At 46.9% G+C, this 118,125-nt stretch overlaps 4 protein-coding genes and 1 non-coding gene across 5 annotated transcripts; 4 read left to right on the forward strand and 1 right to left on the reverse strand.

Moving 5' to 3' along the window:
- Positions 1–6,348: 6,348 nt before the first annotated feature.
- LOC121459906 (transcription factor Sp7-like) lies at positions 6,349–14,374 on the reverse strand. Its single transcript, XM_041669996.1, has 2 exons — positions 14,354–14,374; positions 6,349–7,617 (listed from the first exon to the last, which is right to left on the reverse strand). The coding sequence occupies exons 1-2, from the start codon at positions 14,372–14,374 to the stop codon at positions 6,349–6,351; spliced, it is 1,290 nt and encodes a 429-aa protein (XP_041525930.1).
- Positions 14,375–20,809: 6,435 nt separating this feature from the next.
- LOC121459941 lies at positions 20,810–20,913 on the forward strand. The gene has a single exon (XR_005976010.1). It is a non-coding gene; the product is annotated as a U6 spliceosomal RNA (small nuclear RNA).
- A 32,749-nt stretch (positions 20,914–53,662) lies between these two features.
- Positions 53,663–81,556, forward strand: LOC121459388 (transcription factor Sp1-like). The gene is made up of 6 exons (XM_041669092.1): positions 53,663–53,709; positions 55,033–55,193; positions 55,474–56,989; positions 73,501–73,666; positions 76,889–77,088; positions 77,482–81,556. Exons 1-6 carry the CDS (start codon positions 53,703–53,705, stop codon positions 77,793–77,795), a joined length of 2,364 nt encoding a protein of 787 aa, XP_041525026.1. The 5' UTR covers positions 53,663–53,702; the 3' UTR covers positions 77,796–81,556.
- A 13,183-nt stretch (positions 81,557–94,739) lies between these two features.
- On the forward strand, positions 94,740–102,221 carry LOC121459545 (anti-Muellerian hormone type-2 receptor-like). Its single transcript, XM_041669430.1, is given in 11 exon segments — positions 94,740–94,821; positions 95,083–95,265; positions 95,465–95,656; positions 95,897–95,968; positions 96,122–96,240; positions 96,360–96,590; positions 99,539–99,653; positions 99,762–99,934; positions 100,257–100,404; positions 100,533–100,669; positions 101,913–102,221. Coding segments are annotated over 11 exon segments (1,728 nt in total). The 5' UTR covers positions 94,740–94,772.
- Positions 102,222–107,710: 5,489 nt separating this feature from the next.
- Prr13 (proline rich 13) lies at positions 107,711–110,842 on the forward strand. Its single transcript, XM_041669217.1, has 4 exons — positions 107,711–107,834; positions 108,633–108,671; positions 108,887–109,239; positions 110,284–110,842. Exons 2-4 carry the CDS (start codon positions 108,653–108,655, stop codon positions 110,329–110,331), a joined length of 420 nt encoding a protein of 139 aa, XP_041525151.1. The 5' UTR covers positions 107,711–107,834; positions 108,633–108,652; the 3' UTR covers positions 110,332–110,842.
- The last annotated feature ends 7,283 nt before the right edge of the window (positions 110,843–118,125 follow it).

Here is a 118,125-nt window from a genome sequence, read left to right on the forward strand (position 1 = left end):
CTCTGAAGCAAGTTCATATGCCTTGGCTGCATAACACCTTGTCAGGTGGTGGTGGCACATACGTTTAATCCAGCACTTGGGAGGCAAAGGCAGACAGATCTCTGAGTTTGAGGCCAACTGTGTGTAGTGAGTTCCAGGACAGCAAGACTGTTTCATAAAGAAACCCTCTCTCAGAAACAAAAACAAAACAAAAACCCTTGTCTTAAAAAAATCTACAGGATGGAACTAAAGCTGGATTGTAAAGAAGAATGGGAGGGTTACAATTAAGGACTTGATTAATTTTGTTTTTTCGAAACAGGCTGAGGCTGACTTGCAATTTGCTGGGATCTTCCTGCCTCAGCCTCTTCAGTGTTGAGAATTAACAATGGTGATTAATTAGCCTTGATCGTCAAGCTGGTACACATAACACCCCATCTCAAAATAAACAAATAATCCAAGGCTCAGGTCCCATGTGTCAGAACTTCCAGTCTCACTGAGGACAGAGGAGCAAGGATGGGATTGGATTTCTTGTGTCGTCTGTGTCTGCCTCTCCTATCGAAAACGTGCTTCCAGGAGAGGTTTCTAGGTCAGAAGACTAAGATGACCACAAACATAAAAACAAAAAAACTTGACCTGAGACTAGGCAGTTGGTCCGCCTCTATTTTACTTTATTTCAGCTCTCACTCTGCAGTCTTGGCTGACCTGGAGCTCCGGGGCTGTCTTCAACTCACAGTGATCGGTCCTCTGTGTCCAGAGTCCTGCACCACCAAACTTAAGGGATGTGGGAGTCACCTGAGATTTTCTTTTCTTTATTTTGATTTTTTTACATGTATCTTTTTTTAAAGATTTATTTATTTATTATGTATATTGTGTTCTGACTGTGTGCATCCACAAAAGGGCACCAGATCTCATTACAGATGGTTGTGAGCCACCATGTGGTTGCTGAGAATTGGACCCAGCACCTCTAGAAGAGCAATCAGTGCTCTTAACCTCTGAGCCATCTCTCTAGCCCTTAAATCTATCTTTTTTAATAGTTTACTTTTATTTCATTTGCATTAGTATTTTTGCCTCCATGCATGTCTGTGTGAGGATGTCAGATCTTGGTGTTAGAGACAGTTGTTAGCTGCCATGTGGATGTTGAGAATTGAACCCAAGTTCTCTGGAAAAGTAGTCAGTGCTCTTAACTGCTGAGCCATCTCTCCAGCCCCCCCCCCTTTATTTTGTTTTTTAATAAATTTGTGAGTGGAGCAGAAGAGCAGTTCAGAGCAGTTGGTGCTCTTCCAGAGGCCCATAGTTCTGTTCCCCAGACTCACATCAGGCAGATTACAACCACCTGTAATTCCAGCTCCAACACATAAAACAAAAATAAACAAATCCTTAAAAACTTTACTGGAAGCACTCAGGAGGCAGAGGCAGGCGGATCTCTGTGAGTTCGAGGCCAGCCTGGTCTACAAGAGCTAGTTCCAGGACAGGAACCAAAAGCTATAGAGAAACCCTGTCTCGAAAAATCAAAAAAAAAAAAAAACTTTACTGGATGCGGTAACAGGCATCCTTAGTCCCAGCACTGCGGAGGCTGAAGCAGGCAGAGGTCTGTGACCTTGAGGTCAGCTCCTGTACATATTCATTTCCAGTTACGTGGAGAGAGCATGTTTCAAAAAAGAAAAAAAGAAAAGAAACATTTATATTTACTTTTGGTTTTTGGGTTTGGGGTTTGTTTCAAGACAGGGTTTTTCTATGTAACAGCCCTAGCTGTCCTGGAACTCACTCTTGTAGACCAGGCTGGTCTCTAACTTCCAGAAATCCGCCTGCCTCTGCCTCCCGAGTGCTGGGATTAAAGGTGCGCACCACCACACCTGGTTTATCTTATTATTTTTTTATGTGTGTGGATATTTTGCTTGATGCAGAAGAGGGGACAGGATCCCCTGGATCTGGAGTTATAGTGAGCCTCCACATGTGTGCTGGTCCTGGGAATCAAACCTGAGTCCTCTGCGAGAGCAGTAAGAACTCTTAACCACTGCGCTATCGCTCCAGCTCCTGAATTAAAAAAAAAAATTGCAAATTCTAGGCTCTCAAAATTATAGTTCCAGAGAATCCTTAGATTCTCTTCAGAGCTTTATTTTTTTTTAATATGTAGCCCAAGGTGACTTCACACCAAGTAGCTCAGGCTAACCTTAAACTCCGAAGTGCTAGAGTTACATGTATTCGTCTTGTTTTAAGTGACCAAAATCTAACCTTTTCCTATTAGCCAGGCTAATCCTTGACAAATCAATTTGTCATCTGAGAAGTCACTTAACGGGCACCTGGCTGCCTGAGAGAAGGGGAATCAGGCAGACTTGAAAAAAAAACAGAATTGACATTGCTGAGACAAACCACGGGCAGTTTTTGTTTGAACTTCCATCACCATCCAACACCCTAAAGCTCCCCCAAAACCCCAAACATCATTCCTACCTATAACTTCCAGCACCTTTGTCGCCCCCACCTTCCTCCTCTGAATGTTTGAATCAACTTTTTTTTTAAAGATTTATTTATTTATTTATTATATATATAGCATTCCTTCCATGTATCCCTGCACGCCAGAAGGGGGCACCAGATCTCATTACAGATGGTTGTGAGCCACCATGTGGTTGCTGGGAATTGAACTCAGGACCTCTGGAAGACCAGTCAGTGCTCTAACTTAACCGCTGAGAATCAACTTTTCATATTGCCCCGTACAAAGCTACAGTGCCATTTTGCCACTCCGCCCCGGATCAGCTTCGTTCAAGTACAGCTCTCCTCTTCCACACTGCTAACTTAACATTTTAAAAAATGATTCTTAGGGGGCTGGAGAGATGGCTCAGCGGTTCCCAGCACCCACATGGCAGCTCACAACTGTCTGAAAATGCAGTTCCATGAGATCTGACACCTTCACACCAACAAACATAATAAAGTTAAATAAATAAGTAAAAAAAAAAGTTTAAAAAAAAATGATTTTTACAATTTGTGGGTTCAGAGGAGGCCAAAGTGCAGGCCTAGCACGCTCCCCCACTAACTTAGCTAGGGGGCGCGACGGCCCGGGCGACGCAGCGACTGAGGCCCAGCGGCACCCACCCCCTTAGGGCTCCCCGCGTTTGGCCGTAGGTTACCACCGCTCCTCCTACGACCTGAGCGAGAAAACCCGGGCAGCGCTGAAGCTGCGGCCAGAGACTTCTAAGGGCCCCACACAGTCTGGGAGGCATCGCCGGGGCCTGAGCTCGCCCTCCTGAGCTGGGCGCCGCGAGCCGGTAACCAAGCGCACATGGCCCGCCCGGCCCTGTTTGTCCTGGCAGCACGCCGCCGCTATTTGAGGCGGTTTTTATCTCCCAGAAACCAGCAAAACCCCAAGCCGAGTCTAGGAAGATGAAAGGGGCCGAGGGGCCTGGGATGGGAGGACTGTAAGGCTGCGGCGAGCGGGAGCTGGCACCGGACAGGCGGAGCCCGGGAGGCGACATGGCCAGCCACTGGGGTGGGGGTTGGGGGGACCCTGTGCGCCACGAAGCCGGGGTCTGCTGTCTCCCTCCGCCTTGGGTATGCTCCCCTGCGCCCCCCACGTCCTGCCCACTCTCCGGGTCTCCTTCGACACAGCCCCCAGCCCACGCGACAAATCCTCGGAACTCGGATTTCTTCAAAGCGCCTTTGAAGCCGCGTGCCTGGCCAGAAGGCTGGGGATCTTGCACCTGGGCAAAGGCACGGGTGGAGCGGGGTGGGGTCGCCTTCGGGTCCCGCTCCTCCACTCTGGCGGCGGGGTGGACCGCGGCCCGGGCGCCGCTGCCCGGGAAAGCACCCTATGCAACCCCTCAGCCCAGCGGGGGAGCCCTGGGGACAGGGGCTGCACAAAGCCCTATTGTGGCTTGGGGACGGCCGCCACAGAGTGGCTTTTGTTCCTCCACTAACTTCGAGGCAGGCACGACTGATTGCAGGCCCCGGGCAGGGGGCGGGTTACGTGCCAGGCGGGTCAGCCGGACGGGAGTCTCACCATCGACGCGCGGAGGCTGCGCTGCGAGATCTCCCTGCGGTGGTCACAGTTGATACTCCGGTCGGGTCACTGCTCAGAACAAGGTCAATGGTACCGACTGAAAAAGCCGTGGATGATAAGCACTCGACCTTCCCAACTCTTCAAATAGCAATAGGAAACTAAAAACTCAACTCCTACCGGCCTTTAATCCCAGTATTTGGGAGGCAGAGGCAATAGGCGAATCTTTTTGAGTTCGATGCCAACCTAGTCTACAGAGCGAGTTCCAGGACAGTCGGGGCTACACAGAAAAACCCTGTCTTGAGAAAGCCAAAAAGAAAAGGAAAGAAAGATAGATAGATAGATAGATAGATAGATTCAACTTTGTTAGAGAGCATGACCAACGAAGTTGCTTTTCTTTTTTTTTTAAGTTTCAGCGTGAAACGCAATCGCGCCGGATTAAATATCCCCACCTTGCTAAAGAAATGTCCCATGGGGCTGGAGATATGGCTCAGTGGTTAAGAGCATTGCCTGCTCTTCCAGAGGTCCTGAGTTCAATTCCCAGCAACCACATGATGGCTCACAACCATCTGTACTGAGATCTGATGCAGGCATACATGGAGGCAGAATGTCATGTATACATAGCAAATAAATAAACTTATTTATTTATTTATTTATTATGTATACAATATTCTGTCTGTGTGTATGCCTGAAGGCCAGAAGAGGGCACCAGACCTCTTTACAGATGGTTGTGAGCCACCATGTGATTGCTGGGAATTGAACTCAGGACCTCTGGTAGAGCAGGCAATGCTCTTAACCACTGAGCCATATCTCCAGCCCCATAATATTTTTTTTTTTAAAAAAGAAATGTCCCATGGCCCATCCATCCCCCACCTCTTCCCCTTTTCTCACCAGACACAATTTCAAATCGAACTTTTATTTATTAAATTAAAAAAAAAAAGACTCCACAAGGGGATGATCCTTTCAACGATGTATGTTCTTCCCAGACTCCACGGGCTTTACCCTTTATTTTGGTAGAAGGAGCAGGGGACAGAACCGGAAGACCCAATAGTCTCAGGAAAGGCGTCCAAAGGCACAAAGCGGCTTTTAAAAGTCACTGGAATGGAGTGGAAACTCAGACTGGGGGCCTGTGGCTGTAACCCCAAATCCGTTTAGGGACCTCTGTCCTGCAATAAACTCTTCTCATGGCTTCTAGGCCTTGAACATTGTAGGCATTCAATAAATACTTGATTCACTTGAACTTATTCCCAGAGAAAGCCTTCCCCCCATTTCAGAAGGGGCACCTCCAAACCAAAGTCCTGTTAGGTGGACTTTCCCCAAAGGACAAGCTTCAGACGGCAACTGCAAGTTCTCGGTAACCATGACAACGGGGTTATTAGCCTGAAGCGGTCACAGGGTTTGAGAGGGGTAGTGGAAGAACCTGCGCTGAGGTCCAGAGAGCTGGGATCCAGGCAGTCCAGTCCTCCCCTCCGCAGGACTTGAAGTTTCACAGCTTCTGGGTGGGGCTGGGGATCTTAGTGACCTTACTGAGAGACACCCACATAAACTCTAACTAACAACCCAATTTTAAAAACCCCACTGAGACCTTGATGATAGAGATCTATGAACAAGATCTCCACTACCGTTTTTTGTCTATACAGAAATGCATTTGACTAGAATTTCCTTAGCAAAAAAGAAAAAGGAAAATCCCCTTCCCTCTCCAGCTCACTCTACCTGACCTGTCATAACTTAGATAAATAGAATTATTATTATTACTATTGTTTACTCCTGGTGCGTAGGGGTTAAGTACTCAAGGCTGGGGGCAGCCTCCCTGACCCTGGGGTCACCCCATCTTGGGGATCAGATCCCCCTTGGTCTGCCCCCTTCTTGGCACTATGCTCCCAGCCGGGTAACTAACACCAATTTCCCTAACTCTGCTTCCTAATGAAGAACCACCAGGGGGCAATAAATTATCATCATCATTGTGTTTGCTTTTTTTAAAAAAGGCTCAAGGGAATGAAGCACAGCAGAAGCCTGAATTCAGCCGGAAGCTGCTGGGGAAGTCGCGAATAGGGTTGGGAAGCAAAAAGATTCGATGGCAAAGAGTTAATGAGGGCGATGGGAGTCCAAATGGAAGAAAAAAGTAAGAGGCTGTGAACACGGAAGGGACGAGAGAGTTTAGGAAGCCAGAGCACAGGCACAGGCAAGGGCTTGAGAGGAGTTTGACTAAGTGGGTAAAGGGAGAAGAGCTAAGGAGATAGCCAGGTTAATGTCTAGGGGTCAGGCGGAGAAAGCCCCCAAGTATAGCATGCATAGGAAAGAGTGAGGGGCAAGCAGTGGCCCACCACACCAAGAGAGCCTGGCAAGAGGACCCTGGAACTGGAGACCTTCCTCTACCCAGCTCAGATCTCTAGCAGGTTGCTCTGCTCCGGACTGCCTCCAGGGGCTTTTTCTGGGGGTGCAGGCGAGGTGGAAGATCGGGGAGGCTGACTGGCTTCTTCTTCCCCGACGCTGCGGCCCTCCCCCAGCTCCTTAGGGCCACTTGGGGGCGGCCCCGGGCCTGGTTCCCCGTGGGTGCGCTGGTGTTTGCTCAAGTGGTCGCTTCTGGTGAAGCGCTTGGAGCAGAGCAGGCAGGTGAACTTCTTCTCCCGGGTGTGAGTGCGCACGTGGCGCTCCAGCTCGTCGGAGCGGGTGAACCTCTTGCCGCAGAAAAGCCAGTTGCAGACGAAAGGCCTCTCGCCAGTGTGCCAGCGCAAGTGGGCTTTCAGATGGGAAGCCTTGCCGTACACTTTGCCGCAACCAGGGATGTGGCAGCTGTGAATGGGTTTCTTCCGCAGCCCAGCAGCTGCTGCCCCCAGCCGCTCGAGCTCCTGACAATTGGGGCAGTCGCAAGTAGAACGGCCTGCCCCACTACCGGCATATCCACCACTACCCCCAGTGCCTGCACCCCGCGGGGGTTTGCCTGCACCACTCCCCTCCAGTTGCCCACTATTGCCAACAGCCTTGGGCTTATAAACATCTTGGGGTAGAACATGCTGGGGCCCTGATTGCAGGAGGTGGGGCGCTGGGTAGGGAGCTGGATTGAGGGGGGCAAAGTCAGATGGGTAAGTAGGCAGCTGGGGGTTCAGTGGAGGCTGGGTAGGGCCTGTGGACAGTGTCCCTTGTAGCCCATCACCCTGGCCCTGGCCACCACCTAGCCAGTTGCCCCCAGGGTGCATGTCCCACCAAGGAGTAGGTGTGTTGCCTGGACCTGGTGAGATGCCTGCATGAATACCTGCCTTGTACCAGGAACCATAAGGATGGGCCATATCCAGAGAGGTGTAGACACTAGGCAGGCAGTCAGAAGAGCTGTGCCCCTTGGGCACCAGTAGCCCAGGGTCTTGGGCACCAGTGGGCCCAGGAAATGAATGGGGAAAGGGTGGATAGTCATTGGCATAGCCAGAGGCTGGGGCAGGAGGACTGCCTGCAGGGGAGAGAAGCCCATTGGTGCTTGAAAAGGGAGCTGGGTAGGCGTCCCCCATGGTTTTGGGGGCTGAAAGGTCGGAGTATGGCTTCTTTGTGCCTCCTTTTCCCACTGTTGTCCCACAGTCCCGCAGAGGGCTGGAGCCACCAAATTTACTGCACGCTGCTGTCAGCATGGCCAGGGGACTGGAGCCATAGTGAGCTTCTTCCTGTAGAGAGAGCCAAAGGAACCACTTAGGAGGAAGATGAGAGTGGGAAGAGTGTAGCTATGGGACTGAGACCTACAGACACGCACAGAGGTTAGGGAAAGCTAAAGAGAGGGGAGCTAGAGGGAAGAGTGGCATGCCAGCAATGCCCTGGACCCCTGGACCCCTGGAGCCAGAACAGGAGAGGCCCAGACCTGATACTCTAGTCCAGCAGACAGGAAGTGCCCACTGTGGAGTCTGAGGAAGAGCTGGCTGAGGTGAGAATTGGGGCCCTGACCTAGGAAAGTGGACTTGAAGCAGACAAAAGCCAAGCCATGGCCAGGGACTCAAAAAGGATGCCCCTCAAAGAAGAGCATGACCTGAATGTGGTAGCTCACACCATAATTTAGGAGGTAGAAGTAAGAAAAACCAGAGGCTCAGGTCACCCTCAGCTACACAGCAGTTCCAGGCCAGAACAGGCAGCATAGACCCTGTCTCAAAAGCAAACAGGCCGGGAATAGTGGCGCATAACTTTATGCCTGAACTCTGAACAGAGGCAGGAGGATCTCTGTGAGTTCAAGGCTACCCTGGTCTACACATAGTAAGTTCCAGGACAGCCAGGGCTATGTAGAGAGACCCTGTCTTGGAAAACTGAAACTAAAAACCCAAACTAAAAAGCCTAGCTCCTTAGGACACCAAGGCAGGAGGGTCACTTGAGCCCAGGAGTCTCTGAGATGAGATTGGTCGCACAGCAAGGCCACTGTCTTCCATAGCCTCTCCACAGGAAGCAGTATGGGGGCACAGAGGGAAGCAAAAGCACTGGGGAACCATGTTGGACCCCAGTCCAGAGTTCCCTGGCTTCACCTCACTTCCATTTCCTATTTCTGCTTCAGTCCATGACTGAAGAGTCACCGCCTCATCTCCCTGAAGTCAAGTCCACAAGGCCCTGGGAAGGAATCTCTTGGCATGGACTTTGGAGCTGGGAAGCTAGAGGAGAGGACAGCAGAGACACTGTCGGAACCCAGAGAGGGAATAGGGCTGCCGCCAGGCCTACACTGATGAAGCAAGAATGGTTTTCAAACAGGCATTGGGCGCCTCCTGCTTCTTGGTACTAGCTAGTGTTCCTCTGAGCAATGGAAGCGTCCAATGTCATCAAGACTCTCTAAGACAGGGAGCTGGTTAAGACACTGAATTACAGCCTTTCTCTTCCATGTCTCAGTATCCCCTAACATGTGGTCCATGGATGGGCTGGTCCACACCAAACCGTTCAAGCGAGTGAATGGAAGACATAAAAGTGGACTGAGGAGGCCTTTTAGAAACACGGGAGTGGCTGCGCGGTGCTGGTGCATGCCTTTAATCCCAACACTTGGAAAACAAAAACACGCTGATCTCTGTGAGTTCGAGGTCAGCCTGGTCTAGAGTGAGTTCTGGGACAGGCTCCAAAGCTACAGAGAAACCCTGTCTCGAAAAAACAAACAAACAAAAAATTCACAGAGGTATCCAGGTGGTGGTGGCGCACACCTTTAATCCCAGCACTCGGGAGGCAGAGGCAGGCATGCTTCTGTGAGTTTGAAGCCAGCCTGGTCTACAGAACGAGTTCCAGAACACCCAAGGCTACACAGAGAAACCCTTTCTTGAATGACCAATCTGAGCACCCTCGTGACTGTCCTGCCTCAGGAGCTCCTGGTACCCCTCCTTAGGTCACATTCAGAATCTCATGGGAAGAGATGCAATCTAGCATCCTTGACTAGTATGTACAAAATACTGGGTTCAACCCAATTACCTTACAAACAAAGAGAGAAAATGAGAGATCCTACAAAAGCTTGGTCATATGGGGCCAGTGAGATGGTCCAGTGGGTAAAAGCATTTGTTACCAAGCCTGATGACCTAAGTTCAAGCCCCCACCCCGCACCAGAACCCAAAATGACAGGAGAGACCTCCCACAGCTGTCCTCTGTCCTCTGGCTTCCACACTTCCCATGGCATTCACATAGATACACCCCTCCCCTCGTGTGTCCGTGTATCACACATTTTTCTAAAACCTGGTTATTGGGGCTGGAGGGATGGTTTGGCAGTGAAAAGCCCTTACTGCTCCCCCAGAGAGCTGGGGTTAGGTTCCCAGCACCCACATGGCAGTTCCAACACCCTCTTCTGGCTCCGCAGGCACCAGGAACACACATGGTGCACATACATCCATGTAGCAAAACACCTATACAAGTAAAGTTAAAATAAAAAAGTGCTAGTTGTGGTACATGCCTTTAAATACAGCACTCAGGAGGCAGAGGCAGGCAGATCTCTGCATTCAAGCCCAGCCTGGTCTACAAAGTGAGTTCCAGGACAGGCTAGCAAGAGTTACAAAGAAACCTTATGGGGTGGGGGTTGGGGGGATAGGAAAGAAAAAAGAAAGGGAAAAAAAGAAGGAAAAGTAAAGAAAGGAAGAAATAAATAAAAATCAATGTCTAATGTCTTCCTAATAAATCTTACAAAGGAAGGCAAGAATCCAGGGTTCTCAGAGCTGCCTGGTGGCCCCTAGTTCAGTGTGCAGGTGTGAGATGAGATGCCAAGTCCTAGAGGTGAGGCTAGTGTCTCCACATCTCAGTGAAGGGCTTTGCGATCACGACTTAGCTATACTGCACCCCTGCCCAACTGTGTAAGGTCTTGTTAATTCTACAGCCTCCTGCCCAGAGGTGGTGGTGCACACCTTTAATCCCAGCACTCAGGAGGCAGAAGCAGGCAGGTCTCTGAGAATTCCAAACTGACTCCATAGCTACTGAGAAACCCTGTCTCAAAAAACCAAAAAACAAACAAACATCCTACAGACAGCCGGGCGATGGTGGCGCACAGCCACTACCACCAGGCTCCCTGAAGCTTCTAAGGGCCCAAGCAGAGAGGTTAGGGCAGGAAAGCTGGTGGGACAGGAGTAAAATTTAGCATGAAGGGGAGGTGGCAACATAGGAACTCAAAGACTTGTGGAGATACAGAAACCTGGGACACAAAGGACACTGTGCCATGCAAAGCTGTGGTATGCCACTATGGTAATGACAGAGAACCAGGGGACCACAAAGGGAGATGTTTGCTTTAAGAGACAGAAATGGACAGGAAAGTAGAAAAACAACAGCAAGGAAAGCAGAATAAGCAAAGAAAGGTGGTCAGGGATCCCGGGCCAGGAAAAGACAGGAGAAGGAAGCCGGAGGAGGAGAAAGGCATACACTTCCCACCTAAGAAAACCTACCATGGCGATGGGCCCCAGACAACCCCAGAGCAGGTCATTCCTCCCTCCTTCTCCCCCTTAGCTGCTGCCCCTCCCCCTCTGCCCAGCATGGCCCTGCTCGGCTCCGGCTCCGGTGGCTTCCCTGCGGTCGGTTTATTTTTAAAAACGCCGATGCGGTCCCCCGCCTGCCCGGCCCTCACACTGTGGCCACAAGGGCCTCAGCCAAGCCCAGGGACCCCACCCAGCTGTGGGGAGGTAGGGAGGGGTAAAAAAGACAGCCAACCCTAGGCTGACATGAGACCCCGACTTTGGGAGGAAGGGCCAATGGGGGCCGTGGAGGTCAGAAAGAAAAAGCAAAGTACCGGCCTGCTCTGGGAGCCAAGCGCTGGAGAAGTTCCACCCCAGCGCTGCTCGCTCTGTAAGAGCTGAGGGAAAGGGTTCAAGCTCCTATGTATGCTCATATGCATTACCTTGTAGAAACCAAGATACCCATTTTCCAGTTTCCCTGTTCTTCATCCCTGTCCCACCACCCTTTAAACTAAAAGGCTTAGCCAGGTGTGGTGGTATATGCCCTTAGTCCCAGCACTGGGAAGCAGGCAGGGCTCTATGTGTTTGAGGCCAGTCTGTTCTACGTAGTGAGTTCCAGGACAGTCTACATAGCGAGATCCTGTCTCAAAAAAGGAAAAAAAATAAACAAAATAAAAGATTTAAAGTACTGAATGAGGAGCTTCTAAAGAAAGATAAGCTTGAGCCGGGTGATGGTGGCGCACGCCTTTAATCCCAGCACTCGGGAGGCAGAGACAGGTGGATCTCTGTGAGTTCGAGACCAGCCTGGTCTACAGAGCTAGTTCCAGGACAGGCTCCAAAGCCACAGAGAAACCCTGCCTCGAAAAAACAAAAAACAAAAAACAAAAAAAAAAAAAAGAAGAAGAAGAAAGATAAGCTTTCTCTCTGATGTCAAGTGAAGTGAAGGGACTGCCTGATTCCAAGTAACTCACAGTGGAAATGCTTACTACACTTCTGACAGCTGGGACTAGCTGCAGAGGCTGAGCACCCTGGCTTCCTGGTCCTACTTCTAGCTTTCTCCCGAGTTTTCTTAATTCACCCAGCTTTATAATTTTTAAAAATGTTCTTGTAGGCAGTGGTAGAGCATGTCTTTAATCCCAGCACTTGGGAGGCAGAAGCAAGCGGATCTCTGTGAGTTCGAGGCCAGCTTGGTCTACAGAGAGAATACACAAGTCTTTTCTTGAAAAACAAACCAAACTTTTTTATTATGAATATTTTTATCTCATCCCTGCTAAGCAAGCACTCCAGCACTGAGCCCTATCCCGACAGCACAGGCTTCCCAACTCCATGCCTAGTATCCTCCCCTCCCCAGCTCCCCTCAGCTCAGCTAAGTGTCCTTACCACAGCAGTCGCTTCCCTCTCTGAACCCCAAGTTCCTTCCACTGCTGGAGAAGCTACTCATCTCAGAGGGATTCCCAGGGCATTGCAGAAGAACCTAAGACCCTAAAAACTAGGTATAGAAATGGAAAGACTGCCTTAGGTGGTGGCGCACACCTTTAATCCCAGCACCTGGGAGGCAGAGGCAGGCAGATTCTGAGTTTGAGGGCAGCCTGGTGTATAGAGTGAGTTCCAGGACAGCCAGAGCTATGTAGAGAGACCATGTCTCAAAAAAAAAAAAAAAAAAAGAGAGAGAGAGAGAGAGAGAGATTGGTCCATGGTTGGGTTAGGTGTGTCCTGATCACAGGGAGCTGGACACCGGCAAGCCTAGCACCCAGAAGCATGCATTCTTATTCCCAAATGCTTCTGTCTTTCCAGAAATTCTCCCAGATGCCCCTCCCCCAGGCACGCGTGCCACGCTGGCAAGGCTGGGAAGCTATGCATGCCCACAACACTGTCCTTGCCCTGGCAGACCCAGGACTCAAATGCACCTTTTTTTTCTGCTTCCTCAAAACCATTGTTTCAATATAGTCTGTTGAGTAGAAGTATGTGCCCATAGTCATACATATACATAATGATAAATAAAGAAATTTAGACTCTATTGGGGAAGGGGCCACGAGAACAATCGGTACACAGTGCTGTTGAGAATAGGTCTCTGTATCGGGATTCCTATCTGCTTATAGAGTGTGTCCCGCCCTACTGGCTTGTAGGCCATTACCTCAAACTCAGTCACAAAGTCATTATCTCATAACCTTATGGACACCACTCCTCATGTGGACTGAGTACTTACTAAACTAATCCAGCTTCTAGTACACACGCACTCTTGTGTACACACACACACACACCTGTGCCCACAAAGGCAGCAATGTAGGCAACTCTAACACTTACACACAGGCCAGTGGACACGCATGCACATCTCCCACAGGTTTAGCCAGGTGACTTTCTGATCAATCAATCACCAAGGACTCGTCACTCCTGGGACCTGAGTTAGCGCACCCAGAACAGAGATTTTGTTTGTTTTGTTTTTGAGACATGGTCTTTCTATGTAGCTCTGGCTGTCCTGGAACTCTCTATGTGGATTGCGCTGGCCTCACCTGCTTCTGCCTCCCAAGTGTTGGGATCAAAGGTGTGTGCCACTACTTCCAGGCTGAGATGTGGCTTCTGAAGGCCCCCAAACATGAACAAGTCGATGCTGCTGGAGGGCACAGACATCCAAGGAGGATCATCTCACCCCAGATTCCTCCAGAAGGACCCTGAAACAGCATCAAGTGGCTGGAGGACCGTAAGTCCTCCCTGTCCGACTCTGTGCTTTGGGTCCCCCAGAAGCCATGGCAAAGTTAGTGATTTCTCAAGATGCCAAATTCATATGGTACCCTAATTCTCTCTGTCATCAGAACCAGAGGCAAGGGATACTGGGGTCTCAGCCTGAGGGGAGTGGCCCAGTCCTCCCTGGCACCTCCCACTCCCAAAATAGAGCTCAGTTTGTCTTTGGCCGAAAGCTAAATATTTGTGAGCCGCCGGGCAAGCGGCCTCAGACCCTGTCCCTCCTCCTTGGTTCCCTCTCAGGTCAGCCCCCCACATGCAGGGCTGTTCTCCTCTTCTCTCCCACAGCCTCCCTCCTCTCCCACACACCAGCTCCCAGTCCAGGCTCTCTCCTCAACACAGACCTGACCAAATCTTGCTTAGTGTAGGAGCCCTAGACATGGGACTCCCTCCCAAGCCAAAGAACTAGCTGAAGGCTCCTCCATGCCTGCTCAGACACTATCCGCTGTCAGCCTACCTGTTCCCTGCTGTCATTTTCCCCCCACCCCCAGTGTTCTTGCACTCCTCACAGTTAGTGCCTAGGTGACCTTAGGGGTCCTCACTTTCTTTTTACCTAACTCTCTCTCCCCCTTCTTTAACTGCCCTCCGACCCCTGGCCCTGTTTTCCCCTCCCTTTGCTTCTACCCCCTATTCGCTCCTCCTAGGACACTACTCATCACCAGAAGGATCCTGGAAGTGACTGGCTTTGCAGCTACCGCCTCTGTGAGCTGAGGGGGTGGGGTAGGCATGGGTTAGGACCAGGAAGATTGTAGCTGGTTTCCTAGGAAGAGGAGGAAACAGTTACCTCAAGCAGAGAGGACGCCATCCTCAGGCTGGGGATCAGGTCCCAAGGAGCCAGGCAGATGGAGAGAATCGAGGAGCCAGAGGGAAAGGGGAGAGGGAGGGAGAATGGGAGAGAAGAGATCTAAAGTTAGAAGGGACTGGGGGGTGGGGGTGGGGGGGCTGCTCTCTGTCTGTAGGGATCCACCCTCCTAATTACAGCTTTCCCAGCGGAGAAGACTCCGGATCCAATGAGGAGGGCGAGAGAGGGAGGCAGAGGGTCCAAATTTCCTGTTTCATTTGCTGAGCTCCCCAAAGAAGGGATCTGGGAGGGAGAGGAAAAAAGGGGGCGCCCAGGGAGCGGGTGGGAAGCAGGAATATGGGCAAGTTGTCAGAGCTTCTTTGGGGGTGCTACCGGGAAAGGTGAAAAAGGCTGGTAGACCTAGGTGTCCTACATACCCCAGAAATCCAATAGGCATCTGTGGACAGTCCCCAGAGCTGCTCGGCATCTGTACCTGGGGAGTCTGGGGTTGGCTGTCCCGTCTCCTCTCAAGAGGTCTGGCAGGAAGACTGCTGGCAAGGGGTGGCCTGAGGGCGCTGGGAGGGATCCACTCTTCTCTCAGGTCAGCTCGCTCTTGTTCCCACTCAGATCCAATCCTACTGGGAGTCCTCACGGCTACTCAGTGGCGCGGCAGCTTCTGTTGCTGCTGCTACCGAGGTTGCTGCTGCCGCCGCTGCTCTGCTAAAGGAAAGAACAGGAGGGAAAAGGAACAAACCCCAAACCACTAATTAGAGATCTGGGGGGGGGATGGGGGATTGGGGACGACACTCACACAGAAAGACTGGAACACACTGACATACACACTCATGGACAAACACAGGGATGATGCATGCACACGTACATACTGCTACCCACATACCCACATGGGACTGTCACTGTGGTGAATGAACACAGACAAACTCACATACAATGGATATGATGACACAATGGGGCACCTACACTACCACCCACCACCCCCCAACGCTGGCAATGGAGATGCTTTCTTGTTCATTCAGCCACATAAAATCAGGATGGCACTGTGCGTGTGTGTGTGTGCGTGTGTGTTGTGTGGAATAGGAGGGATGATCTGCTCTTTGTGGTTGTGTGTTCTGCCCAAACTGTCAGTGTCAATGAGTTAGCCTGGAGCAAGTTATGGGGTGTGGGAAGACCATGGCACAGTTTGCAGAGGAGGGTATCCTCAATGAGACCTAGGCCCACCTAAGTTTGTAGGACAGAAGCTGGAAGTTGAGATTTCAGGCACGCAGGAGCGAGGGTCAGAGCAGAAGGCCATTGGGTCAACTGATTCATGCCCATACTTAGCCTCTTGGGATTAATCTCCCCCTTCAAAGAACATTCCGGCTTCTCTCATTTCTGATGCACCAGTTGCCATCCCTGATGTCTTCTTGGCTAGGTGTTTTTTTTTTTTTTTTCTTTTTCTTTTTGGTTTTTCGAGACAGGGTTTCTCTGTGGCTTTGGAGCCTGTCCTGGAACTAGCTCTGTAGACCAGGCTGGCCTTGAACTCACAGAGATCTGCTTTGCCTCTGCCTACAGAATGCACCACCACTGCCCAGCTTTTTATTTTTATTTACTTGGCTAGGGTTTTAATGTTCTTCCTTCAGTAGGTGGTCTCTCTCGGAAGTCATCTTGCTTCCGAGGTGGGGCTTCTCGGCTCCCTTCTCAGTGGCCATGCAGAAGTTCCCTCTGCAGAAAGAATTTATGCCTGGCGATGGTGGCGCACGCCTTTAATCCCAGCACTCGGGAGGCAGAGGCAGGTGGATCTCTGTGAGTTCGAGACCAGCCTGGTCTACAAGAGCTAGTTCCAGGACAGGCTCCAAAGCCAAAGAGAAACCCTGTCTCGAAAAACCAAAAAAAAAAAAAAAAAGAAAGAAAGAAAGAAAGAAAAAAAGAAAGAAGTTATGCTAGTGCTTGATCAGGACTTCCAACTCTGATATCCCATCCAGATGAAAAAGAGAAGGGATGTCGATCAAGACAGAGAGGTAGATCTAAAGTATTAACTCATGCCTTGTCTCTAGGGATAAGTTCATGGGGAAAGACTGGACAGCCAAGCGGTAAGCATAGCATCTGTTGGGGCTGGAGAGATGGCTCAATGGTGAAGAGCACTGGCTGCTCTTCCAGAGGACCTATCTGGGTTCAATTCCCAGCACCCACATGGCAGCTCACAACTGCCTGTAACTCCAGTTCTAGGGGACCCACCAACACCCTCACACAGATATACATCCAGGCAAAACACCAACGCCCATAAAATAAAAAAATAAATAATTTTTTTTTAAATAACATATGTCCCAAAAGGAGACCTGCCTGGAAGGGGACCTGCAAATCCCTCTGCTCTCAACCTCGCCTGCCCTTCCCCACTCTCTAGCAGCCCCCACTTTCTCTTTGTGGGGGGAGAACCCACTTCCTGTTCCTTTTGTCCTCACAGCTTTTCAAAGAAAAAAAATAAGAAATGGATGGTAGGGACCTTCATGGTAGCTTAAGTTGCAAGCAGAAGGCAAGTTCACGGAGGACTTGAGTTCTGGATCCCAACTCTCAAATTTGATTTCCCTGGGGAGGGCCGGGATTAAAGATTAGCAAATACAAACTGGGCAGTTGTGGTACACTCCTTAAATCCCGCACTTGAGAAGCAGAGGCAAGCTATCTAGACTTTATGAGTTTGAGGCTAGCCTAGTCTACATGGCCAAGTTCTATGCTAGTCAAGGATCCTTACTGAGACTGTGTCATTATAAATAAAGCTGGGCGTAGTGCTACACACACCTTTAATCCCAGCACTTGGGAGGCAGAGGCAGGCGGATCTCTGCGAGTTTTGAGTCCAGCCTGGTCTACAGAGTTCCAAGATAGCCAAGGCTGTTACACAGAGAAATCCTGTCTTGAAAAACAAAACAAAACAACAAAAAAGAGACAAAACAAAATCTAGAGAAAGCAGAAAAGAAAAGGCAATGACAACAAAACCGCCTTTAAAAAAAAAAAGAAAGCCGGGCAATGGTGGTGCACGCCTTTAATCCCAGCACTCGGGAGGCAGAGGCAGGCGGATCTCTGTGAGTTCGAGACCAGCCTGGTCTACAGAGCTAGTTCCAGGACAGGCTCCAAAGCCACAGAGAAACCCTGTCTCGAAAAACAAAATAAATAAATAAATAAGAAAGAAAGAAAGAAACAGACACAGAGGAACAAAGATAGACACACTGGCCAGAAAGAAAGGGAACTAGCTAGAGGCATAGCCAGGTCTGGAGGAGGTGAAGGGTAACGCAGCCAGCAGGTGGGGGGCGGGGATGGGGTATAAATAGGGCATAATTGTGTTGGATGATTACATGGGCCACCCCACCCGTCTGCCCAGAAGGAAGTGCCCGTGGTGGGCCGTTCCTATGACCTCGTAGTCTCCTCTATGGTGGTGGTGGGGGCCGTTCCTACGACCTCATAGTTTCCTCCATGGTGGGGGGAAGTCAAAGGACAAAGTGTTGGTTGAATTTCTAGGGTTTTAATTAAGAGACTGGGAAGAAGAAAAGGAAGCTCTCTGGCAATTCCTGTATCATTAGAGAAACAGAGGGTAGATCAAACAAGAAACTGAGGCAGCAGGGAAATCTAGATTCTAAGAACAAAGAAACGAGAGAGGGAGTTGGATCCAACCCTGACTACAAAGAGAATGAAAGGGTAAAGGATGGATGAGGAGGAGAAGGTAGAGACTCGCAGGCAGGTAGATGCCAAGGGTCAGCCTTTCCACTCCCTGTGGGAAGGGGTAGATGCACTCAAAGCCAAAGAATGGTAGGAAAAGAAACAGAAGGAGCAGGATCCAGGAAGATGTTAGAGCCAGGGCCTGAGGTCGGAACCCAGATGGGCAGCCGCTCCACACCAACAAGCCTCCTGGACAAGGATCTGTGTCAGCCAGGTGAGGGGTACCCACAGCCCTCAGGCTCTGATTTCCGACTTTTTTTTCCCACTCCAGTTAAGACAGCATTGCAAGCCAGCTGTGGATCTGGTATTCCTGGGTCCTGTTCCCCACCCACCCCTCCAGTACCCTCAGCAGCTGGGGGCAGCAACTGGAATCCCTTTCCAAGGACCTCCTCCACCGTCACAGGCCTCCCTCCGCCCAACCTCCCAGGGGGTGGGGCAGCCCAGGCAGAGGCGCCATGTGGCAGCGGCGGGTAAAGGCTGCGGCTCTGGCCCTTCCAGTATAAACCCCCTAGGCATCTGGTTTCTATCCACCACCCCCACCACCCTGGGGGCCCCTTAGCCTCCGCCCATGGCCACCCAGACACTGAGCTCTGAGATGGACGTCCCTCGACGCCTTTCTGATCTCCCAAAGCCAGCACTGGGCTGAACCGCAAGGACCACTCCCTTCCCTCCCTCCCTCCCGCGCGAGAGGTTCAGGGTGGGCTTTCCTAGACTAGAGGGGTTAAATTTGGAACCTGCCTTCAGTTCTAATGATTTTGCATCTTTTGGAAAGGTGGAGGGAGAACGAGATTTGGAGAGAATGGAAGGTTTTACCCCCTGTTCCTGGAGGGGTGGAAAAGCTAATTCTGCCTGTGCTCACCTGTTCAGGATTTCTCTCTGAAATCTCTATCAAGGGGACTGCTAGGCACTTCCCACGGAACTGTTACAGATTAGACCACTTAGAGAGACTCACCAGAAAGGAGAAAATGGAACCCTTTAAACTGACACATAACCCCACAAGCCTGATGAATAACACACAATCAGGTACACATACTAGCACACTAGAGAACACAGAACCCATTCACATTATGTAGTGTGCAGACATCCACACTAATGCACACTGATTCAGAGGCGTCCTATACATACCATGCTTACGCTAAGGCTCCCTGATTCTCATTCATACAAACACGCACAGGTATACACACGCATGTACAGATTCGGTGACCTTGATATGTCTTGTGGACCCATGTAGACTCATGTCAACATAGCAGCTCCACACAGGCAAATGTCACAGTCCCATCACTTGGGAGGTAGAGGCAGAAGAATCAGAAGTTTGAAGTTATCCTCAGCTACACAGAGAATTCAAGGTTAGCCTGGGCTACATGAGGCACTGTCTCAAAAAGTGAACAAACAAATCTAAGAGTAGGCAGGATATGGCCAGCCCTATACATTGCTCTCTCTGCCTCCTACTAGGGTAGGAACCACCAGGGACCTTTGATCCCTTACTGCCCACACCCACAGGAGTCCAGATACCCAGATGGCCTCAGCAGACTCCTTGGCCCTGGGGAACCCCAGGCATCTCTACCCCCACCCCCTGCCCCCCTGCTCTGTGGCCCTGCTGACTCAACTCTCCCTGCGTGGAGCTCCCCAACCACAGGGGCCTGGAAGAGAAGCCTGGAAAGTTGCGCTCATGTCCCGGGCCCCTGGTCTGGCCACTGCCCGTCCCCAAGCACCCAGGCCCAGCCCTCCTCTTCAGAGGCAAGCTCCAGTGACAGACAGTCTATAGGGATAGGAGAGAGAAGGCACCCGAAATCAGAAAACAGGAAGACACAGGGTGGGAGACTATCGTTTCTGGCACCAGGAGGCTGAGGGCAGCCTTGGTGACACTGTGAAACCACACCTCAGAAAGAAAAGATGACAGGCACACATTTGCAATCCCAGCACTCAGGAAGCTGAGGCAGGAAGATTGCCGTGAGTTCTAGATCAGCTTAGGCTCCATACTGAGTTCTGGTACAATATGAGTCAATGTGGCATCTACCTGAAAAACAAAAACAGAGATAAACCAGATAGTGCAATGGGGAAGGACAATTGCTACCAACCCTGATACTCATGAGTTTGAACCCCATAACCCATATGATTAATGGAAAGAACTGACTCCTGCAAGCTGTCCGATGACCTCCACATAGGTGCTAGAGCACGTGCCCCTTCCTCATAAAGAAAAGAAAACCCCCCCCACCCCAACAAGTACTTATACAAATATGTATTCCTGTCTGATATTTTGTTTGTTTCTTTGAGACAGGGTTTCTTTGTGTAGCTTTGGAGCCTGTCCTGGAACTCACTCTGTAGTAGACCAGGCTGGCCCCAAACTCACAGAGATCCCCCTGCCTCTGCCTCCCGAGTGCTGAGATTAAAGGCGTGCGCCACCACCACCCGGCTGCATTTCTGCCTTTTAACAGTGCAAGGCTTTAGTCTTGGTTCTCCCTCTTCTCTGAACCTCAGTTTCCTTGGTTGACATTTGAGCCTTGAAATGAAACAGGAGTTTCAGGGGAGACAGATCAGAACCTGAAAGAAGGCCTATGAGAACAGAAAAGGAGCAGGGAAAGAGAGGACCATGGGGAGAGAGGGGCAGGACAGCAGGTGGAGCCCTGGAACACAGGAGCCTTCCGTGCTTGGGTGTCTATCATGTTCAGGTAAGCATTGAACTAAGACCCTGTAGGTCCCCAGGAAACGCCCTTGTATTAAAATAGTCTCTAGAGTGCTCCCTTCAGCGTCCCTAGAGTGCTCCCTTCAGCAACACACATATTAAAAATTAGAACAGCACAGAGATCAGCATGGCCCCTGTACAAGGATGACCACAAACTTACGAAGTATTCTAGATTTTTATTTGTAGAGGAAAAGTATGCCCTGGAATCCTACGTGAAATCTATTAGCATCTTTAGGGCTGGAGAGGCAGTGGTCAGAGGACCTGAGTTTGGTTCTTTATAGCTATGTCAGGTAGTTCACGACCATTTGTAAATCCAGATCCAGACCTGATGTCTCTGACCTGCGCTCATGTTCACACACAGACACACAGACACATAGTTAAAAATAAAATAAATCTTTCTTTTGAGAGGGCTAGCGAGGGTGAGGTGGTTCAGTGAGCTAAAGCAATTCCTACCAAACCTACTAATTTAAACTCAATCCCAAGACCTACATAACGGAAGATTCCTGCCAACTGTCCTTGTTGTGACACACACACACACACAGTAATAAAAGCGCATGTATCCACATTTTTGTTTGGGTTTGGAGACAGGGTCTCTCTGCATAGGTCTAGCTCTATTGGAACTCACTGTGTTGGTTGAACAGGCTGACCTTGAACTCACAGAGATCTACCTGCCTCTGCCTCCCAAGGGCTGGGATCAAAGAAGTATGCCACCATGCCCAACTAAGAAATGACACTTCGAAATCCTGAACACAGGCCTGGAGGGATGGCTTAGCAGTTAGGAGCATTGACAGCTCTTTTGTAGGGCCCAAGTTTGATTCCCCGGCACCTGGAAGCTCATAACCATCTCTAATTCCAGTTTCATTCAAGTGGATCTGAGCTTCTGGCCTCTTCAAGCACTAAATACACATGGCACACAGACATACATGCAGGCAAAACACTCATACATATAAAATAAAAATAAGCCGGGTGGTGGTGGCACATATCTTTAATCCCTGCACTCAGGAGGCAAAGGCAGGCGGATCTCTGTGAGTTCGAGGCCAGCCTGATCTACAGAGGACAGCCAGAGCTGTTACACAGAGAAATCCTATTTCGAACAAAACAAAACAAATTTTAAAAATCAAATTAAATTAAATAAATCTTAAGAAAATTCAGTTCTGAATACAACTCAGGCACTCTGGAGACTGAGGTAACTTAAGATCATCTGATATTAAGGCCAGCCTGGACTATTCAATACTTGAGTTTCACGCCAGTCTGGGTTTCTTGACCTTGAACTCCCAACGCTCCTGTTTCCAGCTTCAAAGTGCCGGAATTCCAGATGTAGACCACGGTGTCCAGTCCACACAATGTTAGGGATCACACCCTGAGCTTCGTGCATGCCACTTCGTCAACTGAGATACATCCCAGTTTTTACCTTTCTCTCTCTTTTTTATTTGTGGTGTGGCAAGGGATTAAACCCGGAATTTCCTGCTTGCCAAACAAGCATAACCCTGCTCTAATGGTTGGGATCACAGATGTATGAAATTTGAGATGAGTCTGCAGAGGTCAACATTCACCAAATGTTGAAAGAGCATATACTGTGTGCAGAGACACAAGAACTAGGCTTAATCCTGCAACCATAAACATGGCTTGTCCAGCTCTTTGTCTCACAAACTAACCAGTAACTAACAAAAGAAAAGGAATCACTTTAATTAGAGTGAGTATGGGATGCTATAGGAGACAGGGTTAATCTAAGTCCATATTGCGGGAATCAAGGAAGGTGGCTGAAAGAAAAGATAACCATATAAAGAAACCAAAAAAACTGGATGTCGTGGCTCAGATCTATAATCCTAGCACTTAGGAGGTTGAAGTAGGAGTGCCATGACTTTAAAACTGGCCTAAACTATGTGGTAAGATTCTACCAAGGAAGTTGGGCGGTGGTGGAGCATGCCTTTAAACCCAACACTCAGGAGGTAGAGGCAGGCGGATCTCTGTGAGTTCGAGGCCAGCCTGATCTACAAGAGCTAGTTCCAGGACAGGCTCCAAAGCCACAGAGAAATCCTGACTTTGAAAACAAAACAAAACAAGACAAAAAAAAAAAATCTACCAGAGGAAAGAAGGAAAAAAATGGAAGAAGGTGATGATAGAGAAGGGAAGGCTAAATAAAAATAAGGATTGGTCTGGCTGGGCACGGTGGAATACATTGGTAATCCCAACATTTGGGATGGGAGGCAGAGGCAAGAATATGGTTTTGAGTGGGCTGGAGAGATGGCTCAGTGGTTAAGAGCATTGCCTACTCTTCCAAAGGTCCTGAGTTCAATTCCCAGCAACCGCATGGTGGCTCACAACCATCTGTAGTGACGTCTGGTGCCCTCTTCTGGTCGGCAGACAGACAGAATATTGTATACATAATAAATAAATAAATATAAAAAAAAGAATATGGTTTTGAATTCCAGGCCACAAACAACATCAACAAACTTTTATCCCATAAACAACATCAACAAAGTAGAAAGATTGCAAATGCACAGAGTCCCAGGGTCGCCGTTGAGATGCTGATGTGAACAGAGGCATCAAGGAGGCTGAGCTAGGGCTGGTGGCACAAGCCTGTATTCCCAGCTACTCCAGACACTGTGGCAGGAGGGTCACCAGGCTCCTAGGCAGTTTTGTGAAAAACTGCCACACACACAAAGGGTGGTGGTGGGTGCTTGCTGTAGGTCCATGGTAGTTGTTTCACAAGTGCAAATTCCCTGGGTCCTGCCCCAGGCCTGGAGAGCGAAAAGTGGGGGTGGGCGTGGGGGTATGGTGGAAAATGTCTCATCAGCCTTGCAAGGTTTCTGAACTCGATTCCAAGGACAGCAAAGAGAAATACCCTTCTATTAGAAAGACGGCTCTGCCTGCAGGGATGGGAATGAAGTAAGTCTAGAGCCAGATATTCCGGGTCAATCAGCTGTTTAGTGAGGTGCAAACCTGGGCAAACTGTTTAACCTATGATGTCTAATGTGCCTCTTCTGTACAAAGGGGAATCAAGACACTCAAGTTCCAGGGTTGTTACAATTAGAAACAGGACTCAGTGGGTAAAGGTACCTGCCATCAAATCAGAGTTCCTCCCCTTTGACCCATGGACACCTGAAAATTATTCTCTGACCTCCACACAGGCGCTGTGGTACAATACAACCACCCCAAATAAAAATAATGTTTAAAAATCCACAAAACCTAGAGACGTGCGAGCCGCCCACCTGAGCTAGAACTCAAGCACCGTACTACTGAACTGCACCTTTATCAACCACTGGGCGGGACGACACCTCTAGCCGTTGGTGGAGGACGAGCTGGAAACGAGCAAACCAATTGTGTTTGAGGCAACAGAGTGGTTGTATCAAAGTGTGTGTGTGGGGGGGGGGGGGTAACGTGGAAAGGAGAGCCAGCCTGATTGGTCAGGAGGAACGAGCAGGCATGCAGGTTTTAACTCTGAATTCAATTCTGAGAATGGCCCTGGACAGCCAGCGGCTCTGGTGGATAGAGTGAGTGAGGGGCTAGCGCCCTATCTGAAGGCCTTCCCTCAGCATTCTAGCAGGAATCCCCTGAACTCGACTGGGCTTCTAAAGAACTATTTCCCGACCCTTTGACGATCATTCCTGCTTCTCCCGTTCCTGCCTTTTCTCCTCTGCTTAGAAACTTTCCCCACTACCATTGTTAATGAGAGTCCCTAGGAGTCTGGCACCACTCCCATCTCCACCAGCCTCAGTAAACCGGTTATCCCCCTGGATTTCAAAGCACCGTTCCAATTTTTCACGTGGAGGCTCGAAGCAAGATGTACATACAATGAAAGTGTGAGTGAGTCTCAGCCTCCAGCTAAGGGTGTTAGAGAAACAGTTGCAGCCAGAGGGACAAAGCAGTGAGGTCTGGATTGGGGCATCTCCCAGCGCTGACGCTGGCCGCCAGGGACCTCTTGCATGCCTCAGTGTCCGGGTTCCGCGGGCTGGCGAGGGGCGGGACGGCTGGGGGCGGGGCGCAGGCGGGGCAGGCCGGGCCAGGCGCCCGGGCAGGAGGCAGCTGCATATCTGCGGTCCTGACCGCAATTGCTGGGAGTCGCGTCCCGGAGACTGGCGGCGCTGACTCTGCCCGCTGCGGCCGCCGCGCCGATTAGAGCCCGAGAGGGAGGGCCAACCCAGGGAGGGGGGCGAGGGAGTACCGGTGCCCCTTTCCCTCTGTCCTAGCCAGCACCTCCAGATGCCCAGCAGGGTCTTTCTCAGCCTCCCTTATAAACACAGCATAGGAGTCTTAGCCTTTCAGCCTTGGCTTTATCCAAACTGGATCTAAAGCTAGCGCTTTGGGAACCAGCAACAACAATCTGAAGGTGCTGACATCGAGTTACCCCGAGGCTGACTGCCTGCCTCTCCCTCTTCCCCAACACCGGAGAAAGAGGACTCAGAAGCTCAGGACTCCAGATTGTCTTAACCTACTTTCCTCGGAAGCGCTCTAGGCAAAGTAGATCCAAGGAGCCTGAGACACCGGACAATCATTCCGAGGCCAGAGCACCCCCTGCTGGCTGGCTCTAAGCCCCACCCCTCCCCCTCCAGCTGTGTGGGGGGGGGGGAGAGCTGGCCTCTTTGATCTAGGAGCGTGGCCACCCGCTCCAGGCGCCCCATTACCCTCCATTATCCCAATTAGGCATCCCTCCCAGTCCTGGACACGAGCTTCAAAGCCCCCTTCAGAGTGGAGAGGAAAGGGGTTGACTCTTTCGCCCCTCGCCAAGCCAAGTCATTTTCAGGCAAGACACTGGTATCCGGGTTCCCAGTATGTGTTCATGATAATAGAGCTATAAAAAAGGATCTCGAAAGAATAAATAGTGAAGGGGACCCATTTTTCCTCGATCCCAGTTCTTCACTAAATGATTGAGGTAGGATCCTGCTATCTGACCCGAGTCTCCCATCCACTTACCCAGTTTTATCCTATCCAAAGGGGAGCCAAGAGCCTCCCTCCTCCATCCTTCATCCTATCTCAACACTCCCTCTCCTCCTCCCTCCTGGACAATTTCCGCTGGGGGAGCCCGAGCAGGGTTCAGCACAGTGGCCGCTTCCTGGAACATTTTCCTGTATCCGAAACCGCGACTCCCTCCCCAGGGACCCACTGATCAAGGCCAGATGGGAGCAGCGATGGGGGTGGAGGCAAAAGAGCCAGACTCTTACCATTACCCCCTCCCAATACATTTGCACACCACAGGGAGCCCCTGCCCTGACACACACACTGACATAGGCATACACCACATGCCACAGTCATACACCCATGGGCATTCATGGCGACACAGGAACCACAGGGCTGAGTCTTAGAGAGCCAACACACCCATAGATATCACCACAGCTATCTCCGCCCTACCCCACACCCCTTGAACCACTCGTTGGGCCTTTCTTGCCTCAAAAGGAGACCTTAGGGATCCAAAAATACTGGACAGCGCTGCAGGAGTTATTAGGTTACAAAGGGCCAGATTGGGACCTCTGATGTGCCCTACTGCACAGTGTCTAGTATTTAGGACAGCCAGAGCCAAGAGAGAGCAAAATTGGGCAGCTGCAGCAATTGTAGGGTCTGGGGGAGAACACTAGCCTGACTCTCAAGGACAGATGGGAAATCAAGAAACCTCCCTGGTGACAGACCACTCCTCCTCTCTGCTCCTGCTCCTCTGAGATTTATAAGGTTTCACCAGCCCTGGCTGGTCTCAGAGATCTGTCAGATCAGCATGCACCTACCTCCTTAATGCTGATACTAAAGGTACGAGTCACCTGGGACTAGAGAGAGGGCTCAGAGGTTAGGAGGCTGGCTGTTCTTCCAGGGACCCAGGTTCAATTCCCAGCACCCACAAGGCAGCTCATGGCAGGTCACAATTGTAACTCCTGTTCCAGGAGATCAAACATCTTCACACAGATGTGCATCAGGCAAAACACCAATGCACATTAAAAAAATTGCCTATCAGTTCTGGCGCACACCTTTAATCCCAGCACTTGGGAGGCAGAGGCAGGCAGATCTCTGCAAGTTCAAGGCCAGCCTGGTCTATAGAGGGAGTTCAAGGACTGGCTTGAAAGCTACAGAGAAATCCTGTTTCAAAGGACAAAAAACAAATAAATATAGTTTGTTAAAAGAGAAAAGGCATGTGGCACCCAGTTTTTTTTGTTGTTCATTTTGATACACATTTATTATTTAGCTCTGACTGTCCTAGGACTATGTACACCAGTCTGGCTTCAAATTCAGAGATTCACCTTCTGGGATTAAAGGCATAGACAACCCCATGACATCAGCAGGTATTTGTTTTGTTTTGATAGAGAGCCTCCTGTCCATGACTGTACGGCTAAGGATGACAGAATTTCAGATCCTGCTATTCTTTTTAAGCACATGGTACATGTGGGGGGTAGGTCTAGTCCCCAGAGAACTTGATGGGTCCCCCTTGGGGAGACCGCAGCAGATGAGAGACAGACAGATGGGCCTTGCAGAGAGAGAGTTTGGGTATGGAGTTTATTTAGTGAGTTATGAAAGGGAAAGAGAAGTGGAAGGGGAGAGAGAGAGAAAGGGAGAGAGGAAGGGGAGAATGGAGAGAGGGAGGGGAGAATGGAGAGAGAGAGAGAGAGAGAGAGAGAGAGAGAGAGAGAGAGAGAAGAGAGAGGGCGAGAGAGCTACTTCAGAAGAGGGACTTCAGCCTGCAGGCTGGAGGAGGCAGAGATCGGGTGGAGGGTGGGGGAATGGGCGGGGCTTGTCTCTGAAAAGGACAGGGTACCCAGGTGAGAGGCCAGGCCTCTCACACCTATCCTCCAGCCTCTGTCAGGATTACAGGTGTGTGCCACTTGCCTTTCATCCCTTTGTCTCTTACAGGAAGGGTGCAAGTTGGTTGTAGTTGGGCAGAGATTCAGAAAAGTTAAGGAAAGAGATACTTTTTCTTTTGGGCCATCAACCAAATCAAGACACAGAAACTTAATTTTGAGTGCTCGGCCTTAATTTAGGCTGGTTTCTGGTTAGCTCGTTAAAACTTAAATTAACCTGTTTCCTCTCTCTCTTTTTGTTTTTTTTTTTTTGGGGGGGGGGCTTTGTTTGTTTTTGTTTTATTTTTTGAGACAGGGTTTCTCTGTGTAACAGTCCTGGATATCCTGGAACTTGCTTTATAGACCAAGTTGACCTCAAACTCACTGAGATCGTCTCCCAGGTGCTGGGATTAAAGGCTTGCGCCACCACTACCTGGCAACCTGTTTCTCTTTATTGAACTTTTGCCGTGGGGATTTTTACTTTTTCTTCCGTCCTGTATGTGGGGCCCAGAATAGCTTGGACACACTGCTGCCATGATTATAAAAACCAGCTAAGCGGTGGTGGCGCTACAGAGAAACCCTGTCTTGAAAAACAGCTAAAAAGTTGGCCTGAGTTTCAGTTTTACTGGCAGGCAGCACTGATTTCAGGAATAGGTATAAATTGACACACCCAGGGAGGGTTAGCAGCTAAAGGGAGGCACCTGACGTTCTAAACACCCAACCTTTAGATAAGATTAGATAAGATCACCAGATGTCCTTGAACCCAGAGGCAGTCCTGTCACCAAGACATCCCTTGACAACTGTCAGCCAATCAGGGCCTTGAGCTCTGAAAAAAATCCTCTCATCCCCAACCTCCATAGAAAACCCTACCTCAGCTGGGCTAGGCACTGTCTGCTGCAATGGACAGAAAAAGAGTCCAGGCTTGAGCTGGAATAAAGGCCTTTACTTTCGCATATGGATTTGGTCCCCGTGATCTGGGCACACGACTTTATTTATTTATTTTAATATTTATTTATTTATTTATTGTGTATACAATATTCTGTCTGTGTGTATATGCCTGAAGGCCAGAAGAGGGCACCAGACCCCATTACAGATGGTTGTGAGCCACCATGTGGTTGCTGGGAATTGAACTCAGGACCTTTGGAAGAGCAGGCAATGCTCTCAACCTCTGAGCCATCTCTCCAGCCCTGGGCACACGACTTTAATCCCAGCACCTGGGAAACAGAGGCAGAGGGATCTCTGCGAGTTCAAGGCCAGCCTGGTCTATAGAGCCAGGACTGGCTCCAAAGCTACAGAAACCCTGCCTCAAAATAATAATAATAATAATAATAATAATAATAATATAAATAAAAACAAATATAAAATAGGAGAAGAAAGGAAAGAGACTATGGATGTCAAAAGGTAAGTTCACAGTCAGGTCTCACTGACTCAACAAAACTATGACGAGGTAGACAGGGGCTACCAAGCACCCTGACAACAAGCTTGCCTGCTCGTCCCTTCAGGTAAAAGGCAAAAAAGAGAAAACCATCAGTGTTTAGTGGCACATACCTAGAATTCCAGTGCTCTTGAGGCTGAGTCAAGAGGATCTCAGTGGAGGCCAGTCTGAGAGCCTATCTCAAACTCAAGAACAAGAAGCCAGGCTTGGGGGCACTTGCCTCTAATCCCAACACCCCAGAGGCAAAAGTGTAGGTGTGTCTCTCTGAGTTTGAGTGGAACTGAGCTCCAGGCCAGGGAGGGCTACATTGTGAGACCCTATGTCAAAATAACAAACAAACAAAACAACAACAAAAAGAAAATAAAACCCAAACTAAAACAAACAAACAGTAGAGCTTGGTGACGGCCAAGACTGAGAAGTACGGGGAGTTCAAAGCCAAGCTAGACTACAGCCTGAGACTCCTCAAAAAAAGTAAGTGTGGGTGGTGGATTAGTTATTATTTTTGGTTATTGAACTGTAGAATCTTAGGCAAGACCAATTCATATAATACAGTGACTCATTGATGAGCTAGGGGTTGTAGGCTTATATTAGAAATATTCTTTGTTCCGGGGGGACAGACTGTATTATTCCACCTGTATTATTCCTACCCTTCAGTGTAGTTCCTAGTGGTGCCCACCAGTGCTAAACTTGAAGAATAGCAAGGCAGGGGTAATTAAACCACAGAAACTATTTTTTTAAAGATTTGTTTGTTTGTTTATTTATTTATTTATTTATACAGTGTTATATCTGCATATCTGCCTGCACACCAGAAGAGGGCACCAGATCTCATTACAGATGACTGTGAGCCACCACATGGTTGCTGGGAATTGAACTCAGGACCTTTGGAAGAACAAACAGCTAGTGCTCTTGGCCGCTGAGCTATCTCTCCAGTCCCTACAGAAATTTTAAAAGAAATTACTTGATATTTCTTTTCAGGAATAAAAAGATTTATATTTTATTCAGTTATTTAGTGTATGTATTTATGCCAAGATGCACATGTGGAACTCAGGGTTACACCTCTGCTCTCTCCTTCCATCTGGGATCTAACTCAGATCATCAGACATGGTAGCAAATGCATGTATACACACACACAAAATACACAAATAAATCTTAAAACAAACAAACAAAAACTTTACTTGGCCCAGATAAGCTCAGTGTGTTGGAGCATCAGGAATGTTAAAGTATTTATTCTGTGAGTGAGAATAATAAGGGATTTCATGAAAAGTAAGTCCTGGAGCGCAGAGCAGTGTGCTAAGAACTTTTTCCAAAAGAGATATTCCTAGGTAGCAAAAGTGTCAGCAATGGTGTCCCGTACCAGCAGGGGGCAGCAGTGAGCTGCTCAGAAGCCGCACCTGTAGCTCTAGCGAACCATCGGATCCTCCTCCAGCATACCGTATGCCCCTTTTCTGTAGGCGGCAAGAGTACTGAGGCAAAGGCTAGAGCGGGAGAGTCCTCGGTAGTGTTCCGGCCCTGCTCACAGTCTTGGCGGAGAGAGGCACTTGACAAAGGTCCAAAGGTGTCTTGTTCCCGAGGTCAGAATACAAAGTTTCCACCTATTTCCTACCCCACCTGGTTTTCTTTCAAAGACATTTCTTAGGGCCTTTATTGTGTGCCAGGGGGTATCCTAGAAGTACGGGAGGGAAAGTGTGTAAACTAGTGGAAGACAGCCTGGAAAGCAGCTCTGCTCCGGTGATGACTCCAGCAGGCACCTTGGGAGTCAGGTAACACACTTAGTCTCTTAGGCTCTGTCCATATGATGAGGCATTTCCTCCATGGCCACCAGCGGGCTGCAGCTCAGGGGAAGAACAATACTTGCCTAGCATGCACAAGGCACAGATTCACTTCCTGGGACGACCACATACATACAATCACCAGCTCAGTCCTGAAAATGTACCAGAGTACAGAGGGAAGGATTTGGCTGTACTAGCGCTGAGGCCAAGCTTTCAGCTCTCCTCAAGCAGATGCAAACAGATCCCAGTGAGCTTGAGTCCAGCTTGTCCACACAGCTAGCTCCAGGACAGCCAGGACTACACACAGAGAGATCCTGTGGAGAGAATGGGGCAGGACGGGGAAGGAGTAAAGCAGATAACTCAGGAAACAAAGAAAAACACTCCCTGCTTCACCTGATATGGGGACAGGGACGAGGCTAACTGAAGGCCAGCATCGCACATCAGAGTTTCTTTCCAGAGTTGTAAGACTGGGACCTGTAGAATGATAACCTATAACACTGCAGGGAGCCCTGGGTTGGGTTCCAATTTAGTGGATGGCACTTGCTTGTAATTATCAGCTCTTAGAGAGTCAGGAGAACCAGGAGTTCAAAGCCATCCTGGGCACAGTTTGAGGCACCAAGAGACCTTGTTTTGTTTGTTTGTTTGTTTTAAAAATCTTAGTGGAGTGTGGTGGTATATGCCTTTAATTCTAGCATTCAAGAGACAAAGCCAGGTGGATCTCTGAGAATTCAAGGCCAGCCTGGCCTACATAGTAAGTTCCAGGCAACTCAGAGATACCTGGTGGGAACTTGTCTAAAAAACATATAAATTAGTAAGACAAACAAGAAAAAATACGTTTCTCATAGACAACACTCATGCCCTTGGTGTGTCTTCCCTTTGGAGTGTCTCTCTCTCTTAACTATCAACTTTAAAGGTCACATTAAACTGTATTAGGCCTCAACTCTGCTTTTATAAAATGCATTACCAAAAGAAAACATTATTCAACTTGGGAGACTGGGACTTTTAAGATTATAGTAAGTTTGAGACCAATCTGAGATATGTGAGTCCTTGTCTCAAAAACAAATTACTATAGCTGGGTAGTGCACACACTGTTAATCCCAGAAGGTATGGGGGCAGAGGCAGGCAGATCTCTGTGAGTTCCAGGCCAGCCTGGTCTACAAAGCGAGTTCCAGGCCAGCCTGGTCTATTCAGTGAGTGCTGGGACAGCTGGAGCAACATAATCTGACCCTGTCTCAAAAACAAATATACAAAATTAGTTTCTATTTTCAGTAAAGAGGAGGCCAGGGAAACCTGCCTTGCCAGGGAAGTCAGATCTTACCTCTTCAGTTCCTCCTACCATGCCCCTGAATAAAATCCTCTGGTCACTAAACAAATAGAACAAACAGGAAAAAAATGAAAGTATTACTGACAGCTCTGTGCTGTCAGGAAACTAGTTCTGATCTCTGCAGGAACTACACTTCAAATGATAGATTTCAACTATACAAATAAATTCTTTTTTGTTTTTAAAGACAAGGTTTCTCTGTGTAGTCCTTGCTGTCCTGGAACTCTCTCATAGACCAGTCTTGGCTCGAAATCACTGAGATCCTCCTGCCTCTGCCTCCCGAGTGCTGGAATTGAAGGTGTGTGCCATCTGTTATGGTAAAAATAAAATGCTGCGGATTCTTGAGGGCATTCGCCTCTCAGGCAGGGAGCTGCACAGTGAGTGAGAGACAGATGCTCCATGCAGAGAAAGTGGGTCGGGTCTTTATTTAATGGGTTAAGGGGAAGGTGGGAAGAGGGAAAAGGAAGAGAGACGGAGAGAGGAGAGGAGCAAAAGCAGCAGCTGCCTCTTCTGGAGCTGATTCACATTCTCACATTCTTTCTATTTTACTTTCTCTCCTCCTTTTTTTTTTAAGGTTTATTTTTTCATGTATACAATGCTCTGTCTGCATGAGTGCCTGCAGGCCAGAAGAGGGCGCCAGATCTCATTACATATGAGCCACCATGTGGTTTCTGGGAATCGAACTTGGGTCCTTTGGAAGAGCACACAATGCTCTTAACCCCTGAGCCATCTCTCCAGCCCCTCTTTTTGTTTTATGAAACAGGGTTTCTCTGTGTAATATTCTTTTTTTTTTGTTTTGTTTTGTTTTTTTTTTGTTTTTCGAGACAGGGTTTCTCTGTGGTTTTGGAGCCTGTCCTGGAACTAGCTCTTGTAGACCAGGCTGGTCTTGAACTCACAGAGATCCGCCTGCCTCTGCCTCCCGAGTGCTGGGATTAAAGGCATGCGCCACCACCGCCCGGCCTCTGTGTAATATTCTTGACTGTCTTGAAACACCCTCTGTAGACCAATCTGGCCTCAAACTCAGAGATCCTCCTGCCTCTGCCTCCCCAATGCTGGGATTAAAGACATGCAACACCACTGCCCTGTCAGCTGTAGCTCTTAACCACTGAGCCATCTCTCTAGCCCCCATCTCTGCTTTTGAAAGGATGTGAGCTCTCAACCTGGATGCTACAATAGATTTCTCATATCCCTCTGAATCTATAAGCCAAAATCAACTTTTTTCTCAAGTTGTCTTTGGTCATGGTGTTTCACCGTAACAGAAAAAAAAATCACCAATACAAACCATTACTAAAACAACACTTTAAGGGGGTTGGAGAGATGGCTCAGCAGTTAAGAGCACTGGCTACTCTTCCAGAGGACCCGGATTCAAGTCCCTACACCCACAGGGCAGCTAACAACTGTCTGTTGCTCCAGTTCTGGGAATTTGAATACCCTTACACAGACATACATGGCAAAATACCAACATACATAAAATAAAAATATATAATTAAAAAAATTAAAAAAGAAAGAAAAGAGAGGGCTGGAGAGATGGCTCAGTGGTTAAGAGCATTGCCTGCTCTTCCAAAGGTCCTGAGTTCAATTCCCAGCAACCACATGGTGGCTCACAACCATCTGTAATAAGGTCTGGTGTCCTCTTCTGGCCTGCAGTAATACATGTAGATAAAATACTATATACATAATAAATAAATAAATAAATAAATATTACAAAAAAAGAAAGAAAAGAAAGAAAAAAATAAATTAAAGCAAGCAACACTGGACTGGATTCATACAAAGATAAATGAGTCGAAGCTTTTTTGTTAGAATACGTTTTATTTATTTGGTTGGTTGGTTGGTTTGTTTGTTTGTTTATTTGTTTTGAGACAGGGTTTCTCTGTACAACAGTCCTGGCTTTCCTGGAGCTCACTTTGTAGACCAGGCTGGTCTCGAACTCCCTGAGATCCTCCTGTCTCTGCCTCCCAAGTGCTTGGTTAAAGGTGTGTGCCATCACTACCTGGTTTACCTTTAATTTCTTTGACAATTCCATAAATGTATACAATTTATCTGGATCAGATCCTCCTTCAACTCCTCTCTCTGTAGACCAGGCTGGTCTCAAACTCACAGAGATCCACATGCCTCTGTTTCCCAAGTGCTGGGATTAAAGACTTGAACCACTACCACCACCCAACTCCTCTCTCTTACTCCCTCCAGACACTCACTAGTAATACCCAATACTTCAACTCACCCTTTATACCAGGCAGACCAAGATCCCCTTGCCTCTCCCTTCTGGAGTGCTGGGATTAAATGTTGGTAGCACCACGTTGCCTTAAGAGACTTTTGGGTGCTGAAGAGACAGACAGCTTAGTAGGTCTTCCAGAGGACCAACCCCCAGTTTCAACTCCCAGCATCCACATGGCAGCTCAGGATGGTCTGGAACCCCAGTTCCAGGGGATCCAGCACACCCTGACATACACGCAGGCAAAACATTATTGCTCATTTAAAATTTTTTTTTCTAGCCGGGCGGTGATGGCGCACGCCTTTAATCCCAGCACTCGGGAGGCAGAGGCAGGCAGATCTCTGTGAGTTCGAGACCAGCCTGGTCTACAAGAGCTAGTTCCAGGACAGGATCCAAAGCCACAGAGAAACCCTGTCTCGAAAAACCAAAAAAAAAAAAAAAAAAAAAAGAAAATTTTTTTTCCTTATTGCATTTTTTATATGGCATTTATTTATTTGTGCATTTATTTTTTTATTTATTTATTTATTTTAAATATTTATTTATTATGTATACAGTATTTTTTTGTTTGTGTGTATGCCTGCAGGCCAGAGAGGGCACCAGACCCCATTACAGATGGTTGTGAGCCACCATGTGGTTGCTGGGATTTGAACTCAGGACCTTTGGAAGAGCAGGCAATGCTCTTAACCTCTGAGCCATCTCTCCAGCCCCCTTATTTGTGCATTTATATACATGTACGTTACAGACCAGCTGGGGCCAAAGAGTTAGAGCCTAATTCAGAAACAAAGTGAACAAAACCAAGAAGAATAAACAAGTGAGGAGCTTAGTGTTAGTCTAAGGTGGAAGTGCACACAGTAGCCTGCTGGAAGGCAAAGTCTTTGACCAAACACCTAAAACCAGGAGTTTAGCTGGGTGGTGGTGGCACACATCTTGGGAAGCAGAGGCGGGTGGATCTCGGTGAGTTCGAGGCCAGCCTGGTCTACAAGAGTTAGTTCGTCCAGGACAGGCTCCAAAGCCACAGAGAAACCCTGTTGCGAAAAACAAAACAAAAACAAACAAACAAACAAACAAACCAGGAGTTCAAGACCTGCCTTTTCAAACTTTAAGCTACCTTAATATGAGGCTGAAAGAAACCAACACCCAAGACCAAGTTCTCAGCACAAAGATTTATTTGCACCAGAGGGACATAGTGCAGGGAATAAGAGACAAAGCAAGGGGGCTGGAGAGATGGCTCAGTGGTTAAGAGCTTTGTCTGCTCTTCCAAAGGTCATGAGTTCAATTCCCGGCAACCACACAGTGGCTCACAACCATCTGTAATGAGGTCTGCTGTCCTCTTCTGGTCTGCAAACACACACAGATTAAATATTGTATACATAATAAATAAATATTAAAAAAAAAAAAAGAGACAAAGCAAGAACCCGGAGGTGGTGGCACATGCCTTGGAACCCACTCAGGAGGCAGAGACAGACAGGTTTTGAGGCTGGCCTGCTCTACAGAGTGAGTTCCAGGACAGGCTCCAAAGCTACAGAGAAACCCTGTCTCAAAAAATAAAACAAGCACCAAAGCTACAGAGAAACCCTGTCTCGAAAAAACCAAAAAAAAAAAAAAAAAAAAAAAAAAAAAAAAAAAAAAAAAATAAAACAAAACAAAATTAATTGGTGTGTTAATCAGGCGAGCCAATGGGGGCTTTTGATTGCTGGACCTTTTACTGTCAGCCTCAGGAGGAGGAAATGGTCAAATAAGGGAGGGGGGTCCCCAGAGGACTCTTTCTTTTCTGGATTTTTTTCTTTCTCCAGATTGGCCACAGTGTGAAGGGTCAATTTGTAATGTGAAGGAAGGCTCTCCTCCTCATCCTCCTCCGACCTAGAAACTGCTTTCAAAGACACTACGCCAGCAGCTCTCCTCTTCTGGTCTCTCCTCAGTCATCAAACCTTGTGGCAGATGGCAAGAAGAAGCATGCCTTTGGCACAAGCCTAAAACAGATGTGGCCTAAGAAGAGAGCATGCCTGCAAAGGGGTTAAATTCTAGCACAGAGAGAAGCAGGCCGGAGCTAGACTGGAGCTGTAGGAGCGAGAAACCAGTGGGCATTTTAATAATTATTATTCCATCCACAAATTCTAGCCAGTTTTTGCCAGGTGTGGGGCATGAATATAATCCCAGCCTGAGGGTGGGGGCTGGAAGGTAGCTCAGGCAGGATTAAGGAGTGTAAACCATTCTAGGTTACTAAGCAAGGTCAAGTCTCCCTCTCTAAGAAGGAGCCAGGTGTGCCTGTGACTTGTGGTGGCCTGTAACCCTAACAGCACTAGGGAGGTAGAGGCTTAGAGGTTATCCTTCCCTTAATACTGAGTTCAAGGCCAGCCTGGGATCCAGAAGACCCTGTCTCAAACACATCAAAACAAAGAAGGAAATGAACTTAAAACATGTACCAAATTAAAATAAAATAAAATATTCATTACAATGTTCATTTTCTTTTTTTTATTAAATTTATTTATTTAGTAAGGATTTCTGCCTCCTCCCCGCCACCGCCTCCCATTTCCCTCCCCCTCCCCCGATCAAGTCCCCCTCCCTCATCAGCTCTAAGAGCAATCAGGGTTCCCTGACCTGTGGGAAGTCCAAGGACCGCCCATCTCCATCCAGGTTTAGTAAGGTGAGCATCCAAACTGCCTAGGCTCCCCCAAAGCCAGTACGTGCAGTAGGATCAAAAACCCATTGCCGTTGTTCTTGAGTTCTCAGTAGTCCTCATTGTCCACTATGTTCAGCAAGTCCGGTTTTACACAATGTTCATTTTCTTTTTTTTTTTTTTTTTTTTTTGGATTTTTCGAGACAGGAGAACCGTAGCTTTTGGTTCCTGTCCTGGAACTAGCTCTTGTAGACCAGGCTGGCCTCGAACTCACAGAGATCCGCCTGCCTCCGCCTCCCGAGTGCTGGGATTAAAGGCGTGCGCCACCACCGCCCGGCACAATGTTCATTTTCTTAAAAAAAAAAACAAAACATGTACCAACTTATTACGGTGAGCTATATTTAGGTCAGTTACCCGGCTTTTCCTTTGTTTTGTTTTTGTATCCCATGTATCCCCCCCATCTCCCTGCCTCATCCCTCCCCATCCCTCACCCTTCTCCCATAAGGTTTCTCTACTTAGTGTAGCCCTGTCTGTTCTGGAACTAGCTCTGTAGACCAGACTGGCCTCAAACTCACAGAAATCCTCCTACTTCTGCCTCCTGAGTGCTGGGATTGCAGGTGTGCACTACAACTGCCTGGCTCAATTTGTTTCTGTTTTGTTTTTTTGAGACAGGGTGTCTCTGTAGTTATGGACCTTGTCCTGGAACTCGCTCTGTAGACCAGGCTGACCTTAAACTCATAGAGATCCACATGCCTCTGTCTCTCAAGTACTGGGATTAAAGATGTGCACCACCACCTCTTGTATAATTGTGTAGCCCAGGCTGACCTCAAATTCGTGATCCTCCTGCCTCTGTCTCCTCAGCAATCCTACCGCTGGCATGTGCCACCACTGCCCAACATTCTTATTTATTCTTAAAGATAAAGATTTCACTGAGGCTGGATGGTGGTGGCGCACACCTTTAATGCCAGCACTTGGGAGGCAGAGACAGGTAGATCTCTGTGAGTTCAAGGCTGGCCTGGCCTACAAAGTGATTTCCAGGACAGGTTCCAAAGCTGCAGAGAAACCTTGTCTTGAAAAAAACAAAACAACAACAACAAAAAAGGTGTTTTTTAAAAAATATTTATTTATTTAATTATTATAAAAATATTTATTTATTTAATATTCTGTCTGTGTGTATGTCTGCAGGCCAGAAGAGGGCACCAGACCTCATTACAGAAGGTTGTGAGCCACCATGTGGTTGCTGGGAACTGAACTCAGGACCTTTGGAACACTGAGCCATCTCTCCAGCCACAACAAAAAGGAGTTTTGCCAGACGTGGTGGCACACTCCTTTAATCCCAGCACTCCAGAAACAGAGGCAGTCAGATCTCTGTGAGTTTGAGGCCAGCCTAGTCTACAAATTGAGTTCCAGAATAGCCAGGGCTATTACACAGGGAGACTTTGTCTCAAAAAACAAACAAACAAACAAATAAATAAATATTTTGTTTTTGTGCACGGGTGTTTTGCCTGCACATATGTATGTGCACAACATGTGTGCAAGGTGCCTACAGAGGCCAGAGAGAGCAGGAGCCCCTGAAAATGGAGAGAATGGAGCAAAGCTGGGGGAAGAGACGGAAAAGAAATCAGGCTGGAGGCAGGAAGGAAGATCTGCCTGCATCAGTGGATGGAGAGGGACTGGGCAGGGCTTGTCTCTTAAAGTGACAGGACAGATCATTATACCAGCCTGCTTCCTTTTTCTGGTTTATTTATTTATCTATTATTAATAGTAGTAGTAGTTTTTCAAGACAGTGTTTCTCTCTGTACCCCTGGATGTCCTGGAATTCCTTCTGTAGACCAGGCGAGGCTTGAACTCGAGATCTGCCTGCCTCTGCCTCCCAACTGTGTGCGCCAACACCGCCCGGCCTGTTCTTCTCCTTTTATACAGTTGCCTGGTATTCCTTAGGTGGTAGCAGCTTCCTGGTGTCTCTGGGTTTTCATGGTGGGAATGAGATATTAAATTGAGATGCTACAGATCTTTGGATCTTCAATTAGCTCTGTCTTAATTTTCCTCCTTCCTTCTTTACAGTCACATCGACAGAGCCCTGCAGGTATTTAACTCCACCCCCCAGTACCCTCCAAGGTCTGGAAGTCAACAAGGACCCTTTTATGTCCCATTTTCAGCCATAGCAACTAAATCAATTCAATGTCCAGATCTGAAGTTCTTCTAAGTTAAGGGTCCCAACTCTTGGGGCAAAGATGTTAGATCACTAAACAGTCATTGGAAAGTAGTCTAAGATGGGGGCTTTTGAGAGCAGATACTTCCCTTGTGGTTAGTTTTGGATCCCATTTCCTGTTTTCCCAGTAACATTAGAAAGGGAACTAGCACAACTGCTTGGGTATAAGATTTTAATACCATATAGAAAGTTGTAGGGCCAAGGGAAAGAGATTTCCTCCTGGTCAAAAGAATGGAATCTGAGTTTGACCTTTGGCCGTGGGTGGAGATGTGACATTCCATCTGCTTCAAAGATTAGAATGTTAAGTAGAATCATCTCCTTTCTTAAGAGCTAATCCAGCAGGGAGACAGGCTCCAGGAAAGCTGATTCACCCAAAGACACACTAGGAAGATGGAGGAGGAATAATTATCCCTCCATGAATAATGTACCTGCACTTCCCAGAAGCCCCGCCCTGCGCAGTTGCTTGCAGAGCTTCCAGGAGGAAGTACAGCTAAACCTGCTTGGGGTTTCTCTGGGTTATAACTACAACAGCATAGTACAGACTGGCAAGTTGGCTCTGTGGGTAAGGGCGCTTGCCTCCACACATGGTGGTCAAGCCAAGGACCACCATTGTAGAAGAGTATCAACTGTCAAAATTTGTTCTCTGATCTCCACACATACTGTGGCACTTGTGTATCTACTCTCTCTGCAATAAATATAAAGAGTAGGGCAGGAGAGATGGCTAAGAGGTTAAAGAGTACCTGCTACGAGCTGGGCGGTGGTGGCGCACACCTTTAATCCCAGCACTTGGGAGGCAGAGGCAGGTGGATCTCTGTGAGTTCGAGGCCAGCCTGGTCTACAGAGCGAGTTCCGGGAGAGCTACATAGAGAGACCCTGTCTCAAAACAAGCAATAATTCTTTAATAGCGATCTCTAGTAACATTTCCAGTTCCTTATGTATTTTTCAGATACCTAGCACAGCCTAAGTGTGTTTTCCCTGACTCTCTAGAATCTCTCCCTGACTTTCAGATAATACTCCCCACACCCACCTATGGCGTCATTTTCTCTTTTCCATCTCCCTCTTCCCAGAAGGTGCCTCAATTTTAGCTTCTCAGCCCTAGTTTTTTTTTTTTTTTTTTTTTTTTGAGACAGGGTTTCTCTGTGGTTTTGGAGCCTGTCCTGGAACTAGCTCTTGTAGACCAGGCTGGTCTCGAACTCACAGAGATCCGCCTGTCTCTGCCTCCCAAGTGCTGGGATTAAAGGCGTGCGCCACCACCGCCCAGCAGCCCTAGTTTTTTTTTTTTAATATTTTTTTTTATTTATGATGTATACAATATTCTGTCTGTGTGTATGTCTGCAGGCCAGAAGAGGGCACCAGACCCCATTACAGATGGTTGTGAGCCACCATGTGGTTGCTGGGAATTGAACTCAGGACCTTTGGAAGAGCAGGCAATGCTCTTAACCACTGAGCCATCTCTCCAGCCCTTCAGCCCTAGTTTTTGAACTTCTTTTCGAATGTCTTTTTTGTTTGTTTGTTTGTTGGTGTTTTGTTTTTCGAGACCGGTTTTCGCTGTAGCCCTTCCTGGAAGTAGGTCTTGTAGCCTGGACTGACCTTGAACTCACAGAGATTCTCTCGCCTCTACCTCCCGAGTGCTGGGATTAAAGGCCTGTGCCACCACTGCTTGGCTATTTTCAATGACCTTGTTCTTGTGGCCTCCGTATTTGCTGCACACTGGATATAAATCTAAAGTTGCCTCTATTCCAGCTTAGTCATCTGCAAAGAGTGTTTGTTAGGCAAGGCAGTGTTCTTCCTATTGCAGCACAGCAGGGCAACGTCATACATGTAATAATGTCTGATTTCTCAAGCCCTTGGAGGTGATTTAGCCTGAAGGGACTTATGCAGACAGAAATCTATGAGCCAGAATCTGACCTTTGCTGCCAGTGGCCTGTGGGTTAAAGTCTGAACTGATGTCAGTATCTGGAACATCACTGCCCATATTAACTAGCCTCTTTTCAGCTAGGTTCTGGAACTAGTAGGGGTGAGGAGACAAACCAAACACCATTTCCCAGGGTAGAGATGGAGCCATTAAAGACCCGATCAGAAAGTCTGTCTGGCACTCTCCACAAGGGAACATGAAGACCACCTCTTTAGTTGTTGTTTTTTAAGGTAGTGGTGACTGGGCTTATGGCCCTCAGGATGTTAGAACAGCATTCTGCTACAGAACTATATGCTCAAGCAGGGCGATGGTGGCGCACACCTTTAATCCCAGCACTCGGAGGCAGAGGCAGGCGGATCTCTGTGAGTTCGAGACCAGCCTGATCTACAGAGCTAGTTCCAGGACAGGCTCCAAAGCCACAAAGAAACCCTGTATCGAAAAAACAAAAAACAAAAACCATATGCTCAATCCTTTAAAAATTTGTTTCTGGGGGGCTGGAGAGATGGCTCAGTGGTTAAGAGCACTGACTGCTCTTCCAGAGGACCCGGGTTCAATTCCCAGCACCCACATGGCAGCTCACAACTGTCTGAAGATCAGTTCCAGGGGATCTGATACTTCACACCAATGCACATAAAATAAAGTTAAATAAACCATAAACATAATAAAAAGAAAAAAAAGATTATCAAGAGACCAGATCTAATGTAAGATAAAAGAGTCTTATTAAAAAAAAAAAAAAAAAAAAAAAAAAAAAAATTTGTTTCTGAGAAAGCATCTCATAGAAGAGAGAAGAGTGGGGCTATGGTGGTGCACACCTTTAATCCAGCGACTTAGGAGGCAGAAGCAGGAGGATCTCAGAGTTTGAGTTCAGCCTACTGTACAGAGAGAATTCCAGGACAGCAAAGGCTACACAGAGAAACCCTGTTTAAGAAAAGAACAATAACAAAAAAGAAAGAGAGAAAAGGGGACTCATATAGCCTCATGGTGTTTTCGAATACTCTGGGGTATTTTATTTCAATTTTTTTTATTATGTATACAGTGTTCCACCTGCATATATGCTTGTACACCAGAAGGCACCACATCTCATTCTAGATGGTTGTGAGCCACCATGTGGTTGCAGGAATTGAACTCAAGGACTCTGGAAAAGCAGCCAGTGCTCTTAACCTCTGACCCATCTATTTCTCTGGCCTTGTTTTTTTGTTTGTTTGGTTTTTTGGTGTTTTTAAATCTTTTATGTATTTTTTTTTTCTTTTAGATGCGGTTTCACTGCACAGCCTTGGCTGTCCTCAAACTCACTGAGATTTTTCTGTCTAAGCCTCCTTAGTACTTAGTACTGGGATTAAAGGCCTTTGCTTGTGGACTTGCAAGGGTTAGTGCTGGAGTTAATTTAAAGGGTCATCTATACTTGGCAAAAAGGCTCAGTAGGTAAATGTGTCACTAACAAGCCTGTCAACCCGAGTCTGATCCTCAGGCTTTCCATGTTAGAAAGAAAGAGCTGTTGTGCAATGTTTGTTTCCACTGTGAAGATGTGTCCTTCCCAAAGCATCTTTTTTTTTTATTTGTTTATTTATTATGTATACAATATTCTGTCTGTGTGTATGCCTGCAGGCCAGAAGAGGGCACCAGACCCCATTACAGATGGTTGTGAACCACCATGTGGTTGCTGGGAATTGAACTCAGGACCTTTGGAAGACCAGGCAATGTTCTTAACCTCTGAGCCATCTCTCCAGCCCCCCCAAAGCATCTTTTGATTGCTTTATTGAAGAGCTGAATGGTCAACAGATAGTCCGGAAAAGGTTAGGTAGGACTTCCTGAGACAGAGAGGACTCTGGCAAAAAAGGTGGGGTTGCCAGCCAGACACAGGGAGAAGACAGAAGTACAAGATGGAAGAGAAGTAACATTGATTACAAAGAATATGTGTTAATTTAAGTTAAAAGAGTTAGGAGATTTCTGTGAGTTCAAGGTCAGCCTGGTATACAAGAGCTAATTCCAGGACAGGCTCCAAAGGTACAGCAAAATCCTGTCTCAAAAAACAAACAAACAAATAAAAAGAGTTAGTTGAGACAAGCTAAGCTAAAGGCCAAGCTTTCATACCTAATAAGTCTCTACTTTATTATTTGTAGGCTGACGGCCTAAAGACAGTCTGACAAGAAAGCTTGCTACAGAAACTGACTTCTGCAGGTTGTCCTTAGATCTCCACACACACTCAGTATTACACATAGGGGCCGGGTGGTGGTGGTGCACACCTTTAATCCCAGCACTCAGAAGGCAGAGGCAGGCAGATCTCTCTGAGTTCGAGGCCAGCCTGGTCTACAAGAGCTAGTTCCAGGACAGGCTCCAAAGCAGCACAGAGAAACCCTGTCTCGAAAAACCAAAACAAGAAAAAAGAAAAAAAAAAGAAAAGAAAAGAACGAAAGAACACATAGCAACACAAAATAAATAAAATGTAAGACAGAGAACATAGTGTAGGCTAGTCCACCCTTCCTGAAGCTTCTTTTCCTTATCCTTCAATAGCTCCATGTACAACAGTTGTTCCCTAGACTTCATTTACATTCTGCCTTCACCATTTCTACCACAATCAGACCCAGCTTGCTCTCCAGCACACTCTTATTGTCCTTCCTGCTCACAATAATCTCTTGTGAGATGATAGGCTTGCTGTGTAGTTCTTTCTTTCTTTTCTTAGTCATTGAACAAACAAACACAGATCAGCTGCTGAGGCTGCCTCTGCCAGCCCCCAAAGCGACCTAGCTCAGGAGTCTGAAAACAGCTCAGTGGATAAAGGTGCTTTTCACCAAACCTGATTTATCCTGGGAGCCCACAGGATGGAAGGGAGCCTTGGGATGCTTTCATGCAGACTCACATGCTCTCTAAATAAACAAATGTAAAAAAGAAAGAAAGGTAAAGATGGTCAAAAAGTCATTCCTGGTTGTCCAACATTCCTGAGGCACAGGCCAGGGGATCCAAACCCCCTCAAGGGATGCTTTGATATAAATGCAAAGGCCAGCCAGGGCTGTAGTGGCCTGCTCTCAGCCCAAAAGAAATCTGTTGTGAGTACATTAGCTAAATACTACGGTTTTGATTCTTTTTTTTTTTAATGATTTATATAACTTTATTTTATATGCATTGGAGTGCAGGTGTCAGATCCCCTGCAATGGAATCTTCAGACAGTTGTGACCCGGGTGCTAGGAATTGAACCCGGGTCCTCTGGAAGAGCAGTCAGTGCTCTTAACCGCTGAGCCATCTCTCCAGCCCGCCCCTTGATTCTTTTTATGACTTCAGAATTTACTGAGTAACAAGTTTACTGGTTTCAACGACAGCACCTTGGCAGCTAATTACTAACTGCTCTGACATCTGCTCAAGGGAATGCAAATTTTACTTTAATCCCTCTCTCTTCTCTTTCTCCTCTCTCTCTCTCTCTCTCTTTTAAATTTTTTGAGACAGGGTTACTGTGTAGCTTTGGAGCCTGTCCTGGAACTAGCTCTTGTAGACCAGGCAGGCCTCGAACTCACAGAGATCCACCTGCCTCTGCCTCCCAAGTGCTGGGATTAAAGGCGTGTGCCACCACCGCCCAGTGTTTAATCTTTTCTCGAAACCAGGTCTCTCTTTGTAACCCTGGCTTGCCAGGTACTTGTTATATCTTGTTATATATGCCAGATGGGCTCAAATTTCGAGGTCTACCTGTTTCTGCTTTTCCAGTGCTGGGATTAAAGGCTCGTGAGCACAATCTAGTTACTTATGTCAATGCTCACGTCGCATTCCACAGTGTGAATATAGCTTTATGCATATTTGTAGAGAATGATGCTACAGCCTGTTCAAGAAGTGGTCAGACAGACATGCAAATAGAGCTGGGTATGGTAGCCAAACCTTTAATCCCAGGTGGATCTCTGAATTAGAGGGTTGCCTTGTCTACAAAGTGAGTTCTAGGACAACCAGAGTTGCCTGAGCCAGTTTCAAAAATCAAAAACAAAACACGACAGGAAGATGGGAGGGGACTGGAGAGATGGCTAGTGGTTCAAAGGATGTACTGCATTCAGGAAGTAGGTATTCTGATGCCCTTTTCTGCCCTCCAAGGGAACTGAACTCTTGTAGAAACCCATCAGCACCAGGTATGGTGAGGCAGACCCAAGTCAAATTATCAAGTTCCAGTCTATCCTGGTCTACAAAGTGAGACCTGGCACATGAAATAAAATGAAATCTTCAGAAATGCTGACGTAGCAGAGTCAGGTCAGAGGAGAGCCTGGGTTGAGAGCAAAGGTATAGCAGCCAGCAGCAGAGATGAATGAGCCTGCCGGGCATGTCTGGGACAGTAATGCCAGTGCCAGGCCCAGATGAGCGACAGCCTCCATAGCGGGGCCTGTAGTCCAGCTGAAGTCCCAGGACAGCAAAAATTCAGTCCTTGATGCCCACACTGGGTGACAGATGACAGGCTTGTGGGACCGGGACCTGTGATCTCAAGTGAGGGTATCCACTACTTTTGGGGGCTCAGGTAAGGGAGTAAGTCCTTGTGCAGGTCTTGAAAAAAAAAAAAAAAACCCCAAGCCAGGCGGTGGTGGCAGATGCCTTTAATCCCAGCACTAGGGAGGCAGAGGCAGGTGGATCTTGTGAGTATGAGGCCAACCTGGTCTGCAGAGTGAGTCCCAGGACAGGCTCTAAAGCTACTCAGAGAAACCAACTCAAAAGAAAAAAAACCCAAGCCAAAAGTAAGTAAATACCTTCCCATTCCCACCCTCCCCCGAGGGCAAAACACCAGCAAACAGCCAAATTCTATTTCTTTGTTTTAGGATAAGCCACAGACTCCTGCTGACTAGAGCCAGGGTGTCTGGAAACCTTGCAAAGACTTCGGTTTCTCCGCCAGGCGGTGGTGGAGCATGCCTTTAACCCTAGCACTCGGGAGGCAGAGGCAGGCGGGTCTCTGTGAGTTTCAGGCCAGCCTGGTCTACAAGAGCTAGTTCCAGGACAGGCTCTAAAACTACAGTGAAGGGGGCTGGAGAGATGGCTCAGTGGTTAAGAGCATTGCCTGCTCTTCCAAAGGTCCTGAGTTCAATTCCCGGCAACCATATGGTGGCTCACAACCATCTGTAAAGAGGTCTGGTGCCCTCTTCTGGCCTGCAGACATGCACACAGACAGAATATTGTATATATAATAAATAAATATTAAAACTACAGTGAAATCCTGTCTGGAAAAACCAATAAAATTAAAAAAAAAAGGCGAGGCCGGGCGGTGGTGGCGCACGCCTTTAATCCCAGCACTCGGGAGGCAGAGGCAGGTGGATCTCTGTGAGTTCGAGACCAGCCTGGTCTACAGAGCTAGTTCCAGGACAGGCTCCAAAACCACAGAGAAACCCTGTCTCGAAAAACCAAAAAAAAAAAAAAAAAAAAAAAAAAAAAAGGCGAGTGCCACCTCACGGGGCCCCTAACTTTCAAAAACAAGTGATGACGCAGACTCCTAGTCCATTGAAAGACTGAAGTCTCCCGGGGATCTTTGTCCCCGGGGATAGAAATGCAAATAGAAGGGCGTGAGTCAGTGGTGAGTCAGTGGAAGCAAAACCACCAGGGCGGGAAGTCTGGAGTGCTCCAGGCCGGCCCCTCCTCTCCAGCGAACTCGCTGAGGAATTCCCGTGGCGATTCAAGGCCTTTTCCCTACTGGAACCACCCAGTAGTCCAGTTCTGTTCCCTGGGGCTTGTGCAAACTTCCGGAAGGAGAGCCGAGAAATCAGATGTCCACCTCCTGCGAACTTCAGCTGGCTTTGTAAGCCCAGCGGAGGGAAGGATCTGCGGTTGGGGCGACCAGACGGCCCATTCCTAGCCGGAAATGGAGTGCGAGCCCCGCCCCCAGTAACCTCGCAGCCAGACAGCAGGCTGCAAACCCCACCCCATTCTTCTGGCAGCACACAGCCCGGACGAGTTTGTTTACAAATCCAGCTCCCGTCTAGGGTGGTCCGAGAGAAGGGGAGCCACGCACGCCCCTTGGTCAGCGCCCGTGGACTTTTCTGTAGTGCGGATAGAAGGCTGGGGGTGGCTGCGCTTGCTCTCAGCCCTGAATTGCCGGAGAGGACTCCGGGCTGTTTGTTCCAGGAGAAAGAAACTGCTTTGGTTAAAAGTGGAACTTAAAAAAAAAAATGCTGTCACGCAGGACCTTCTCGGTTCAGGCCTCAGGGTGAAGGCTGCGGCGGCGAGAGGGTATTGAGGGCTCCTTCCCTCTAGGTGTGAGCTCCGTATTTGGGGAAGGAAAACGCTTTGATTATGTAATAGACCTAGCCAGAACCCCTGAACAGACTTTAAAAGACTTAAAAAAATTTTTTTTAAAGACTTTAAAAAATTATTGCCCCTCTTCCTGGTTCAGACCATTTCTTAGCCTTCTCCCCAGTTCCCAGTCTCCTGGAAAGCAGGCCAGGCCGCCCTCTACCTCACTCAGTGCTGGAATTTTGCATGATCTTTCGAGTTCTCGTGGGTGTGTGTGTACACGCCTTTATCCCAGTGTTAGAGTTCAAGGTATGGCCTGGTCAACCAAGACTACGTGAAGAACTCTCCCCCATCCCCCTCATAAGCAGATGGACTGTCGAATTGAAAGCAGCTCCTGTCTTTTGCAGCGTGCCTCAAGCCTCCCTATTTGTTTTTAGCCCGTACCAGCAACCAATGGCTTTCTATTTTCCTGCCTTAATTTTCTTTCCAATTGCTGATATGACTGCTGTGCCTGCCAACACAACCACCTCCTACCTCTCTTGTTTTTTGACACAGGGTCTCCCATACCCAGGCTTCTGACTTCTGAGGCCATCTGTGGAGTTTACACCAGGACAGCCTTCTTACACCCCTCCTCAGAAGAGGCAGTGTTTGTTTGTGGTTATACCAGAGTGCAGCTACAGAAAGAACTAGCATTGTGTGGGTTTTCGTCTCGCTGCGCAGCCTTAGCTGGCCTGGATGGAACTTGCTTTGGCCTTGAATTCAGTTCACTTCCCTCTCTTAGAGAAGGGGTTACAGCATTAAAGGTGTGTGCCACCATACCCGGTTCTGGGTTTTTAGTTAGTTAGTTTGTTTGTTTATTTATTTATTTATCTTTTGTTTTTCGAGACTGGGTTTCTCTGTGTATTCCTGGCTCTCCTGGAACTCACTTTGTAGCCCAGGCTGGTCTTGAACTCAGATCTGCCTTCCTCTGCCTTCCAAGTGCTGGAATTAAAGATGTATGCCACCATTGCCCAGAGGGTTTTAACTTTTTTAATGCAAGCCCTTAGGTACCTCAAGGCGTGTATCTCCTCAGAATTGCCCTGAACTCCAGATCCTACCTCTGACTCCCAAGGGATAAAATTACAATTACAGGCTCTACCTTGACCGGTTCATACAGTGCTGTGACCCTGACCAAGGCTTTGTGAATTCTAGATAGTGAAATCTACTGACTCTGAGCTGTGTGAACTAAATTCTTTCTTTCTTTCTTTCTACTTTTATTGGGGGTTTTCACTATGTGTAGCCTTGACTGGGCTGAACAGTCCTAGCTAACCACTTCTGTCTCTTAGAGAGAAGGTTTGTGCTATCACCCTGGGCCTTAAATTATTTTCTTGACCTTGACTCCAAACACTCCCTGCCCTTAGTTTTAGAGAGCCCATCAATAACACCAGAGCCACCAGCTAACTCAGCTAACTGCAGGGCCGAATGCATGCATAGTACTAAGTACTACTCACTGTCCAGGCTAGCATGAGTCACAATGCTTCTCTCTCTCTCTCTCTCTCTCTCTCTCTCTCTCAACAGGGTTTCTCTGTAGCTTTGGAGCCCGTCCTAGAACTAGCTCTTGTAGACCAGGCTGGTCTCAAACTCACAGAGATCTGCCTGCCTCTATCTCCTGAGTGCTGGGATTAAAGGTGTGCGCCACTGCTGCCTGGTGTGACAATGCTTCTCTAATAAGGAAACAAAGACAGCAAATACACAGAATGGGTCATTTAATGACGATTGCAAGATTGTCTACAGTCAGTTCTAGAGTTCTCATACATTCCCCGAATCCCCAGATTGTTGTTGTTTTTTGTTTTTCGAGACAGGGTTTCTCTGTGGCTTTGGAGCCTGTCCTGGAACTCGAATCCCCAGATTGAAAAACCCGATTTGTTCCCAGTCCTTTTTGCTATAACGTTCTTGTTCTTCAGGGCTTTAGGTGTTGTCCTCTCTTCTTTCCTCGTCTCTCAATTTCTGTTTGGCTGGAGACAAGCTTTCATTAGCCAAAATTTGCATATCCCGTAGCCCAGTTTGTCCTCCAGTTCAATTTCTGTCTCTGTTTCTGGAGTCACAGTCTCACCTAGAATCAGCAAAATGTAGGTCAGGCTGGCCTTGAACTTCCAATGCTCTGTCTTTGCTGTTCCTAGTTCCCAGACGCTGGCATGACAGGGATTCATTGCACCCAGTCTCCAATGCTCTTTTACTGTGTGTGAGTCCTAGCACTTCAGAGGCAGAAGCATGGAAGCCTGGGAGGAAACCTCTAATCCCAGCACTCTGGGGCAGAAATTGTAGGAAAGCCTGATCTACCCAGTGAGAAGGAAGGAAACAAGTTAGAATGCTGACCTCCAGCACTGGCCTCTCCCCACTCCTTTAGTTAAGTGTGACCTGGTGCCCAGTACTTTACACAGCTTCACAGCCGTCAGGATCTTACTTTACAAGGATGAGTAATGGAGTCTCTTCCTTCCAGGAAGTATCTTTGGTCCTGAAGCTTTCTTCTCTCCAGTCTCCCTCTCCCACCAGCCTTTTCCTTTAGATTACATTTATTTTTTTTCGGAGGAGATGGGGAGAACAAACCTCTGTGTGTGTATGCAGGTCAGAGGGCAGCTTTTGGGAATTACATTTACTTATTTTGTGGGGATATATAGGTCACAGTGTGTGTAGGTGAGAGGCTGTTTTTTGAGAACTGGGCGTTCTCTTACCAACTGGATTCCTAAGTTCATGTATTTGGTTTGGTTGGCAGGTTGGCAGGGGAACCATCTCTCTCCCCTCTCTAGACAGGGTTTCTCTGTGTAACAGCTCTTCTTGCTTTGTAGACCAGAGAGTCACCTACCTCCCGAATGCTGGGATTAAAGGTGTATGCCAACATTGCCTGGGTACCTGTCCAGATTATTTGTAATTTGTTTTAATATTTTCAGTGTTCCTGCTTTGAACACCAACACTCAGCAGAGAGAGATTGGTGACCTCTGTAAATTCAAGAACAGCTTGATCGCCAGCTGGTGGTGACACACACCTTTAATCCCAGGACTCAGGAGGCAGAGGAAGGGGAATCTGAGTTGGGGCCAACCTCCTGGTCTACAGAGCGAGTTCCAGGACAGGCTCTAAAGCTACAGAGAAACCCTGTCTCAAAGAAAAGAACAGCCCCACAAAGTAAGTTCCAGGGCTACACAAGCAGACACTGTTTTAAAACATAAGTTAAGGTTGTTTGGTTTAATCTTAAGAAAAGCCGCTCCGTCGACACAAATAACCCCAATTAGACCAGATTAAAATGCCAGCGTTTAATAACAGTTTGGGTGGGCTAAGACAGCATGGTGGGTAGAGGAGCCCACCCAAACCCGGAGACCACGTGTTCCTTTTCCCAGAGTGAGCCTAACTAGCCTTGGCTGGCTGGGAGTTGGAGTCTGGGCCAAGGCAAGTCCCTGCGGGAGGGTCCGCGCCTTTTGCTCCAGTGGCGCTCCATGGATGACTGCCAACTTATTACATTCCAGTCTCTTTGGATATAGGGGTGTGACAAGGAGCTGAGGTGATGTTTGTGAACAACAATGGTGATGGCGCAAGTCTTTAAACCCACCACTCAGGAGGCAGAGGCAGGCAGATCTCTGTGAGTTCAAGGCCAGCCTGGTCTACAAAGAGAGTTCCAGGACAGGTGCCAGTGGGAGGGCTGAGTGTTTCCTGTGAACAATGTACGCCAGAAGGAGAGTGACTAATACCCACCTCCTATAGAAATAGTAATAAAAGTAAGGACTCTACCCACTGAGGGGGGCAGCGAGCACTTTCTAATCCCCGCAGGGATTAAGGGAGTAAGGGAGATCTAGGCCAACCTAGGCCACCCTGTTTCCTATTCTGTAAGACAAAGTTAAAAAAAAAAAAAGGCTAGGTGTAGTAAAGGCTTTAATCCAAACACTTGGCAAGCTGAGGTAGGCAGATCTCCGTGAGTTTGAGGCCAGCTCTAGTTTACAGAGCTAGTTCCAAGATAGCCTAGGCTATACAAAGAAACCATCTCGGGAAGTGGGGGTGGGAGATCAAAACAAAACAACAAGATTTTGTAGGGAAGTATATTTTTAATTTTTTTTTTTGAAGCAAACACAGGCTGGTTTCAATCTTCCAGCAACCCGAATGCTTCAACCTTCCAATTACAGAAATAGCCACTATGTTTCCCCTTAAAATACGTATTTCTGATACTTATTTTTTTTGAGACAAGGTTTCTCTGTAGCTTTGGAGTCTGTCAAGTATAATAGACCAGGCTGGCCTCGAAATCACAGAGATCCGCCTGCCTCTGCCTCCAAAGTGCTGGGATTAAAGGCATGCGCCACCACTGCTGGTCTGTTAATTTCGAGATAGGGTTTCTCTGTGCAACAGTCCTGGCTGTCCCGGGACTCTCTCTGTAGACCAGGCTGGCTTCCAACTCACAGAGACCGATCTGCCTGTCTCTGTCCCCCACCCCAGTGCTAAATTTAAAGGCATGCACCACAACCGCCTAGCTTTATCTTAATTTTCGTTATTTTGATACACGACCTTTTTGCATAGGATACTATTTAGACCAGGTTGGCCTCGAATTCTCAGGGATCCTCCAGCTTTTGCCTTCCTAGGACTGGAATTAAAGGCATGCACCACCATGCACTATTTCTTTCTTTCTTTTTTTTTAAATATTTATTTATTATGTATACAATATTCTGTCTGTGTGTATGCCCGAAGGCCAGAAGAGGGCACCAGACCCCATTACAGATGGTTGTAAGGCACCATGTGGTTGCTGGGAATTGAACTCAGGACCTTTGGAAGAGCAGGCAACGCTCTTAACCTCTGAGCCATCTCTCCAGCCCCGCACTATTTCTTATAAGCTTGTCATAAGTAGTACTAAAAGCCTATCTAACTGGTACCTCCAGAACCAGTTCGATACAAGGTTTCTCTGTGGCTTTGGAGCCTGTCCTGGAACTAGCTCTGTAGACCAGACTGGTCTCGAACTCACAGAGATCCGCCTGCCTCTGCCTCTCGAGTGCTGGGATTAAAGGCGTGCGCCACCATCGCCCGGCTCAGAGGCCTGTTTCTATCATCTTCAAAGTGCTTTAAATCGAGCTGGTAATACTCCTGCATTCGGGAATGCTGAGTGGTGTAGATAATGCAGCAACGCTGTATTAACTACAAGTGCTCCCTGTCCCTGACAAACTATCCAGGCCTTAGCCACTCCAACAAGGATAAAGGAGGCAAAATGGAGGCCAGGGAGTCAAGTGCCTCGGGCAAAATCTTTAACCACCGTGATTGCAAAAGGAAGTAACTAGGTTACTGTGCTTTCTGCTTAAGCGGTGTTTACGAGGAAAGAGGGGAAATGGAAGTTCAGTAGGAGAGCTTCGCTCCTGGGAGTTCCTCAGCGTACGTTAGTCTCACAGAAGAGTTCTGGACAAGGGAACCCTGGCCCTCGATTTGGCGAGCCTGGGAACGCTGAAGAAAATGGCGTTTGCTAGTTTCCCGAAGCCTTCCATTTGGTCAGCCCCGAACTGAGATCTGAGTGCCGTCACCAGCTCGTCACCAGCTCGCGGCCCGCCCGCCGCCGCAGGGCATCCACCCACGGGAGAGGGCGCCGCCCACCCACGCCTGCGGGATGCGACCCCGTGGGGCGCCACACCGCGCTCGCTCGCGCCGGCTCTGACAGGCGCGGAGCGGGGCTCAGCGGGAGCGCACGGCCTAACGACGGGCGCGGGACTACGACAGGGCCAACATGGCGACGGACGCCTTTTGGCACAGCTCGGTTCCCTCCTCACGATGGGCGGCCCTAGAACGACCATTGGCCGAGCTAGGGGCGGTGCCAGGCTTCTCCCTTCCCCTCATTGGTCTGCGTATCTGAGGGGAAGCCAGGTCTCCTCTCCCCGTTCCAAGTTCCAGGCTGCACCTTTTTATTCGGCGTTTAATTGGCTTTCGGCTCCTGTCAATATTCGTCATGTTCCTGCTCGTTTCAGCTGTGGTCCAATCATAACTTTCTTAACTACCCGCCTGAATTCTGATTGGTTGAGACGGCCCGTTCCGGCCTATTTCTTACTCTCCACCTAATCGGACTTTGCCCAGGCATGCCCAAGACTCTAATTGGTCGTCGTCCTGTCACTCCTACCCAAGCTCTTCCTATCCCCACCGGTCTCGGAGCCCGCCTGGCGCTTCACTGGTTGCTCTGCAAGTCGATCGTCATCCCGTCCCGCCCATCCTCACTTCCTGAACCTTTCATTGGTTGCTAAAACTGAGAGGGCGGTCTTTCTGGGCGGACACCAGACACGCAACTTGGCCTCACACGCCTTATCGGGGGAACGCGTCTCTCCATTGGGTAGGCTGCCCGCCTGTCTTCCGCAAGGCCCTCCCTTCTCCCTCCCTCATTGGGCGGGGCAGCAGATAAGGGGCGGAAACTAGGCCGGGCTTGTGGCGCGCAGCTCCCTCCTCCTTACCCCCCCCTCCCTGTCCGGTCCGGGTTCGCTTGCCTCGTCAGCGTCCGCGTTTTTCCCGGCCCCCCCCAACCCCCCCGGACAGGACCCCCTTGAGCTCGCCCCTCAGCTGCCACCATGAGCGGTAAGGATGAGTCCACTCCGCGTCTAGGGGTGGGAGGGGAGTGAGGGGGCGCGCGCGAGGGCCGACCGGGCGGTCCCCGCTGTGAGGGGGGGCGGGCGGGAGGCGGCGGCGGCGGCCTTGGTCCCGCCCGGGGCGGAGGGAAGGGAGGGAGAAGGGGCAGTGGCGGGGCCTCGGAGGAGGAGGGGGATGGGCCATCCGCCCCGGGGGAGGGGGCAGCGTGGCCTCGCCCGCCCCCTGCCCGCCCCGGCCACGGGGGACGGGCCTTACCCCCCACGACTCGGCCGGCCGCCTGAGGCTCCTCCCGTCGGGGGCTGGCGCCGCGGGGGCGGCCCGACCAGTGCAGGCCCCGCCTGAGCCAACCGCCTTCCCGGTCCGCCCTCCGGTCGCTGCCTGCCCCAGGCCCTCCCCCGCACCCCCTGTGCATTTCCCTTCCCCCATCTGACCCGCCCTTTCCACGCCCCTCACCCCGAAACCGCCCCTTCCTTCTAGGGCCCGCCCTCTCAGCCCCAAACCTGGGTTCTAAGTCCTAGCCCACTTTAGTCCCTGAAGTGTGTTCAGATGTCTCCTCGTCTGTACTTAGAATGTACTCTTTCTCCTTCCCTTCCTGTTTGGTTAATTTTTTTACACTTGATCTTTCCCCATCTTTCTTCATCCTAATTTTAGCACATTTTCCATCCACCCACATGTTGGGTTCCCTCTTCCTCCCAGAATGCTTTCTTTTTCCTTTTGAGACAGGGTCTCCTTGATACTCGTTGGCTTGAAAGTTACTATGAAGACCAAGCTGGCCTCTAATTTTTAGCTATCCTCCTGCTTCTTCCTGAGTCCTGGGATTACAGAGTGTGCCATTACTAGGGGCAGCTTTTTGTTATTCCTGAGACACTGCCCTCGGATTCTCTTCCTCAGAAGTGTTGTTTGTTTTGTTTTAAGACCTGGTCTCTCTCTATCTGTAGCCCAGATAGATCTAGAACTGGTGAGCCACCCTCCTCATTCTTCAAGTGCTGGGATTATAGGTGTGTGTCACTATGCCTGGTTCCCAAAGCCCTTTTTGAATTATTTCTGGCTTTAATTTTGTACTTGGGAAAATAGTGACGCATCCTGGACACCATTGAGCCATGTGCCTGTCCCGCACACCTAGGGCACTGGCTTCCAATTTACTATGTAGTTGAAATATTGCTTGCTGCTCTTACCTCCAGTTCCAAATTCTGGGATTTCAGGCCTGCCAACATTCTGGCCCTATTTTAAGATGTTTTTTTGTCAAAGCCTTATTTTAAACCTTAGGGAGGTTCACCCCCTTCTACTTTATTGTTTTGTAATTATTTTTAGACCAAGATCACTCCATGGATGAAGTGACAGCCGTGGTGAAGATTGAAAAAGGTGTTGGTGGCAGTAATGGGGGTAATGGTAATGGTGGTGGTGCGGCCTTTTCTCAGACTCGAAGCAGCAGCACAGGCAGTAGCAGCAGCAGTGGTGGCGGAGGAGGGCAGGTGAGTGATCAGTCAAAAATGGGGAAGGTGTTGAGAGGGTGTAAATATTCCTAGAAAACTCCTTAATCAAAAATGCTGGGAAGAATTACGGTATGGAAGTACACACAGAAAGATAGTTGGTCTAGAGGGTCCCCAAATTTGAAATTGGAACGATACACAAAAGTCAGCATTTTGTTTCTGGTTTTTGCTCTATGCCTGCATTGTTGCTGTTTGTCTGCTGAATACTGCCCCCTAGGCCGGCTATTGGGTGCCACTAACTCCTTTCCTCTCTTCTGGCCAGGAATCCCAGCCATCTCCTTTGGCTCTGCTGGCAGCAACCTGCAGCAGAATTGAGTCACCCAATGAGAACAGCAACAACTCCCAGGGTCCGAGTCAGTCAGGGGGCACAGGTGAACTTGACCTCACAGCCACACAACTTTCACAGGGTGCCAATGGCTGGCAGATCATCTCTTCCTCCTCTGGGGCTACCCCTACCTCAAAGGAACAGAGTGGCAACAGTACCAATGGCAGCAATGGCAGCGAGTCTTCCAAGAATCGCACAGTCTCTGGTGGGCAGTATGTTGTGGCTACTACCCCCAACTTACAAAACCAGCAAGTTCTGACAGGTCTACCTGGAGTAATGCCCAATATTCAGTATCAAGTAATCCCACAGTTCCAGACTGTTGATGGGCAGCAGCTGCAGTTTGCTGCCACTGGGGCCCAAGTGCAGCAGGATGGTTCTGGTCAAATACAGATCATACCGGGTGCAAACCAACAGATCATCACAAATAGAGGAAGTGGGGGCAACATAATTGCTGCTATGCCAAATCTACTCCAGCAGGCTGTGCCCCTCCAAGGCCTTGCTAATAATGTGCTCTCAGGACAGACTCAGTATGTGACCAATGTTCCAGTGGCCCTGAATGGGAACATCACCTTGTTACCTGTCAACAGCGTTTCTGCAGCTACCTTGACTCCCAGCTCTCAGGCAGTCACCATCAGCAGCAGTTCTGGGTCCCAGGAGAGCGGCTCACAGCCTGTCACCTCAGGGACTGCCATCAGTTCTGCCAGCTTGGTGTCATCACAAGCTAGTTCCAGTTCCTTTTTCACCAATGCCAATAGCTACTCAACAACTACTACCACCAGCAACATGGGAATTATGAACTTTACCACCAGCGGATCATCAGGGACCAGTTCTCAAGGCCAGACACCCCAAAGGGTTGGTGGTCTACAAGGATCTGATTCTCTCAACATCCAGCAGAATCAGGCATCAGGAAGCTCACTTCAAGCAAGTCAGCAAAAAGAGGGAGAGCAAAGTCAGCAGACACAGCAACAACAAATTCTTATTCAGCCTCAGTTAGTTCAAGGGGGACAAGCTCTTCAGGCCCTCCAGGCAGCACCATTGTCAGGGCAGACCTTCACAACTCAAGCTATTTCCCAGGAGACCCTCCAGAACCTCCAGCTTCAGGCTGTTCAGAACTCTGGTCCCATCATCATTCGGACACCAACAGTGGGGCCCAATGGACAGGTCAGTTGGCAGACCCTTCAGCTGCAGAATCTTCAAGTTCAGAACCCGCAAGCCCAGACAATCACCTTGGCCCCTATGCAGGGCGTTTCCTTGGGGCAGACTAGCAGCAGCAATACCACCCTTACACCCATTGCCTCAGCTGCCTCCATTCCTGCTGGCACAGTCACTGTGAATGCTGCTCAACTTTCCTCCATGCCAGGCCTCCAGACCATTAACCTCAGTGCATTGGGTACTTCAGGGATCCAGGTGCACCAGATTCCGGGTCTGCCATTGGCTATAGCAAATGCCCCAGGTAAGACATCCATTCTTTTGCATTTATTACAAACTAATTCTAATACTTCCCTAAGACTGTTGAATCTAAAGGGGGAAAGAGAACCTTCTGAGATGTTTCCTCAAGGACTAATCAATCAGACAAGTGTAAAATGTTTTATTCAAGACATTTGGAGCTGATTAAATAGAAATTTTTTTTTTTCAGTTGATCTGATGAGAAAGGAGGACTTTTTTCTTTTTTGGTTTTTCAAGACAGGGTTTCTCTGTAGCTTTGGAGCCTAACCTGGAACTAGGTTGGTCTAAAACTCGCAGAGATCCGCCTTCCTCTGCCTCCCAAGTGCTGGGATTAAAGGTGTGCGCCACCACTGCCCTGCTGAAAGGAGCACCTTTTTGGTTTTTCGAGACAGGGTTTCTCTGGCTTTGGAGCCTGTCCTGGAACTAGTTCTAGTAGATCAAGCTGGCCTTGAACTCACAGAGATCCACCGTCCAGTCCAGGATCCAGTTTTAAATTCTTTTTTGTTTTTGTTTTTTCTCAAGACATGGTTTCTCTGTGTAACATCCTGGAACTCACTTTGTAGACCAGGCTGGACTCCAAACTGAAACAGATCTGCTTGCCTCTGCCTAAAGAGTGCACTACCTCTGCCAGACTGCCTCGGTTTTACATTCTTAAAAGGGTGTTTTTGCAAAACAAACTGCAAACCATGGGGATGGGGATGGGCTAGTGTGCAGGAGAGTCAGAAGACCCTATGTTCAAGCCCTTTCACTGTTGCGTAAGGGGAAACAAAACCAAAATGTAAAATTACTCTTTAACTCTAGGGTTGCGTTTCTTCTCATATTCCTCCTCTGTTTCTTTTGTTTTTATTTTATGTGTATGAGTGTTTTGCATGCATGTCTGTGGATCACATAAGTTAGTAGTGCTCTTGGGGATCAGAAAAGGGAGTCCTCAAGTACCCTGCCATCAGAGTTAGTTGGTAGCCTGCCAGGTGGGTTCTGGAATCAAACCTGGTTCCTCTGGAAGTGCAGGCAGTACTTTTTTTTTTGAGACAAGGTTTCTTTGTATAATAGTTCTAGCTGCCCTGGAACTCACCATATGGACCAGACTGATCTTAAACTTACAGAAATCTGCCTGCCTCTGTCCTTTAAGGAAGAGGTTTATTGACTGACAGTTTTTTGTGATTAAATGTGTTGAATATGCCACATTTTTGTGGAAAAGGCATGGCAACTGGGGTTAGTACCTCCTTCCCCCTTTTTTTTTTTTTTTTTTGTTTTGTTTTGTTTTTTTGAGACAGGGTTTCTCTGTAGTTTTGGAGCCTGTCCTGGAACCAGCTCTTGTAGACCAGGCTGGTCTCGAACTCGAGAGAGATCTGCCTGCCTCTGCCTCCCTAGTGCTGGGATTAAAGGTGTGCACTACCACTGCCTCGCTGATAGCTCCTTCCTTTATTGACAGGAGTAGGAGGCAAGCAACTCCTCACATCTTGATTCAGGAAACTAGATCAATGGCCTTCTTTTGCTTTATAGACTACATAGGTTACAGAATGTGATGATTCAATTTGAACAGTTTTCTCATGGGTTGTAACTCAAAATTGAGGGGAAAATGACTTACTAGATTCCAGAAAGTTTTTTCTTTCTTTTTTTCCTAAAATTTTACGTAAGCATATGTGTTTCTGTCTGTATGTTCATGCAGTTTGGATGAATGGGTGCTCCAGGAGGCTGGAAGGGGTCATCAGATTCCCTGGGACTGGAATTCCAGGTGTTTGTAAGCCGCCTGGTGTGGGTGCTGGGATCCCAACACTTGTCCTCTGGAAGAGAAGCCAGTGCTTTTAACCATTAAGCCATCTCTCCAGCCCTCAGAAAGATTTTCAACAAGATGAGTTTCTGTTCTTTATGTTTTTGTATTGTTTTGTTTGTTCATTTGTTTCAGGCAGGATCTCAATAAGTAACCCTGGCTGTCCTGGAACTCTGTGTTGACCAGGCTGACCTTGAACTCAACAGAGATTCGGTGGCCTGTCTCCCGCCTCCTAGTGTTGGGTTTAGAGGTGTGCACCAGCAGACCTGACTTCCCTAGTTAGCCTTTATCACCCTACCTTCTGTGCAAACTGAGTCGAGTCACCATTGGCCAGATAGATGTGGTGACCCATTCTTGTAATTCCTCTACTTGGGAGACTGAGGAGAAGAATCGTGAGTTCAAAGGCCTGGCAGTGGTAGCATGTGACTTTATTCCCAGCGCTTGGGAAGTAGAGGCAGAGGCAGGTGGATCTCTTGAGTCTGAGGCTAGTCTGGTTTACAGAGAGTGTTCCAGGACAGCCAGGGCTACACAGGAAAACTCTGTCTCATACAGTACTTTCTCTGCCAAAACAAACAAATGAAACACACACACACACACACACACACACTTAGGCTAGCTAGCTAGCTGCTGGCTGTATGAGGAGGCTCTGTTTCAAAAACAATACAACTAAAAAATAAAATAAACAAAAAAAAAATACAAAAAACCCATGAAAACCAACAAAATGATTTTAGAAAGCCAAAAATCAGTAAAAATGAAAGCCTTTTTAGAATTTGTTATTTTAAAATACATCGTGAGTCTAGTGTATATCCTTGTCAGGGGAGGATGAGGCAAGAGGATCAGTGCCAGTTTATCATCCATAAACAAGTTAAAAAAATTTATCATGTAGGGGTTGGGGATTTAGCTCAGTGGTAGAGCGCTTGCCTAGCAAGCGCAAGGCCCTGGGTTCGGTCCTCAGCTTCAGAAAAAAAAAAAAAAAAAAAAAAAGACAAAATAACAAAAAAGACCAAAAAAAAAAAAACCAAGGTAAAAAATTTATCATGTAGATCAACATGATATTTATATATCATCAATATATTTTGGGGGAATTAAACTCGGGGTCTTTGGGTTTTTTGGGGGGAGGGGTTTTCTATAGATAGGGTTTCTCTGTAATTCTGTGTGAACTGGAACTCCCTCTGTAGAGGATGCTGGCCTCAAACTCAGAGCTCCACCTGCTTCTGCTTCCACCAGCAGTGCAGGTTCTTACTCTGTAGCCCAGGCTAACATCATTTATATGTGTAAGCCACTAACACTATAATTAATCTATAATAAAATACAGTGAAAAAATACAGAAAAGCTGGGCAGTGATGGCCCACACCTTTAATTCCCAGCACTCGGAAGGTAGAGGCTGGCTGATCTCTGAGTTTGAGGCCAGCCTTGTCTACAGGAACAAGTGCTGGGATTAAAGACGTAGGGTTTCCCTGTGTAGCTTGAGCTGTTCTGGAACTTGCTTTGTAGACCAGACTGGCCTCAAACTCAAAGAGCTCTGCCTGTCTCTGTCTCTGGAGTGCTGGGATTAAACCTCCAACAACTGCTAGCTAAAATTTAATGAGGGTAAGTTTTATAAAAGCTGAGTTCAACAGCCTAGAAAATGAGACTCTCAGTAGTCTATACCAGCATGCTTGCTTTTTCTTTGATTATGAGTTTTATTTAGGAGTTTCAATATTTAGAGGAGAGCAAGATCTTGGAATTGTTCCAACTAGTTAGTAATTTGGATCTTTGCCATTTCTAAGAGGTTTGTTGTAATTTAGGCTCTTGAGAGGAGTTATGAGACATTTCCAGTCATACTTTGGGGGAAGTTTGCCATTTAATATGTCATAAGTTAGGGCTACCTAGTTGCTATTGATGGTCTTGAACTCTACAAACTGTGTGGTGTATGTAATGTATCGGCAGTTTGACATTAACAGATAAGAGAATGAGATACTGAAACCTTAAAGTCATCTGTGTGGAGGTCAGGACAGCTTCATGGAATTCGCTTCCACGTTTAAGTAAGCTCCAAGCGGTGAACTTAGGTGGCTTCAGATATTGAATTCAGGTGACCAGGCTCACTCAACAAGCACCTTTACTTTGGAGCCATCTGGTTGACTGGAAAAGTCATTTTTAAGTCAAGAATTGTTTTCTTCATTAACATGCTTTTGAAGACACATGTGATCAATTTTTTTCTCCCTAAAGACATGATTTCTCACTGTGTAGCTGAAGGGCTCCTTGAACTTGTGATCTTTTTTTTTTTTTTTTTTTTTTTTTTTTTTTTTTTGGTTTTTCGAGACAGGGTTTCTCTGTGGCTTTGGAGCCTGTCCTGGAACTAGCTCTGTAGACCAGGCTGGTCTCGAACTCACAGAGATCCGCCTGCCTCTGCCTCCCGAGTGCTGGGATTAAAGGCGTGCGCCACCACCGCCCGGCCACTTGTGATCTTTTTAACTTGCACCTCTAGATGTGCACTGCGGTTCTGGATTTTACTAGGTGCTGCTGGCATTGAGTCTCAAGTGCCAGCTAAGCACTCTACCAACTGAGCTACATTCCTAGCTCATAAATGACCTTGTTGTTGTTGTTGTTAAACTGGTCATAATTTTGTAATCCCCTTCCTTTTCTCTCTCTCTCTCTCTCTCTCTCTCTCTCTTTTAAAGATTTACCATGTACACAGTGTTCTGCATGAACACCAGAAGAGGGCACCAGATCTCATTAAAGATGGTTGTGAGCGCCGGGCGGTGGTGGCGCACGCCTTTAATCCCAGCACTCGGGAGGCAGAGGCAGGCGGATTTCTGTGAGTTCGAGACCAGCCTGGTCTACAAGAGCTAGTTCCAGGACAGGCTCCAAAACCACAGAGAAACCCTGTCTCGAAAAACCAAAAAAAAAAAAAAAAAAAAAAAAAGATGGTTGTGAGCCACAATGTGGTTGCTGGGAATTGAACTCAGGACCTCTGAAAGAACAGCTCTTAACGGTTAAGTGCTCTTAACGGTTGGAACTATCTCTCAAACCCTCCTTTTTCTTCTTAATTGAGTAGATTTTATGTTTTTGTTTTTTGGAACAGGGTTTCTTTGTATAGCATTCTTGGCTGTCCTGGAACACCATCTATAGATCAGGCTGGCCTCAAACTCACAGAAATCCTCCTGCCCTGCCTGCCAAGTGTTGGGATTAAAGTGGTGTGCCACTACCAATTGGCTATATTTTATCTTAAAAAGTATAGTTTCCTAGAGACTAGCTTCAGTTGCTACAAAATATCTTACTTTACTCTCTTTTCTGATACAGTATTACTTATGAACTAGAGAACTCAAGCATTAACAGTACTCTTCAAAGTACAGTGTAGGAGAAAACTCACTGCATATGAAACAATCTTAATTTTCTTTTTTTTTTTTTTGGTTTTTTCGAGACAGGGTTTCTCTGTGGTTTTGGAGCCTGTCCTGGAACTAGCTCTTGTAGACCAGGCTGGTCTCGAACTCACAGAGATCCGCCTGCCTCTGCCTCCCGAGTGCTGGGATTAAAGGTGTGCGCCACCACCGCCCGTCACAATCTTAATTTTCTAAGATGAGGTAGCCTTAGAAACTATAGCTTTGGGCCAAGTTTGGTGGTTCATACCTTTAATTGCAGTACTCTAGAGGCAGAGGCAGGCTAATCTTTTAGTTGGAGGTCAAACTGGATTTATATAATACGAGCTATATACATGATGAGACTCCGTCTTAAAAGAAAAAGCCTGCTGGTGGAGGTGCACATCTTAAATGTCAGCACTTGGGAGTCAGAGGCCTACGGATCTCTGAGTTTGAGGCTAGTCTGGTCTATAGAGGGAATTCCAGGACAGCCAAAGCTACACAGAGAAACCCTGGCTTGGAAGAGAGAGAGGGAGGGAGGCAGGCATGTGCGCTAGGTGGTGATGGCACAGGCCTTTAATTCTAGCACTTGCAAGGCAGAGGCAGGAGGCTATGAACACCGTTGAACACATGTCCTTGTGGCACGATTGAGCATCCTTTGGATATATACCAAAAGTGGTTTTACTGGGTCTTGAGGAAGGTTGTTTCCTAATTTTCTGAAAAATCGCCACACTGACATCCAAAGGGGTTGTACCAGCTTGCATTCCCACCAGCAATGCAGGAGTGTTCCCTTTTCCCCACAACCTCTCCAGCATAAGTTGTCATCAGTGTTTTTGATCTTGGCCATTCTTACAGGTGTTAGATGGAATCTCAGAGTTGTTTTGATTTGCATTTCTCTGATGACTAAGGATGTTGAACTTTTCCTTAAGTGTCTTTGAGCCATTTTAGATTCCTCTGTTGAGAGTTCTCTGTTTAGGTCTGTACTCCATTTTTTTATTGGATTATGTGATCTTTTGGTGTCCAATTTCTTGAGTTCTTTGTATATTTTGGAGATCAGACCTCTATCTGATGTGGGGTTAGTGAAGATCTTTTCCCATTCTGTAGGCTGTTGTTTTCTCTTGTTGACCGTGTCCTTTGCTTTACAGAAGCTTTTCAGTTTCAGGAGGTCCCATTTATTAATTGTTTCTCTCAGTGTCTGTGTTGCTGGCGTTCTATTTAGGAAGTGGTTCCCTGTGCCAATGCGTTCAAGTGTACTTCCCACTTTCTCTTCTATAAGGTTCAGTGTGGCTGGCTTTATGTTGAGGTCTTTGATCCATTTGGACTTGAGTTTTGTGCATGGTGATCGGTCTATTTTCATTTTTTTTAAAAATATTTATTTATTATGCATACAATATTCTGTGTATATGTCTGCAGGCCAGAAGAGGGCACCAGACCTCTTTACAGATGGTTGTGGTTGCTGGGAATCGAACTCAGGTCCTTTGGAAGAGCACGCAATGCTCTTAACCACTGAGCCATCTCTCTAGCCCTATTTTCATTCTTCTACATGTTGATATCCCGTTATGCCAGCACCACTTGTTAAATATGCTTTCTTTTTTCCATTTGATAGTTTTTGCTTCTTTATCAAAGATCAGGTTTTGAAGATGTGTGGATTGATATCCAGGTCTTCTGTTCAGTTCCATTTGTCCTCCTGTCTGTTCTTATGCCAATATCAGGCTGTTTTCAGTACTGTAGCTCTGTAGTAGAGTTTGAAATCAGGGATTGTGATGCCTCCAGTTTTTTTATTGCCCAGGATTGTTTTGGCCGTCCTGTTTTTTTTTTTTTGTTTTTTTTTTTTTTGCTTTTTTTTTTTTGCTTTTCCAAATGAAGTTGAGTACTTTTCTTTCGGGGTCTTTGAAGGATTTTGCTGGGATTTTTTTTTAAATATTTATTTATTTATTTGTTATGTATACATTATTCTCTCTGTGTGTATGTCTGCAGGCCAGAAGAGGGCACCAAACCTCATTACAAATGGTTGTGAGCCACCATGTGGTTGCCAGGAATTGAACTTAGGACCTTTGGAAGAGCAGGCAATGCTCTTAACCCCTGAGCCATCTCTCCAGCCCTTTGCTGAGATTTTGATGGGCATCCTTTTTCTGTTTTAATCAATACATTTGTCTTTTTATCGGTATCTTTGTCGTTTTGTATTCATCCCCTGTCAAACACTGAAAACTTGTCTTGGGTGTGCATAGGGACAGCTTTGAGAAATTGAGTTTGGTTGACTTCTTGGGAGTTCTAATAGAGAATGCAGAGCTGTGCTTCGGCATGAGAATAGAGCAGACTATCCTGATGTCTGTAATTCACTCATAAAGCTTCAGGCACTAAAATTAAAAATTGTACATGTGCTAATTTTTACTGGGGTAAAGAGAATGTTTTGTCTACAGTTAAGTTGGATGTGATGCTGGCATTGGTTTGCCAGTAGACTCACTAAAGTTGGGGTCAGATTGCTGAAACCTAATTTGTTTAAAAAGAAAAGAAGTTGTGTTTTCAACTAGTGCATGTGAAGAGGTCATTGTTTAGTTTGTAAAAATGTTTTTTACTTTTTTTCTCCCCAAAAATTGAGCATTAATTTGTTGCTTATACTGGCTTGAGACTCATTATGTAGTCCAGGCTGGCTTCAAACTTGTGACAATCCTTCTACCTCAGTCAGTGAGTGTTGGGATTACAGATATGAGCATCCTCGATCAGCCAGAGTTAACATTTTTATGTAAAAAGTCTTTTGAGAAATATTTCTATTTAAAAATAATATAGTTTATCAAATGAAACATGTTTCTGAATCTTTTCCTAAAATAATACACTTTGTTTTGGTTTTTTGGTTTTTAGAGAGAGAGAGTTTCTCTGTGTAGCTTTGGAGCCTGTCCTGGAACTTGCTATGTAGACCAGGCTGGCCTCGAACTCCCAGAGATCCGCCTGCTTCTGCCTCCGAGTGCTGGGATTAAAGGCGTGCGCCACCACGGCCCGGCTCCAATTTTTTTTTAATAACATCATTGTTAAGTCATGCTGCGTTTTGCATGTAGTATGGCCATTTTAACTCAGTTAAGTGAGTAGAGATGTGGTAGCACCAGCGTTCAATCCAAAGCACTTGGGAGGCAGGAGGATTTGGAGTTCAAAACCATCTTCAGAGCCGGGCAGTGGTGGCGCACGCCTTTAATCCCAGCACTTGGGAGGCAGAGGCAGGTGGATCTCTGTGAGTTCGAGACCAGCCTGGTCTACAAGAGCTAGTTCCAGGACAGGCTCCAAAACCACAGAGAAACCCTGTCTCGAAAAACCAAAAAAAAAAAAAAAAAAAATAAAAACATCTTCAGGTGCTTGGAGAGATGACTCAGAGGTTGGGAGCACTGGCTTCTCTTCCAGAGGTTCTGAGTTCACTTCCCAGCAACTACTTGGTGGCTCAAGGCCATCATTGATGAGATCTGGTGCCTTCTTCTGGCAAGCAGGTAGAACACTGTATACATAATAAACAAATCTTTTTTTTTTTTTTTGTTTTTTTTGTTTTTTTTGTTTTTCGAGACAGGGTTTCTCTGTGGCTTTGGAGCCTGTCCTGGAACTAGCTCTCTAGACCAGGCTGGTCTCGAACTCACAGAGATCCACCTACCTCTGCCTCCCGAGTGCTGGGATTAAAGGCACAAATCTTTAATAAAGAAAATCTTCAGCTGAGTTGTTAGAGACCAACCCCTGTTTTCAACAACAAAGTAAACAAACCCCTTTTTGAAGACCAGAAAATGTTTGTTATTTCTGTACTCTCCTCTTCCCTTCTATTTCCAGGGTAACAAAGGTTGGCCTCTTACTGTGTAGTTCTAACTGAACTTCAGCTCCTGATCCAAGGGCCTCTACTTCTCAAGTTGCTGTGATTATAGGTGTGACCTTAACACCTAATGAAAACTGTTTCTGTGTAAAGCTTTTTTTCTTTTTCTTTTTTAATTTATTTTTATTTTATGTGCTCGAGTGTTTTGTATGTTTGTGTGAGGGTGTCAGATTCTCTGGAACTGTAGTTAGAGATAGTTGCACGCTGCTATGTGGGTGATGAGAATTGAACTCAGATCCTTTAAAAGGAGCTGTCAGTGCTCTTAACCTGGGAGCTGTCTCTCCAGCCCCCTTTTATAAAGCTATTAAGTGAATCTTGGAGAATTGGTTACAAATCTGGATTATAACTTGATTTTTTTTTTTGACATGTGCTTCCATGTTTTTTGGACTGTGAATTGTTTATGGAAACTGGGTGGTATTACTTGTTACTCCAGTTTAGAGTTGCATAATCTAAATTTTGTGTGCATGTCTGCTTACCTATGTGCAAAAGAACTGATAGCTGAACTATTTTGAAATTGTTTTTTTAAAACAGGAAATACCTAGGTTACGACAAAGATTTGCTTTTTTTTTTTAAAAATATTTATTTATTTACTCATTATCTATACAGTGTTCTGTCTGCCTGTATGCCTGCAGGCCAGAAGAGGGCACCAGACCTCATTACAGATGGTTGTGAGCCACCTTGTGGTTGCTGGGAATTGAACTCAGGACCTCTGGAAGAGCAGTCAGTGCTCCCAACCTCTGAGCCATCTCTCCAGCCCCAAAGATTTGCTTTTTTTCTTTCAAGATTTATTTTTATTTTATTTGTATGGATGTTTTGTTTGCATGTGTGTGTTGGTGCTCTAGGAGATGGTGAGCTTCCATGTGGATGCTGGTCTTTGGAAACAAGTGCTCTTAACTACTGGCCCAACTCTCCAGCGCCCAAAGATTTGCTTTTTAAGAGATTAGCCGGGTGGTGGCCGCCATATCTTTAATCTCAACACTTGAGGGGCAGAGGCAGGTGTATATCTCTGAGTTTGAGGCTAGCCTGGTCTACAAAGCAGGTTCCAGGACAGCCAAGGCTACATGGGGAAACACTGACTTAAAAAAAAAAAAAACAACAACAAAGTATGTGTGTGTGTGAGAGAGAGAGAGAGAGAGAGAGGGAGGGAGAGAGAGAGAGAGAGAGAGAGAGAGGAGGAAATTTACGTTTCTTTCTTTCTTTCTTTCTTTTTTTTTTTTTTTGGGTTTTTCAAGACAGGGTTTCTCTGTGGCTTTGGAGCCTGTCCTGGAACTAGCTCTTGTAGACCAGGCTGGTCTCGAACTCACAGAGATCCGCTTGCCTCTGCCTCCCGAGTGCTGGGATTAAAGGCGTGTGCCACCACCGCCCGGCTCGTTTTCTATCTTTCTTATCTTTATCCTCTCCTTACTCACTATTGAACATGAAAATCTAAGTTACTTATTTTTTTGTTTGAGGCCTTGCTCTCTCTTTTAACTATTTTATGTGTATTGATGTTTTTCCTGCATGTATGTCTGTGAAGTTGCTAGATATTCTGGAACTGGAGTTAAAGTTACAGACAGTTGTGAGCTGCCATATGGGTGCTGGGATTGAACCTGAATCCTCTGGAAGAGCAGCCAGTGCTCTTAACCACTGAGGCAACTCTCTAGCCTCTTGTTTTGTTTATTTATATTGAGGCCTGGTCTCCTCATAGCCCTGGCTGTCCTGGAACTCACTCTGTAGGCCAGGCTGGCCTCTTAATTCAGCGATCTCTTTGCCTTTTCCCCCAGTGTGCTGGGATTAAAGGCATATGCCACCACTGTCCAGCTTTGTTTTTGTTTTTTAATGTGTATGGGTGTTTTGCCTGAATGTATGTCTGTGCACTTACATGCCTGGTGCACACATAGGTCAGAAGAGGATGTCGGGTCCCTCAGAATTTGGAGTTTCGGATGGTTGTGAGCTGCCGTGTAAGAGCTTGGAATTGAATACAGGTCCTCTGGAAGTGCAGTCAGTGTTCTTAGCCACCGAGCCATCTTGACTGCCTTTGACTCTTTTTATATTATTTTGTTTTTTTGATACTGGGTCTCATGTAGTCCAGACTAGCCTTAAATTCACTATGTAGCTGATAAAGACCTTGAACTTTGTGTGTGTTAAGTGTACCTGCTCTTACATGCAGGTTTGTGTGCTCATGTGTCTCAGTTGTCTCTATCTCTGTTAGCCATAGGGCTTTAAGGCAGGGTCTTTTTCTGAACTAGAAATTAACATTTTCAGTTAAGCTGGCTGGCTGCCTGACCATTTTATTCCCTGTCCCCCCTCCCCGCATACTAGGGCTAGGAACACAAGCATGTGTAGTCATCCAGAGCTGTCATAAGGGTACTGGAGATTTGAACTCATGTTTACATAATAAACTCTTTTACCTAATAAACTATCTTTCTAGCCAGGAAGAACAGCCAGTGCTGTCAACTGCTTTTCCTAACTTTTGAGGCTGTCTCATAGCCTAGCCTTGAGATATAGTGAAGGATGACCTTGATCACCTGCCCCCCCCCAAGTGTGTACCACCACTGATTGTAGGTGTCTAGACTGTTCTGAGTGGTTTTGTTTGTTTGTTTGTTTTGTTGTTGTTGTTGTTTCCAGACAGTGTCCAGGAGCTTACTCCTTAGACCATGCTGACCTCGAACTCATGGAGATCCACCTGCTGCCTCTGCCTCCCAAGTGCTGGGAATAAAGGTGTGCCCACCACCACCCTGCCTGAAGTGTTTATCCTTGTTTTTGAGACTGTATTTCACGCTATAGCCCAGGCTGGCCTCTATATTCTATTTCACCTTCCTGAATGCTAGAATCAGAATCATGAGCCCACATGAAGCAGCGTGCTTTTCACATTCTTTTTTAATTTTGCGACAGGCCAGGCGATGGTGGCGCACGCCTTTAATCCCAGCACTAGGGAGACAGAGGCAGGTGGATCTCTGTGAATTCAAGACCAGCCTGGTCTACAAGAGCTAGTTCCAGGACAGGCTCCAAAACCACAGAGAAACCCTGTCTCGGAAAAAAAAAAAATTTTTTTTTTTTTTTTGAGACAGAATTTTACTATGTGGTGGTTTCTAGTCTGGAATGCACTGTGTAAACCAGACTGGTCTGAAACCCATGGAGATCTGCCTGCCTCTGCTTGAGATTAAAGGCGTGCTCCATCAGGCCTGATTTATATAATAGATAATAAAATATATAAATATATATTATATAATTATAATTTTGGTGGGGCTGAAGACAGGATTTCTCTGTATAGTTTTGAAGTCTTTCTTGGAATTCTCTCAGTAGACCAGGCTGGCCTTGAATTCATCAGAGATTCACCAGACTCTGCCTCCCCCAAGTGCTGGGATTAGAGGCATGATCCACCACTGCCCAGCTTTTATTTTTATTTTATTTTTATTCATTTACTTCTTTTGAGATAGGGTTTCTCTGTGTATACCTGACTGTCCTGGAAGTCACTCTCTAGAGTGGACTGACCCCAACCTTAGACATCCAGCTGCCTCTGCCTCAGGAGTGCTGAGATTAAAGGTGTGAACCAATGCGCTTGGCCCCTTTTCCTCCCTCCCTCCCTCCCTCCCTCCCTCCCTCCCTTCCTTCCTTCCTTCCTTCTTTTGTTTTTCACCAGGCTGGCCTTGAACTCCAGGAGATCCGCCTGCCTCCGCCTCCCAAATGCTGGCATTAAAGGTGTGCGCCACCACCACCTGGCCTCTTTTTCTTTTCTAATGTTTATTTGTGTGTGTGTGTGTGTGTGTGTGTGTGTAGGTGGGAGGCAGGCGGGCAGGCAGGCAGGCAGACATGCCTATGTGGGTGTGCATGCAAGTTCCCAGAAGCCAGATAGATTCACAGAGCAACTGTCTGCCATAGGCCAAAGCAGGTTCTTTACCTGTATCACATTGGTGTTTTTAATTGTTGAGCTATCTCTCTTGCCCCGTGTGTGTGTGTGAATGTGTACATAAAATAACACACACCTTTTTTTTTTTTTTTTTTGGCGCTGTTTCTCTATATCTCTATAGCTTTGGAGGCTGTCCTGGAACTCTAGGCTGGCCTTGAACTCACAGAGACCTGCCAGTCTCTCTCATCCAAGTGCTGGAATTAAAGGTGTGCACCACTACTACCGCCCAGTTGCGTGTATTTATTTATTTATTTTTATGTTTATTTATTTGTTATGTATACAATATTCTGTCTGTGTGTGTGTCTGCATGCCAGAAGAGGGCACCAAACCTCATTACAGATGGCTGTGAGCCACCATGTGGTTGCTGGGAATTGAACTCACTGGAAGAGCAGTCAGTGCTCTTAACCTCTGAGCCATCTCTCCAGCCCTTGCTCTGTCTCTTGAGTGATAGAAATAGTTTGTTTTATCATTTATTTGTTCATTTGTTTGTTTTGTGGAAGGGTTTCTCTGTAGCACTGCTGTCCTGGAACTTGCTATGTAGACAAGGCTGGTGTTGAACTCACTGAGATCCTACCTGCCCTTTGCCTCTTGAGTCCTGGGAGTAAATGCATTTGTCACCACACCCAGCTTTGAGTACTATTTCTACTTCTATTTAATTGCTCTGCTGTTGTGATAGAGAATGAATTGATGCTGAAAGTACACAATAGCTAGGAATGTGGCTCAAACTTAAAATCCTAGCAGTTGGGAAGTTGAGGCAGGTCTTTGCTTATTTTATTTTGTTTTGCTTTTGATACTATCAGTGTAGCTCAGGCTGTCATTGAATTCGTTATGTGGCAGAGACCTCAGACTGACCATATTCCTGCCACTGCACTTTCTGACTGCTGAAATTAGGCATTTAGCATCATGACCTTTCTAATCTGTACCTTTTGATTCATAATGAATGGCAAAACTCAAGCCTTAACAGGGAACATTACCAACGCTGATAGGGAACATTATCAAAACTGAAATTGATATTTAGATTTGATGGAGAGACTTCCAAAATATCTTCTATGTTCCTAAATTTTGTGCAGATTTCTCTTTTTTCCTTTTCGTCTTAAACCTATGGAAGAGGGTGGTATATTACTTAGTCACAGTGACATCTAGTGGTGAAAGCCATTAATACTGTTTTACTGATCGCTTAGCTCTACCCATTTTCAGGGGCAGTTTTTTTGTTTGTTTGATTTGTTTTGTTTTTTGAGAAGGGGTTTCTCTGAAGCTTTGGAGCCTGTCCTGGAATTCCTGGAATTTGCTCTTGTAGACCAGGCTGGCCTCAAACTCAGCAGAGATCCACCTGCCTCTGCATCTCAAGAGCTGTGATTAAAGGCTTGTGCCACAACCGCCTAACTGGTGTTACAGACAATTGTAAGCAGTTACTACACTTTTCTGTTGGCCCATTTTTCCAACTCACATGTCTAGCTTCTTTCTCCCTAGGATGCCCAGTGTTTTCTTCTTGCTTTCCCCAGAGCTCTGTTTGGTCTGCCATATATCCTTAACCCTTTTCACATTTGGGGATGGGGGAGGTTCTCATTAAGTTGCCCATGTTATATTCTGATCTCTCAGGCATCCCAAATGTATGCAATACACTTATAGATATAAATGAATCTAAAATAAAATACCTTTATCAAAGTGCTTGTAGACAAGTCTGTAGGTCATTTTCTTGATTAATGCTTGTTACGAGAACCCAGCATACTGGGAACTGGGTCTCTCTTGGGTAGGTAGTCCTAGATGGTGTAAGAAACCAGAATAAGCAAGTCGTGGAGATTAAGCCAGTCCTGCCTCTTGGTTCTTGCCACAATTTCCTGCTCTGGTTTCCCTTGTGATGACATAAGAGTTGTAAGAAGAGATAAACCCTTTGTTTCCCTTGTTGGTTTGTTTTGTCTTTTTTTTTTGTTTGTTTGTTTTATTGTTGTTATTATTTTGGACATGGTACTTATCACAGTGAGGTGACAGACAGGAACCTGGAAGCCTAAGCACAGTTTTTGGAAATATATGGAAATTAGCCTTTGGATGGTAGAATACTTGAGTATTGTGTGGAGGCCCTTGGCTCAGTTCCTAGAATGGTGATTTGTTTTGTTTTATAGTTACTGACATTTTAATTTCATCATGCTTTAGTAATTCCTAAAGTTTTGACTCTTAGTGATTTCTTGGAAGATCATGGGTTTAGCCACACTTCTTTACTCTGAAGAAACTGAAAAGGTCTGACATTTGTAGTTGTTTCAGAAATTGATGCTAGAGACAGCAACTGGGTTTGCCCAAAACTGTCATTAAACTGCTTCTGGTTTCCTAGTTATTTTCATCACAGGAAGACCAATCTTTAATTTATCTCATTGCTTAACTAGCACCATGTTTTAAGATTGAACTGTTCCTTTCTAAAACTATTATTAAGGGGGTGGGGAACAAATTCCAATATGATGTTGATGTCATGTAAGCCTTTGTATTTTACATGGGTCTTAATCTTTAGCCAAGGTTAGCCTGTAACTATTATATAAACTTAAATCTGTAGTCCTTTGGTAGTCCCTTAGGAAGTTTAAATTTTATTTTTTTAAATTAATTTTATTTATTTATTTATTTATTTTGGTTTTTCGAGACAGGGTTTCTCTGTGGCTTTGGAGCCTGTCCTGGAACTAGCTCTTGTAGACCAGGCTGGTCTTGAACTCACAGAGATCCGCCTGCCTCTGCCTCCCGAGTGCTGGGATTAAAGGCGTGCGCCACCATCGCCCGGCTAAATTAATTTTATTTTTAATTTAACAATTTGGGAGCTTGAGTCAGAAGATTGCTTGAGCCTAGGAGTTTAAGGCCAACCCGGGCAAATATAGCGAGACCTTATGTCATATTTTAAAAAAAGATCTTGGGGCTGGAGAGATGGCTCAGAGATTGGGAGCACTGACTGCTCTTCCAGAGGTCCTGAGTTCAATTCCCAGCAACCACATGGTGGCTCACAACCATCTGTACTGAGATCTGGCGCCCTCCTCTGGTGTGCAGGCAGAATGTTGTAGACATAATAAATAAATAAATCTTTAAATAAAATAAAATAAGATCTTGAAGAAATGTTGCCATATGGGCCAGTGAGATGCTCAGCAGGTAAAGGCACTGCTGCCAAGGCTGAGAGTCTGAGATTGGTTTTTGATGTTCTGCTGGAATCTTCACCCTCAGTCCCTGGCATACTCAGAGTCTGGAATGTTCTGATAAAAGTTCTACTCCAAGCCCTCTCCCCAAACCCTGCTGCATCTCAGAAAGCCCACCAAACTATTTCCCCTCCTCGAGAGATGCTCAAGACCACTCCCACAGGGTACTTAAACTGCTCCCCAGTTTTCTGATCTTCCTTTCCCATCTCCTCTCTGGAGGGCTGGAAAATCATCTGGGAGCGTTGTATCCATTAAACCTGGCTTTTTCTAATTTGATTTGATTTTGTCTGATTTGGATTGTTGCATCAGTGGAGAGGCTTTTTGGGGCGCAGAAACTTTTCCCTTGAAACTGATATGGTGGAAGAGAACCGATTTTTACAAGTTGTCCTCTGGCTTGGACAATCACACTGAAGAAGGAACTGTAATGAAAAGTTGGTGCTATGAGTGTGATGTCTGTGAGGTTCTGTAGCTCTCTGTCCTACCCACTGCATCTTGAACCTCTCTCTTTATTTCAGGTGATCATGGCACTCAGCTTGGCCTCCATGGATCTGGTGGTGATGGGATGCATGATGAGACAGCAGGTGGAGAAGGAGAGAACAGTACTGATCCCCAGCCCCAAGCTGGTCGGAGGACTCGGAGGGAAGCATGTACATGCCCCTACTGTAAAGACAGTGAAGGAAGGTGAGGTCATTTTCTTGAATATAGAATTTTTTTTTGGTTTTATGGACAGGGCTTCACTGTTTAGCTCTGGCTGTCCTGGAACTAGCTCTCTGTAGACCAGGCTGGCCTTGAATTCATATATATCCACCTGCCTCTGCCTCCTGAGTGCTGGGATTAAAGGTATGTGCCACCACCCGGCTAAACCTACTTCTTTTTTTAAAAAATAATTTATTTATTATTTTATGTGCATTGGTGCTCTGCTTGCATAAATGTCTGTGTGAGGAGTGTCAGATCTTGGGGTTACAGACAGTTGTGAACTGCCATGTGGGTGCTGGGAATTGAACCCAGGTCCTTTGGAAGATCAGTCAGCGCTCTTAACCACTGAGCCATCTCCCTAGCGCTAAACCTACTTCTTATAATGATTTTTTTAATATTTATTTATTTATTTATTTAGTATACAATATTCTGTCTGTGTGTATGTCTGCAGGCCAGAAGAGGGCACCAGACCTCTTTACAGATGGTTGTGAGCCACCATGTGGTTGCCGGGAATTGAACTCAGGACCTTTGGAAGAGCAGGCAATGCTCTTAACCACTGAGCCATCTCACCAGCCCCCAATGATTTTTTTTTTTACAGTAACTTTAGGAAAATTACACTAGTTTTCACAGTTATGTTATCACTCAAAAAGACAATACTTTTTCCAGGTGCTTTTTGTTTTTATTTTTGTTCACTTTCTCTCAAGTCAGTGTTTCTCTGTGTAGCCCTTACTGTTTTGGAACTCACTCTGTAGACCAGGCTGGTCTTGCTTGAACTCAGAGTACTGCCTGCCTCTGCTTCTGCCTTCCAAGTGCTGGGATTAAAGGTGTATACCACTATCGTCCATCTCTTACTAAAGATGTAATATTTTTCCACCAGGATTTTTCTTTCATTTAATTTTTTTTTTTTTTTTTTTTTTTTGGTTTTTTGAGACAGGGTTTCGCTGTGGCTTTGTAGCCTGTCCTGGAACTAGCTCTGTAGACCAGGCTGGTCTCGAACTCACAGAGATCCGCCTGCCTCTGCCTCCCGAGTGCTGGGATTAAAGGCGTGTGCCTCCATCGCCCGGCTGTTTTGTTTTTTAAGACAGGGTTTCTCTGTAGCTTTGGAGCCTGTCCTGGAACTAGCTCTTGTAGACCAGGCTGGCCTCGAACTCACAAAGATCCACATGCCTCTGCCTCCCGAGTGAATGCTGGGATTAAATTCGTGCGCCACCACAGCCCGGCTTTAAATTTTTTCCTTAAAGATTTACTCATCTTTGTTTTTTGTTTCTGAGTGTTTCTTCCATGTGTTTATGTATGCCTTGTGCATGCAGGTACTACCTATGGAACCCAGGAGAGGGCTTGCCTTGAATTGCACCACCATACCTGGCTAGCCCCTTTTTTATTATCTCTCTCTCTATCTCTATCTCTATCTCTATCTCTATCTCTATCTCTCTATCTTTGGTTTTTTGAGACAGGGTTTCTCAGTAACTATGGAACCAGTCCTAGCTCTGTAGACCAGGCTGGCCTTAAACTCACAGAGATCCACCTGCCTTTGCTTCCCAAGTGCTGGGATTAATGACATGCGCCTCCACATCTCTGAGGAAGGTAATCTATAACTTGGATTTTGGAAGCTAATTAACTAAAATCAGCTGAAGATTTATCTTTGATGTCAAGTGTGATAGTTGCTCCTACCTATATGATTTCAGTACTTAGAAGGTAGAGGAGATCAGGAGATCAAAATTAGTCTTGGCTAACTCTTTAGTAAGTTTGAGGCCAGCCTGAGCTTATATGAGACCCAGTCTCAAAGCTCTTTCTCCTCCCCCCCAAAATGTGCACAGGGTTGGAGGGGATACAAATTAAAACTTTTTTTTTTTTTTTTTTTTGGTTTTTCGAGACAGAAATTATAACTTTTAATAGAAGAGAGCTTGGGGCTGGAAAGATGGTCCAGTGGTTAAGAGCACTGACTGTTCTTCCAGAGGACCTGGGTTCAATTCCCAGTACTTACATGGCAGCTCACAACTGTTTGTAACTTCAGTTTCAGGGAACCCAAAATTCATGGCAAAACACCAATGCACATAAAAATAATAGTAATGATAAAGAGAGCTTGCCTAGTCTGTTTGATCCGGATCTCAAAGGCAGCCTGTTATGTTACATAAGACATTTTCAAAAACAAAAATAAACAAAACAAGACAAAGCCTTAAGAAATGGGGGACTGCAGAGATGGCTAAACAGTTAAGCTCTTGTTACTCTCTGAAGTACCTGAGTTTAGTTTCTAACACCCATATCAGGTAGCTCTTAACTGCCTGTGACTTCAGCTACAGGGGTCTCATGCCTCAGACACATGTACTCATATGCACAAACTCACACAAATATTTTTTTATTTTTTTTTAAAGATTTATATTTCTTATGTATACAGTGTTCTGCCTGCAAGCCAGAAGAGGGCACCAGATCTCATTAAGGATGGTTGTGGGTCACCATGTGGTCCTGGAAATTGAACTCAAGAGTTAAGAGCAACCAGTGCTCTTAACTACTGAGGCAGAGGCTGCAGGCGGATCTCTGTGAGTTCAAGGTCATCCAGGTCTACAGAGTAAGTTCCAGGACAGACAAAGCTACACAGAGAAACCCTGTCTCAAAAAAACAAAACAAAACAAAAGAACCCCACAAGTTGGGTGCTATAGTGCACACCTTTAATCTCAGCATTTGAGGCAGAGAGATCTCTGAGTTCTAGGACAGCCAGGGCTCCACAAGGAAATCCTGTCTCAAAAAGACCAAACAAAGAAAAACTGGAGGGGAAGCAATGGCTCATCAGCTAAGCACTGACTGCCTTTCCAAAGGATTTGTTTCAATTCCCAGCAACCACATGGTAGCTCATAACCATCTGTAACTCCAGTTCCAGGAGATTTCACATCCTTTTCTGACCTTGGGTACCAGACATGCTGAGGCGTACATATGTGCAGACAAACTACTCATAAGTAAATATTAAATTTTTTTTTAAAGTCAATTTCAGTGATAGGTATGGTGGCACAAACTTCTAATCCTAGCATTAAGCAAGCAGAGGCAGGTAGGTTTCTGAGTTCAAGTCCTGCCTGGTCAATTTATGGAGTTCCAAGATAGCCAGAGATACTTGTATCCAAAACAAACAAAAGAATGGGTTAGGTAATTACTAACACTTCTTGGTTCTTTAATTTTTGTCTCCAGAATGATAAATCATTATGTTCTCATTCATAGAGGCTCTGGAGATCCTGGTAAAAAGAAACAGCACATTTGTCATATCCAAGGATGTGGCAAAGTATATGGCAAGACCTCACATCTCCGGGCACACTTGCGCTGGCATACAGGAGAGAGACCATTCATGTGTAACTGGTCATACTGTGGGAAACGCTTCACACGTTCAGATGAGCTTCAGAGACATAAACGCACACATACAGGTGAGTGAGACCCAGGGGAAGAGAAAATGAGTAATAGACAAAACGAGAAGACATGATTTGCCTTTGAAGTAACTGAACATCCTGAACAACTTATGTGTGAAATTGAGTGTGTCTCAAAGAGCACTTGGATTACTCTGGAAGATTTTAAGGAGCTCCATTAAGATTTATTTGTCTGTTTATTATGTATACAGTGTTCTGCTTCCATGTATGCCTGCTGAAAGAAGAGGGCACCAGATGTCATTACAGATGGTTGTGAGCTACCATGTGGTTGCTAGGAATTGAACTCAGGACCTCTGGAAGAGACTCCTGAATTTGGATTTTGAAGAACACACATCAACCCCATCTTTGTTCTGACTGTTTTTGGATTAAGTTATCTTTTGCTTTTTTATCTAGGTGAGAAGAAATTTGCCTGTCCTGAGTGCCCTAAGCGTTTCATGAGGAGTGATCACCTGTCAAAGCATATCAAGACCCACCAGAACAAAAAGGGAGGCCCAGGGGTCGCCCTGAGTGTGGGCACTTTGCCCCTGGACAGTGGGGCAGGTTCAGAAGGCAGTGGCACTGCCACTCCTTCAGCCCTTATTACCACCAATATGGTAGCCATGGAGGCCATCTGTCCCGAGGGTATTGCCCGTCTTGCCAACAGTGGCATCAACGTCATGCAGGTGACAGAGCTACAGTCCATTAATATCAGTGGCAATGGTTTCTGAGATTAGACACCTAGGGCCAGAGACATGGGCCATTACCCACCAAGCCTGGGATGCAAGATAGCATGGGTCCAAGAGACTTGTGGAAGAGCGAGCCATGAAGCATTAATGTTCTTGGTGGAGGGAAGAATTGAGGGAGGGTACAGGAGAAGAGATGGGATTGTGGCACCCATCTGTTACTGGTGACTCCTTGAAAATGGAAAATATTAGTGAAAGTTGTGTTGGTGCCACCCTTTTGATAAGCATTTATTTCATCCCAGGTTCTTCTTACACTTCTTACCCCAGCCTCCTCTTCCTGCATTTCTGAACCTCTAAGCTTTCCCATGATGGATCCCACCCCCAAAGCCATCATGCCTTGATAAATATGTATGATCATTGAAATACTTTTTAACAAAAACAGATTCTATATTACATATATATATATATAAATAAATATATAGAGATGCTTTCATAGGGGTGGCTGGGAGGAGGAAAACGACCATTTTCTGACCAAAAATACCTTGGTCATTTTTTTTTTTTAATATTGCCTTATTTCTCAATGGCTGAGCCTTATCATGACACATCAAGCTTTTCTATAAATGTCCTGGCATCCAACCAGAGTAAGCATTCATGTGCTCTGCTTTTAGTTCGTATATACATATGTGTCTTAATTTTGTCATTTTATATGGGATCAGCTCCTTGCGCTCCTTTCCTGACTCAGTCTTTTTTCTCCCCTTCTCTCACATGATCACTTCCTGTGTTGTTTATGACAGTGATTTCTGGATTAGTCACTTCGGTCAATATTTTAAAGAGCTTAGTTCGAGCAGCAGAATGGAAAACCTTGAAGTGCAGGCTGATGGTTGAAGTAGCTATGGGGGGAGTGTTCAAATTACTACTGACGCAGGCACCTTCTTAGTGCTGGAGAGTCAAAACCATCTCCCTTTGTTAGCTACTGTAAACATCAGGAGTCAGAAGTCTGTGAAATTGTCTAAGAGGCCCTTTGAGGGAGAGAATCTTGGATTGATGTGCATAAACGGTCAAAAAATGGTCAAATAGTAGGCAGCAGCTTTCAGTAGGAAAAAGATGTTCTCGTAGTCTCGATTCATGGAATTATTTGGATTTCAGTATCATTGTCTTCCAAATAGCTCTAAGCCTTAATGTATTGGGCTTCTGAGTTCCCACACTGAAAGGAAGTATACTTCCTCTTTTAAATATTTCTGTAGTTCCTTCCTGTTAGTGTTTTCATGTTAAGAAGCATCAGCCAGTGAATCTGTTCTAACTTTTAATTCTGTAGAATGCAAAGCTTGTGCCAGTGGCAAGAGTAATTCTTTAAAATAATCTCCCCCTTAATTCTGTATGTAGTTGGGTGGTTCCTAAGGGTAAAGGAAACACACAATCATGGGAACGATAAGCCCAGAACAAAGGGAAATCTTGTCTTACCACTGGGGATTATAGGAGAGATTGGGAGAAATTATCCTGCTTTATCCATGGCCTGATTCCAGAAGAGACTGATCCAAAAATTATAACGGCAGGGAAACTCAGTGCATTTGACACTGAGGCTTAAATGCAACCAGAATTGTCCTCAAGGCCCAGCCATTAAAGAAAGCATTGTCTCTCTTGACCTTCTGGTATCTTGTCAGAGAGCCTTTCACTGTGAGGTAGTATGGAAGTGGTGTGTGTATGTGTGTAATCTATTAGGTTGGGGATAGATTTTCTATTAGCCAATATTTAAAGAGATCTGCAATAAAAAAATTACCCTGATCTGATAGAGAAAGTAAACTTTGTGTATGACTGTGTGAGAGTGGGTGTTTGTGCCTGTATATATCTACGTGCAGATGAGAACTTATATTTGAAATTGTTGGAAAATAAATTCAGATTACAATGCTTTTCAGGCCCGTTACCAAGAAGTTGGTTAAAAAACTTGGGTATGTTCCTGAGGTCAGTTCTCTGCTTATGCTAAATCAGTTACAATTATGAACGGGGTGGGGGGATATCCTAGTGCACTTTCTAAAGAAGAAATTATTTTTGTGTTTGAAAATGAAATCAACATCCAAATCTATAGTGGACTCTTTGTTCTAAACTCTCTATCTTGGCTACAAATAGATTATACTATTATACATTTTATGTGAATTCCATCGAAAGTAGATTCTTGCTAAGTTTGTGGTGGTGATAGTCTGAATTACAAGAGCCGTTGATCCTCTAACATCAGTCTATTCTATTTGGTCCTTCCTGTGCAAACTAAGACTCTTATCAAGACTCAGGAAATATTTCAAGGACTTTTCCCAGATCACAGATCACATGGTGATTCAAAAGGTATCCGTCCTCAGTCACCATGACACCTTTTTATTCCCACAGAAAAGCAGACCTCAAACCTTGTTGTTTTATGTCTAATAATCATGTACTATGGCATCTCTGGAGGAAGGGGCAGCATAACTCACTGGAGTGTGCAGTATTTTGCTAGATCTTTTCAAGGAATAGAATCTTCTTCAGTATGAAGTGATGATGATAAGCTGACTTAATGATGCCAAGGACTGTAAGCCTTTAAATAAGTTGTTTGACGGTGTTTTCTCTTTTGGATGGTTTATCCTCAACATCTGCTTTATTAACATTACCATGAATTAATTTACATCATATTTTTTTCTGCTTTTCCTATTTCGTTCTCCAGTGTCTTATTTGACTTTTAAATGGAAACAGTTTCTGCTTCTGTTTTCCTATCTATGATCCACTTGGCCTTTTTCATAGGTAGAGACTACATTCCTCCAGTCCAGGTCTCATTACTGAAAAATAACCTTTCCCTAAATTTTTGGCCATTGGAATTTAACATAATTAACCTGCATATTGATTCTGAAATTTATTGTTTGGGATTTTTTTTTGTTTGTCTGTTGTTGCTGTTGTTTTTTGTTTGTTTGTTTGTTTGTTTTTTGTTTTTAAGACAGGGTTTTATTCTGTAGCCCTGGCTACCCTGGAACTTGCTATGTAACTCAGACTGGCCTTGAACTTTGGATAGTTTTTCTGCTCCTAAGTGCTATGATTACAGGTATATGTCACCATGTCCAACCTTCATGATCTTTTACTTATTTTTTTTTAATGACTCTGCTTTGCTGGTGGTGGGTGACCACAAATTTAGTAATCTTGTTAGGTCTGTCTGTATAACCTTGACTGGTCTGAATTCATGATTAGTCCAGGCTGACCTTTAACTATGAAACCCACCACCTCTGCCTTTCAAGTGCTGGGGTTCCAGATGATATATGCCACCATGCTCAGCTGAAACAGTAATCTTAATGCATTCATCCCCTTGTCCTGGGTTGCCCATTCATATCATCTACATACTATTTGACTGTGCCGCCTTTTTCCTAGAAAGGACCAACCCGCCCTCTTCCTTTGGGGACCTCCCAACAGGCACTCTTTTTGGGGTGCTATTCAAAATGCAATATAATGACTATTTCTCAGTTTGGTTTCAGAATAAATATAGAACCTTTGATCTCAGAAAGTATAGACTGAAGTATGGGGTGAAGGTGTTATAATTTGGGGAGGGTTGGAGACTAAAGCTGTAAATTACTATGGCTGATTTTTATTTCTACTATATACATATATATTTTTTGCTTTTGTATATCCTATATAGAAAACTAAGCATTGTATTTTTTTAACAAATCTGAGAAAGCACTATGAACTGCAGGTGTCTGACTTTCAGGATATATTTTGTATTGTTAATACTTCACAGTATGTGAATACTGGAAGCTGCAGATCTTTGTTAGGCCGCAATAAATTTGGATACTTTTTGAGGATTTCTTTTGGGGGTCCTAACCAGGCCTCTGTTATACTTTGAGGGAGCCCTGGTGCTACATGATTGAAGTTTTGATTCAGTTTTAATTGCCCTAGTGCCTTTTGGACCTTGGGATGAGATCAGAAGTGCTTCAGAGATCAGGTGCCAAGGAGAGGAGGCTAGTGAGACTGCCTCGGTTGAGCGTCTTTGCATGGTTTTGCTTTCCCTATGCCAAGTTGGGTAACCTCTTGGGGTTGGAAAGAGAAATGTTTGAAATCTCAGAGTTTCAACTTCTCTTAGAAGAGCCAGTAACTTACAAGGATAACGAACTGCAGCAGCAGTTGCTTTGGGAAGAGGAGGGTATGGCACTTTTCCAACCCCGGAAAACATTGCTTTGAAAGCTGCTGATAAAACATGGGCAGGTTATTACTTTGGTGTGGAAGACTGTTCTCTGTAGAGCCTCTCTTGGCTCTGTTCCGGGGGTCCAGATCTCATCTAGGAGGATGGGTAGCCCAGCTTTGAGGTTGACCTGTTTCTTTTCTGTGTCTGTCTTCCTGAAACACCGTTCCCCAGAAAGACATTAAGCAGCCTTTAGCTGAAATTCCTACTCCCTCTTCCAGATTTGGCTCATGTGCTGTAGATGGAAGACTGGGAAGGGAGAAAAGGGGCAATCCTTGGCTCCCTTCCTTCCCTGAGTCATCACTGCTCTGACTTTACAAACCCAAAAGGATTTCTCCACAGCACTCATTGGAGAAAGTGAAGTATTTTTCTCATCTTCCCCATCTTGAACAAACAGCCCAACCTTCCTTTTCTTGGCTAAGAAAGTACAGGGACTCATCTGTCCTTCAGCTCATGGGGACTGAACATGACACCTTAGCTAGGGCTGCAGATGAAGACAACTGTTGGCACATCCATTTGATGTGCTTTCTATTTCTTGCCTTCAGGAATCACACTGTGCCTTTTCCACTAGGGAATTGATTCTGTTTACCTAGCTTTTCCAGTAACTGCTCTTGAAAAATGTGGATAGTAGCAGTTTTTCATATTTCTTATGATTCTTTTCTCCTAGTAACATCCTAATAGCCCTTACTTAGCTAAAGACTAGGCATGAAGTCTGAAGAGAATATGCTGATACTGATCTAAGGAAACCAAAGGCAGCTGTCCTAGGGCCTGCTTCCCTCTCCCGAGTCTGTCATCCCAGGACAGAGGAGTAGTGCTCTAATTTGGTGCCTAAAACAAGTTTATCTTTCTTAGTGCTGGCAATAACCAGTCTCCATACCACTGTTGCCTTTAAACCTCAAGCTATGTTTGTTGTGGGTTCCAGTCCAGTTATCACCAGGGCTGTGTGGGTAAATACTTCTAAGCAGTCACTCCCCTTGTTCTCTACCCTCACTCTTGTGTGTGTATGATGCTAATATCTTGTCTTCCTGTTCCTTTTGTATCTTCCTTGTCTCTCTCCCCCTAACTTTGTCCCTGGGTGTTTTGGGGATCTCAATATCTCTTTCTCTATATCTCTATTTCAATCTCTCCGCCTTTTGTACAAAGATTAGTTTCAATGTAGTCTGTAGCTCCTTTGTAAACCAATTAAAATTTTTTTAATAAATCATGTCTCTGGTGTATTGAGAGGGTTGGGAATGGGGAGTATGTGATAACTTCCTATTTTGAATCCAACAGATGTTGCAGCTCTACTATCTTATGCTCACATGCATTTTAATCAATGCAGTTATTCTACACTCTTCTTAGATGAGGGTTCATGAACAGATCAGTGTGCTTTGACTATATAGAAATGTGGAGGACTTCCAGGTTTGATAGTTCATGCCTATAATTCCAGCACTGGGGAGGCTGAAAAGGTTGGGATAGTGTGAATTTGAGAGGCCGGATTGGTCTATTTAGGGAGTTCCAGACCAGGTCGTAGTCTGTCTCAAAAATATCCAAAAATGGGGTGAGGGGGATTGACACCAACAGTTGGGTTTCATAACTCAGTGATAACACACTTTCATACTATTCATAATGCTTTGAGTTTCTTCCCCAGCACCCCTGAAAAGATGACTGAAAGACCATGAAGAATAGGGGTAGCCCAGCTTCTGTAATTTGTGTTCGGTAGGCCACATGTTTGCCATAATGCTTTTGGAGGTCAGAGAACAGCTTGTAGGAGCTGGTGCTTCCACCATGTTGTGTCCGGGTTCAAACTGAGATGATTAAACTGGCAGCAGACTTTCAGCACAAGCGTTATCTTCACCACCACCACCCTTTTGTGTTTTCAAACAGAGTAGGTCTATGTAGCCTTGGCTGTCCTCTAAGAGATAGAGATCCACCTGCCTTCTGCTGGTCACTGCCGAACTGCTGGGATTTAAGATTCCTTTTTATGTGTTTGGGTGTTGTGTCTGCCTTTAAGCATATATGCCTGTGCACTACATGTGTGCAGTGCTCATGGAGGCCAGGGGGTGTTCTATATCCCTGGAACTGGAGTTACAGATGGTTGTGAGTTGCCATGTATGTGCTGAGAAATCAACCTGGGTCCTCTAGCCAGTGCTCTTAACTGCTGAGTCATCCCTCCAGTTCCTCCCACTACACCCCATGTTTTATTTTTATTTTTGTTTTCTGAGATGGGGTTTTTCTGTAGCTTTGGGTCCTGTCCTAGAACTAGCTATTAGAGACCAGGCTGGCCTCAAACTCAGAGATCCACCTGCCTCTGCCTCCCAAGTGCTGGGGTTAAAGGCGTGCGCCACCACCGCCTGACTTGCTTCCACTTCTTAGTGCAAGGTTTACGAGCATGTACTTATGATCCTGTGCGTACTAGAAAAGCATACTACCAACTGAGATACATCTTTATCTGCCTTTTAAATAAGCTGCTTATTTTGTAATAGTGTATCTGTAGATTTATAGAAAAGTTGCAAAGGATTTCTATATAACCTATTCCCCCTTCCTCATTTTTCTAATTTTTTTTTCCCTCTTTTTTAAGCCCAGGTTGGCCTTAAACTCAAGGCAATCCTGCCTCTGATTTCCAAGTTCTCCTTACAGGTATGTACTAAAAAAATCCATCTAAACAACTGCACGTGAATTCAGGTGTGCATGTGTCAGTGCAGGTGGAGGTCAGGACAAACGTGAATGTCCTCTTCCACCTTGTTTAGAGATGTACATGTACATACTTGGCGACTAAATGCTCAGTGGTGGCGCACGCCTTTAATCCCAGCACTTGGGAGGCAGAGTCAGGCGGATCTCTTGAGTTGAGGTCAGCGTGGTCTTCAAAGTGAGTTTCAGGACAGCCAGGGCTATACAGAGAATCCTTGTCTTGGAAAACAAAACCAAAAATTAAAAAAAAAATGTTAATAGATCTATTTGTTTAATTGTGTGTGGAGGGATGGATAAATATACCATAGTGAGAACATAGAGGTTAGACTTGAAGAAGTCTGTTCTTTTACCTTATGTGTCCCAGGGACTGAAGTGGGCTTCTCGGACCTGCTGGCAAGTGCCTTTACCCACTGAGGCATCTTAGCAGCCTACCATAATTTTACATTTACTTATCCTAGCCTGTATCTAACAGTAAATACGGACTGTGGGTCCTTCTAAATAGGTGCTGTCTCCCTGTATTCCAACAGTGGCTTTTATTTCCTCTTTCACCTCTCCGGGAAATCTTTGGTCAGCTGTTTGTGCTATAGTTAACAGCATTCTAATAATCTGTCTTCGTGTACCTGTCTGCTTTATCAGTACTCAGTCATTTGATTGCCTGCCTCTTGTAGCCATTAAAATAGAACATTTTAACATTTGGCTTTATTGGAAGGAAGTTCACCCCTGTGGGTATGCATGATCCCTATCCTGTGTGCAGAGATTACAGGGTACACATCCATGCTTACTTTGGGAGATAGGATTGCTGGATCTCAACAGCTCAGCAAGCCTATTTGGTGATGGAGCTCTATGTACCGTCCCTGCCTCTGCCTCTGCCTCTGCCTCTCTAGTTTTGGGATTACAAATACATGCCACACATCTATTTTAACTTGGCTCAAGCTGTTGTGGTGAGCATTTTACTGACCAAGCCATCTCCTCAGTTGTGTGCCCTACGTTTTACTTTCTTATTTTTGAGGCAGGGTCATACTATGTAACTCTGTCTAGTCTGAAGTTTTATGTAAACTAGGCTGGTATCAACAACGCTCAGAGATCTGCCTCCCCAGTACTATGATTAAAGGTGAGTGCCTCCATGCCCTGCCAGAGGTTTTTTGTTTTTTTTTTAAACTTTTTTTTTTTTAATATTTATTTATTATATATACAATATTCTGTCTGTGTGGTATGCCTGCTGGCCAGAAGAGGGCACCAGACCTCATTACAGATGGTTGTGAGCCACCATGTGGTTGCTGGGAATTGAACTCAGGACCTTTGGAAGAGCAGGCAATGCTCTTAACCTCTGAACCATCTCTCCAGCCCCCTGTTTTTTTTTTTTAAATATTTATTCATTTATTTATTATGCATACAATATTCTGTCTGTGTATGTCTGCAGGCCAGAAGAGAGCACCAGACTTCATTACAGATAGTTGTGAGCCACCATGTGGTTGCCGGGAATTGAACTCAGGACCTTTGGAAGAGGAGGCAATGCTCTTAGCCACTGAGCCAACTCTCCAGCCCTGTTTGTTTTGTTTTTAAGGAGTTTTGAGACAGGGTTTCTTTGTGTAGCCCTGACTGTCCTTGAGCTCCCTCTGCAGACCTCAGATTTACAGAGATCCATCTGCCTCTTCCTCCGAGTGCTGGGATTAAAGACATGCACCACTACTGCCTGCCCAGATGTGTATTTAACATCCTGAAACCAAGCTCAGAGTAGAATCGTCTATTCACTCAATAGATGGTTTTTGAGCCTTTGTTATTTATCTGGTACTAAAGCTAAGGCAAGATGCTAACTGAGACAGCCTTTCCAAGGCCTCTGAAGTGGGGCATGTGAGACAGATGCTGTCAGTTGCTTTTTCTCCCTTCCTGACCTCATTTTCAGCTTTGTACTTCATGGAGAAAATGGAAGCGGAAATTTCTTCAAACTGTCCCTCACCTCATCACGTGTGTTTTCCCACCAGTTTGCCCCATCCCATCTTCCTAGGAAAGAAAAACTTTTCCGTTTGAAGAACACCCTGTTTTACTCTCATCTGGCTGCTCTTTGTTCTTTGTTTTGATGTGATCTCCTCCTTTCATCTTCAGCCTCCCTCTGGTTCCCTCCCTAGCTTCTATGCATGTTCTCAGTCTCCCTCTCCCCAACCCTGTTCTGAAAAAAAGCTGCTTCCTTTTCAGGTTGCTAATATAATTATTGTCATTCCCAAAATTAGTGGAAGCGATTTGCAGCCATTTTTCTCTACCCCACAGACCGCTTTGTTCTTTTAAAAGTTTTCAGGGTTGTCAGCCCCCTGGTTGGGCCCAGTGCTTCTGAATGGTGACTGCTGCATCTTAAGCATTCTTTTTTTTTGTTTGTTTGTTTTTTTGTTTTTTCGAGACAGGGTTTCTCTGTGGCTTTGGAGCCTGTCCTGGAACTCGCTCTGTAGACCAGGCTGGTCTCGAACTCACAGAGATCCGCCTGCCTCTGCCTCCCGAGTGCTGGGATTAAAGGCGTGCGCCACCATCGCCCGGCTTTCTTATGGCAGATTGTGATGCTGCTGGGTCAGTGTGATGGCTCAGTGGGACCCTGGGACCCCTGTGGTTGAAGGAGAGAACTGACTCCCTACAAGCTTTTCTCTGACCTCCACAAATAAAACACATGAATAGACTGCATTAACAAATAACCAAAGGTTTATAAACAGTTAAAAAAAATAAAAGGATGCCTAAGGCTACATAATGAGGCTGTCTCTAAATAATTTTAAGAAGTAAAATCTTAATATGTAAAAGGGGTCTGGCTAGGAGGGGCCAAGGACACTGTGGGATAACAAATGAGACCCAGTCTCATTGGGGTTCAGAGGCTGAACCACCAGCCAGAGAATTTGCATGGGACTGACCTGGGCCATCTGCACCACATGTGTTGCGGTTGTGTGGCTTGGTCTTGTGGGACTCCTGGCAGACTGTGTTGCCTGCTCTTAGGACCCCTTCCTCCTGCTGGGTTGCCCCATCCAACCTTACAGGAGAGGAGATGCCTAGTCTTGCTGCAACTTGATGTGCCATGGCTGGCTGGTATACACAAGGCCTGAACTTTTCTGAAGGGAAAGGAGAAGGAATGGATGAGGTTGGGAGGGGGGAATGTTGGGGAAGAAACTGGTTGGGCTGGGAAAAAATTAATTGTTGAGTGCTAGAGAGATGACTCAGTAGTTAAGGGCACTGGCTGCTCTTTCAGAGGTCCCAGCAACCACATGGTGGCTCACAACCTTCTATAATGATATCTGGTGCCCTCTTATGACCTGCAGGCGTTCATGCAGGCAGAACACTATACATAATAAATCTTAAAAAAAAAAAAAAGTAATGGCTTAAAAAAGGGAGGGTGACGGTAGTGGTGGCGCACACCTTTAATCCCATCACTTGGGAGGCAGAGGCAGGTGAATCTGAGTTCAATGCCAAGAGCTAGTTCCAGGATAGGCCCCAAAGCTACAGAGAAACTATGTCTTGAAAAACAAACAAAAAAAACGGGGTGGGGGGTGCTAGATGGCTCAACAGATACTTTCCCCCTAAGCATGATGAGGTTTGAAACCTGGGATCCAAAATAGTAGGAGGAGAGAACCAGACCCTGACTTTCACATGTGTGTATACAACACACATAGGTGTAAAGACTAAATACAAGTGTGGTGACTCACACTTGTAATCTCAGCACTCAGGAAGCAGAGAGGTGAGCCTTTGTTAGATCACAGCCTGGCCTACGCTGCTTCCCCTTGTCTCTCCTCTCAATCCCCCCCCCCCCCGTCTGTATCATGTTGAAGAATCAACACTGGTCACACAAAGTGACACTAATACACTCTTGTGTCTGCTGCAGAGAGATTACTTCCTTTGACACTTAACCATTTGTGTACCATCTTAGGCCCTTTACATCTTTCTCAAACAAGTCTTATCCACTCTAGTGTCCCCCACCCCAAACACACATAGATACACACACCATTACTGCTTTGTGCCTCCCAAATCCTGGGGCCAATGGCATGTGCCGCCATACCCGACTGCTCATTAGTTATTTTCATACATATTGATGACTCCCAAATATCTATGTGTGTGTGTGTGGGGGGGGGGTTGTGCATCCCATGCACGTGGAGAACAGAGGAGGACATTGGGTGTCTGGTTCTTTCACACTCTGTCTTATTCCCTTAAGAAAGGATCTCTCAAAGCTGGAGAGATAGCTCAGCGGTTAAAAACACTGGCTTCTGGCTGGAGAGATGGCTCAATGGTTAAGAGCATTGCCTGTTCTTCCAAAGATCCTGAGTTCAATTCCCAGCAACCACATGGTGGCTCACAACCATCTGTAATGGGGTCTGGTGCCCTCTTCTGGCCTTCAGGCATACACACAGACAGAATATTGTATACATAATAAATAAATTTAAAAAAGAAAACGAAACACTGGCTTCAGCAGACCTCTGGATTCAATTTCCAGAACCCACATGGCAGCTCACAACCATAACTCCAGTTCCAAGAGATCTCACACCCTAACACAGACCATCCAGACAAAACACTAATGTGTATAAAATAAATAAAAAAATAAAAGGGTCAAGCTGGGCACTGATGGATCTGTTGAGTTCAAGGTCAGCCTGGTCCACAAAGCGAGTTTCAGGACAGGTCCCAAAGCTACACAAAGAAACCCTATGGTTCAGTGGTTAAGAACACCGGCTGCTTTTCCAGAGGTCCTGAGTTCAATTCCCAGCAACCGTATGGTGGATCACAACCATCTGTAATGGGGTCTGGTGCCCTCTTCTGGCGTGTGGGCATACATGTAGACAGGATGCTCTATACATTTATTTATTTATTTATTTATTTATTTATTTATTATGTATACAATATTCTGTCTGTATGCCTGAAGGCCAGAAGAGGGCACCAGACCTCCCTACAGATGGTTGTGAGCCACCATGTGGTTGCCGGGAATTGAACTCAGGACCTTTGGAAGAGCAGGCAATGCTCTTAACCACTGAGCCATCTCTCCAGCCCTGTTGTATACATAATAAATAAACAAATCCTGTCTTGAAAAACCAAAATAAATAAAAGGGTCTCCCAGTGCCCCAGAAGCTTTGCAGTTCAGCTTTGCAGGGCCAGGGAACTTGCTGATTCTGCTTGAGGGAGTAGAGCTTTTCCAGTGCTGGGATTACAGGTGCACACATCTGCTTCAGATTTAAACTCATGCTTGAACATCTTCAGTCTTTTTTTTTTTTTTTTGACCTGGAAGCCTCTATGCTTGACAATTTTATCTAAGTGTTTTATAGATAAAGGGGACATAACTCTTTGTTTTCTCTCTCGGTTTTGGTTTTGAGTTGGAGACGGTTTCTCTGTAGCTTTGGAGTCTGTCCTGGAACTCTGACCTCGAACACAGGCTTGCTCCTGCCTCCTGAGTGCTGGGATTAAAGGTGTGCGCCACTGTACCTGGCTTTTTTTTTCTTCTAAATTGCCTAGGCCAGCCTTGAACTCCCACTGTATCCCAGCAGACCATGAAGTTGTAATCCTCCTGCCTCAATCAGGTAACTGAGATTACAGGCCAGTGTCAGCAGCCCAGACACTTCACACACACACACACACACACACACACACACACACACACTTATGTGTGTGTGTGCGCGTGTGCATATGATCGCAGGTGTCGGAGGAGGTCAGAAGGAGGTGTTGGCTCCTTTGGAGCTATAGCTAGAGATATGAACTGGGTCCCCCGTAAAAGCAGTAAGCACCGTTACTGGATAAACCTGGGTTACATGTGTTCACACCCGCATAGACACTGTTCACAGTCAGTGCTTGGGATTCTGTCTCAGACATCAGGTTCTGTCTCTCCGGCCCTCCCATGTGGCTCACTCTAATCCACAGCGGCTTGGAATTGACTGGAGCCCAAGATGGCCTCGGAATTGCAGCAGTCTTCCTGCCTCCACCTCCCAAATGCTGGGACTGCAGGAATGAGCCGCCATCTTTTACTTCCGGATTGTTTCTGTCTTCAAAAGAAGTAGTGACCCCAAGTTTCGGCTGAGTAGATGACCGTTCTGCTGCATCCCTCCCTGCTCCCACTCCGGAGAAAAGGGTCTCCAGAGACTCCAGACAAAAGACGTCAGAACTAAACACAGCATTGCTCCTTCCGAGCTCAGCCTGCAGACTTCCAGAAGGAAGAAGGGTCTGAATCTGTCTCTAGTCCTGTCTTTTCTCCGGCTGCTGCCTCACAGCTATGGCCTTCTCTCATGCGAGCCGGTACCTTCAACCTCTGATCTAAGATCGGCCATTGGCCGGGCGATGGTGGCGCACGCCTTTAATCCCAGCACTCGGGAGGCAGAGGCAGGCGGATCTCTGTGAGTTCGAGACCAGCCTGGTCTACAGAGCTAGTTCCAGGACAGGCTCCAAAGCCACAGAGAAACCCTGTCTTAAAAAAAACAAAAAAAAAAAAAATAAGATCGGCCATTCTGACTGAGCAAGGGTTTCCGCGGGGATAGAAGCTAGGGGGTCAGGGGAGCCAGCTGCTCACAGGTGTGGAAATGAAATGATTACCTAGGCCTGGTTTCCTGCTCTTGGGAGAATGAGATTGCGTTGCTGTCTCTATTGCAACACAAGCCACAGACCTCTTTGTTTACACGGACATGGCCTCTACACACCCTATGACCTCACTTTATATTTTAGAGTACTACAGTTTAGGACAGTCCCTCTTTACAGGGACCAGTTTCTCCTATGTCTGCTGACCTCTGGTGGTGAGATTTTGAATTGTAGGCTCCTTTCACAGTTGTAGCCTGTTGACAAATGCTTGTACACACTTTTCAGCAATCCAAATTCAGATATCGAAATATGGTAAACAGGGAGCTGGAGCGATGGTTCCCAGTTAAGAGCACTGCTTGCTCTAGCAAGGGTCCTGAGTTCAATTCCCAGCAATCACCTGGTGGCTTACAACCATTTATAATGAGATATGGTGCCCTCTTCTGGTCTACAGCTATACATGCAGGCAGAACACTATAATAAATAGTGGTTTTTATTTATTTATTGATTTTGTTGAAAAAATTTCTCGGGGCTGGAGAGATGGCTCAGTGGTTAAGAGCATTGCCTGCTCTTCCAAAGGTCCTGAGTTCAATTCCCAGCAACCACATGGTGGCTCACAACCATCTGTGATGAGGTCTGGTGCCCTCTTCTGGCCTGCAGACATACACACAGACAGAATATTGTATGCATAATAAATAAATAAATATTAAAAAAAAGAAAAAAAAACTTCTGCCTCCTCCCCGCCTCCCATTTCTCTCCCCCTCCTTCCACTCCTCTCCCCCTCCCCCTGTGGTTTTTTTTTTTATTTTGGTTTTTCAAGACTGGGTTTCTCTGTAGCTTTGGATAAATATTTTTTTAAAAAAGTAAAGAAATATTGTAAACAGTGTAAATATTTATTTTTGATACATAGTCTACATAGCCATGGTTGTCCTGGAACTTGCCAGGTAGACCAGGCTGACCTTGAACTCACAGAGATTCACCTGCCTCTGCGTCCTGAGTGCTGGGACCAAAGTGTGTGCCATCATGCCCAAAATGGAAACATTTCTTCAGTTCCTGAAGTTTGGATTTGTTTTAAGGCAACATTGTATAATACAGAGAACAAAGCCCATGCTTTGGAGTCATGCATACCTAGGTTCAAATCTCAGCTCTGCTTTACGTTTAATTTTTTTTTACATCAGAGTGACCACAGACAGCTCATTTATCCTGAATTTTCTTTTCTCTCTCTTTCTTTCTTTTCTTTCTTTCTGTTTTTTATTTTTATTTTTTGACAGGGTTTCTTGGTAGCTTTGGATCCTGTCCTGGAATTAGCTCTTGTAGACCAGGTTGGCCTCGAACTCAGAGATCTGCCTGCCTCTGCCTCCCAAGTACTGGGATTAAAAATGTGTGCTACTACTGCCTGGCTCTATCCTGGATTTTCTTTTTTTTGGGGGGGGGGGGTTTGAGACAGGGTTTCTCTGTGGTTTTGGAGCCTGTCCTGGAACTAGCTCTTGTAGACCAGGCTGGTCTCGAACTCACAGAGATCCGCCTGCCTCTGCCTCCCAAGTGCTGGGATTAAAGGCGTGCGCCACCACCGCCCGGCTTATCCTGGATTTTCTTATCTATAAAGTAGAGATAATAATATCTCAAGAAAAAATTAGACAATTTGAAACAGCTCTGGCTGTTTCTACAATATAGTAGATGCTCAATAAAAATTATTTTCTTGGGGCTGTAGAGATGGCTCAGAGGTTAAGAGCATTGCCTGCTCTTCCAAAGGTCCTGAGTTCAATTCCCAGCAACCACATGGTGGATCACAACCATCTGTGATGAGGTCTGGTGCCCTCTTCGGGCCTTCAGGCATACACACAGAGAGGATATTGTATACGTAATAAATCAATAAATATTTTTAAAAAATTATTTTCTCAATGACGGTAATTTCCTTAGTGTTTGACTCCTTGGGAGTGTGTGCATGTGTGTGATTTGTACTGTGTATATAGGCAACTGCCTGCTGCTGTGTTAGCTGTTTTCTCTTTTCATTATGGCAAAATATACAACAAAATTACCATTCTCACCATTTCTCTCTCTTCCTCCTCCTCTTCTGTCTTCTTCTTCTGAGACAGGATCTCCGGCTGTCCTGGAACTGTGTACACCAGACTGGCTCAGACTCATAGAGCCACCTGACTCTGCCTCCCTAGTACTGGGATTCTAACCATTTTCAATTTTGTTTTGTTTTTGTATTTGTTTTTTGAGACAGGGTTTCTCTGTGTAACAGCTCTGGCTGTCCTGGAACTAGCTCTTGTAGACCAAGCTGGCCTCGAACTCAGAGATCTGCCTGCCTCTGCCTCCCAGGTGCTGGGATTAAAGGTGTGCGCCACCACTGCCTGGGTACCATTTTCCAGTTTAAAGCTTTATTTCGGGGGCTGTGGTGTTGGCTCAGCAGTTAGAGCAATTCTCTTATTTCATCTACCTGGGTGTTTGGGCTGCATGTCTGTCTGTGTCCCACATGCACCACCTCCACGGCCTGGTGTCCATGGAGGACAGAAGAGGGTGTCAGGTCTTCTGGAACTAGAGGTGCAGCTCTGGGCGCGGGAACCAAACTCATGTCTCCTGCTAGAGTGGGAAGTACTTTTGAACACTGTACCATCTCACTCACCCTACAATGTGCCCGCTGTCCCATCTCACACACCCTACAATGTGCCCGCTGTCCCATCTCACACACCCTACAATGTGCCCGCTGTCCCATCTCACACACCCTACAATGTGCCCGCTGTCCCATCTCACACACCCTACAATGTACCCGCTGTACCATCTCACACACCCTACGATGTACCCGCTGTGCCATCTCACTCACTCCACGATGTGATTTTTTTATGTTTTTTTGTTTTTAGAGACAGAGTTTCTCTGTGTCAACCTCTGCCTCCCGAGTGCTGGGATTAAAGGCATGTGCCCTGCCTGTGATTTAAAGAAAAAAGCAAACACAAAAAAACTGAAAATTTTTATATTTTTCCTGATTCTTTTGTTTGGGGATTTTTTGTTTGTTTGCTTTATGAGACAGGGTTTCTCTGTAGCTTTTGGAGCCTGTCCTGGAACTAGCTCTGTAGACCAGACTGGCCTCAAACACACAGAGATCCGCCTGCCTCTGCCTCCTTAGTGCTGAGTGTGTCATCACTGCCCGGCTTCCTTTCTGACTCTCCAGTTGGGAAAATGAGATCCACTGAAGTGTGAGCTGCAGAGTCTTCCTCTGTTCAGAATACGGCAGATCTGAGCTCTCAATAATGGGTCAGGAAGGATTTTGGGCAGAGCCAAGTGACTCTAAACATTTGATATCTGTCTGAGAAAGGCTGAAAGTCCAGCACCTTTTTCCAAGGTCAGCAAAGGGTAGAGATTTTGAAGTTAGTTATCACAGGGTTCTCAGCCAGGCAGCCAAGGTTCCTTCCTCCCACTCTGCAGAGAAAAGAGGAGGTGGTTGAAGAAAGGATATGAGATTGGTTCTCTGCTCCTCCCTTTCTCTCCCTGTTTTCTCCCCAACAGCAGTCTTCTCCCCCACGGAGACTGGGATAGGACAAGGGGGGCGGAGTTGGGGATTGAGGGTTTGGAAGCCCTACAGTGCCCTGTATCTGTAGAAAGCCTTGGCTGGGTTAGCTGTGCTGGCTTATTCTGTCTGGCTGCCATCCTTTAGCAGGATGCTGGGGACACTGGGGCTTTGGACTCTGCTTCCTGCAGTTGCACAAGGTAAGTGTCTACTGATAGGGCAGGGTCTTTCCACCGCCCGAGAAGGGGAAAGGTGTAGTGGAAGCAGAGCTACCCGTTTGGAAGAAGAAGAGATGAGTGGGCTGTATGAGTGAAGACGAGGGCAGAGCCACCTGTTCCCATGGTGGGGATCAGGCCTCTGCCATACTGGCCCTGGGGTCCTCTTTTGTTTATCCCTTTGGCTGCTGTTTGTCCCTGACTTTACTCCCTTCTTGACTCCCCTTTCTTCACCTTGGACTTCAGTGTCCCCAAACAGGAGGACATGTGTGTTCTTTGAGGCTCCTGGAGTAAGGGGAAGCACAAAGACACTGGGGGAAGTGCTAGATGCAAGACCAGGGACCCCCAAGAGTATCCGCTGCCTCTATAGTCACTGCTGCTTTGGCATCTGGAATCTGACTCATGGCCGGGCACACGTGGAGATGCAAGGTGAATGGCAAAATATACGGTCGGTGAGAGCTAGGTAGGGGAGAGGCACGTCCGGGTTGAGGGAGCAGTGGACTGTGTAGAGGGAAAAAGCATGTCAGATGGAAGGGGTGCCTCTGATGGAGAAGGGATTTGTTCTCTGCCCCCAAGTCTCATTGTATTCTCACTCCCTTTTCTCCTTCCCCTAATCCCATCCCATTAGGATGTCGAGACAGTGATGAGCCAGGCTGTGAGTCCCTGCACTGTGACCCAATCCCCCGAGCCCACCCCCGCTTGGGCTCTACTCTCTTCACATGCTCCTGTGGAACTGACTTCTGTAATGCCAATTACAGCCATCTGCCTCCTTCAGGGGACCCAGGGGCTCCTGGCCCCCAGGATCCCCAGTCTACCTCAGGTAGCTGCCTTTCCCAGGGTACTAGAGCCCAGAAGGGGCAGGAGCATAAGTCAAGACAAGAAGAGAACCAGGGCAGTTCTCAGCCCACCCCCACCCAAAGATTCCCTCCTCCTGGCCTTGGGAAGTTGGTTGCCCTGGTGACTGGGAGATAAGGGGACTTGTGACCCCGTGGGGGTGGTTTGGAAAGCAGAAGAGAGAGGTTCAGTGCTCACCGACGTGTCCTCTTCCCTTGCTGTCCAGGTGGGCCCGTCTGGATGGCACTGCTGCTGCTGGGGATGTTCCTCTCGCTGCTGATGTGTAGCGTCATCCTGGGTACTAATCTCTCCCACCCCTCGCGGCTCTGCTGAACCCCCGGTTCTGGATCTCTGTAGCCCCACATTTCCTTGTATGAAGCTCTCTTCCCACATAGCCCACTTGGCTGCCCCCATCCTGTGCATCCTACCCTAAGGCTCTTTTCTGCTTCAGCCCTGCTACAACGAAAGACCTGCGGAGAGCACGGTGGGTCAGACCCCGAGCCAGGCGCAGGCAGAGACTGTGGAGACTGTGAGGAACTGCCCGAGCTGGCTGAGCTGTGCTTCTCCCAGGTGCTTCAGGGCAGGAGTGGGGCCCCTGGTACTCCTGGAGGTTCTGCTGGGGGTGGGGGCGGGTAACTTGGCTCTGATGTTATCTCAGAGGTCCACACTCAGTGCAGTGCTTCCACCAGGTGATCCAAGAAGGAGGGCATGCAGTCGTCTGGGCCGGGAGGCTTCAGGGTAAGATGGTAGCCATCAAGGCCTTTCCCCCAAGGGCTGTGGCCCAGTTCCGAGCTGAGCGAGCTGTGTACCAGCTGCCGGGCCTACAACACGACCACATCGTGCGCTTTATCACGGCTGGCCAGGGGAGCCCTGGCCCTCTGCCATCTGTGCCTTTGCTGGTTCTGGAACTGTATCCTAAGGTGAGCACCCTGAAACGTCCGCGATGTGCACCGTGCCTGTGTGTGCTCATGGAAGTGACCTGCTACGTAGTTCCTCACCCATGCCTGCTCGCCTGCTTCACACTCTCCTTAGAACAACTGTTTTCAGCCAGGTGATGGTGGCGCACGCCTTTAATCCCAGCACTCGGGAGGCAGAGGCAGGTGGATCTCTGTGAGTTCGAGATCAGCCTGGTCTACAGAGCTAGTTCCAGGACAGGCTCCAAAGCCACAAAGAAACCCTGTCTTGAAAATCCAAAAAAAAAAAAAAAAAAAAAGAAAAAGAAAAACAAAACAAACAAAAAATAACAACTGTTTTCTTTTTTTGGCTTTTTGAGACAGTTTCTCTGTGTCTCTGGTTGTCCTGCAACTTGTTCTGTACAGCAGGCTAGCCTCACATTTATAGAGATCTGCTTGCTCCTCTGCCTCCTGGGATTAAAGGTGTGCACCACCACTGTCCAGCGAGCACTGAGTCGTTGTTAAATACATATCCAGGCATAGCTGTCTAATGCGGTCATCTGTTCCTTTAACCAGTGTTATAAACAATAAGGCAAACGCTGCTAGATGCTCAAAAAGCACACCTGGCCCCTAATTGTACAGACTTTATAGACTAACGAACAGGTCGTAGGAATGGGTAAACACAGAAAGAAGTGTCGAGTGTGTTAGAAGCAAACAGAAAGGGCATTGGATACCACAAAGAAATAATAATAAGCCAGGTGGTGGTGGCACATCCTTTTAATCTCAGCACTTGGGAGGCAGAGGCAGTTCGAGGCCATCCTGGTTTACAGAGCAAGATCCAGGACAGCCAGGGCTACACAAAGAAACCCTGTCTCCGGGCTGGAGAGATGGCTCAGCTGTTAAGAGCATTGCCTGCTCTTCCCAAGGTCCTGAGTTCAATTCCCAGCAACCACATGGTGGCTCACAACCATCTGTAATGAGGTTTGGTGCCCTCTTCTGGCCTGCAGGCATACACACATAATAAATAAAAAGAAAAAAAGAAAAAAAAAGAAACCCTGTCTTAAGAAAACAAAAAGAGGACTGGAAAGAAGAGCACTGGCTGCTCTTCAAGAGGTTCTGAGTTCCATTCCCAGCATTCCATAGTGCACATCCATAGTGAGATCTGGTGTCCTCTTCTGGTAGGCAGAATGCTGCATACATTATAAATAAATATTTAAAAGAAAGGAAAAATAATAAGATTTGACATGAGGGGAGGGGATGGCTCAGCTGTAAAGATTCTTGTTGTGCAAGCCTTGGGGACTAAGTTCAGTGAAGGTGGAAGGAGAGAACGCCCTCCACACATGCAAAGACTACCCCTTCCTATAACAACAACAACAATACAACATTATAGTTGTTTTACCCATGTGTGTGCCTGGTGCCTGTGAAAGCTGGGAGAGAGAGCAGTGCTGGAGTTTCAGATGAGCTGCTGTGTGGGTGCTGGAGACTCAACCCCAATCCTCTGGAAGGGCAGGCAGTGTAACTGCTGAGCCGTTGCTCCAGTCCCTTAGACTTTTTTAATGAAAAGAAAGGATGAGCCAGGCAGTCGCCAGTACTGCAGTCATGACGGCTTTACAGCCATGGCATCGGTTTACTGTTACATTGTGGCACTTACTGTCATCATGATCACCTCTTCCTGAGTCACAGTGCTGCCTGGGCAAAGTTGCTGGCACACCCAAAGGTGCTCACCATGTAACGAGTGGCCTGGTCCCAGTTGTTCCTCTATTAGCTCTACCCACCCATGTCTATGCAGGCCTGATCCTCCAGGCCAGGACGGCCTGGACTACCTTTGTCCTGAATCCTCTGAGTCAGCATGTGATAGTGACTCTTGAGTCACACTGCTTGGATGCAAACTCCACTCCTGTTCCTTGCTTGACCTCTGACCAGGTGTGGTAGCTTGTGCCTACACTGCTGGCACGCAGGAGGATCATGGCTAGCTTGATGGCAGCCATACCCTAATGACTCCCATGTCAGCCCAGGTTACAGACATACATAGTGAGGCCCTCCCTAAAACACTGGGGGTGGGGCACGGAAAGAAAGAAGGTAAAAGGTCCAGCAAGATGGTTCAGTAGGTAAAGGTGCTTCCATGGAACCTGCAGACCTGGTTCAGTCCCTGGAACCCATGTGGACCAACTATAGCATGCTGTCTTCTGCCCCCACATGTACCGTGTGGGTACCCACACACGAGAGGGGAAATCAGAGTGATCAGAACCCCGTCACACTGCAGTCCACATGGGGACTACAGGAAACCCTGTTTGGAGGGCTCGCATCACAGTAAACACTCAGTACCACTACTTCCTCCCCCACAACTCCCCCTCCCCCGCTTCCTGCTTCAACCTCTTGAGTGCTGAGATTACAAGCATATGCTACCATATCTAGCTAAAATTATTATTATTTATTATATTTTTTTTTGGTTTTTCAAGACAGAGTTTCTCTGTGGTTTTGGAGCCTGTCCTGGAACTAGCTCTTGTAGACCAGGCTGGTCTCGAACTCACAGAGATCCGCCTGCCTCTGCCTCCCAAGTGCTGGGATTAAAGGCGTGTGCCACCACCGCCCGGCAAAAATTATTATTTTTTATTTGTGTGTGTATGTGTGAGTGAGTGCATGCTTGTGTGTGTGTGCGTGTGTGTATGTGTGTGCATTTTCAGGCAGGGTCTCCTGTAACCCACCCTGGCCTGCCTGTTCCTGAGCCACCTCCTTCCGTTTTCCCAGTGCTGGGATGGCAGGCATGCAGTATCACAGCCAACTATAATTACTATTTTTTTCCTGTCACTTTGACTAATGCATTTTCTTAGGCCTTGATTGTCTGTGGTGTCTTGACCTGGTTCTGCCAGGGTGTCTCTATCTGCTGGGGAGGTGTAGGCTGGTGTGTGCGGGGTCTGACCCTAGGATGATCTTCCTTATCCATGTGCCCGGCTCTTCCCTCTGCTTTTCTCCAGGGTTCCCTGTGCCACTACTTGACTCAGTACACCAGTGACTGGGGAAGTTCCTTGAGGATGGCTCTGTCCCTGGCTGAGGGCCTGGCATTTCTCCATGAGGAGCGCTGGCAGGATGGTAAGTGAGCCAGCAGCAGGGAGGCAGGAGCCACATCATTGTGTCCAGTTCTGTCTTCTCAGGAAAACCAGATGACCTGTGTTTCTTAAACCTTGGATTTCTCCACAGGTCAATATAAACCAGGTATTGCCCACCGAGACTTGAGCAGCCAGAATGTGCTCGTTCGGGAAGATAGGTCATGTGCCATTGGCGACTTGGGCCTTGCTTTGGTGCTCCCTGGCCTTGCCCAGCCCCCTGCCTCAGGCCCTACTCAACCCGGAGGCCCAGCTGTCATTTTGGAGGTGAGTGTTTTTTAATAAGTGTGAGGCTTGGGATGATGGTGGTGCTGATGAGCATATAACCATTGCTGTGGCAACGCTGTAGTTTTGCTAGCGGTCGGGCCGTGGACCAGCGCTGCAGGGCAGGTTTCCGTAGAGGTGATTCTGGCCCTTACATCTGGACCAGCGCTGCAGGGCAGGTTTCCGTGGAGGTGATTCTGGCCCTTACATCTGGACCAGCGCTGCAGGGCAGGTTTCCGTGGAGGTGATTCTGGCCCTTACATCTGGACCAGCGCTGCAGGGCAGGTTTCCGTGGAGGTGATTCTGGTCCATACATCTTCTCCAGGCTGGCACCCAGAGGTACATGGCTCCGGAGCTCTTGGACAGGACTCTCGACCTACAGGACTGGGGCACAGCCCTTCAGAGAGCAGATATTTACTCCCTAGCTCTGCTCTTGTGGGAGATCCTGAGCCGCTGTTCTGATCTGAGGCCTGGTAAAGTCTGCACCCCCAGTGTCCCTCCTACCTCCTAGCCCGACTGTATAAGGCTATGGCCTCCCCTAGTTTTTCTACCTGGGAGCCCCTAACCATGGTGGGTGAACATAATGCCTATGCTTTCCCAGACCGCAGACCACCACCTTTTCAACTGGCCTATGAGGCGGAACTGGGCAGCAATCCCAGTGCCTGTGAGCTCTGGGCCTTGGCAGTAGAGGAGAGGCGGCGCCCCCGCATCCCATCCACCTGGAGCTGCCCCACCACAGTAAGAAGCACAGGCTCCGCAGACGGGACTCGGAAGGGGCTGGCTATGCATTTCAGGGGCTTCTCTGCTGTATTTGCCCTCTGTTTGCCTTGTCTTCTCTACGTCTCACACAACTGGTTCCACCCACCTGGGCCATACACCCTCCTGTGGAGCCTTTTATATTGCCACCCCCTGACTCCGTTCGTTAGCTCTCCTTCAGTGTCCTCCTCTAGGAAGTCGTCTCCGGCCTTTCTCCCTCTCGGAGCTCTGCCCCTGTGACAGTGTCTCTTTCAGTACTGTGGGCCCCCAAATTCAATCCAGTGCCCCGTCGTTTTGTACTATACAGCTGTATTTCTGCTGTGGACCAATTAAAGCTAGTTCTGGGTAGAACAGGGTTCTAGGCACGATGGGTCTCGTTCTAGGTGTGACCAGGTTCTAGGTATGGCCGGGCTCTAGGTGTGACCGGGTTCTCGGTGTGACCGGGTTCTCCGTGTGACCGGGTTCTAGGTGTGACTGGGTTCTAGGTATGGCCGGGCTCTAGGTGTGACCGGGTTCTAGGTGTGACAAGATTAGAAGAGTTGCCTGACAGGAAGGTGCAGAGTCCTTCCCAGATATTTCCTGAAAGATACTCTTTTGCACACTGTCCTGCATGAAATCTCTGTCATACAAATGTCTGTTGGGTTAGCTCATGGAAGTCAAGCTTTGTCTGCAGGACACACTGGTTAGAGGAAGGAGAGTAATTTTCCATCAGCATCTAAGTTGTCAGCCTGAATTATCCTCAGAGGAAAAAGTGGACCCTTTGATTGATATTCAGGGAGTCTGTCACAGGGGACAAACCTCATGGGCCTGGACTTTAGGGGATGGGACTGAGGGTGCTCCACAAGCAGAGTGTGGGGTCAGGGTCGGTGGGGTCAGCAGAGTGTGGGGGCAGGGTCGGTGGGGTCAGTGGAGTGTGGGGTCAGGGTCGGTGGGGTCAGCGGAGTGTGGGGGCAGGGTCGGTGGGGTCAGTGGAGTGTGGGGTCAGGGTCGGTGGGGTCAGCAGGGCTCTGCGGAGTGTGGAGTCAGGGTCAGTGGGGTCAGCGGAGTGTGGGGTCAGGATTGGTGGGGTCAGCAGGGCTCTGCGGAGTGTGGGGTCAGGGTCAATGGGGTCAGCAGGGCTCTGCGGACTGTGGGGTCATGGTTGGTGGGGTGGGGTTGAGCCGTGGGAGAAGTGAGCACTGCAATGTCCACTCTGGGCCAGGCCTGATCTAGTCTCTTCCTCCAGGACCCCGAGGGGCTGAGGGAGCTGCTAGAAGACTGCTGGGATGCAGACCCGGAAGCACGGCTGACAGCCAAGTGTGTGCAGCAGCGCCTGGCAGCCCTGGCTTACCCGCAGATGGCTTCTTCCTTACCAGAGCACTGTCCTTCAGCACCAGCCTCTGCCCCTCTCCCCTGCAGGCCTCAGCAGGCTTCCTGCCACCTCAGTGTTCAGCAAGGCCCTGGCTCCAGGAGTCCTCAGCCTGTCAGTACTAGTGTTCGTGTGTAAATGAGCAGTTTGTATGAACGCTTAATACAGCTAACATACGTGCGGTGACCACACACCTGTTGCTGTCATTCTCTGTGGGTTTTTAGCCCATGGGGTACACGTGCTCAGGAAAGAGTAAAGATTTCCCACTGTTGGCCTTGGGCTTGTCTCCTTTTTATTGCTCTTTTTCTCTAATGTGTATTTATTTATTTATTTATCTTAAGATCTGTTTATTTTATTTATAGTATATATGTTTGTCTATGAGTTTATGTGCACCACATGCATGCAGGAACCCTTGGAGGCCAGATCCCATGGACATCCCATGGAACTGGAGTTACAGATAGTTGTGAACCACCATGTGGATGCCAGAAACAGGTCCTTTGTGAGAACAGTAATTGCTCTGAGACCCTAAACCATCTCTTCAGGCCTTTATTTATTATTTATTTATTTATTTTTAAATATTTATTTATTTATTTATTTATGCAATATTCTTTCTGTGTATGCCTGAAGGCCAGAAGAGGGCACCATTACAGATGGTTGTGAGCCACCATGTGGTTGCTGGGAATTGAACTCAGGACCTTTGGAAGAGCAGGCAATGCTCTTAACCGCTGAGCCATCTCTCCAGCCCCTATTATTTATTTATTTATTTATTTTGGTTTTTCGAGACAGGGTTTCTCTGTGGTTTTGGAGCCTCTCCTGGAACTAGCTCTTATAGACCAGGCTGGTCTCGAACTCACAGAGATCCGCCTGCCTCTGCCTCCCGAGTGCTGGGATTAAAGGCGTGCGCCACCACCGCCCGGCCTATTATTTATTTTTTGAGGCAGGGTCTTGCCTTGGCTCAATATGTAGTCCAGGCCCCTTGTTTGTTCCGGCTGCCCAGCTAGCTTACACCCGAAATAACCACACAGGAGCCATATTAATTAAAACATTGCTTGGCCATTAGCTCTAACTTCCTATTGGCTAACTCTTACATATTGGTTTAATCCATCTCCATTAATGTATGTATCGCCACGTGGCTGTGGCTTGCATCCATCTCAGGCAGAGGATCCATGGCTTCTCTGATTATGCCCTTCTTCCTCCCAGTGTTCAGTTCTGTTTTCTCCGCCTACCTAAGTTCCATCCTATCAACTAGGCCAATTCTTTATCCATTAACCAATGAAAGCAACACACAAACAGAAGGACCTCCTACACCACAGGCTAGTCTCAAACTTGCAACTATGCCCTTAACCTCAGTGTTTTAAGGATTGGGATTACAGGTCTGAGGCTCTAGCATGTATGTATGTATGTATGTATGTATGTATGTATTAGACAAAGTCTCACTATGGAACCCTGGCTGGCCTGGAGCTCACTTTGTAGATTTACAGAGATCCGTGCCTTTCTCAAGTGCAGGATTAAAGTTGTATGCCACCATGCCAGGCAGCAACACTTATTTTTAAAGATTTTATTTGTATTAATTATGTGTATGTGTGTGTCTGTGGTGTGTACACATGGGCACAGGGCCTGGAGAGGGCAAAGAAATTGGGTATTCCTAGAGCAGAAGTCATGAGTCACATGACATGGGTGCTGAGGAGTGAACTGGAGTAAATGCATTTTAACCTCTAAGCCAGCTCTCTGGGACCACCAGGATTAATTTTTAAATGGTGGCATCACCTGCTGGGTACTGGGGGAAGAGGAGTGATTCCAATGAAGTCATTGCCCTGAGGGTGCTCTCATGGTGGGGGGCACCGTGAAGCACAGGACGCTGGCACTGAAGCCTAGGCAGGAGTTTCCCAGGAGCGTCGGGAGCACTGAGACATTTCAGGGCTGTAAGGAGGAGTCTGCAGGTGAGTTACAGCAAACGTGTAGGGGTGGAGATGGAGATTTAGTGCACTGTCAAGTGTCAACAGAGCATATGCAAAGCCCTGGGTGCTATCCCTAGTGTGCTCACACTCCCAGGACCAGGGAAAGTGGAGGCGGGTGCTCACTGGGAGTCATAAGCAGGAGGATCAAAGGTTCAAAGTCAGAGACTGGAGAGAGATGGCTCAGTTACCAGGATTTAGTTCCCAGCACTTCTATTAGGAGGTTTAATTCCAGTTTCAGGGTACCTAATGCCTTCATCTGGCCTCACACACATTTGTGAAGCATTCCATATAATTTCAAAAGCGCTTCTTTTAAAATGTACTTGTTTTCCTTCGGATTCAATACATTAAGAGTAAAATTTCCATCAGGTGGTGGTGTCACACGCCTTTAATTCCAGCACTCAGAAGGTAGATGCAGGAGGATCTCTGTGAGTTTGAGGCCGGCCTGGTCTACAGAGTGAGTTCCAGGACAGCCAGGGCTACACAGAGAGACCCTGTCTCCAAAAATAAAAAATAAAATAAAAGAGTAAAATGTCCTTTTACCCTAATGTATTATTACTCAAGGCTCTCTAGCATAGTAGAACTTATAGGATATCTATCTATCTATCTATCTATCTATCTATCTATCTATCTATCCATCTATATATATATAGAGAGAGAGAGAAAGAGAATTGCTGCAGTTCATCAATGGCTGGCTGTGAACAGAAAGTCCGAGAATGTAGCAGTTGCTCAGTCTACGGGGCGGGACATCTCCGCTGGAATCTGGGAGAAGGGCTCTCAAGCCAGTGAAGGAATGTACTTGCATTGCAAGCAAGGCGAGGGCAAACAGGCAAAGAGCGAGAGCTTTCGTTTCCTCCACCCTCACTGTTTCCGTCAGGTGTGGCTGGCGCAGATTCAAGGTGAGACTTCTAACCTAGAAATTTGGATTAGATCTGGATCTACCTACTTCAAATTAAGCAAAAATCCCACATAGATGTATCAATTTTTGGGTTTTAGTTAATTCCAGATGTAGTTGTTTTATACACAGAATCTCACATAGCCCAGGGTGGTCTCAAACTTCCCATGTAACTCCTGAGCCTTCAGCCTTCTCCGCCAAAGTGCTGGGATTACAGGTTTGGACCACCATACCTACTTTTTTTTTTCTCTCTATTTTCTTTTTTTCTTTTTTTTTTTTTTTGGTTTTTCGAGACAGGGTTTCACTGTGGCTTTGGAGCCTGTCCTGGAACTAGCTCTGTAGACCAGGCTGGTCTCGAACTCAGAGATCCGCCTGCCTCTGCCTCCCGAGTGCTGGGATTAAAGGCGTGCGCCACCACCGCCCGGCTTTTTTCTCTCTATTTTCTTCTCCTTCTTTTTGATGATAATTTGATAAATCCCTTTATTTTATGCTTATTCCTTTCCTAAGCAAAACACTACTTTGTTTGTTTATTATTTTTTATTAAGAAACAAAGTCTCAGTCATAGCCTGGATTGCTGTGTAGTTCAGTAGTCCAGGTCAACCTCAATTTGAGATCCTCGTGCCTTATCCTCTCAACTTCTAGAGGTCAGAGTTGTGCATGTCAGAGGACAGTTTCCAGGAGTCTGTTCTCTCCTGTCCTGTGGGCTCTGGGGGTGGAACTGAGATTGTCTGACTTGGCAGTATGCGCCTTTACCTGTAGGTCATCTTGCCAGTCCCTTTCAGAATAACCTTTAAAATCTGGTTATACCAAGCTGGATGGTGATGGTGCACACCTTTAATTCCAGCACTTGGGAGGCAGAGACAGGCAGATCTCTGTGAGTTCGAGGCCAGCTTGGTCTACAGCGCAAGTTCTAGGACAGACTCCAAAACTACAGAGAAACCCTGTCTCCATAACCCAGCCCCCCCTTCCGCAAACAATATCTTGTCGTACTATGCTACTGCTCAGCCTGCTTGTGTTTTCTGTGACAGTTCTCTTGCCTCCCGTACATAAGAGGAAACTAAAGACTGGAAAAGGTCAGAATGTGTGTAAAGTCGCATCGTTTTAAAATAATGATGAAAGGGTTCCAGCCATTGAAAGTGTTTATGTGGCTGGAAAGAGGGCTCAGTAGTTAAGAGCAACAGCTGCCCTTCCAGAAGACCTAGGTTTAATTCCCAGCACCCACATGGCAGCTTACAACTTCTGTCCCAGGAGAATCTGATGCCCTTTTTTGACTTCTGAAGGCACTGCCTGCACATGGTGCACAGACACTCGTGCAGGCAAAACACCCACACACTGCTGGACTCGTTGGCGCACGCCTTTAATCCCAGCACTCGGGAGGCAGAGGCAGGTGGATCTCTGTGAGTTCAAGGCCAGCCTGGTCTACAGAATGAATTCTAGGACAGCTAGGGCTGTTACACAGAAAAACCCTGCATCAAAAAACCAAAATAATAATAATCGGGGATGAAGAGATGGCTGAGAGTTTAATAGTACCAGCTGCTCTTCCTGAGATCCTGAGTTCAATTCCCAGCAACCACATGGTGGCTCGCAGCCATTTATAATGAGATCTGGTGCTCTCTTATGGTCTGCAGGCATACATGCAGGACGAACACTGTGTACATAATAAATAAACAATTCTTTAAAAGAAAGAGAAAAGAAAAGCCAAAACATGGTCTACAGAGCAAGTTCCAAACAACCGCACAGAGGACAGAGCAATGAAATGACAAGCAGGGGAGTTTTGTGAGAGGTTGGGAAATCTTCAAGAGTGTGTCTTTGCACCGGGCGGTGGTGGCGCACGCCTTTAATCCCAGCACTCGGGAGGCAGAGGCAGGCGGATCTCTGTGAGTTCGAGACCAGCCTGGTCTACAAGAGCTAGTTCCAGGACAGGCTCCAAAACCACAGAGAAACCCTGTCTCGAAAAACCAAAAAAAAAAAAAAAAAAAAAAAGAGTGTGTCTTTGCTTTTCCCAGGACGGCAATGTTGAGACTTGCGACTGAGCCCCCGGCAGCACCCTGCACCTCTTCCCCTCCTCTCCCCTCCCCTGCTCTCCCCTGCCCTTGCCCGAGTGTCTTTTTGTAGGTCTAGCTATCTTAGAACTTGATTTGTAGACCAAGCTCTCGAACTCACAGAGATCCGCCTGCTTCTGCCTCTGGAGCTCTGGGAGTAAAGGTGCGCACCACCACCGCTCTGCGGTGGCTTCAAACTCCACCAGAAGCTGCTACCTCTGGCCCTGAATTACGATTCTCCTCCACTTTCCAAGGTTACAGACAAGCGCTACTAAGCTAGGTTTGCACCTTTTTTCTTCTTTTTAAACAACACCTAATCTACTCACTGGTCTATAACCGCAACCAATGACAGGGACTGGAGAGATGACTCAACAGTTAAGAGCACTTGCTTCTCATGCCTAACTCCCGAGAGCAGTTGGGTTCCCAGCATCCACACACAGCTCACAACAGCAATTCCAGTTCCGGGGGATCTGATGACCTCTTCTGACCTCCGCCGTCATCAAGCAGACACTTGGTACACGTACATATATTCAGGCAAAACACTCATACGTATGAAAAATAAATTTAAATTTTAAAAAATAAATCAGTAACCCAAAGACAGTTTGGTGGCTCAGGGTCTTTTCTCGTGGCTCCGCCCTAAGGAGCCTTTCTGCTGTACTTCTCAGCGTCTGCAGTTCCTCACGCACGCAAACCAAAAGGCTCCGCCTCGCGGCTAGAGCTACGGGTTCCTCCTAGTTTAGCTGGACCACAGCGACTGACAAGTCAGTTCTCCAATCATCATGCCGAGTGACCCTATAACCAGGTCACAGGGGCGGTGCAGAAGCATAGAATGAATAGGGGTGACCAGGAAGTCTGAACTCAGACTGGAAAGGCAGTAAGTCCGGCGGTCTTCGGTCTTCTGTCTTCGGTAGGTGACAGGGCATCTGGCCTCCCTAATTCCCTTCTTTCCTCTTAACTGGAGCTAAGGGTCTGTTTGTGTCTGGGAACTAGGAACTCCGTTTGCCTTTTCTTGGTGTGTGTGTGTGTGTGTGTGTGTGTGTCCTTATCTAAGGTTGAGGATCTGGAGCTTCCTTCCCCTTGTTGCTCCAGGGCGGGGTCCTTTTCTAAGCTCCCTGCCAAGGGTTCTCAGAGTGTCCTGGGGCGTCTGGAGTTTAAGAGGATGGTTAAAGACCTCCAGTACCTTTCCAGTAAGAGGGAAATGAGTGCCGGAGACAGTTAGGCGTCTCGAGGTGTGGCTTATTAAGGTAGTGAAAGAGGGAGAGACACTAGGAATAGAATTTCTAAGGTTTTGACCCTGGGCTAGAGAAGGCTACTGGGGCGCTGGAAAGAGGAAGGATTTTCTATCTATCTATCTATCTATCTATCCAATTTGATTTTTCAAGGCTGAGTTTCTCTGGGTAGCCCTGATTGTCCTGGAACTTGCCTTTTTTTTTTTTCCTTTTTTCCCCCTTTTTTCTTTCAAGACAGGGTTTCCCAGTAGCTATGGAGCCAGTCCTGGAACTCGCTCTGTAGACCAGGCTGGCCTTGAACTCACAGACTTCTACCTGACTCTGCTAAGTGCTGGAACTAAAGGCGTGTGCACCTCCGCCATAGTGGTTCTATTAGTCAGAGCCTCTGTGAGGTGGAGGCTGGAGGGTGGGGCTCAGACTCTAGAAAATCCTTTTCCCCTTCGGGACTTTCAGTTTTTGCCTCTTTTCCTTCCCAGGCTGGAGCTAACATCTGGACATGTGGAACCCTAATGCTGGTAAGTATCTGGGGGCTGTCTTACCCAGCCCATTTTGCAATGGAACAGGCAGGCTCTGTGTCTACAGCTTCCCCCTTCCCTAAGCAAAATCGAAGTCTTGGACCACTGCTGCCAATTTTTCCTTCTCCTAAGTGTTAAGAAAAGCAGTAAAATTTGATTTTTGTTGACAGAGGTTCTGGATAGTTCTAATCTTTATTTTCTGGTTCTTTTTCCAGGGCCTAATTCATATCCACCCCAAGTTGTGTGCCCAGGAGGTCCCAATCCTGCCTGTCCACCACATGTCAATCCTGCCTTTCCTCCTGGCCCCTGTCCTCCTGGAGTTCCCCAGGGAAACCCAGCTTTCCCTCCGTGCCAACCTTCTTGCCCTACTGTGCCACAACCAGGATATCCAGGACACCCACCCCCGGGCCCCTGCCCTCCCTCGTACCCCCCACCTGGTCCTGGCATGTGCCCTGTGATTCCTCTGGCTCCTGGCATGGTCGGCCCAGGAACAGTGATAGATAAGAAGATGCGGAAGAAAATGAAGAAAGCTCATAAAAAGATGCATAAGAAACACAAGCATGGAAAGGTCGGTGTCCTCTGGGTCTGGCTGGGGACGGTGAGCGGGGCTGCGGGGGCAGGGGGGGGCTCGTGACCTGTGGGCATGGAAGATGACTTTTCCTTTATGTAAAGGAATCCTCCTGAGAGGAATTTAATAATATCGAGGCATCAGGTCTCTCTTACTTCTGAAAAGTGAAGCAGTGTAGGACCCCCCCATCCCTTTGGGGTCGGACACACCCACGGAGGCTGTGTCATTGTCACTTGACTCAGTCTTTGACAAAGCAAAACCACAGATATTAATTATCAGAAGGGTAAACACGGCCTTACTTCCATGGTTTCCTTTATCTCCTTCCGCATTCCAGGGTATTAAGTATTCCTTCTGTGGCCCAGCCTCCCAACAAAACCTAGGGTAAAAGAGGATTTTAATCTTCCTTTCACAGGGATACTAATTATTACTTAGGGAGTTTCCTTGAGGACTTGGGAAGGAGAGGGCAGACCTGGGTCTCCAAGCTTCAGTTAGATTTTATGCTCAATGTTTGCTTTGTGGATTGGGGCTTTAGTTCCTGATCCTAGGTCTTTGGTAGAGATGTGGGGAGTGAAGGAGAGACCCTGGAAATGCTCTAGAATGTTCTAGGGTAGGTGGAAGTTTGTCTGTACGGGCCCTTCAGCTCTCTGTCTCTCCCACCTTCCTGCTTGGTCAGGCCTAGAGGTACAGCATAACCCCACAGCTGCCGTTTCTACCCTCTCTTAGGTGTATAGATTCTAGTTTGTGATTGCCCATTCTTGCAGCTAATCTACAGGGGTTATAAGGTAGCGGCTCTTTTCTAGAGCTGTGCTACGCTGATTTAGTCAGTATTCCTGCCCTCACCTAGGTGTGGAGAAACCTAATCTGTAGGCAATGTTTAGTTCTGTGCGGCAGATGAGGACAATTTGATCTATTCCTGTGTTGGTTATGGGACAGGATGGGATGAGACTCCTGCCTCCTGGATACTTGGGCGAAAGGGTGGGGCATCACAGACTGGCCCTGGAGTGACCGGCCCTGGATCTGACACCGTGTCCTCTCCCCTTGCAGCACTCCTCCTCTTCCTCCTCCTCCTCTTCCAGCAGCGACTCTGACTGAATGCAGGGCTGGACCCTCCTCCCCTCGAGTCTCAGCAGCTCTGTTCTCCCATCGAGCTTCAGCTGTCATCTTGTGCTCCCTGCTCCACACCTGCCTGTGGCTTCCCCTGCTGTCGGTCCTGGCTGTCTAGGGAGAAGGGGAAGAAGACGGCTATGGGCTGGCGAAGCTGCCTTTGCCCTCTTGCCATCATTCTACTTGGCGAGGTCAGCGGGGGAACTGTCTTTCCAGGATGGTGAAGACAGTTTTAAATCTGCACCACGTGATCCTTTTTACTTTCTTTTATGCTTGTGACTGGGGTCTGTGAAAATTTATGATGGGAACCTGTATTTTTGTGTTGTTGGCACACGAGGGGATGGAGCGGCAGGCCTGCTGACTGCAGCGGGCACTGCAGAGCTGCTGGGGACCAGAGTCCCCTTCCCTGAAGAGCTCTTTTAGAACCTAGTCTGTTCCTTAGTTAAATGTTATCTCAGATGGCTCTCAGTCCAAATAAAAGCTACTCTCCTGGCTCTGCTCACCTGTGCCATCACCTTGACTGGGCTCAACACCCCAGGCTCCTTTGGTTACTCTTGGTCCTACCCTTTAAAGTGTGTCCCTTTTTTTTCTTCCTCTGAGAGTCTCACACCGCCCAGGCTCCACTATGTAGTCATAGGTTACTGTTTGTACTGGTCCTCCTGTTTCACCTTCCGAGTGCTAGGGTCACTAGCTGAGCTACGCGCCCGGTTATGGGCTTGCACTCAGTCTGTGCCTGCTGGGCAGGCGCTTCCACCAACCGAGTGAGGCCAGTGCCTCAGTGAGGAGGACACTATACTAATCTTTTCTTGTTTGTTTGTTTGTTTTTGAGACAGGGTTTCTCTGTGTAGCCCTGGCTGTTTGGGAACTCATTCTGTAGATCCGCCTGCCTCTGCCTCCTGAGTGCTGGGATTAAAGGAGATGGCTCAGACTATCATAGACGTCATCAGTCTCTGGTTCTTTATCAACTTTAGGGAGCAATCTGTGGCTCTGCCTTTAATCTACTGAATAAGATACTTTAAAAGTTAGCCAGGTGGTGGTGGTTAGGAGGCAGAGGCAGGCGGATCTCTGCGAGTTCAAGGCCAGCCTGGTCTACAGAGCAAGTTCCAGGAAGGCTCCAAAGCTACAGAGAAACCCTGTCTCAAAAAAAAAAAAAAACCCAAAATTTATTTTAATGTGTTTGGTTTTCATGTTATGTGTGTGCATTATGTGCATGCAGTTCTTGTGGTGGCCAGAAGGGGGCATAGGATATCCTGATACTAGAGGAACAGAATTTACAGAAAAAGATATATATGATCTTATGGCAGTTATTAGAATTGGCTTATCAGTTTTAGTCCAGCTAGTCTATATCCAACAATTGCTGTCTACCAACAGAAGATCCCAAGAATCTAGAGTTGTTCAGCCCATGAAGCTGAATGGTCTTCAGTATACAACAGAATCCCAAAGAAGAAGGCTCTAATGCCTGCGAAGAATGGACTTGTCAGAGAGCAAGCAGTCAAAGAGAGAGCTTCCTTCTTCCATGTCCTGTATCTGTCCAGAAGGTGTGGCCCAGATTAAGAGTGGATCTTCATGCCTCAAAAGATCTGGATTAAAAATGGTTCTTGCTGGGTAGCGGTGGGGCTGGTGGTAGTGGTGCACACCTTTTAGTCCAGCATTTGGGAGGCAGAGGCAGGTGGATCTCTGAATTTGAGGCCATCCTGGAAAAGAAAAAGTACATCTTCCCATTATAAATGATGAGGAGAAAAGGAATCCCTTAAAGGTGCACCCAACTGCTTGGGTTTCATAGTCAACCCCAGATACAGTGAAACTGATAGGTAGCAATAAGCATCATGTCCCAGCAGTGAGAGAAAGAAGGCAGTGCTCCTGTGTGCAGAGCGAGAGAGAAGGCAGTGCTCCTGTGTGCAGAGCGAGAGAGAAGGCAGTGCTCCTGTGTGCAGAGCGAGAGAAGGCAGTGCTCCTGTGTGCAGAGCGAGAGAGAAGGCAGTGCTCCTGTGTGCAGAGCGAGAGAGAAGGCAGTGCTCCTGTGTGCTGCGTGAGAGAGAAGGCAGTGCTCCTGTGTGCAGAGCGAGAGAGAAGGTAGTGCTCCTGTGTGCAGAGCGAGAGAGAAGGTAGTGCTCCTGTGTGCAGTGTGAGAGAGAAGGTAGTGCTCCTGTGTGCAGCGTGAGAGAGAAGGCAGTGCTCCTGTGTGCAGCATGAGAAGGCAGTGCTCCTGTGTGCAGAGCGAGAGAGAAGGCAGTGCTCCTGTGTGCAGAGCGAGAGAGAAGGTAGTGCTCCTGTGTGCAGTGTGAGAGAGAAGGTAGTGATCCTGTGTGCAGAGCGAGAGAGAAGGCAGTGCTCCTGTGTGCAGTGTGAGAGAAGGCAGTGCTCCTGTGTGCAGAGCGAGAGAGAAGGCAGTGCTCCCGTGTGCAGAGCGAGAGAGAAGGCAGTGCTCCGTGTGCAGAGCGAGAGAGAAGGCAGTGCTCCTGTGTGCAGAGCGAGAGAGAAGGCAGTGCTCCTGTGTGCAGAGCGAGAGAGAAGGCAGTGCTCCTGTGTGCAGAGCGAGAGAGAAGGCAGTGCTCCTGTGTGCAGAGCGAGAGAGAAGGCAGTGCTCCTGTGTGCAGAGCGAGAGAGAAGGCAGTGCTCCTGTGTGCAGAGTGAGAGAGAAGGCAGTGCTCCTGTGTGCAGTGTGAGAGAAGGCAGTGCTCCTGTGTGCAGAGCAAGAGAGAAGGCAGCGCTCCTGTGTAGTTGAGACCCACCGAGGCCACTTGTTTTGATTTTCCCAATGCTCTTATAGAGCTCTTGATGGCCTTGAACTCACTATGTAGGCCAGGCAGGTCTTGAACAGATCTCCCTGATGCTGTCTCCAGAGTGCTGGGATTACAGGCACGGGTCATCATGCCTGGCTGCAGGGTTGGTTTTTTTTTGGGACAAGATATTCTTCTATAATCTAGCTGACCTTGAATTTATGCTCCTACTGTCTCAGCTTTTTAGATACAGGAACTAAATGTGAAATACTACCGTAGCCAGTTCAACCATCTTCTCTATTTTTATTTTATGTGTCCTTTGCTATCTGACATTGCCTGTTTACAGTGCTATCTCAGTCTAAGTGTGTGTGGGCATGGTTCTAGTGCACCACATTTGGAGGTTAGAGTAAGATCTCAGGAGTCTTCCTCTGTTGCTTTCTACCTTATTCCCTTGAAACAAACAGGGTCTCTCACTGAACCCTAGCTCACATTTTGGCGAGGTTGGCTGGCTTGTGAGTGCTCAGGAAAGTGAGGTCTTTGTGCATGTTAGCCTCTACATCTGAATACATTCCCAACCCTGCTTTTTTGTTTGTTTGTTTGTTTTTGAAATGGGTCTGTTATGTAGCTCTGGCTGTCTTGGAACTCATGAGACAGACCAGGGTGGCCTCAATTTTACAGAGCCCCTGCCTTTACTCTAAGTGCTGGATCACAGGTGTGGGACACCACCTGCTGGCCTCAATCTTACAGAGCCCCTGCCTTTACTCTAAGTGCTGGATCACAGGTGTGGGACACCACCTGCTGGCCTCAATCTTACAGAGCACCTGCCTTTATTTATTTATTTATTTATTTATTTATTTATTTTTTGGTTTTTCGAGACAGGGTTTCTCTGTGGCTTTGGAGCCTGTCCTGGAACTAGCTCTGTAGACCAGGCTGGTCTCGAACTCACAGAGATCCACCTGCCTCTGCCTCTGCCTCTGCCTCCCGAGTGCTGGGATTAAAGGCGTGCGCCACCACCGCCCGGCTGAGAGAGGGTCTTTTTAAGTGCTTAAGGTTGACCTGAAACTTGCTGGGTAGCCAGGCTAGCTTCAGACTTTTGATTCTCCTGCCTTTGCCTCCCTAGTGCCTCTTTGCTTGCCAGTCTTAACATATGAGCAACTACGACAGTGAGCAGAGGTTGGAGGCATTTGAAGGACTGCTGTCTTGCTAGCTGTCAATCATTTCCTAAAGATTTAGATTTTCAGCTGAAACTCTAGCACGTGTTTACATCTCTAAAGATGTAAGTTCTAGTTGTGCCTCGTATCAGTGGGTCCCACCTCCAGTCTTCCTCACTCTGTGAGCTTCTCACTTCCATCAGTGGCCTGACCCCTGAAAGCATTGTGTTTGCACCCCTATTTTGGGCATCATTCCTTGCTCCCAAAGGTGGTATAGTTCTCAAACGTTTTCTTTCTTTCTTTTTTTAAAAGATTTATTTATTTTTATTTTTATTTTTTTTTAAATTTTAGAAATATTTATTTATTTATTATGTACACAGTGTTCAGCCTCCATGTATGTCTGCAGGCCAGAAGAGGGCGCCAGATCTCATTACAGATGGTTGTGAACCACCATGTGAGTTGCTGGGAATTGAACTCAGGACCTCCGGAAGAGCAGGATGGCTCTTAACCTCTGAGCCATCTCTCCAGCCCCCACGTTTTCATTCTTTAAATAAGTTTTCAGTTTGAAATCGTGTGTGTGCGCACATGAATTCAGATCCCCCGGAGCTGGAGGTACAGTAATTGAGAGCGACCTGATTTGGGTGCTGGAAACTGAACTCTGGTCCTTTGCCAAAGCAGTATGTGCTCTGAACTGCTGAGCCATCTCTAACCACTGAGCTTGTATTTTTAGACCTCGTGGATTTCTTATCCTTTTCCACACTTATTTAGTGTAAATCTTGCTATACTTACTGTTCAGTAAGAAAACCATAGCAAGACAGGCACATGCTCTTTTTAATCCTAGTGCTCTGGAGGCAGAGGCAGGTGGATCTCTTCTGAGTTCAAAGCCAGCCTTTGGTCTACAGAATGAGTTCTAGGACAGTCATGGCTACAATATCCTGTCTCCAAATAAACAACACCAGTATCAGAGTCTCAGATGGTCTTATACGCACAAGGCACATAGTACACACACACACACACACACACACACACACACACACACACAGCTAAACACTCCTGTACATAAACGAAAATCAAATGTTAAAAAAATACAAGATGTCATGTTTTGCTTTAGGAATCATGAATTATGGTATAAACCTTCAGTTTGCTGGCTGGCTGAAATAATTCCCATAGATAAGTACATTGTTCTGTGATTCTAGGCAAGTTCATTCATTGCTGCTTTAGAGAATTTCTTTTCTTTTTTTTGGTTTTTCAAGACAGAATTTCTCTGTAGCTTTGGAGCCTGTCCTGGAACTAGCTCTTGTAGACCAGACTGGCCTCGAACTCTCGAACTCACAAAGATCTGCTTGCCTCTGCCTCCCGAGTGCTGGGATTAAAGGCATGCGCCACCACTGCTCGGCTTGAAGATTTTCTTGATCCACAACTAAGTACTATTAAATTTTTTTCCTCTTCCTTACCCTCTTTATCTCCTTTCTCCCCTTATCTTTCTGTTTAAAAAATGTATTTTGTTTATGTGTATGTGCCTGCACAAATTTATGTACACCACTTGCATGAAGTGTGCAAGAAGGCGAAAGGGCATTAGATCCCCTAGAACTGAGTTACAGGCGATTTGTAGTCTACTTGATGAGGGTGCTGAGGCCAGAAACCACAGCCTGGGCAAGAGCAGTGACTGCTTTCAAACAAAAAACCAAACAACCCATGTACTTCCGTGCACCGTGTGCGTCCTTGGTACCTACAGAGGACAGAGAAGAGTGTATGATCCTCTGGCACTGTAGTTCCAGGGGATTGGGAGCCACCGTGTGGGTGCTGGGCTGGGACCTGGTCCTCTGGAGGAACAGCTAGTGCTATTAACCACTGAACCATCTTTCCATGCCATCCCTCTCTTAAAAAAATACGTTTATTTTTATTTTATTAATGTGTGTGTATACATGCCATGGCATAAGTGTGGCAATCAGGATAATAAGGGCTAATTGGTTTTCTTGTTCTACCATGTGGGACCCAGGAATCAAACCAAAGCCTTCAGGCCTGGCAGCAAGTATACTTACCGGCTGAGACACACTGTCGACCCTGCCTCCCTGTTCTGTGTCTGGGATTACACCTAGGACCTTGCATGCTAATCAAGGTTCTTCACCCAACCCCAGGCCTGCATCTCTCTCAAAGTTGGTTGTTGCTGTTGGCCAGGTCTGATACAACCATTAGATCTTTGTCTCGCCCTATGCAATAGGGCGATGACCTCATGGACTGCATTCTAGTTGTTGGGGCACCACCAGGTTGACTGGTCCACCTGCAAAATCTTGAGGCTAAGCTTCCAGGTTAGTTCTGACACAAACTTGCTCCTTAATTGATTTTTCTTCTGGGGCTTTTTTTTTTTTTTTTTTTTCTATCTAAAGATGTCACCAGGTTATTATTTCTGTTTATCAAAGTGGTTCTCTGACATGCAAGAAATTTGTTGTCTGTATTAGAATGTTACAGGCTGTGGATGATGTCATTTCTATAAGAGGAAGCTGGGGTACAGTTGATTCTACTCAACTGGTATTTGGAAAGCAGCTGGTTGTATATGCCCTTTTTTTTTTTTTATTAAGAAAAGAAGAAAAAAACATAAACAAAAAACAAGTTTCCACCTCCTCCCAGCCTCCCATTTCCCTCCCCCTCCTCCCACCCTTCTCCCCCTCCTCCCACCCTTCTACCCCTCCCCCCACTCCTCTCCCCCTCCCTCTCCAGTCCACAGAGCAGTCCAGGTTCCCTGCCCTGTGGTAAGTCCTAGGTCCTCCCCCCTCCGTCCATATCTAGGAAGGTGAACATCCAAACTGGCTAGGCTTCCACAAAGCCAGCACATTAAGTAGGATCAAAACCCCGTGCCATTGTCCTTGGCGTCTCATCAGCCCTCATTGTTCGCCATGTTCAGAGAGTCCGGTTTTATCCCATGCTTTTTCGGTCACAGTCCAGCTGGCCTTGGTGAGCTCCCAGTAGATCAGCTCCACTGTCTCAGTGGGTGGGTGCACGCCTCGTGGTCCCGACTTCTTTGCTCATGTTCTCCCTCCTTCTGCTCCTCATTGGGACCTTGGGAGCTCAGTCCAGTGCTCCAGTGTGGGTCTCTGTCTCTGTCTCCATCCATCACCAGATGAAGGTTCTATGATGATATGCAAGATATTCGTCAGTATTGCTCTCGGATAGGGTCATTTCAGGTTCCCAATCCTCAGCTGCCCAAGGAACTAACTGGGAACCTCATGTTGGGCACTTGGGAGCCCCTCTAGGGTCAAATCTCTTGCTCACCCTAAAGTGGTTCCCTTAACTAAGAATTGTGGTTCCGTGCTCCCCTATCCACCTTTCCTTTATCCCAATTCTCCTGATTCCCCAAGTCCCCCCTCCTTCCCTTCTACCTTTTCTCTCCCCATCTCCCCTCTTCTGGGGCTTTTAATTTTTCCCTACTTCCTTTCCTTTCTGCCCTTTACTCTTGGTCAAATGGCAAGATATTTTTTTCTTTTTTTCTGATGTTGTTGTTTCGAGACAGGGTCTCTCTACAGAGTCCTGTTCTTGAACTGTAGACAAAGCTGGTCTTTTTTTTTTTTAAAGCTTTATACTCTTTTAAATTTATTTATTATGTATACAGTGTTCTATCTGCATGGCAGAAGAGGGAACCTGATCGAATTACAGATGGTTGTGAGACACCATGTGGTTGCTGGGACTTGAACTCAGGACCCCTGCAAGAGCAGCCCGTGCTCTTAACCTCTGAGCCATCTCTCCAGCCCCACAAAGCTGGTCTTGAACTCAGCGATCCACCTACCTCTGCCTCCTGAGTGCTGTAATTAAAGGCGTGTGCCACCACTCCTGACGGCTTTACCTGGTTTTTGTTTCATCCATCTATCTATCTATCTATCTATCTATCTATCTATCTATCTATCTATCTATCTATC

This window comes from Microtus oregoni, unplaced genomic scaffold, assembly GCF_018167655.1.
Source record: "Microtus oregoni isolate MIOR12 unplaced genomic scaffold, Mior012 000019F_ref0000042, whole genome shotgun sequence".
Classification (NCBI taxonomy): domain Eukaryota; kingdom Metazoa; phylum Chordata; class Mammalia; order Rodentia; family Cricetidae; genus Microtus; species Microtus oregoni.

What these genes read in the sequence shown, in the direction of transcription:
- LOC121459906 (XM_041669996.1), bottom strand. Translation starts at nt 14,374, where the DNA reads ATGGCGTCCTCTCTGCTTGAG. An exon ending in TGGCGTCCTCTCTGCTTGAG is followed by an intron (nt 7,618 to 14,353) that starts GTAACTGTTTCC and finishes CTCTCTCTACAG; the next exon opens with GAAGAAGCTCACTATGGCTC.
- LOC121459388 (XM_041669092.1), top strand. An exon ending in GGCTATAGCAAATGCCCCAG is followed by an intron (nt 56,990 to 73,500) that starts GTAAGACATCCA and finishes TCTTTATTTCAG; the next exon opens with GTGATCATGGCACTCAGCTT. An exon ending in TGTAAAGACAGTGAAGGAAG is followed by an intron (nt 73,667 to 76,888) that starts GTGAGGTCATTT and finishes TCTCATTCATAG; the next exon opens with AGGCTCTGGAGATCCTGGTA.
- Prr13 (XM_041669217.1), top strand. An exon ending in AGAAACACAAGCATGGAAAG is followed by an intron (nt 109,240 to 110,283) that starts GTCGGTGTCCTC and finishes CTCCCCTTGCAG; the next exon opens with CACTCCTCCTCTTCCTCCTC.